The 144,179-nt window shown below is 44.4% G+C and overlaps 1 protein-coding gene and 1 pseudogene across 2 annotated transcripts; one reads left to right on the top strand and one right to left on the bottom strand.

Annotated features, from left to right (window-relative positions):
• The first annotated feature begins 39,687 nt into the window (after positions 1–39,687).
• On the top strand, positions 39,688–104,342 carry LOC147454360 (uncharacterized). Of its 2 annotated transcripts, none has more exons than XM_086516349.1 (2): positions 39,688–39,842; positions 103,131–104,342. In XM_086516349.1, the coding sequence occupies exon 2, from the start codon at positions 103,216–103,218 to the stop codon at positions 104,131–104,133; it is 918 nt and encodes a 305-aa protein (XP_086372475.1). In that variant the 5' UTR covers positions 39,688–39,842; positions 103,131–103,215; the 3' UTR covers positions 104,134–104,342. The 2 variants fall into 2 exon arrangements, with proteins under 2 accessions (XP_086372475.1, XP_086372476.1); XM_086516350.1 differs by lacking the exon at positions 39,688–39,842 and adding an exon at positions 83,456–83,590.
• A 33,328-nt stretch (positions 104,343–137,670) lies between these two features.
• Positions 137,671–138,743, bottom strand: LOC147454359 (uncharacterized; annotated as a pseudogene).
• Positions 138,744–144,179: the final 5,436 nt, after the last annotated feature.

Raw genomic sequence — 144,179 nt, 5'->3', positions numbered from 1 at the left:
GTTAGATATTGCTTGGATGGTCAAATATAATGTAAAAATTGAATGGTAAGTGGGAGAATTGACCACCAAAAAGGAAAAGGCTTGTTTTTAGGAAAGAAATAGTGTTTTTAAAAGAGAGAGGAGGAGCTTAGTTTAGAACTCTTTTCTTGGAGGCCAAACTTCTTCTTGGAGTCTCTAAAGCGTGCATCGAAATCCGTGTCCTAAGAAAAAAATAAAAATAATTTTTTGATTTGAAAAGCCGCTAACATGCACGAACTTGTCACTCCTTGCTCACTCTATTCTTAGCTAGTGCTTTTGGCCTTGAGAGCCTATATATAGACCTCTCTTCTTTCACTTTGAAGAGATAGATATACTCTCAGACGCGGAAGCTATCTTGCCTTGACGTCAAAATTAATTATCTATTATACAGAGTGGTGCAAGCTCTTCATCACCATCTCTATAAACTCTTCTCTCTCGTGAAAAAAAAGAAGGAAACTCTCTCTCTATTTGCTTATTATCTTCTCTCTCGTTTCACGGTGTATACGCTCTTCGAAAGTTTTCATGATGGATACCTCTACATAGCTCTCCTCCGCGGCAAAGCAAGAAGCCTTTCGACAACCCTTAATCGATTCTAAAGCACGGTGAGAAACCATAAACTCCATAGTCATCATCTCTCTCTCTATGTCGTTTTATTGCGTAGTCACCCTCTCCATGATTGTTTTTTCGCATACGAGTGTATGAATGGATTAAGCAAGTACATACGAGGTTGCCTCATGATTGTTTCATCATGTTTTACACGTTGATTTATGCACATGATGCGTTATGGTCACGCACGTGCATAAAAAAGCGCTTTTCGTTTCACGCCATAGAAGCGGTAGGAACACTGTTTCGGTCATAAATCACAAACCATTATGAATCAGCCCGAACCCTTTATACCATAGATAAAACACATCATTTAGAACATTTTCTCTCTTACGTGTCATGTGAAAAACACGCACGAGCTAGAGATATGATCAAAAAACAGATTGTTGTCCACTACACAACCAAAAATTTTGACTTCAAGTTCCTTGGAGAACTACTATGTAGATTAACAGGATGGGCAAACCCACTTAACAAATTGAAAAGCTTGATGAAACTTGATGATAAATGAATTTGTGTCTCCATTATCACTTTGGGAATGCGAGTTATTAATCACTCTATTATCAAATTTACCTACACACTAGAGAGGGGGAATGGGGGAACACACCCGGCACAAACACAAGGGCCTCTCTATAGCTCAGGGTATCCACAACACCCCTATCCTCTCAAAAAACACCTTCAAAAAAACACCCTATACTAGTAGACCACCATCTGCTCAATTTCCACTACTCACACACTCCACAAACTACCACACAAGGTACACATGCTACCACCGCATGTCTCCACCCTTACACACACACAGCCACTCAATCTCACTCTCTCACTCAATACACCGTCGGTCCGGGGGGTACACACTTCCACACAGACGGCACCGAGGAGAAACATGAAAGCATGAGAAAGAGAAGGGGGGAAGGAGAAACAACAGCACGGGAGGCAGTTGTGGCTTGATTACACTTCAAAAAACATATACACCGGCTTGCGCTGCCATCACCATGGCCATTATCAAGTAGAAGTTACAAAGGGGCTAGCTTGTTAGAGAAGTCCACTTTGCAGGTTTCAATTGGCACCCAAAAGGCCAAGAAAAAAGGCTCTAATTTGATTTATTTTTTACTTTTATAGGGGGGGCCTTCAATTTGGGAATTTACAATTTAATTGGTCCACTTGGCACCTTGAATTGGCATTTTTTGGGAAATGGGGAATCGCCTTGCTCTATTTCTCTCTTCTTCACTCTTTGCACTTGGGGGAGCATTAGCGATGTCCCTATTGCCCCCTATGCATTTTTTAATTTTCTTTTACCTTCATTTTTTTACCCCCTTTGGGGCCTACCATTTTGCACTGCTCCTGTGTCCTAGCTTTGACCTTCTCTATCCGGCTTCCTCTCTCTCGTTCTTCCTCTCTCCATTTGGCCCGGCCTTTGCCCTTCTTTGGCCTTGCCTTGACTAGCTCGGATTACTTCACCCAGGCTCTCTTCTCCCTTTCTTGCTCACAGGAAACCTCCCCTACCCCATGGCATTAGCGATGTCGCTATTGGGGGGGGGGGGGGGGGGTTCCCCTTCAACAAAAATTGGACCCCAAGAGCCCGTGGGAACGGGTCCTATCTCGGGTACTGCCACATCATCCAACTACCACGCGGGTGCGCCACCACGCCTTCCTTCCCTCCTCACATGGGCACGCCACCGCGCTGCCCTGCTGGCCACAACAATGCCTCGCGCAGCACCCCACGGGCCGCCTGCGCAGCTACACTATAGCCATGTTCGAAGGGGAGCTTGCCTCCCACACTCATACACTACAAAGGCCTCATGGCCTAGCCTAAATACTCCGCCAAATGGCCACCCTCCAATGCATACAAGTTCATTCTCCTACCACGTGGCAACTCCTTGTTCACTGAGGCTTGAGATTTCAAAACCACTATTATTAAAACCCCCACACAATGCCTTTTTGGCCCCACCTCCCCCATGCTCCCATGTAATGACTGGAGGTCGGAATCACAAGCTACCAAGCCGTGCTGGATCTTCATTGAGTCGGTCCCGGGCCGTGCAAACTCACCGCCCTTTGACTTCTCTGAGTTCGCCGTCCGAGGCCGCCAAAAAACGGGAAATGCATTTGTATGCACTCACCGCCAAATGCTCCATTTTTCTCCGCATTGTAACTCGATGCTCGGGGCTCAAAATCACGAGCCGCGACTTCCTCCTGACTCCACACAATACGACCTATCTGCTTGAACCCTGTCAAGGCCAAAAAAAATGCCAAACGGTGCCTTTCCCAATGCGGCCAAGGGAGCTCAGACTCGGCCCCCGGAAAATCTTCAACTGATCATAACTTACTAACCAGAGCTCCGATTCACATTCCGAGCAGACCGGCATGCTCCATAACCCGAGCTCTACACATGTATATACTGACATCAGCTCGGGACACCTGTTCCTAGCTGCCCTGTCCGTCAGGGATCTGCTACACACTCTTCCTTTAAACTGCAATATCTTGAGCACCGTGGCTCCGTTTGACGGGCCGTCTGGACCGGCTTCTAGAGCATGCTGAACACTACATTTTAGGACACTGATTTGGCATTTTGAACACCTTGACCTGCCATCCCAACTGGACCATCCTTGAGCCTCCTTGGCCTAAAAAGCTGCTTTAAGCATACATTCCCGCTATCCGTTGGCTGTCCAGGTCCTTGGCACCTACCCTAGCCTTCTACCCTGCACTCGATTGTTGCCTTTGCTTGGCATAGACCATCCACTAGCTTTGACCAACTTTGGCTGCACCATCATTGCCCAGCCCCCTCGTCCAACATTTATGTTCGACCAAAAGCATATGTACAAAACTTTGAAACTGGCACACCAAACTGATGATTAAAAGCACTCGCAAAACCATAACTGTATGTACAAACTATGTACAAAGCTTTATCTCCTTTCTCTCGCACACTACATGCTCTAGGTGGGTTGCCCACCCCCCTTAACTATAATTTGCTGCACTTCAGGCACTAAATCCCTCTCGAAATAAAGTTTGAGCCGCACACCATTTACCCTGTTTCTGAGAAGCTTGTCATTCGCTCTTACCAGTTGATAGGTCCCATTCGGAAAGGCCTTCCGCACTTTATACGGACCTGTCCACTTCTTCTTGAACTTCTTCTGGAATGTGAAATCTAGGTAGCTTTCGTACTTCATGACCACGTCTCCTTCCTCTATCTTCTTGTCTGGCAAGTTCTGATTGAACTTGGCAACCCACTTCTCCCTCTACTTCACATAGTAGTCTGCTACTGCCTCTTTGTCCATCTGCAAAGCCTCCAAACTAGTTATCCGATCCTGTAGAACCCCTTGTTGAGTGGTATTGACATGCCACATACCCTTCAAAGCACCTAGTTGTGCAAGCACTGGCAACACAGCCTCCTTACCGTAGACAAGCTCGAACGGAGTGAAGTTTGTAGACACTTTATAGGACGTTCGATATGCCCACAGACATTTCTCTAGATTTGCTTTCCACTCAGCTTCCTGCTTGTACACATACTTTGTTAACATCTTGACAATTTTCCCATTAGCACTCTCAACTAGACCATTGCATTGGGGTTGATAGGGTGAGGAAAACCGATGCTGAATCTTTAACTTTTCCACTAATGCAATCATGAGCTTGCTTCTAAACCCCTGACCCCTATCACAAACTAACACCCATGGAACACCAAAACGGCAACAAATGTTATCAAACACAAACTGAGCCACCACATTAGCATTTACTTCCTTCACTGCTTTGGCCTCGACCCACCTTGTAAGGTAGTCAATGGCTACCACCATGTACTTCTTACCACTTGTAGACTTTGGGAGAGGGCCTATGGCATCCAGACCCCACTTCTCGAAAGCCCTTTGTGCGATGATGGCTCCCTGTGATTCCGCTACTAGTCATCTTTCACCTATAGTTTGACACTCATGACACTTCTTGCACCAGTAATGCACGTCCTTCACCATGGAAGGCCACCAAAAGCCTACTCTAAGCACTCAAAACAGAACCTTATCTTTGCCTTGATGTCTGCTCTCTTCATGGCATTGCTCCAGCACCACTCCTATCTCCTCTTACCCTTCTAAGTACTCCGTCACGCCCATAGTTCATGAGATCCTCACCCACCAGTGTGAATTTGCAGGCCTTTTGCACCACTCTTCTCTTTTGTAGCTTGGACAAACCTTCTGAACATTGCCCTATACCCAAAAAACCTTCAATCTCCTTAAGAGTTTCCCTACCTGCATAAGTGGCGGGGGCCACATATAGACCTGCAACATGCACCTGTACTCTGCTGCTAGCTAATTGATCCGCCTCTTGCTTCTGCTCTCTCCTCACATGCTTGAATTGGACTTCTTCAAAAGACTTCAACATCTTCTTGATGGAAAAGAACCAATGCTTCAAAGAATCGCGCTTTACCTGCCATTGGCCTAACAGTTTCTTGATGACTAGCAGTGCCATCTCCCTTCACCACCAACCTTGAAATGCCAAACTCTATGCACTTCTTTAGACCCAAATACAGAGTAAGGTACTCTGCCTCGTTATTGTTGTGGACACCCTCCAGATCATACGCCTTCGAGAATATAGCTTTGTCGTGTGGGTCGTGTATCACCACACCTCCTCCTGCCTTCTGCACTACCCTTCGATACGCTCCATCGAACCACATAGTAAAAGCATCCTCCAAGTCGGGTTCCTCCTTAGCTTCATCTCGCACCACCCTTGGATAGGCCGGCAAATCGATGGCCTTGCTAACAAGAATGTCTGCCAGGTGAGACCGACTCGTGTGATCTACCTTGAACTCGAACTCGAACTCCTGTAGATCCAATACCCATTTCATTATCCTCCTACCTAGCTTCAAATGTAACACTACCTTTGGCAATAGATTATTAGCCGTCAACACAAAAAACTTACGCACAATCAAATGGACTTTGAGCTTCCTGCACCAAGCGAAGACCAAAGCCATCACCCACTGCTCTGCTTCGATGTAAGTAGCCTCTCCTGGGCTAATCACTCTGCTCTCGAAGTATATCGGCTTGTAGCTTCTCCCTACCTTTTGCAGCATAACTGCTCCAATAGCAACTATGCCCACTGTCATAGACACATAGAAGTCATCCTCTCAATTGGGAGGACACACTGCTGGAAACTGACACAAAATCTCCTTGACTCTATCAAAAGCCTCCTGAGCTTCCCCATCCCACTCATAACCATGCCCTTGTTGAGTCCTCTTTTGAAGAGGATGCACATATTGCTACAGCATCCAAAAGAAACGTGATAAATACTTCAGCTTATGAACAAATGAAGCCAAACCTTGAGCATCTGATGGCGGCTCCATCAGCACCAATGCCTTCACCTTCTCAAGATCAACGTCTATACCGTTTTGCGACACCACATGATCTAACAGTTGCGCTCAAGGCTGTGCTAGCTTGCACTTCTTGGAATTCAGCTGACCTTCTTCTTCATCAAGCCTTTGAAAGCATAATTGTAGCTTCAATAGGTGCTCTGACCTTGAACTGTAGCAGCCGATATCATCCATGAAGACCCTAATAAAACCGCCCAGGTACGGACCAAATACCCTGTTCATCCAACCTTGGAAGGTAGCATATGCATTTACTAATCCGAATGGCATCCTACGGCGGTAAGCGAAACAGCCCCATGGAGATATGAATGTGGTCTTCAACTGGTCTTCAAGTGCAATCCCTATCTGAAAGTACCCCGAAAAGCCATCCATAATCGAGTACCTCTCATGCCCAGCCACCTGGTTTAGGATTTCATCTTGAAATGGCAAGGGATAGTGATTCCTCTTGGTTGCGGCATTCAATGGCTTGTAGTCGAGACACACTCTCCATTTCCCATTCTTCTTAGGGGTTATGACCACTGGCGAGACCCACTCTGACTCCTTCACAGGATATATGATGCCTGCCTCCAACAACTGATTGATCTCCTGCCAAAGGGCCTCCTTTTGGATTTCCCCTAGTCTTCTCAGCTTCTATGCTTTAGGCTTATGTCCCTCCTTAAGAACAATCTTGTGCTCCATCCCCTTTGCACCTTGCAAATGCTTGTACTCCGTTGCGAACAGGTTTGGATAGGACTCACACAATTGAACATAGCCTTCCTTTTCATCCTTGGTTAAGTATTCACTTAACATGCTTGAAACCTCCTCTATGCTTAACCATGAGCTTGAGGCTGCATACCTTCTTCTTTAGGCAGGGAGTCGTCTATGGTGACTCCGAATAAGTCTGCATCTAACTTCAACATGTCGTCCTCGCTCTCCTCTTCCTCTGTGCTAGTATAGCCTTCATCATAGCCCGTCTCTGTCTCGTACTCATAGCTCGTTGTGTCGTCCTCATCTTTAACTACCATAGGACGAGAATTGCTCTCCTTAGTCTTCAAATCAAGCACAACCTGTCTGCCTTTCTCTTTGTCAGGCAAAGTGAATACTTTGCTCTCCCAATCCTGCTTTGCACCTATTGGCCAAATCCATGGCCTACCCAAAATGATTGGATAAGCATTATCCCCTGCCTTCATCACGAAAAAGTCTATCAGGCACTCTATGCCCATCACCTTGACCTTCACATCCTGAGCCACACCCAGACACCTGGCTTTGGCATGGTTGGCCATCCTCATGCGCACATTTGGCTTGACTACTGCCTTGACTCCCGTCTCTTTCATGGCTGCTTCCGTCATGACACAAACTTGCGCTCCACCGTCTATGTAGGCTTGTACCTGCATCCTCTTCTCTATAATCGCATCCACAAGCGGAAGGACGTCGGTGGTGCTATCTACCCTCAAAGCCATGTTTTGCACTGCTTGCACATTTCCCTTAGCTCTTGGCAGTGTGGTGCTAACACTTGTGGACCACTGCCTCCTTAACTTTGGATTTAAAGCTAACAACTGACCGAAAGTAATATTTGCCTTTTGATTTTGAACATCACTCACCAGAATGTACTCGGGATAGCCACGCCCTAGCTGGAAATCTGCCTGTTTGATCTTGCAACGCCTCCTCCTTTTGCTAGGCTCAGGCTGCTCTCTACCTTCGTACACCTTCTCTTTGCCTTTGCAAGCTCTAGTTTCCAGCTCTCTCTCTCTGTCTCCCTCTCAGCTCTTGCTCTCTTATTGGCCAAAACTTTGACATCCTGCTTATCCACCCCTATGACGTTTACTCTTGGGACCTCACCTCCGTTTTGTGGAGCTGGCTGCACAGGATTTTCCATCCCTTGCTCTCTTGGACCATTGTATTGTCCTTGACCTCGACCTCTACCAAAAAGCGGGTACATACCTCCTCTTTCTCTCTGTGGTTGAGGACAATCAGGGGCATAGTGCCCTTCTTCTCCACAATTATAACACCTACTTGGCAGTGGCCTTGTCCTACCCCTTGCTCCTCTTGGTTGTCCTCTATCCATGACACTGAGCCGCAACTCCTGCATTTGCTCGAACAAATCTTGCACCGTGCGCACCCAATTTTGCGGCACAACAGTTACACCTCGGTTTCCATGATTATCTTCGTGTGCAGCCTCTCTTGGACTCTGCGGTTGAACATGGGCCATCGTCTCATAGCCTGACACGCCCTGCTCTATCTTCTTCTTTATCTTTCTGCTCTTCGACCGTGCAATGGCTACCGCACCATTGTAATTCTCTGGGCTCTCGAAATCAACTTTCTCTCTCACCTTGGGATGCAGACACGCCATGAATTTGTCTAGCTTGAAATAGTCCCCATTAGCCAACTGCATGGCTGCCGCTAATTCTGCCCAACACTCTTCAAAATGACCCAAAAACAAATTAAACTCTTCACTTACATCTTGCTTAAGCGCCTTCAGCTTTGCATCCATCTCGACTGGGGAAGTCTCCTTGCGAAAGTCGTGAAGAAACCTCGCCCTTAGAGCCGGCCATGCTTGCTTCGGCTCACCTTCTAACGCTTCGTACCATGCTTTAGCTCTACCACGCATCACCAAAGGAAAAGTCTCCTTTTTGCTATCCTCGTTCGGCATACGCAACGATAGCATATACATCTCAAAATCTGACATCCACTCGTCAGGACTCTCTTCTCCTGTGAAAATTGGTCCATAGCTTCTAGTTGCCATGACTTCCAACGCGAAAACCCGCTTCTTTTCGAGTAACTAGGAGAAATCAGCGTGCTCCTCCGTGGGGGCACCAGAAGATGGAGAGGGGGAATGGGGGGGAACACACCCTGCACAAACACAGGGGCCTCTCTATAGCTCAGGGTATCCATAGCACCCCTATCCTCTCAGAAAACACCTTCAAAGAAACACTACACTAGCAGACCATCGTTTGCTCAATTTCCACTACTCACACACTCCACAACCACCACACAAGGTACACCTGCTACCACTACCTATCTCCACCCTTACACACAAACACAGCCACTCAATCTCACTCTCTCACTCAAAACACCGTCGGTCCGGGGGGATACACACTTCCACACAGACGGCACCGAGGAGAAACATGAAGCAGGAGAAAGAGAAGAGGGGAAGGGGAAACAACAGCACGGGAGGCAACTGTGGCTTGATTACACTTCAAAAAATATATACACCGGCTTGCACTGCCATCACCCTTGCCATTATCAAGCAAAAGTTACAAAGGGGCTAGCTTGCTAGAGAAGTCCACTTTGCAGGCTTCAAACGGCACCCAAAAGGCCACGAAAAAAGCCTCTAATTTGATTTATTTTTTACTTTTATAGGGGGGCCTTTAATTTGGGAATTTACAATTTAATTGGTCCACTTGGCACCTTGAATTGGCATTTTTTGGGAACGGGGGCACCGCCTTGCTCTATTTCTCTCTTCTTCACTCTTTGCACTTGGGGCATTAGCGATGTCACTATTGCCCCCTAGGCATTTTTTTATTTTCTTTTACCTTCATTTTTTTACCCCCTTTGGGGCTTACCATTTTGCACTGCTCCTGTGTCCTAGCTTTGACCTTCTCTATCCGGCTTCCTCTCTCTCTTTTTTCCTCTCTCCATTTGGCCCGGCCTTTGCCCTTCTTTGGCCCTACCTTGACTTGCTCGTATTACTTCACCCAGGCTCTCTTCTCCCTTTCTTGCTCACATGAAACCTCCCCTACCCCATGGCATTAGCGATCTCGCTTTTGGTGTGTGTGTGGGTGGGGGGGGGGGGGGGGGGGGGGGGGGGGGGGGGGGGGGGGGGTTTCCCTTCAAAAAAATATGGACCCCAAGAGCCCGTGGGAACGGGTCCCGTCTCGGGTACTCCCACGTCATCCAACTACCATGTGGGTGCGCCACCGCGCCTTCCTTCCCTCCTCACGCGGGCGAGCCATCGCGCCGCCCTCCTGGCCAAAACAACGCCTCGCGCAGCACCCCACGGGCCGCCTGCGCAGCTACACCATAGCCATGTTCGAAGGGGAGCTTGTCTCCCACACTCAGACACTACAAAAGCCTCACAGCTGGCCTAAATACTCTGCCAAATGGCCACCCTCTAATGCATATGGGTTAATTCTCCTGCCACGTGGTAGCTCCTTGTGCACTGAGGCTTGAGAGATTTCAAAACCACTATTATTAAAACCCCCACACAATGCCTTTTTTGGGCCCACCTCCCCCATGCTCCCATGTAATGACCGGAGGTCGGAATCACAAGCTACCAAGTCGTGCTAGATCTTCATTGAGTCAGTCCCGGGCCGTGCAAACCTCACCGCCCTTTTTCTCTGAGTTCGCAGTCCAAGGCCTCCAAAAAACGGGAAATGCATCTGTATGCACTCACCGCCAAATGCTCCATGTTTCTCTGCACTGTAACTCAATGCTCGGGGCTCAGAATCACGAGCCGCGACTTCCTGCTGACTCCACACAATACGACCTATCTTCTTGAACCCTGTCGAGGACTAAAAAAATGCCAGACGGTGACTTTCCCAATGCGGCCAAGGGGGCTCAGACCCGGCCCCCAGAAAATCTTCAACTGATCATAACTTACTATCCAGAGCTCTGATTCGCATTCCGAGAAGACCGGCATGCTCCATAACCCGAGCTCTACACATGTATACACTAACATCATCCCGGGCCACCTGTTCCCAGCTGCCCTGTCCGTTGGGGATCTTCTACACACTCTTCCTTTAAACTGCAATATCTTGAGCACCGGGGCTCCGTTTGACGAGTCGTCTGGACCGACTTCTAGAGCATGCTGAACACTACATTTGAGGACACTGATTTGGCATTTCAGACACCTTGACCTGCCATCCCATCTGGACCATCCTTGAGCCTCCTTGGCCTAAAAGGCCGCTTTAAGCATATATTCCCACTACCCCTTGGCTGTCCAGGTCCTTGGCACCTGCCCTAGCGTTCTACCCTGCACTCGACTGCCACCTTTGCCTAGCATAGACCATCTCCTAGCTTCGACCAACTTTGGCTGCACCAACGCGTACGAGTGCTTATCAAAGGAGGATACCATATGACGTCCTGAGTTAACCGAGTCGTTTTGATATGTTTTATGGTTTGTTTTGGTGAGTTGATTTCAATTATTAGATGGCCCTAAACTTACATGGGAGTATATGGTTAAACATTCCGAACCGCATAGGCAGATATGAATAAAGTGACTTTCTTTTGCGGTTACCGTTTGTTGTGTGAGTATCATATGGTCAAAGTGTCGTGATGGAGTGATAGTCTATATCATAGAGCTGAACTTGATGGCTTGGGTTGAGGTCAAACACTTTCATTTGCATGTTTTGCATGCTCCTGAAAATGTCAGAAAGTGGTTTTCGCACATGTGTGAAGTTATGGTTTATGGTTGACCTAAAGGTTGGAGTTGTTTTGCATCATGTTTATGGTGTTGTAATGTTACCATATGATGTATGGGAACTCATGGATTGATGTCATATGCATGGTTATGATTTTTTTCCACCTTTCTAGGTCAAAACTAGCTCTATGTGCTAGAGTGGTGAAGTGCAGATGTGATGCATCAACTTTGCATGGTTGGATGTTGTCAAAATTGGATTTTTAAATCGTGATTAGTCGCTGGTCATACTCTTTTTATGCATGAAAGAATCACATCTTAAGGGTCACATGTGTGTAGACTCCGATCGATTGCAGGGATGTGTCAAACTCCAAGTGTGGGAGTTGGTTCTGTGATTATGATTTGTGGTTAAGGGCTGAGATCCCCTCATTGATTATGGTTGATATTTTATGGTGGAAGCCGGTGTGGCTTATGGTTTTTTTTCTAGATTGGGTTATGCTACCAAAATTTTTGCAGCCATGTTATGTTCTAAAGTGGTTATGTAGGATTGGTCGTGCCTCACCCAAGTAGGGTGGAGAGCTCGCCCGTGTGATGTGATTGGATTATGGTTTATGGTTTATGGTTTTTGGATTGGATCATGAAGTGATCAAGATGGTTTATGGTAGACGTGTAAGGGTAGAGACCCTGTACAATCTAACTGTTTGGAAAAGGATTGTTTGTGTATCTGGGAAGTGCGACTCATGTGTTATGTTTCTCATGGAAGCGTCGCTACAAGACTAGGATCACCTACATCGCTTAGCCTTAGACTAAAGGGTCACTGACGTAGGGCTTTGCTGGATCGGGGGTGTTGCCTAGCTCTTCTTCTTTTTGTTAGGCTCATCTACACGATTAGTGCGTCGGTGGTTGAATGACCTACACGGCTAACGCGTCGGGGATCTTGCCTTGGCTTTGCCTAAACACCCGGTGCTGGGCATCGAAGAGGCGGGGCGCCTAAACTGGTATGGTTGGTGTTGGGGATCCTTTCAGAGCTCGAGTTCATGGAGGGAGGCGAAGCAGCCTCACCTACGTCTGGCTCAGGTAGGCTGGAGGTGTTCTGGCTCGCTCCCGGTGAAGTGAAATTCTCTCTGACCGTAGTAGAGCGGAAGTGGATGGGTGATCGGTCGATCCCTACACAGGGTCCGGTGCTCTTCTAGTTCTTTTGTCATAAATTTTTTGATGTTATGGTATACCCAGATTTTGTCATTGCAGTAATAGATGGTTGCCTGTTCCATTTAGATGGGCATTTAAAGATTCTCTGTTGTCAATTTCTCATGTCTCTATGCACTCTATTTCACCCTCCACTATATTCTCTCTCTCTCTCTCTCTCTCTCTCTCTCTCTCTCTCTCTCTCTCTCTCTCTCTCTCTCTTCCCGCAACGCGGTGTACATATATATTCACCCTCCACAATGTTATATTTCTCTTGAGTACGCTTTTTCATAACACCCATTTAGGGGTAGCACTAGTCACTAGGTACCTCTGGATGCAGTCCGGCTCATGGCCTAAACTCCATGCTTGGTCGGGTGTTGAGAACTCCTCCCCTATGCAAATGCCTCCGCAACTCTGATGTATATTGAAAATTTTATAAAAGTGTAAAATTGTATATTGTGTGCATAGACCCCTGGGGAGGGGTATCTCTTAGTAGTACGCCGAGCCTATTTGAGTGCGGTCACTCATGTATGTTGGCGCCTGTTTGAGTGCAGTCACTCATGTATGTTGAGTTGCGGACATTGCCCATTGTACTACATGTGGAGCCTTTTTTTTTATACTATTTTGGCAATTTTTCGGCCTTTTCAGAGACTGGGACGGAAGAGCCCTTTTTGAGACTGTGGCTAGTCCTTTTGTGTCTACATTATCCTTTGAAGGGTCGATAGTGTGAGGTTTTCTTTGAGATGGGGTATTCTCAAATGTTGAGATACCTTTGATGATACAATTAGCTGGAGTCCCCCTTTTAAAGTACCCTTGCAGTAGGACATGTATCTGGATGGTTTTTTGTTTTTTTGACGCCAAGTTGGCAGTCATACAACAGTGGTTTTGAGCGATTGATGCCCATTGGTTCTTTTTGAGCAGTTTATGCATTTTTTAGTTGAGTTTTGACTCCTCATACAAAGGAGACTTTGCCGGATTTTCCCTGCGAGTCCATTTTATGCGTTCTTGGCACTTCTAGCTATTCTCACAAAGTGATTGTACTACATTTTGGTTTGAGTTTTTGCTCCTGTTTTAGGGAAAACTCTATCAAAATTATCCCAAGAAATTCACCAAAAAAGTTTTTGGCTACATTCTATTAATCATGGCTATGAAAAGTGCTTCTGAAAGAGAAGAGTACTACATCAAAAAGTTTGATGGTTCAAACTTTGTCATTTGGCAGCAGCGTATGCAAGATATTTTGATCAACAAGGGCTTGATAGCACCCTTGCTTGCAAGAGAGAGAATGCATACACTAATGATGATGAGTGGGATGACTTGAATGAGAATGCTACGGTAACCATTTGCCTACAGCTTGGTGGATCTATTTACTTTACCATAATGGATAAGACCAATGCCAAAGATTTGTGGGATTCTCTATGTCAAGGTTGGGATGGCAACAACGCCTCAAACAAGGTTTTCTTGATGAAGAAATTGATGCGCATGAACATGAAATAAGGCAGTAATGTTAGTTCTCATTTGAACGAGCTCAACATCGTGTTTTCACAGCTTACTTAAAAAAGCCTCAATTTCGATGATGAAATGAAGGCCATTTTCTTGCTATGTTCGCTACCATCGTCATGGGATACCTTCAACACATCCATAAGCAATTATGCACCCAGTGGCGAGCTAGATTTCAACAGTGTTTTTAGTGTGTTTCTCACTGAGGAGATTCGACGTCAATCTCTTATGCGAGTGGGCATGTTGATGCATATGTTGCTAGTGGCAATCATGACAAGCAAAGGTAGTGTGGTCATAGACGCGGTCGTTCACAAGATCGCAGGCAAGGTCATAGCAAGAGTCGCGGCAAAGACATGCAAAATGTAGAGTGTTACTACTGCCATAAAAAGGGATGCTAGAAGAAAGATTGCCACACAATGCAACGTGATAAGGGAAAAAAGAAAGCAAAGTCTGACAAACCTAAAAGTAGCATGAAAATTGAAGAGCTTAGTGTGGTTGAGTCTCCAACCATTGAAAAAGTTTCTTAAGTATCAAATGATGTGTTGATTTCACATCAGATTTGAGTCTTGATGCATTGTTAGCTCATGACAAGTGTTATGCGCATGGTTGGATTGTGGACTCAGGTGCTAGCTTTCATGTGACTCCTCACAAGGAGTGGTTTTCTACATACACAGCCACGCATGGCACGGTGAAGCTAGGAAATTCTTATGAGTTTGATTTATGCGGTGTGGAAAACATCAAGTTTTCTATGTGTAATGGCACCGAGTTTATGCTGCACAATGTCAGACATGTACCCAAATGGACAATGAGTTTGATGTCAGTTGGACAGCTAGATGATTTGGGTTACACTACCATATTTACTCATGGTTCTCAGATTATCAAGAAGGGAAATTTGTTCATGCTTAAAGACACGAATTCTAGCTCATTGTACTCACTTTATGTCTCTTCTGTGAAAGAGAATTCTATTTGTGTAGCCGAGCTACCGTCTACAGAGTTGTGGCATAGCCGGCTAGGACATATGAGTCAAAAGGGAATGAAAGTCTTGCAGCATTCTAGTTATATCCATGTGTTAAATTACTCTAACTCCTTTTTATGTGAGCATTGTCTCTATCGTAAACAAACTAAGTTGACATCAACGCCTTTGGACAAGGAGTTAGGGAGTCCTCTAGATATTGTTCATAGCAACTTGTGCGGACCTGTAAAACCAGAGGACTGCCAAGTCCTGGTCCATCCGCCCAACCTCCCTTTAATAGGCTCCTAGCCACTTCCGAACCCCTTCCCACTAGCAGCCGGCCCTTGGCCGAGTCCATGACCCCTTGGTTGGCCCTTGGCCTGACATTACTCCCCCCTTGGAGAAGCGTTTTCGTCCTCGAAAACAAAAGTGGGGAATTTCTTCTTAAGAACACTAATGTTTTCCCAAGTGGCACCCTCTTCAGGACGATCTTTCCACTTGACTAAAGCTTGACTACATACATGATGACGAGTACGGAGTTCATGAAAATCTAAAATGCGTTCAGGTTCATGCGGTGGAATGGGAGGTTCAGTGAAATCAACCAATATCTGCTAGGCCGATAACATTGTCGTCCCCATGCAAGCGTTTACGTAAACGACTTACATGAAATACCGGATGGACATGAGAGTGTGCAGGTAACTCAAGTTTGTAGGCCCTATCTTCAACTCGCTTGAGTATCTTGAATGGCCCACAATAACATGGAGATAATTTGGGTGTAGGTCCGGTCTTCAGACTTTCTGAATGTTCTGGCACACGCAAAAACACCTCTTCCCCTTCCGTGGAGGTAACTTGCCGACGTTTCTCATCAGCATACTTCTTATACCGATCCTGTGCTTGTCGAACATTTTGACGAGCAAGTCTCAACATTTCCTCAGATCTTGGATAAACTCCTTGACCTATTGGAGCTTTTCAATTGCCAACCCCACCATCACTGGTGATCTAGGTTGAAAACCATACATAAGCATGAATGGACTAAAACCAGTTGTAACATGCTTAGCACTATTATATGCAAACTCAAGAATAGGAAGATAATCTTCCCAATCGGATTGCTTCTTGCTAACATATGCTCGTAGCATATCCTCTAGCACTTGGTTGACTCGTTCCGTCTGACCATCTGTTTCAGGGTGATCAGCCGTACTTAAATTAAGTTGTGTACCCAATCGATTAAAAACAGCCCTCCAAAAATGATTGTTAAACTTGGGATCACGGTCACTCACAATGTTACTTGGCAATCCATACAACCTGTAAAGATTGTCCACAAATAACTTCGCTAATTCTGGAGTCTTAATGGTTGACTTGGTTGGAATAAACCGACAAATTTTAGTCAACCGGTCTACGACCACCCATACCGAGTCATGTCCTCGAATAGTGGTTGGTAAACCCACAATAAAATCCATGGAGATACTTTCCCATTTACCATTGGGAATCTCTAAAGGATGTAAGAGTCCTCCTGCTTTCAAGCGTTCTGCTTTATTAACTTGACATTTTTGGCAATGCAAGACATAGTCTTGAACATACCCATGCAAACCTGGCCAGTAAAACTGTCGTCTTGCGAGTGCATAAGTTTTCTTAATTCCCGGGTGCCCTGCACTTGGACTATCGTGACATTCATAAAGAATTTGGCACCGAATGTCCACGTCCGTCGGTACACACACTCTCCCCTTGTGGAGTAGGTACCCATAATCTATGGAAAAATTCTTCCATCTTTGCAGTTCATCACTCGAAAGAGGAGAACTGGGTGTGGAGGAAACAAAACCACTACCAACATTGGAGTGAGAAGGATCCCTCTTTCTAACATAGCTCCACACCTTGGAGTATGCAGTATCATGCTCACACTTATCTTTGAGAGATTCCAAAAACTCACTCCGCAATTCCGTGAAAAGGAGAGAGTTGATCTCTGGCATTCGACTGAGAGCATCAGCCACTACATTGTACCGCCCTTTGCGATATCGTAGCTTGGCATCATACTCCTGAAGAATCTCAGCCCACCTGGCCTTGCGACCCTTCAAATCACTTTTTTGTGTGAACCACTTGATACTTTCATGGTCAAACACAATCTCGAACTGTGCACCATACAAATAATGTCGCCGTGTCTTTAAAGCAGACACGATTGCATAGAGCTCTCGTTCGTAAGCAGAGTAATTCTGTTGTGCTGAATCCAGCTTCTTGCTTTCAAATGCAATTGGCCTTCCCTCCTGCAGAAGGACTGCTCCAATCGCACGATTACTAGCATCCGTTTCCAAAACGAATGGCTTTAAGGGATCCACAATAGCCAAAATCGGAGCTGTGGCTAATGTGTCCTTAAGTTTGTCAAAACTTTGCTGTTGTTCTAATCCCCACTGAAAGGTCTTGCCCTTGGCTTTCAGTTGATCTGTCATGGGAACAGCAATATGGGCATAGTTTTTAACGAATCGACGATAAAAACTTGCAAAGCCTAAAAAAATATGGAGCTCTTCCAAATTTTTGGGAGAGGTCCACCTCCGAATGGCATCCACCTTGGATTGATCCATGTGTAACCCTGCATCCGAAATAACATGCCCCAAGTAGTGTATTTCCTCCTTGAGAAAATCACATTTGGATTCCTTGGCATATAACTGATTTTGGCGTAACAAATGAAACACTTGTTTCAAATGTGCTAAGTGCTCTTCCTCCGTGGCACTATAAACAAGAATGTCATCGAGAAAAACGATAACAAACTTTTCCAAGTACGGTCTCAAGACACTATCCATGAGTGTCATGAACGTAGCTGGAGCATTGGTTAACCCAAAGGGCATCACCAAAAACTCATAATGTCCAAACCTTGTTCGGAACGCTGTTTTGGGTATATCCGCAAGCACGATGCGTACTTGATGATACCCAGATCTTAAATCAATCTTTGAAAATATACGAGCGTGGGTGAGCTTATCAAACAACTCATCTACTCGTGGCAATGGGTACTTGTTCTTAACAGTAACCGCATTTAATCCACGATAATCTACGCACATGCGCATACTACCGTCCTTTTTCTTCACCAAGAGAATGGGAGAGGCCCATGGCGAAGAACTTGGTTGAATAAACCCTCTACTGAGATAGTCAGCAAGCTGACGTTCCACCTCAGCAGCCTCAGAATGACTCATTCTGTAAGGCGGTTTACTCACTGGCTTACTGCCTGCAACCACGTCTATGCCATGTTGTACAGAACGTGTCGGCGGTAACCCTGGTGGCAAATCATCTGGGAACACATCCTTGAATTCCCTTAAAAGTTCCTTTAATTCGTTAGCAACATTTGCTTGTTTTGAATTAGTAGACATAGCTGGAAGAGGAGAGAGAGAAGAATGCGGCGTTGAGGAAGTTTTATTCAAAACTTTATCATCATTAAAAACATCATCCACATTGGAAATAAAATGGCACAGTGAGTAACACAAAAAGAGTTCTTCTATTGCATCATCAGAAGCGAGCTTCATAAGCTCAGCTGTACAAATAAGTGGTGAGGAAGGTACATCCTTCTCCCCCAACACCAGCACGTGCACACCATTGGATTTGAACATTAGACTATTATGCTCATAGCTACGTCTAAGGGATGATCCTAAACTATGCAACCATTCACGACTAAGAACCACATCCGCCCTCTCCATATTCATGACTTGGAAATCCAAAGAGGTACAATATCCTTGAATTTCCAGAGGTACATCTTTAACCTGAGTTTCCCATATCTCAGCATCATGGCCGTTAATCATTGCTACCTTGTAGCGATGGGAACTCAGGGTTTGGGGCAATTTGAGTCGTTTCACCAATTTATAATTGATGAAATTGTGCGACGCACCATCGTCTACCAAGATCCGCACCCTGTGCCCTTAGATAGAGCCATGCATACGCACCAACTCATGTGGTCCGAAAGTATGTTGCCACATGGAGGCCGTGATACATCACTCATACACCGCCTCGGTGTGTTACTTCCACATTAGCAAACTGGGAAGAGGCTTCAAGAGGTAAAAGTTGCACCATGTGCACTGCTTTTTCCTTCCCCTTGTCTTGAGCAGCAGATTTCCCTTTGGGACAATCCTTTTTGCTATGTCCAGTTCCCAAACATTTAAAGCACAACTTTTCTTTTTTGGCTTTCTCAAACTCTTCCATTGAGAGAGGACCTCTAGACCCCTTGGGCTTTTTGGAGGTCTCTGATGCAGTAGAGACATTTTTTCTTTTATGATGCACATGATGTGGACGTGTTGAAACAGGTGTAGTGCCATGCACATGCGAACTATGCAATGCCCGATCGTCGGGATCATCATGGATGTGAGCTTGCACTATTGCGTCCTCAAGTGTTTGTGGATCCTGGGTTTTAACGTGCTTCTTAAGCTCGGGAGTTAACCCACGGATGAACCCACGCACCTGCTGAAAGGTATCCATCCCTTCCAGCTTGAGGATCACATCCCGATAATGGGAAATATATTCCAATAATGTTTTATGCTGGCGCATAGAACATTCGTCCCAGGCGGTCCAATTTCTATCCTTCTCATTGGTAGGTAGAAATTCCTTCCTGAAGACAGTCTCAAAAGCTGCCCAAGTCTGTGGTAGCATGCCCTTCTCCTTGAGAGACATCCACCATTTGTAGGCCTTGCCGTCCAAAGTCAAAACTTGTCTACAGCGCCTTGGCTGCATCCGAGGTACGTCTAAGGTCATGAATACCATCCCACTTACTGAGAAAAATATTCACGGTGTCCTTGTTGCGCTCACGCTCTTCTCCCCGAAAAATTGGTGGCTTTGTATTTTTCAACAAATCGTCCACCTCTTTTTGGGTCAGAGAGTGCAGCGGTCCCGGAGGAGGGCCTTGCCCAGCAGCCGGCCCTTGGCCTGGTGTGGAGCCGTGCTCCTGAGTTGGCTGACTAGCAGGGCCCATGGCCTGCTGCCGCATATGAAACTTAATCAAATCGGATAATGCTGTGACATTCTGATTTAATTGTGCAAAATTCGTTTCAAGCACAGTCATACGTGTTTGCAATGCACGGAAATCTTGCATGTCCAGCAATTCATAAGCATTGTCTGTTGCCGTTGGGGCACGATTACTCTCCGTGAGAGGAACCGTCCGCGTGGCATCGGCAGACGAAACGGGTGCGGACTGCTCAAAATCAAATGCATGATTCATATCTATGTCCGAATCCATGTTGTGGACGTACTGTGCGAGAAAAGAAAGAAGAATACCTGAATTTCAACGAGCTCGTAGTAGGTTGCTATAAGTAACCGTATAATTACGCCTTGGATGGGAAAAAACGATGAATTTGAAAGCGAACGTCAATCCAAAACAAAGAGTAGCTTGAAACTAATGATCAAGTCTGCAACCGATGATGCTCTTGAAAGCCTCAATCAAGTTGGAGTTTCCAACGACCTGGTTTGCATCGTATGCAATACACCAGATGAACGTGAAATTTACCGACAAATTTTGCAGCCGACGAGAAGCTTGAACATACGAAGCAATGTGTATTCGTTTCCAATGGGGCTTGCATCTGATGCAAAGGGCCCAAACGGTATCAAATGATTGGCCAATCTCCGACCTTTCGAAACTTCAAAACCTGTTTTCAGCAAGTTTGGAATGCTGAATTTGCTATAAGCAACAACAATTGTACTTGTTGGTTCCCACCGAATCGGAGAATCGAAAAGGAGAGCAAGAGAATCCAAAACTGCGTAGGCACAGTCTCTTGTGCAATGGCCACTAGGGTTGGCCAAGTGTAAACGGCCAACCCTTATGGGTTCTAAAAAAAAACTTAACAAACTCTGTTTGCAACAGAGGGCGGCCAACTGCGCGATGACGAAGGAGGAAAAAGCTTGCAGCTCGGCCCGATTTTGAGGGCATCGAAGTGACGGGAATTGTGCAGCTTCCCCTTGCGCTCCAACTGAGCCCGACTTCCACCAAAACCGTGCAGCTCAAAATTCCTTCCTTCCCCGACTTGGGGCTCCTGCACGCACTCGGTTTCAGCCGTCTTCTTCCTCCTCGACTTGAGTTTGCATGCAACATGCATCCAAAAACAAAATGTGCCTCAGTTCTATGTTTAGCTCTGATACCAGTGTAAAACCAGAGGACTGCCAGGTCCTGGTCCATGCGCCCAACCTCCCTTTAATAGGCTCCTAGCCACTTCCGGCCCCTTCCCACTGGCAGCCGGCCCTTGGCCGAGTCCATGACCCCTTGGTTGGCCCTTGGCCTGACAGGACCTATGCCAGAAAAGCCTCTAGGGGGAGTGTTATACTTCCTAACATTCATAGACGACTCTACTAGAAAGGTGTGGCTTTATCTGTTGAAAGCAGAAAAGAGACGTCTTTAGTGTCTTTTAGAAGTTCTTAGCATTGGTCGAGAACGAATTGGTAGAAAGCTTAAAGCTTTGGACAATGACAATGGAGGTGAGTACATAAAGACAGTTTACCATGCCTTACAAGCCCACCAAAAATAGTGTGGCTGAGAGGATGAATTGAACCATTCAAGAACGGGTCACTTGTATGTTGTCTATGACCAACTTACTGTTAACCCTCACGGCACACGGACACCCATCACCTACGATGGACGCGTATTATGTATTTGGTAGAGTCAGGTACCGGGCTTGTCGGACCAATAGGGAAAGGTAGAGTGATCGTCGATGAGAGGCGCACTTTAACTTGGACATTCAAGGGATTAGTTGGTTAAGCATGGGCGCCCAAGTGTGAATGGGGTGAGCTCCTATAAAAGCCAACTAAACCTAATTTTTACTCATTCTCTCATTTGTGCAATTGAAGAGTGCTCTTGCTCCATCTCCATCTTCTTCTTCTTCTTCACCTCCTTGTGTGTGTGTGTGAGAGAGAGAGAGAGGGAGAGTGTGTGTGCGATCGAGCATTACGAAGGCACGACGGCGGCGAAGCGGTTGAGCGCGGCACGACTGCAGCTTCTTCTTCATCGCGGCGAGGAATCCACCACGAAGGCGAGCGTAGAGCGGTGAGTGACACACCCTTTGTTTTCTTGAGCTTGCTAGTTTAGGCTTGTTGTGTGCTTGGAGCCGTTTGTGGCTCGCATACGGTGTATTGGCAAGTCCCTTGCTTCGACAGTGCGGCAAGGAGCGCATATTTTTGGCGCCGCTGCCGGGGATATGCCCTACACTAAGCTCGGTTAGCACTTTACGCTTCCTTGTGGTGCAATTTCTATCATAGGAAAGGCGGGGAAGGAGTGTGTGGAGATTTCTGTTTTGTGCGTTTTTCTGCATTTGCTGTCAAGTTTCAATTTCTGCTATTGTCTGCGTTTTTTCAATTTCTGCAATTTCTGCGTTTTCAAGTTCGGCGTTTTCAATTTCTGCAATTTTCCGCATTTCTGTCAATTTTCTGCAATTTCTGCGTTTTTTCTATCAATTTTCTGCAATTTCTGCGTTTTTTCTGCATTTTCTGCAATTTCTGCGTTTTTTCTGCATTTTCTGCATACCTGCGTTTTCAATTTCTGTATTTCTGCACAAAAAAAAAAAAAAAAAGTTTTTATTTTTTCTCCCCAAAAAAAAAAAAAAAAAATCTGGAAAAAAAATTTCGGAAATTAAAAACGCGAGTAAGCGGGCGGCGAAATTTTTCGAAAATAAAAAACGTGAGGTATAAAAACGTACGGGTTGGTTTGTATAAAAGATAGATCGGGATCATTTTCCCAAGCCCAAGCCCAAGCCCAGGCCCAGGCCTCAGTCCTCAGTCTTATGACATATACTAGACTCACTCTTATATATATACCCTACTCCCTCAAGAGAGAATGAGAGCATGTGGGACAAGTCCTCCACTCTCCTCCTTTCTCTTCCCACTTGCACCCTTAGACTTTCTAGTTTGGGCTTAGTTCCCTACTGGAAATTGACAGTTTTAGGGATTCCGAGGGCATAGAGTGACCAAACGGAGGGCTGTAAAGCACGGCACGACCCTCTGATCGATACGCTCGTTTTGAGCTATCACACGGCCCATTCCACGACATGCTCTAAAAAATCTAGCAAAAAAACAAACAAAAAACACGCTAAAAACTAGTCACATGGCTTCCTAGAACAGCTTTTTGACACCTTAGGGTATCAAAAGCACATGCACTTACGCTCTGGACGAGTGTTAGAACACGAGCATATTGAGGGTGCCTCTGTTCATACGGACACCCATTACCCATCCACGATAAGCTCTAGACCCTCAACGGGGACACAAGGTAGCACCACCCAAGACCCTAAAATAGCCGCTAGTGATTCCTCCTCCGACTCAGAAATCATGGAAGCATACCCTACCCAAAACACTGAGAGAGAAGGCCATGCACCTCCCGAAGCTCCACAGCCTAATACTAGTATGTTTAGCCGTTTCATGGAAACATTAAGTAGAGCTACTCGCTCGGAACCTGATGCAAATGAAGCACACGAAGGGGGTGGGGAAGTGGACTCTCCTTTCACATCGCACGTGGACCCCACACCCCCAAAGAGTGTCCATGTGGATATCCTACCAACTTCTTACCAAGAAGGCCCTGTTGAGCTGCCTCCTTCAGAAGTTCCCTCTAGAGTACCGTTGGTGACAAGTAAAACCACGGGGAGCAACATTGCTTCTACCTCACAAGAAACCGTTAACACGTCGACTCTAGAAAGATTGTTCATTAATGATCATTGGACATATGACCTCCACACTGAGGTGTTGACGGATCTACACTCTGGCCACGCCTACCATGTAGGATGGATAGAGATTGTACAATCCACCTCTAGTGCCACGAGCATCGAAGATCAACAGAAAATGATCTGTAATGTTATCCATGGCATTATTCAATTAGAAAGGCAAAACCGAGGGGTAAATATACTCTCAACTGGCCCCATGAGATTTCTGGATACAAGTAAGGCTCAACAGCCTACTCTATCACAAATGGAGACTCCTCTAATGAGCCCCATGGACCCATCTTACGTCATTTCGCCTGGGGTCTCTATGCAATCTGAGCCTCCGAGCGAAAACTTTAGCTTCCCTAACTTGGCTCAACCCTCTATTAAGGAAAACACAGTGCTCACTCCAGGGATAAGCCTGACAGAGAATGTACCGATGACATCTACGGTTAGCGCAATGCCACTACCTAGTGTCGTAGTACCTAATATGGGGCCTCGACCATATGTGCCTCTAGCCCCTTATGCACACATGGCCCCCACACCTCCAATTGTACCACTTGCTTATGCTCCTCGAGTGCCGCTCCCTAGCCCTTATCCGAGTGGACCTATGCCCGGTTATGTTCCATATCCTGCATCATCCACACATATACCAAGACCGGTACCCGTTCCTCTCCCACATATGATTCCAAGAGTACCTCCACCGGCCCTGCCTCCTCACATAGGTGACTTGGCAGCGTTTGCTCAAACCATAGGTCGATCTATCGCGGAAAATATGCGTCACGCATCTGATAGAGAGCCTAGAAGTAAGGCAGTACAAATTGCTAAACTCACGCAAAAATTCAATGGGGACGAAGATGCTAGGAAACACATTGAAGTGTTTGAACAAGTATGTGATTCCTTAGGGGAACGCAACGAACTACATAAGTGCAATGCCTTAAGCTTGACATTAAGTGGGAAGGCTGGAGATTGGTATAGGACCCTAAGGGTGGACGAGAAAACAATCTACCCTACCCTTCGAAGGTTGTTTCTAAAGGAGTACATACGAGAAGGTGTGCTTTGGGGTGTAGCATCTCAGCTACAGAAGGCCGAACGTAAGGAAGGAGAGTCAGTAAGGGACTTCATTAGTCGTCTAAAGCACTTAAACTCTCGCTGCCCTGTAAATGAGCGCTTCAACAATAACCAACTGCTTGATCGATTCATTCGAGGGTTGAGGAATGAAGGAATCTATAATGGACTAGTGATTAGAGGTATCACAACCTGGGAAGATGTCACTGCCAATGCAATCCAACTAGAGGACAACTTGATGATAGCAGGCATGAGGGTGTCTACTGACACGAGATCCACTAGCTCACAAGCAATTGAGTATGAACCCATGACTGCAAAGCCCATTGCCAATGAACCAAAGGTATTTGAGACATTCTTGACAGACCTCACCAAGGCAATCCAAGAGTCTCTTAAGGATAATCGACCCCCTCAAAATAGTCACATGTATCCAAGAAGGGAGCAACAATGGTGTTCCATTTGCTTAGGTCCACATAGCACTAGTGAGTGCCCTACGTTTAGAGTAAAATTTAATGGAACTTGCAACGCATGTGGTAGGTATGGTCACCAAGCTAAGGATTGTTTAATGATCAAACGTATGATGGCAAATAGACCACCTGTAGCCTGGACGGATGCGCCTCGAGCTCCTGTATTGATGCCTACTCCACCTGTTGAGCAACTACCGCAACACATGGTCCCTAGACCTCAAAATGTTGTACAAGCTACACCGTTACCACCTCCTGTGCTAGGACCGCAGCCCCCGCATCCAAGAGTCGCCCCTATGAACCAAGTGGGTTGCGAGCCATCAAATGCTTATGCAGATGGGTGTGAGGAGGAAATAGACACTAGTATTGCCTACGGACTTGATACATTGGAAGAGTGTCCTATATACTACATGGAAGATTGTTGGGGACAAGTCAAGCCGGTTTATCAAGCTGCTGCTCTCGCATCCAGAGGTCAAAATATCAACACCCAGGCTAGGAGGCCACCTCTTCAATGCTACGAGTGTGGTGGACCACATCGAGTAGCGGAGTGCCCTATTAGGCTGCAAAAGAATGCTGCACAGATGCAAGTGAATCAAGGGAGCACGTCTGCAATGCCAATACTCACATGTAATCGTTGTGGCATAGATCACTTGATTGCCCAATGCCCCTATAACCCAAATGCGCCTAAAATCACACCCCTAAATTTGGTCGAAATTGCTAGTGTGACATCACCTATACCACCCGTCGCACCTGCTTATGCGATTACACGGTCCATGCTTCAAGGGCCAGGACATATCCTCGAAGAGAGAGATACCGCATCAGTTATCCAAGCAAAGAAAAAGAAGACACGAAGGAAGAAGTCGCAGAATACGGAAAATTCAAAGCCAAGTTCCAAAACAAACATAGGAATAGGAGATGACCCCGTGTATATGAATGACCTCGAAGATGATTCAGATTCAGTCGAGACAATGGAGACTAGAACCAATACCACAAAGGGAAAGACCGACAAAGAAAACCGTAACATGGAACCAAATGAAAACCGAATGAGAGAAAACCATAAAGAGCCTCTGAAAACACCACAAGTGTTTCCAAATCCAATCCAAGACCCCCAAGATAAACCGCAGGGGCAAAAAGGGAAGAATCGTAAAAAGAAGATTGGGATGTACCCAAACCCAGTAGACGAGATTGAGCAGGTGAAACATCTAAGAGGTTTAGTGGAGGAGACTCAAAGGAAACTAGAACCAGAACCCATGCATATCAAAATTCATGACACAGTGTTTCCCACACAAGTTCATCCACCCCACATGAACCATAGACCGTTAGCCATATCTAGTATCATCCAAGAAGGGAGTGAGGACAGGACATCAGAAAGTGAGCATACACCCTTCTTGTTGGAAAGGATGTTTAACGAAGGAATACCTGATCCCATTGAGGAATATGAGATTCCATCCTCACCAGTTCCTAGTGAAGGACCTACACCCTGTAAAACGCCAATGAATGTTGCCAAACTAGTGGACTTCATGTCTTCTGAGGTCCGAACCACAATCATAGCAAGGCTGTATGGAGATCCTGAGTTATTCCTTGCACTTCGAGCATTCCTTAACGGAGAGCTACGAACGGGATTACCGCAGTTTGCGCAACCAAATAGGCCTGACTCGATTATGATTGATGAGGAAAATCATGTGCAATCACTTGACTTAGATGGACACGAGTCTGTGATCGAGGTACCCATTAACGAATTAGGGCAGTATTTTGAAGGCGACGAGTCTAATGCGACCCTACCCATCACTACCAAGGGATTAACTATAAAGGGAATTCTTGATGGTGGTGCGGGAGTTAGCATCGTTACAAAAGATTGTTGGGAATCCATGGGAAAACCCCGCCTCAGTGTTACTAACATTGTGGTAAAGATGGCAAATGGTACCATAGCCAAACCTATGGGGATGCTCAAGGATCTTAAGATCAAAGTTCTAGGACACAAGGTACGACATACGTTCATTGTAATGGATTTCTCTAAACACCTTATGTCATATGAAATGATTTTAGGACGACCATTCATGAGGGAAGCACAAATGGTTCACGATTGGTCTAAAAATCATGTCTATTTGCAATTCCAAGACTCTGTCCTTAGAGTGGATTTGGTGACTGGTAAGGTACACCCCTTAGGGAGTAAAACCATTATTGATCATCGCTCTAACACCACAGTTCACTCGGCCCCACTACAATATTGTTACACTTGTAAGAAGGATACAGACATTGGCCAAGATTCTCCTTATATGGATGTGTTACCGGGTATGACGGAATCAGACAATGTGGATTGGGTCCACCTAGCATCAACCATAGACACTTTGGGAAATAGGGGGACGACCTAGGTAACACCTGAGGGGGATGAAATTCTTATACCCTTAAATATGCTACAAGCAATGCATATCGCTTCTGACAAGACTCATCCTAATATAACAAAAAAAACATCCAAGTGGGTCCCTAAAGCTTCTTTAGTGACCATATCTAGTGCTAAAAAACAGAAGCCTTGTAAGAAACGTGCCACTCGCTCCAAGAAAAGTAAGAAAATGTTGCGATGGATCCCTAAACGACTATTGGAAGCCCAAGGCTACTATCAAGGAAATGATCAAATCTGGGTGCCAAAACGTAGATTGTGCTCTTACCTATTACCTGACGCAAGTGAGCCCAATCCCGTAGCTCCAAAACGAATCAATGATCGTGGAAAGACAAAAATCACAGAATGCTACACACCTAGTCCAGAGCTAGTTTGGGTACCAAAGAAAGAACGATTTGTTCCACCTAGCTCAGGAAGGGGGGAGTCCCATGAAGCTTCTAGCTCCTCATGTAATACATCCATAGAGGTAAAAGATTCTACACAGCCTCCATCTATAGTAGTGGACCTCCATGAAGCTACAAAAGAATCCACACCTCCCAGTGTTCAAGAATCACCTGATGAACCACTTCAAGTTCGATCCTGGGAGAGTACCTTACCACCCTTGCAACTTGACGAGGCACCTAGGGTAATAACAAACTACTGGCAAAAATCCTCACCTATTACCAACTGGAACAATTGGTTTCAAAGGGTGACAAGCTCATTTCAAACGGTATGATCTACCCAAGGAAGGGGGGAGTGTTTGCTGACAGTCATCATTCATTTGTTTCCCTCTCAACCTTTTTCCCTGACCTCTCAATCTCCGATCTTAGGGAATGTATATATATAGCCTTATACTCGCAAAAAAACAAAAAAAAAAGAGCAAGAGCAATTAGCAAACGAGTATGCACATTTAAAGTCAAAACATTGACTCAGACCTACACATGTCACATTTGGTACAGTGAAACAGAAACCTATGCCATGAAACACCTTTGATCCTCATCACTTGAGTGATGGAGGGTAGGTAAGATTAGTACGATAGGAGTGTTTCTGTTTTAGAGTTGAGTGATTAGCAAAATTCTCTTTTCCCACTGATGTGCCTCCTGGAGGTATTGTTTGTGTTTCATAGTGTGTACAGGAGCGTGTTGCTATTGATAGGATTTGGATCTTCATGGAACCTTCAAATCAAGCGCGACCATCGACACAAACAGGTGTTTCTTGTCCATTAGCATTGCCCTTATCTTTTTTGCATCCATGTTTGTCTGCTTTGATTGTGATTGGTAGCATAATATTCAGCGCATTGGCTTAGTATCAAACATTTAATTCAATGTAATCTTTTGTCATGGTCACTTGTCTAGGTTTAAAAATCAAGCAGTCCGACTAAGCTAGTTTGACCAAGCTAGGTGTTAGAGATCTTCTCTTAATACCATGGGGAATGCCTTCCTAATAAACAATGGTTACTTAGGTTCTTAATCCGATTTAGGCAGCATTGTGTGAAATGTACTAGGGCTTTCTAGTGGGCTTAACCCTAGTGACCTTTAGCTTAAGTATTATAAAGGGAGTTTACTAATGTGATGAGCCTGGGGAGTGTAACAGTGTTATATGACCCCCCAAAGTTACAAAATTAAAATGATGAAAATGAACAAACAAAAAATCAAAGTGCCACAATGTAAAATTTTAAGCTGGAAGAGAAATCTCGGCTTGATTTGGTACTTCACTCACATGTATAGCCTATGGTACTAGAGCCCTAGAGGTTCCCAGTGTGGGCGCTTTTCCTTGAAAAGCAAAAAACCCAAGGCATACAAAATAAGCACACACATCATAATTGAATCATTGTGAAAAGACCTTGGGGGGTCAAAGAAAAAGTAATCAGTCAGGCGATGATTTCATGAGAAATTCCTTTTATGGTAGCTTAACTACAAGGTTTTCTAGATATAGCCTCTAGTCAGCCCTCGAACATGAATACTTGGCTCTCGCGATTAAACAACTTAATTGACCACAGAAAATTAAGAAGCTTACCCATGGTATTAATATTCGATCTCTAGTGCTTTTCGACCGTCAAATTAGTGACCCCAGACTTGTTTAATTTTTTGCCTTTACATCTGTTTATGCATTTGATTACATTGAAATTTAATGTTCATTGCTAACAAATTGTTTGAAATTCTTTTTCCAATCAATGTGTCTACCTAAAACTGCATATGCTTTTTAAGAGAATGCAATTACTGTGCCAATGTTGTTTGATTTTGCAGTGACTGAAGAAGGCTAAGGACATTCATCTCAAATGCTCTTCCACCTCGACGAACCAGCTTCAACTCAATAGCTTCCGAGGACGGAATCTACATCAGGAAGGGGGGCATGTTAACCCTCACGGCACACGGACACCCATCACCTACGATGGACGCGTATTATGTATTTGGTAGAGTCAGGTACCGGGCTTGTCGGACCAATAGGGAAAGGTAGAGTGATCGTCGATGAGAGGCGCACTTTAACTTGGACATTCAAGGGATTAGTTGGTTAAGCATGGGCGCCCAAGTGTGAATGGGGTGAGCTCCTATAAAAGCCAACTAAACCTAATTTTTACTCATTCTCTCATTTGTGCAATTGAAGAGTGCTCTTGCTCCATCTCCATCTTCTTCTTCTTCTTCACCTCCTTGTGTGTGTGTGTGTGTGAGAGAGAGAGGGAGAGTGTGTGTGCGATCGAGCATTACGAAGGCACGACGGCGGCGAAGCGGTTGAGCGCGGCACGACTGCAGCTTCTTCTTCATCGCGGCGAGGAATCCACCACGAAGGCGAGCGTAGAGCGGTGAGTGACACACCCTTTGTTTTCTTGAGCTTGCTAGTTTAGGCTTGTTGTGTGCTTGGAGCTGTTTGTGGCTCGCATACGGTGTATTGGCAAGTCCCTTGCTTCGACAGTGCGGCAAGGAGCGCACACTTACCTCAAGAATTTTGGGGAGAAGCTGTTACGATGGCTGCTTACTTGATCAATCGGTCACCTAGTACACCACTAAAGTACAAGGTTCCGCACAACATGTGAACAAGCAAAGAGCCCAATTCTGACATATTACGTGTATTTGGGTGTGAGGCATTCTCACATGTGCCAAAAGCACTTAGACAAAAGTTGAACCCCAAATCACACAAGTGCATCTTTATTGGATATAGTGTAGACGGAGAGATGGGATATCGTCTCTGCCACTCGGAATCAAAGAAGGTCATACGCAACTCACATGTGATATTCAACGAGTCTAAGATGCATAAAAGACCAGTGAAAGACATTGAGTATCGCAGAGTACGGTTTGAGGATGTTTCCTCACTACCAGTGAAAGACATTGAGTATCGCAGAGTACGGTTTGAGGATGTTTCCTCACTACCAGTTTCACAGAATGTTGGACATGCTAGTGATGCACCTTCCACTAGTACACACACATAATGTTGCTCTAAAGAGAGCGGAATCCAACAGTCATGCACTTTGGAGATCTACTCGTACATCTTGTGCACCTGGGTGTTTGAGCCAGGATTGGACTACTTACTAGTCACTGATTGCGGTGAACCCACTTGCTACAAAGAGGCCATTCAAATGGATGATAGCATGAAGTGGAAGAGCCTATGCAATCTAAGTATAACTCAAATTTAGCAAATGAAACTTGGGAATTAACAGAGTTACCTGTGGGTAAATAGGAATTTCTATGTGAATGGGTGTACAAGAAGAAGTATATCATAGATGATCCCGAGCCTAAGTATAAGGCAAATTTGGTTGCAAAAGGGTTGAAGCAAACGAAAGGCATGGATTTTGATGAAATCTTTTCTCCAGTGGTCAAGATGACTACATTGTGTCTTGTGCTTGGTCTAGTAGCCATCAAGGACTTGGGATTGGTCCAAATGGATGTGAAGACAACGTTTCTTCATCGGGATCTTTAAGAGGATGTTTACATGAAACAACTAGAGTGTTTTTATAAAGCCTGAGAAGCCAACACGAGCATAACTAGTGTGTAGACTCAAGAAATCTTTGTATGGATTAAAGCAAGGCTCACAACAATGGTACATCAAGTTTGATAAGTACATTCAGTCCCAAGGTTATGTACAAAGCCAAGACGATCAATGCTTGTACACAAAGAGGTTGAACGGTGGTTCCCTCATTATTTTGATGTTGTACGTTGATGATATGCTCATATAGCCGGGAAGTCAAAAGATAAGATTGCACTTCTCAAGGATGCCTTAAGCAAGTAGTTTGCTATGAAAGATTTAGGTGATGCACATTACTTTCTTGGTATGCCTATCAAGAGAGATCACAAACGTGGTATACTTGAGCTTTCACAGGAAGAGTATATTCACAAGGTCTTGCAACGTTTTAATATGCAAGGGGGGAAAGCATTGAATACCCCAATGGCAGCATACGAAAAACAGCAAGCATAATTGTCCCAAATCGGATGTTGAAAAGGCAGAGATGGCAAAGGTGCCGTATTCTTTGGTAGTTGGCAGTCTCATAATTGCCACGATTTAGCACATGGCCAGACATTGCATATGCAATGGGAGTGGTCAGCAGGTTTATGGCAAATCCAGGCAGAAAGCATTGGGAAGCAGTGAAGCACATCTTGAGATACATCAAGGGCTCGGTTGGCAAGTGCTTACGCTTTGGGAACAATGATGCATCCATAGTTGGATACACTGATTCGGATTATGCGGGTTGTGTGGACACTAGGCGATCCACATCTAGCTACGTTTTGTTATTTTACTGGAGCGACAGTTTCTTGGAGATCATGTATGTAGAATTGCACTTTGTCTTCCACCATTGAGGCAAAGTATGATGCAGTTTCTAGTTCCAGTCTGGAAGCTGTGTGGTTATCTCGTCTAGTGGGAGACTTTGGTATACATCAAACTCCAGTGCTACATTGTGATAGTCAGAGTGTGATTGCGTTAGCAAAGAACCCCGTGTTTCACTCAAGGTCGAAACACATAAGAGGTCAGGTATCATGTGGTACGGGATATTTTGGCTAGCAAACGCATTGATTAGTCAAAGTTCACTCAGATGAAAACCCAGCGGATGCTCTAACAAAGAGCCTAGCCTCAGAGCGGTTCACACATTGCATAGAGATGATGGGCGTAGGGTGAAGCTACAGTCAAACTTCACGTTTTGTAAATTTTACATAGTAGCCCCTACATTCTTCAGCCACTTGGGCCACATTGGCCTTCAAGTGGGAGATTGATAGGTTTTAGGCCAAGGGGCCGGTGGCCATGGCCGCGGGCGCTTGCCCATTACATTTGATTTTTGGTTTATAATGGAAATAAGAGAGAGAGAGAGAGAGAGAGAGAGAGAGAGAGAGAGAGAGAGAGAGAGAGATTCACTCTCTAATGCTCCACCAATAGGAGTGTATGTTGTCCTCATCCCCTTCCCCTTCTCTCCTTCCCTCTCTTGCACGGAACACCCGGTCCCACACACATTGGAATTAGAACTAAGTGTGAGGTTAGTTGGGTCTGCCAACTAGTCTAACTTGGATATTTGAATAAATTAATGGACTACCCTTGCTGAGACGACCTAGATGTGACCTAATAGCCTATCTAGATCACACAAAAAACCTAACTAAGTTATGCTAAGGTTGTACCCTAAACTTTGACTAAGACTAAGCCTTAACATCTTTTTTGACTTTGGGACTTGGGATGCAAAAAACCCAAGGGCCTATACCTTGGGCCTATTTAAAGATAGGACCCCTTTTGTAGAGGTGAAGACCGGGGCTGTTTAAAGATAATCCCAATGGCACGGTTAGAACGCCTCTATTGAACTCAAGGACATATGCCTCGAATTTTTTGAGGCAATCCCCCTTCATAGCTTGATGCGCATGCTTGAGCTACGGCACCTTTAGTGCAGAGAAGAACACTCTATGCAAGAGAAATAGTATAAAAAGGGGGGCTCATTACCTTAAGCTCACCTAGGTTCCAATTCAGAACATCAACTGCTTAGTAAATGAGCATAGCTAGTGCTTCCTTTTGTTAGAGCACTGCTAAATAAGTAAACAATAGCTTTACAACTCCTTCTTCCCTTAGTAAGAGGGTAAGTAAGATTTACCAACACTAAAACTTAGTGATTTCAAACCAAACTAACATGGCATCAAACAAAACAATTGGACCATCTGAGGTACCAGAACGTTTAGATTATGTTTAACTCCTTCATTAAGGTATGGAATATAATTAAATAAGCATGCACGATCTATACATGTTAACAAAGGTACCGTGTTTGGTGCATGGTTTTTCTAGATTGGTACAATATGATGAGACTGGCCTGTTTTCAGGAATACTAATAGGCTCATCCCTGATAGATGTTTTCACTTTTTATAGCATTTTCCTCTCTTGGTTTAAGTTAGGGTGACGTGGATAACAACTAGAGTCACCCAAATTACCTGTTATGTTGTTTGAAAACTAATCCATTGATTGTTTTCTTACCGTGGATGCAGGTAAGGGTGCTCTCTCTTTAGATTTTGCTAATGGAAGGTTATGTTGTTGCTTTCTCCTTTTCGCTAAGTAGGACCCCAAAGTAACTAAGATATGGCCTGCAGATTTTGACTAATGTATCTTTTAAAATAAATGACTAAATAGACATTTCTACTTATTTGTTGTGGTCTAGGGTTCTTGAGCTTCTGATTGGAACCAATAAGCTACTTTAGTTTATATATATATAAGAGTACTTTTTTGTTGTGGATAAAATGCATTGATGCAACTATACTTCTCTCTCTCTCTCTCTCTCTCTCTCTCTCTCTCCCCCCCCCCTCGCTCTCTCTCTCTCTCTATACATCTTAACAACGAAGATTTTCATAACCTCTACCTTATCCATTTCTCTCTCTCTCTCTCTCTCTCTCTCTCTCTCTCTCTCTCTCTCTCTCTCTCTCTCTCTCTCATTAACTTTTAGGTTGTAGCCAAATGGTGCACTGGTGTATTTTTGAGTATCCCTAAAACTCCCCCACGTGCTGTTAGGACAATCAACCTTGATGCAAATATTCTCTCCTCTCTCCCTCTCACTTTCCCTCTTTCTCTAGCAAGACCCCAGATATACTAAGATATGGCATGCACAATAGACATATATATCTTCTAGTGTGAATGACTAATTAGATATCTCTACTTAAAATGGATGTTGTGGTCTATGGTTCTTGAAATTTTAATGAAGTCTCATGTGCTATTTTAACATATGTATATAAGAAACTCTCTCTCCTAAGTACATGGGTGGACTATGGCACATAGTGCATTTGGACACTAGAACCTAGGTTACAATACATATTCCATAGATATCTAGTTTATCTAGATGTCCTTGGATGGGGGGATGCCTCACAACCATTATAATCTATTTAGGTTGGTTTAAGGTTGACTTTCCTTCCAAATCTACTTACCCTATTTATTTGCTGGCTTCAGATGGCCTTGATATCTACTCGACTTGACCTCTCAACCCAACCCCTCTCACCTGCCTCCCTTCTTGTGATAAAAATGATTTCCAAACCCAAGGCAATTCTCCTCTTGAATGACAGCTCAAAAATTCTGAAGAATTCCTCACATGACTCTATCACACACTTACTCTCCTTCAATGATTGGGTCCTGGTGCTGGCCAACCTGGATGCAGCTGAGAAGGAAGGTCTCAAATACCTACAAAGCATGATTGACAACCTGGCAGACACGGAACAGGTGCACAAAGATGACTTGGTACAATTTTCTTCATTAGGTGCCAAGCTTTCCAACTACCTCAAAAAGCTTTGCGGGCTTACAACAGCGTTTTCTCCTTCTCAAACCCCTGTATCAGAGGAAACCCCCAAAGGATTGTTCTTTCACAATTTAGCAGTTGTAGAAGCAGTCAAAGGATTTCAAGCGGGACTTTGCTCTACAAGCAAAGAATCCTTGATGGACCTGGTCCCTAGGGTCTCTAAGATCTTTTCCTTTTGGCCCTCCAAACATATTGAAATAGAAGGCAGGGCACATCAACACTAGTTGTGGTAACTTCAGAATAAAGCCTTTGTGGCCCCTATTTCCATAAATACTTGGATATACCTTGCGGGACTCCCAATATCCTCCAGTGAAGATTGCAAGCTAGATATTATCAAAAGAGAGCAATACTTGGACAAAGGAGAATTGATCAAAGCTCCTTTCAGTATGGCCACTTCTACTTGTGAGACTGAGTACACGGCAGTCTTCACAGCTACGATTGAGTGTGTATGGCTCATACGCCTTATGGTTGATTTGGATGTTGGAGAGGACACTGCCAACACTGACAATCAGAGTGCATTGGCAATTGCGAGGAGCCCAATTTTTCATGCTCGCACAAAGCACCATGAGTTGCATTTATCACTATGTCAAGGATAGACTCTTAGTAGGAGAGATCAACTTGGCTTATGTCTCAACATAGGAGTTATTTTCACAAAGGCATTGTCTCGTGAGAAGTTTGAAGCTTTTCGCCAAGCTTTGGGCTTACTCCCCTTTGGACTGATCATGTCCTTAGGGCATAGCACTTCCATATACTCTATGTGCCAGCTCTTGTCCACCATATCACTCTTAGGGAGGATTTGTTACCATACATATGTGTTAGTGATGTGTGTGAACACACTTAGGACCGTCGGGGCATTTTTCTCCTCACTAGGAGGTTTTCTCCCCCGTGCATTGTATATACACCCAACACTCTATGACTATCTAATATTTCCATTGCACACTAAGTAATACACCTCTTTGTTGTGTGCCTTGAGCTTCCTTAGTCTTCTCCAAGCTGTGTGTGTTTCCGTGCAACCCTATTTCCAACACTCTGCTCACATTCTTTGGTCCAAATGAACTTATTCCCTTTCTTGGTCAACTCATATAATGGAAGTGCTTTAGCTGCAAACATATCAATAAACCGTTTGTAGAATTTGACATACCCTAGAAAAGAGCTCAGTTCAAACAATGCTACACTTAACTTTATCAGTGGCCATCTCAATGCCATTTCTGGAGACAATGTGTCCCAGAAGCAGTCCTTTTCATACCATGAACATTGATTTGAAAGGGTTTAGCCATATTCTTTTCTCCCTACACCTCTCAAAAACCATCTCCAAGAATAGTAGATGCATTTACTATGTGGAGAAGATGGTGAAATCATCTATGAATATAGCCAAAAATTTGTGTAAGAATTCATTGAATATATCCCTCATACATCACTGGAAAGTTGCTGGAGCATTAAGGAGTCCAAATGGCATGACTAGGTAAATGAATGCTCCCCCCCATTTAGTGATAAATGTTGTTCTAGCTCGATCTTCATGTGCAATCTTAAGCTGATTGTAGCCATTGTAACCGTCCATAAAGCTGTACATTTTGTGGCCTACAATCTCATCCAATAGCATGTCTATAAAGGGAAGCGAGAACGGGTCTTTAATGGTCTGAGCATTCAGTTTCTTGTAATCCACACATACCCTTAACTTTCATTCTTCTTGGGGACTACCACTACCACTATTGGAAATAGCCAGTCTCACTGCTTGCAACCTCTGTTATGAACCCTGCCTTGAGAAGATTGTCTATCTCCTCCTTCACCTTCTTGGCATAGTTGGGGTTCATCCTATATCTCTACAACCTCACTGGTATGGCATCTGATTTTAGTGGTATTCTATGCTGGCACACCTTGGGATCTACTCCTTTAAGACCAGTGTGTTCCTAGGCGAATACATTCTTGTACTTCTGGAACAGTGCCTTTGCTTTTTCCTTAATCTTTGGCTTGAGATGCTTATTGATTTTGATCATTCGAGGGTTCTCCTCTGAGCTGAGATTCCATTCTTTCATTTCTTGATCATCTGGAAGCAACCAATTTGGACCTCCTTCCTTTCACTTAGCCAGTGACTCAGCTTCCTTTTCAGTCCTAATGCCAGCAACATAATCATTAAAGGGGTTGCTTAACTCCAGCAATCGATTCTGAGTTTCTATTTCATCGACTGCTTGGTTCCCCTGATCCGAGTCTACCTAACTAGTTCCAACATCACCAGACCAAGTAGTCTAGTGGCAACATTTTGGTTAAGGTCTCACATCCATAATATTGTTCTTGCCTTTTGGTTTTGGTTCAGGAAGGTGATCGGGAAGGGTGGATAAGACATGATCAATAGGGGGCAATGACGAAGTAGTTTTGGTAACCTCACGGAGGTCAAAGTGGGGAAGATGTGCTATAGGGGAAATACAAAATGAAGAAGATGGTGGAGATGATGATGAGGTGAAAGTGGAAAAAGGGGAGATTTGTGGCGAGGAGGGGACATGAGCAACATGATTAGGCACCGTCATGTCTAGAAGAGAGTGTATGATAACGAGGAGCAAAAGGATACGAAGAGACAGTAGCAAGGTGGATGTTTGAGTTGCTAGTGCTACTTCTAAGCCAGTGGAACCTGGCCATGGTGCTTGTCTCCCCCAACCCCCGCCTCCCAACCTCCTATCACTGTCAGTATGCCATGCTAATTTTGTTAATCTATTAAATCACAAGCACCTCCTACTTCAAGCAAGCGGCACCTCCATGCTACCATTTCTGCCTACCATCAACTCACAATAGTGGGCGCTTCCAATAGACAAGCTCGACTCTACCTCGACAAAACTACAAGGTTCGTAATCGGATTAAAACCTCCATGCGTATGTGTTTGCTTAAACAACACATAAAAACTAAGGAGTACGACACAACTTCCGTTCCTTATACTCTTGGAAGGACACATTGCCGACTCTCCACCATACTTTCGTATGTCACTTTTGTGCATGCACTATACATTTTACGTTTTCGCTTTATGCCCCATTGCATGATGAAATATTTAACTAGTCACATTGTTTTCATGTAGCTTAACACAAATAACATTCTCTGCCTTGCACACTTGGATGACACTTGTACATGATTACCTGGTCAGTAGTGCACTTCGATAGAGTTCGTCATTGCTTTTTGTATTTTCATTTTGCTAGGGTTCCCTTGGTTTAATTTAGTTACATATTTTTCTCACTAGTAGATGCTTGGTGTCAATTATTGTATATATTTCATACATATACATGCACTCCTTTTTTTATAGTTTGGCAATGCATTTTATATATTTCATTAGCCATCTGTTTACTTGTTTACGATATCTATTTATGCTCCTTGTCACTCACCTGACTTTTTAACAAATCAAAACTACATTCTCTTTCACATGCTTCACTTAAATTAATGTGTTGTTAAACGTATGCTTCTAAATCGTTTATAGCTTTTGATTTTTTCATTCGTTGTTATAATGTCTTTATTTCATGTTTATTAAATTTTATCATTTTTTTGTTAAATTGTTGATCTCCTTACACTAAGTCCATTATTGATGAACATAACATTCCTGACAAACTTCTTCTATACCAAGACTTGGTGTCAATTATTGTTTATGTTTGATATATATACATGCACTTCTTTTTATAGTTTGGCAATGCATTATATATCTTGTATTAGCCATTTACTCACTTGTTTTCTATATCTACTTATGCTCCTTGTCACTCACGTGACTCTATAACAAATCAAAGCCACATTCTCTTTCACATGCTTCGCTTAAATTAATGTTGTTGTTAATGTTTGCTTCTAAATTGTTTATAGTTTTTAAATTTTTTATTGGTCGTTATATGTATTTATTTTTATATTTATAAAATTATATTTTTTTTGGTTAAATTGTTGATCTCTTTACATTAAGTCCATTATCGATGAACATAACATTCCTCATAAACTTCTTCTATACCAAGGCCTACCAAGCAAGACTAGTTAGAGTCCCATTGATTGCTATAGTCTCCCCTCCCCTTTAAGTGCCATGGGGTGCAAACCATGGGATCGATGATCCATATTCAAATTGCAACCGCCATTGAATTTCGACTGTCCATCGCGAGATCAGTGCAAAAGATACTAATCTTAGGATGCGGGGCGTAATCTCGGGACGTCCCACCCCTTCACACCTATGATTTGAATCCTCGCGAGCAAGGTGAGAGCCCAATGCCCTAACCATCACACCTGCGTGCGTACATTGCTTTAGATGCAAGACCGTGTGTTTATAATTTAAAAACGTTACTCTCGAGATTAAAAAGAACAATTTTTGGGATTTCAAAATTAATTATTACAGATTGACGACCAAGATTCCACGATAACTCCGATCTAAATATGGACCACTGATCCCATGGTTTGCACTGCACGGCACATATAGGGGACTCCTTCATTTACGTAGCTGGTAAGTAGATTTATCATAATAAGTTGTACGTTCCTATTCGCCTGTTCAAGCTTCAGTTTGTGATGTGGCACGTGGCAAGCTGAATAGCAGGGTTTTATGAGCTCTACTTTGTGGCGGTAGAGAGAGAGAGAGAGAGGGGAGTGAGTTCTCTGCTGCGAGCAAGTTCAAAGCAGATCGCTGAGTTTCGACTGTCGTTCAGGTTCATGATTTCCTGTCCTGCTTTATCGGATGTTTGTCGATTTTGCTTCGTTTGTTGGAGAGAGAGAGAGTGAGAGAGTGAGGCTTTTGCTTTAGGGTTTCATTAGGGTAGCTTACGCAATTCAAACGCTTGGGTTCAAGATTTTCAAAGCTGCCCTTACTTGATTCTATGACCGCCCAGCTTCATATTCCTTTTAAACGCTGAGACCAGGCTATTTGGAAGACGTTCTTTATGCAACAGACACATACATTGGCAAGAGGTTCTTTGCGCAACAGACATACACAAAATTTGCACAATAGAGAATAGGAAGAGGATGTTTCTTTGAGCCGAGGGTTTTTTGGGACCTTGCTGGAAGTTTGCTGTAGAGGTTATGGTCGCTAGAGCAAGTCAATGCTCAAACATGCAAGGCAGGATGGGGCATAATGCATCCATGAAGTTGGAATCTCTTTGTCACATTCCATGGTACATGTTGGATTTGCTGGAAAAGTTGTGTCCAAAGTTTAGGAAACCATACATGTCGAAACAAATTTTGGTGCAACCGCAGTTAAGATCGTTGTGTCACACGATCAGCAATGATTAATGGTATCTACTTGTTGTGTTGTTTTGATGAGGTTCAATATAAAGCTCTCGCTAGTGCAGAAGGAGCAAATGTTTAACAAGTAAGAGATGGGAAGATAAACACCTTATCGCACTAACACCACATGTCATCTACCACTTATGTTGATGCTGAGTAAAAAGGAGGGATGGTGACCTTTTGGAGTCACTCTACGAGTGTGATTCAGAGTTGAAGTGAAACTTTATTAGGTTTCACCTCCTGTGGTGGCTTTGGCATCATGTAGGAGGGAGTGAGGGCTATTTTGTAACTATGCCTAGCCAATCCCAAAAAAGCTGGACAACAAGGTTTTTTTTTTTGGTTAGGTTTCACCTTATTAGCTTGTTTTGCCTTGTATTACCCTAGGCTGACCTAAACCCTTGAAATAGGAGTTACAGCTTGTCCACATGCACGTAGGGTTAGATGTGCACGCGACAAGAGATGAGCACATATATCAAAAGGTACAAGTGATGACTAGGGCTGAGCTGAACCTTATGAGGACTAACTTTGAAAAGAAGTATCTTCTGCCTTGCAAGCCTACATAACTGAACTATATAAATTATCATACAGACAAAGAGGAAATGCAAAATGTTGTGAAAGCCGAAGTGATGGTTACTCTGACAATATTGCAAAAGCAATTAGATGAGACAAGTGTCGCTTTTGAAGCATGGAAATCCAAAGTGGAAAAATTGATGAGTGAAAGGGTTGCTATGATTGAAGGTCTTAGAGGTGAACTTGCAAAATATAAAAGCACAAGTTGGAGAAGGATGGGGAAACTCAACCCTCATTGATAGAGGAGAGGAGTTGAGTAACATTAAGGAGCAAATGAAGACACTCCAAGAGGGGGAGTAACAAAAAACAAAAACAAGAATGACGAAGTAGAGAAGTGGATTGAGGTCGCAAAGAGAGGAAAAGATGGAATATCTACTACCATACCCCCATCCACCATCATTAACTTGACCTTGGAGGAGGAGCAAAAGAGGAAGACGAGAGCTTTCTATATCCATATCACAGGCCTCAAGGACACTAACAATGTAGAAGAAGAAATTAATAAACTCCTGAAACAAATGATTTTCGCAGCATCTTCAGTAGAATCTCTCGATGCTGCAAAGTTTCCAATAGTTCGTGAATTACATGTTGCCCCCTCTGATGCCCTAGGTAGTGCCACCTTCTCCGGCACCAAAAAGTACAAGAGCCTCCATTTGACAACCTACTCACCCTTCTCTTCCAATTAGGGGAATCTTTAGGAACATGGTACATGTGTCTGACCTTGATCGAGTGCAACGCCTCTACCACCGTGGTTGCCCCCACCCTGCCGCCACCTGGGTACAATGGTTGGAGCCCTTATGGATATCTCCGTTAATCTACATCGAGGGTTTGCACCAAACCAACCAAAAGATTTCAAGGGTGGTGGGATGACACTGAAACTTCTCACTTTTTCTGAAGTGAAGGATAGGAAGAATGCCTTGCAATTCCTCCAATGATTTGACATCATCTATGCTTTGATAATCTACACAAAAGAATCAAAGATTTCTCGAGGTACGGGATTTCTCAAAGATAATGCTATGTAGTGGTGAAATTCAATCACTACCAAACCGCATTTTCCAAGGACTTGGCAGGCTTTCAAGATTTTTTTTACACGCAGTTACAGGACCTCCTTGTTCAAAGTCTAGATTTTGTTAAAATGGGGAAGCTTGAAAATTTTTGCCACGAAGACCATGGAAGACTACAACCAAAGGTTCCTTGTTGTCTAGCTTCTGGTGTCTTTCTTCAAGCTGATTCCCTTGGAGGACCAATGCGAGCGATATACAAATTGACTACCATCACCTTTATAGGAATATCGTCTTTCTAAATTATGGACCATGCTGCGGTCATATATAAACGTATGCAAGCGAAGTTGGAGTGTACTACAGAAGAGCCTCCGGCAAAGCATCAAAATCCTCGGCCACAACGAACAGTTCCTTGGGATTCTCGTGAAAGTCAACCACAAAGGCCTCATTTGACGCCTCAACATATAGAAACTTTGCTTTGGATGTTTTCAATCACAACAATAATTTCTTTAATTGTCCCAACAAACCAATAGACCCACTGAGCCAACCCTTGCTTCGACTGTCACAGACTTGGGCACCCCAAGTCTAGAATCTGGCACGACACACGAGAGAGAGTCACTTTAAAATACTTCACACTTTAAACTTTGACTTGACATAGCTTGACGTAGTTTCTTGCCAGAGGTATTGGCCCCAAAATCTGGTGCCCCTTTCGGTATTTATTTTTATATTAATGCTTGAGCAAAGTACGACACCCAAGGGACCTCTGCTCTTAGACTCTGCGTCCAGATGCTCTGAAGAGTAAGGCCCCAATAGGTATATATATTTATTCTTACAAGGGATGCCCCAAAAGCTTCTAACTAAAAGCAAATAATCCCAAAAACAATTGGTTCTTAAAAAGTTGCCAAAAGCATAGTCACAAGGGACGCATTCCGGGGCGGGGCTAAAATGGATTTTTAGTGTAAAAAAGAGGGTGGGATGGCAAGTGGGGACGGGAAGCCCGAAAAAGGGCGTCCCTTGTTACTATGGCCAAAAGTCATCAGCGCAATTTGCAAAAATCCATACAGGCTGCCACGTCAGCACCTATCAACGCGAATCACGGAAGTCCATACAGTCTGCCACGTCAGCCTATCGTATTGTCTGTCCGTACTTTCTGCCACGTCAGCATGCTGTACTGTCCTGCCACGTCATCTGTAGTGTCCGTGCAGTATTGCCACGTCATCATTTTGTGACATCGACATTCGATAGATCCTCAGGACCACCTCCGGCTAAGCGAGCTAGAACTGCAATTGGACTTGTAGAGCTTATGGCAAAATCAACAGCTTAAAAGCCCTTATCTTCTTTGACCCAAGAGCCACCGAGAATTTTATCCATCCAGACTTCCTCAAGCAAAAAATGGACTTTGACTACGATCCACAAGCTGGAGAACTTGAAGCCGAGCTAGCCACTGGGCAAACTCAACAGGTGGTACCCTCTTTCAGTCACCATCTAAGGATACTATGGAAAGGTAGACTTCCATATTATGAAGTTGGGCAATTGTGACGCTCTCTTGGCATGCATTGGCACGACAAGAATGATGCGACACTCCAGATCCAAAACTATACAATCACTTTGATACAACAAGACAAGTCATTCGTTCTTAAAGTTTGATTGTTCGAACAAAACCCCGAATGAATTTTCTAATTGCTTTGTATTTAGATACTTTTTGACTTTTGTTTAAGATACTGTTCGTTTGGAATTTGTTTGAAATGGATGTTATATGTCTTGGTGCCAATTTGAGATTGCTTGATTCTGGTTTGGATATTGGTTTCAATGTTTTTTCGAACACTTTTTGATACTCATGGCTCGGGCTTTCCCAAAAGGAGTACTGAAGAGATGAATTGATGCCTCATAAGGTTTGAATCTACCTATGGCTCGGACCCTCGTGGTTATTTGTGGGGAAAGTATTGAATGCTTGAAAAAGTGGAGTTTTTACACTCATGGCCCGGACCTGGTTGGTTATTTAGGGGAGGAGTATTGAAAGGAGATTGGATATAGTCTGAGCAGTGTTTACTCTTGGAACCTCCAAGCGACGTAGGCTGCGGTCTAGGGAGTGTTTGGTTGTAAAAAACCTCTATATCTCATGGCCGCGACCTCTTTAGGTTATTTGTCGGAGTGATGAGGGAGTCGTTGAATAGCTCATGGTCCGGATCAGGATGGTTATTTGCGGGGGGAGTGTTCATCGATGACTACTTGGGTTTGTGTCTTGTAACATGCATATGTAAGCATCTGTGTTGCATTGTGATGTGCCACTTGAGTGAGATTACGTGGGTATGTAATTATAGTGCATCGAGACACTCGTTACAAATTAGCGCGGTTTGGGTATGATGGCTAATTTTGTGACATCAGAATATCAAGAGCTCCCATATGGAATGAGAAAACAAAATGACCATTAAATATTATTTTTACAACTTCAGTTGTTTTGCAGATGTAATTGGGGACGATTACTCTTCTTCCAAGAAGGGGGGATCTGACAAACTGTTGATGTGTCAAGCCGTTGAAGTCTTACCTGATCTTGATGGTGATTTCGTTGAGAGACCTGTAGTCAATGCACATTCTCCAAGATCTATCTTTCTTTAAAACCAACAATACTAGCAAACAATAACGTGATGTACTGGGCTGAATGAGACACTTCTCTAGAAGCTCTTTCACTAGGTCATAATTTCCTCTTTCTTCTCTTGAATCCTCTAATAAACTTGCATTAGGTTCCCTTAGTTCGTCGGAACCCACGGATGTGCTACCATGTGATTCTCGTATTGCTATGGAATCCTGTGATGATCTGTCATCCGGTTTCCCCGAATCATTCTTCTCACTGGAAGACTGTTGCCTTGTTGAGGTGGATATTGTCACAAAATGATGACATGGCATGTCCAATTTGATAAGACCTAAAGTTATAAGCTGTTCCAACTTATAGGGTCCCGTTCGATGGGGCCCTAGGGACACTAGAGAATTAGAGAGAGAGAGAGAGAGAGAGAGAGAGAGAGAGAGAGAGAGAGAGAGAGAGAGAGAGAGAGAGAGAGAGAGAGAGAGAGAGAGAGAAAACACGCTGACGTGGCAACTGTACGGACGCTCCGCGTTTTGCACGGTTGGTTACGTGGCAACCGTACATAATTCCGTTCTCGATGGCAAGACAACCATTGACTCACCATGAAAGTCAGCCCTCAAGAAACCTCTTGTTCCACGGATGTTCACTGAAGATGAACTCGGTGACGTTGTCAAAAGATGAGTCAACCAACTTTTGGGGGGCCAAGAAGCATCCGAGGAGACGCAGCAAGGGAGTAGAGTACCCTGGTTATTTGGGACGTCAGTTCGTTTACAAATGCATGAAAACCAAAGAAGCATGTATGCTTCGAGGGTTTGTCTAGTCTGTCCTCATCTTCTTCTGATAGTTCCGACAATTCTTCTTCTAATTCGAGTGATAAGGACAGAAAGAGCAAGAAGTGACGAAAGAACCGGAGATATGGAAAGAACAAGAAGAGGGTCACGAAAAGCGGATTCCACCGCAGATCCCAGAATTTTTTTGACAGTTTTGATGAGGATTCATCCTCTTGCGAGAGTTCGGACTCTGAGGACCGGATGTTTGATTCAAAGAGGAAGCATTTTTATAGAGCAAATCAATACAACTTTCTCGAAGACAAGAACAAGAAGACTAAAGAATTCAAGGAGGGTGGACAAGCAATCAAATTTGATACCCTTTTTAGGGTTTAGAGATGCTCACAGAGCCTTCCTTTTATTTAGGAATTTGACATAGCTTTTTCTGGAGGGCGCTACTCAGAGCACTCAAAGATTAAAAGGGCGGCATCTTATTTGAAAGGAAATGCACGGACATGGTGGTCCACTCTTCTCTTACAAAAGGAAGCACCGACAAAGTGGCTAACATTCAAGCGACTTTTCATCTCTTCTTGGCTCACTCAGGAGTACGAACGTGACGTGGTTATAACTTGGAATCATCTTCGGATGATCGAGGGAGACACTTTGGATTCACATTGCGAGAGGTTTTGGGATGCTTTTCTACCTTCCTCTTCCTTCAAAAAAGATCAGTTTCAAGCAACAAATCGAGCGATTTTGCTGTGGACTTCCCAAAGAGAGATTCAAGGTTATTGTTTACTACAGAAGTCCAAGTCTATCCAACAACTGATGGGACATACTAAGCAAGGGTTTGCTATGCATGCGGGTAACTTGACTTATCCAACAGATCAACAGTTGATACCAAGGACCGAACAAAATTCGATCAACGACAACAGAAGAAAAAGGAAATTTCAGAAAAAGAAAGATAGACGTTCTCGATTGACGGAGGAACAAAATCCGAGTATCTCAAAGAAGGCAAGTGTTTTGATTGTGGAGAACAAGGACATATCGCAGCACTGTGCCCCAAAAAGGCACACAAAGGACCATCAGAAGATAGGCCAGAGAGTTCCAGAGCAGCCGAAGAACGTGGAAGAAAAGGAAACATGAAAGCAGGACTGGTACCGGATTGTGTGGGGATTGACCTAGATCAGATGGATGAAAGCACAGAACTTTGTCGTTTATGGGGCAAAGTACGACAAAGAAGCCCTCATCTTCTTTGACGGAGGAGCCAAGGCCAACTTCATTTCACCCGAATTGGCGGCTACACTTGGAATTACGCCCGACAGAATGGGGCCACAATAAGAGGTTGGTCTACCGGCACCCGGATGTTGCCATTACACCTGTCATTGGCGAACTTCATTTGCATTGTCAGGGGAAGGCACGAGGACTTCTACAACCTGCCTTTGGAAGGGCGTGACGTCCTTCTAGGAATCCCTTGGTTCCACACGAACAATGCAATGTTCGATTATAGGGCCAAGAATGCGACTTTCACGAATGAGAAGGGCAGAGAAATTGTACTTGATGTAAAACTGAAGGGCGAGTTTGTCCCACTTGTATCGGCTTCGGCCATTTCTAAATTAATGAAATCCAATCTTTTTGTTTACTCGATCTTCTTGAAAGAACTGAATAATGAACAACGATCAAATATGTGTGAATTAGAAAAGGAACGACAAGAATTTCTACACGCACATGTTGACTTTTTCTCTGAAGGCCTACCAGGCGAGTTACCTCCTTCTCATCCTGAGGATCACACGATTGATTTGATTCTCGGAAGTACACCACAAAACCGGCCACCTTATCAAGTTAGCCAAGCCCAAAATGAAGAAATAATGAACCAAGTAAAAGAACTTCTTGAGAAGGGTCTCATCCAACCTAGCACTTCACCTTTCTATTCTCCGGTGTTGCTAGTCCTCGTGACATATCCCCCTCTTGAAATGGCAAACGTCCTCGATTGCATACCATAAATACATGGCATTGATGATCTTGTGTTGTTAGCACCCTTTTATCATCGCACGTATCCACAAGAAAGACTGTCAAAGCATGTGTACAAATGACTTAATGAGACCTAATGAGGCACTTTGCAAAGGTAACCTGCGACGGGAATTAACACTTAAAGCACACACGGCTCGGAAGCTAGAATGCTCCGAGCAGATGCCGACAACCTGTAGACCCCAAATTGTGGGAATTCTTTACCTGTATTCAGCTAGATACCACCTGTTTTGGCAAAATTTCGGCAGTATAACAGCCCCAAAACTTGCCCGAAACCAATTCCCATGCTGGATCTTACTTCCACTGGCATAAACCCGTTGATTCCTGCCCAAAAACAGTAAATTCAGCACGCTGTATGAACTGGTTTTGCCTGTTTTTAGCCCTAAACAGTCCATGAATTGCCCTCTAGCAGTGGGGCACTATTCCCAAGGGGTCTTGCGTCCATATGGCTGAAAAACAGGCAAAATACAACGCATAACCAGCGCTGAAAATGCACCTGTATGGTGAGGTTATCACCCTCATCGGTGCTTGCTTTTGGAGCAGTAGTTAGCTACTCCTGTTCCTGCTCAGAGAGGCTCTTCCCTCAGCAAAAATGCATGTAACCACACAACTGTACATGAGTCAAATGAAGAGTCCTCTTGTGGGGCATCACATTACTACACGTAGGGAAGAGAGAGAGCAGTGTGAGGTGTGCAAGACATGACTTCTTGCACCACACTGTACACGAGAGGGAAAGCTTGCAGTCAATAGCTCTCAACCTGTGACAAAACTCCCAAATGAGCTCTCCCGGCTTAAAAATCAGCGCTACCTTCTTCTGCATGAGGAAAGTGCACAGAAATGTGCCACTTGGCGCATTTACAAGCAATTTCCTGTTTTGGGGTTTGCGCTTAAAATCTCCCGACTGGTTGCCCAATTGACTTTGCAGCAGAGTTCTTAAATGTTCCCCTTGTCATTCCGGAGGTAATGACGCGAACAGATTTCATGGCCCAAAATAGCAGTTCCCTAAATTTTAGGATATGCTTCCATTGGACTCTCATTGGCCATCTGACCATCTTTCACCAATGGGACCATGTCCAAATATGCAATGTAGTCCACTTCTCGGGTGATTTTCTCTGGGTGACCTCACTTTGTCACTGTGCCTGTATGGAGTTAATTTCCTAGTATCCACCAACTTATAAAGTGCGGCGAGGGGACCTAGATGACTTTGAACTGAGCCTAGACACCCTTTTACTTGTCACGTGACACATCCAACCTTATGTGTCCGTGGACAAGCTACAGCACGACAAGGGTTCAGTCAGTCCAATCAGTCTAGATTAGAAGTGATCTTGCACTTTTGTGAGTCTATTTGTAGACCGTGCATGCCCACACACTTAGTGTAGATGCATATGCTCTGGTTGCACACAGCATGATCATAAGCATTCCCATCAGAATCAATCAGAATCCTTCAGGGGAATCTTCCAGTGCATTTAGCCTATTTTCCCTATTTTTGACATTTTTCACTTATTATTTTTAAGTGACTTTTGTTGGAAAGTAGGGAGGGCAAATTGAGTAAGTTTGTATATAAGCAAACCTAGACTAGCACTAATTGGCAGAAGAGGCAGCAGGAGCACCAATGCTCAACAGGCAACTTCTCAACATGAACCTCCCTTGGTGGCGTTTTCTCCTCCAAGCAGACTCCCCTAGCCCTAGCGTTTTTCATCAAGACTAGCCTGGCGTTTTTGCTGAGCAGATCAACCTCGGCTACCACAATACACCAAGAGCCTTAGCGTTTTTGCAATAGAACAACAAATCAGCCTAGCGTTTTGCCTAGCAAGACAACCGGCGACAGATTTGCAGATTTTCAGCCCTAGCGTCTTTGCGTCTGCTTCACACCCTAGCGTTTTGCAGATTCTCTGCGACGGAAACTCAGGAAACCTCAGCGTTTTCAGTTTTCAGCCTTTAGACACCGTAGATCAAGTACCGAACCTCGCAGATCTCACCTTCCCGCAACAGTTCCTCGCCGCACGGTCAGTTTCCGCAACGTTTACCGTTTCAGCCCGGAAAACGCAGATTTCAGCATCTGCGTTTTCAGCGTGTCGTCGTAGCACCGTCGACATCGTCATTGACATAGAGTCGGAATTCAGCAGACAGAAGATTTGCAGATTTCAACCCTTAGAGTTTCCAGATTTCAGCTCGTCTCGTCGTCGTCCTCATCGTCGTCGACATCGTCGGCAAGTCCAAGCATTGTAGAGATTTGTGCAATCATAAGTAGACCGCTCTCGCCATAGAGAGTGGGGCCTTCGGAGGAGGGTTTTACGTCTCTGGTGTCGTATTCTCTTCTCTATCTCTCAGTCTCATACACTTCCATTTACAGTGTCCATTCACTTTGTTGTGATCATTGCACTCTCTCATTAAGAACGGAAGGCTCTCCCTTCCATAAGAACAAAACGAACCTTGAGCACAGTTCGGAGCACTCATTTTGGCAGACGTTGGGTTGGGGCATACGCAGGCTGTAACCCAAAGGCCTTAAGGTAAAGCTGCAATACATTTGGTGACTCTGACAGGTCCACTTTGCATCCATAGGTGGATAGTTCTTGAACTTCACCAAATAACATCTTGCAAACTGTCCCTTAACTTTTTACTTGTGCAAGAGGCTCTTGCCTCTGCAAACGAGCATAATTCCACAACACTGTAGCGTACTACCCCCGACCATGTAAGCTCAAATTTCAAGATGATTTAGCAATGTGTCAAAGAATCCAAGCAATCGCCTCAGAGAATCGGTGAGTAGCGTGCCACCTGGCAGACCCACATCACTCCCGCAGGAGATCTAGTGGCCAGTCTACCACCGTGAGACCTCTCCCTATCTCATCTTGGTTCATACTTGCAAACCCTAAAAACGCAACAGAAAATCAGCCCTAATTTGACCCCTTTTTGGCAGGGCGAACGCTGAAAAGGTTATGTAGGAACATGCAAAATTTCTTGTCTGTCCTGTGAAGAGGAACCCTCTTCCATAATACCCTTCCCTTTGTCGGCCATAGTGTAATCCCAAGTTCCTATACTCTGTGTCTTCACCAAATCAATTGAGGTTCTCCTCTTAAGGAAAAAGTGATTCTATCCTGGCGACGGACCCTTGAAACCGGCCCGTGGGGCGGTAGGCTTTGGCTTTCACCCGAAAATCTTTACTTTAGATGCACACAAAAGGGCATTTTGCAAAGGTAACCTGCGACGGGAATTAACACTTAAAGCACACACACGGCTCGGAAGCTAGAATGCTCCGAGCAGACCTCGACAACCAGTAGGCCCCAAAATTGGCGCCCCTTTTAGCATTTCTTTATACTTTAAGAGGATAAATTACAAAGTAGAGTCCTGGGAATTCTTTACCTGTATCCAGCTAGATACACCTGTTTTGGCAAAATTTCGGCAGCATAACAGTCCCAAAACTTGCCCGAAACCAATTCCCATGCTGGATCTCACTTCCACTGGCATAAAGCCTTTGATTCCTGCCCAAAAACAGTAAATTCAGCACGCTGTATTTACTAGTTTTTCCCTATTTTCAGCCCTAAACAGTCCCTGAACTGCCCGCTAGCAGTGGGGCACTATTCCCAAGAGTTCTAGCGTCCGTATGGCTGAAAAACAGACAAAATACAGCGCATAACCAGCGCTGAAAATGCACCTGTACGGTGAGGTTATCACCCTCACCGGTGCCTGCTTTTGGAGCAGCAGTTAGCTACTCTTGTTCTTGCTCAGAGAGGCTCTTGCCTCAGCAAAAACGCATGTAACCACACAGCAAAACATGAGTCAAATGAAGAGCCCTCTTGTGCGGCATCACATTACTGCACGTAGGGAAGAGAGAGAGCAGTGTGAGGTGTGCAAGACATGACTTCTTGCACCACACTGTACATGAGGGGGAAAGCTTGCAGTCAATAGCTCTTAACGTGTGACAAAATTCCCAAATGAGCTCTCTTAGCTTGAAAATCAGCGCTACCTTCTTCTGCATCAGGAAAGTTGTAAGGTGCAGCGGAAGTGAATGTTGAACTTTGCTCAAGATGAGTGCTCCGAACTGTGCTCAAGGGTTTTTTTTACTTACGGAAGGGAGAGCCTTCCGTTCTTTTAGTGAGAGAGTGCAATGGACACAAACAAGTGCATGAGATTGAGAGACAGAGAGAGAAGAATACGACACCGGAATGTTGTCAAACCCTCCTCCAAGGGCCCCACTCTCTATGGAGAGAGCGGTCTACTTATGATTGCACAAATCTCTACAATGCTTGGACTTGCCGACGATGTCGACGACGACGAGACGAGCTGAAATCTGAAAATGCTTATGGCTGAAATCTGCAAATCTTTGTCGGTTGAATTTTGACTCTATGTCGATGGCGACGATGCGACGACGACGCACTGAAAACGCAGATGCTGAAATCTGTGTTTTTCGGGCTGAATCTGCAAACTTCGATGGATCTGACCGTGCGGCGAGAATCTGCTGCGGGAAGGTGAGATTTGCGAGGTTCGGGGGTTGTTCTGCTGTGTCTAAGGGCTGAAAACTGAAAACACTGGTCCTATGGCTGATTTTATCGCAATGATCTGCAAAAACACCGAGGTTGATCTGCAAACCAAAACCGCTAAGGCTGAAAACTGACCTTGCGGGGAAATCTGCTAATGCTAGGAAATCTGCTGTGCTGTTGTGGAATGTGCTGACGCTAGGGGTGATCTGCTGTCTACTGTCGCCGGGAATCTGCAATTGCAAAAACGTTGTCTGATCTGGTGCAAAAACGCTAGCTAGGCGTTTTGTTGAGAGAACGCTAGAGTTGTCGCGGGGGTTGGTCTTACTGAGAAGTTGCCTGGTGAGCAAGGTGCTCCTGTTGCCTCTTCTGCCAGAAAGTGCTAACTCTGGTTTGCTTATATATTATCTTAGCAAAATTGCCCTACCTACTTTCTAACAAAAGTCACTTAAAATAATAAGTAAAGAATGTCAAAGATAGGGAAAATAGGTTTAGTGCACTGGAAAATTCCCTTGATGGATTCTGATGGACATGCTTATGATCATGCTGTGTGCAACCGGAGGATATGCATTTAATCTAAGTGATTGGCCATGCATGGTTTGCGAACAGACTCACAAAGGTGCCTGATCACTTCCTTCCAAGCGTGCTTGCTCGCGGTCACGCTCACGCTCATGCTCAAAGTCGGCCTTTCTTTCTGTTTTTCGTGCTTCCCGTTATAACTTCCTGTCCATCATCATCCTGCACCAAGCCTCCATAGGATCTGGTGCAATCCTTGGTGTAGATGGGGAAGGGGGAGGGTCAGAAAAACCTCCTAGTGGGGAAAATTCTTCTTCGCCTCTCTCATCCTCATCACCTCCAAGCGAAGTATCCATTCCGCTTCAAGTGATGACCATCAACTGAAGTCGAGGGTTCTTGTGGTCTTGGGTTCTTAAGTTCACAAGGAACTTGGGTTCTTGGGGGTCTTGGTTCTTGGGTTCTTGAGGGTCTGGAGGTTCTTCTTTCGCATGCAATCTGTGTTAGAGACCTGAGTTCTGCTCTTTTCTGCGGGCGCACCCCTTGGCGGCCTTGCACTCACACAAAGGTTGCTTTTTCCCACCTCACATCAATTGGCTGGCTGCTAAGTGCACGGTCCGCTCTCAATGAGCGAAAAGAGCCACAAGGGGAGGTTGGACAAGCCCTTCTTTCTTGGGTTTCCTGTCACTCTTCAAAAACACGATTAGGAATCGACATGCCCAAGTGGACTTGGGTTATGTGCGACCATAACAAGCAAAAAAAGTTTTATGTGGTTCTTGTGGTTCTTTCCTTGAGTGATACAGAACACTGCCAAAGCTCTGATACCAATGTAAGGTGCAGCGGAATGAATGTTGAACTTTGCTCAAGATGAGTGCTCCGAACTGTGCTCAAGGGTTCCTTTTACTTACGAATGGGAGAGCCTTCCGTTCTTTTAGTGAGAGAGTGCAATGGACATAAACAACTGAATGGACACTGTGAATGGACGTGCATGAGACTGAGAGACAGAGAGAGAAGAATACGACACCGGAATGTTGTCAAACCCTCCTCCAAGGGCCCCACTCTCTATGGAGAGAGCGGTCTACTTATGATTGCACAAATCTCTACAATGCTTGGACTTGCCGACGATGTCGACGACGATGAGGACGACGACGAGACGGGCTGAAATCTGAAAATGCTAATCGTTGAAATCTGCAAATCTTTATCTGCTGAATTCTGACTCTTATGTCGATGACGATGTCGATGGCGACGATGCGACGACGACGCCCTGAAAACGCAGATGCTGAAATCTGCGTTTTCCGGGCTGAATCTGCAAACTTCGCTGGATCTGACCGTGTGGCGAGGATCTGCTGCAGGACGGTGAGATCCGCGAGGTTCGGGGGTTGTTATGTTGTGTCTAAGGGCTGAAAACTGAAGACGCTGGTCTTATGGCTGATCCTGTCGCGATGATATGCAAAAACGCTGAGGTCGATCTGCAAACCAAAAACGCTAGGGCTGAAAACTAACCTTGCGGGGAAATCTGCTAACGCTAGGAAATCTGTTGTGCTGCTGTGGAATCTGCTAACGCTAGGGGTGATCTGCTGTCTACTGTCGTCAGGAATCTGCAATTGCAAAAACGCTGGCTGATCTGGTGCAAAAATGCTAGGCCTTCTGTTGAGAGAAAATGCCAGAGTTGTCACGGGGGTTGGTCTTGCTGAGAAGTTACCTGTTGAGCAAGGTGCTTTTGCTGCCTCTTCTGCCAGAAAGTGCTAACTTTGGTTTGCTTATATATTATCTTAGCAAAATTGCCCTACCTACTTTCCAACAAAAGTCACTTAAAATAATAAGTGAAAAATGTCAAAAATAGGAAAAATAGGTTTAATGCACTGGAAAATTCCCTTGATGGATTCTTATGGACATGCTTATGATCATTGTCACAAGGACATGGCAGTTGTTAACTATGTCACGAGGACGTGGCAACTGCTAACTTTAGTTGTTGGTTTCTTTCCAATGGGTTTTGTTTTATTTTTGAGACCCTCTTTTTGAAGTAGCAAATGGTGGGACATTGTATGGCCAATGTGAACGGTAGTTTCACCCGCAGATGAGTAGTGGTCGGCACTGGAATTCGTATAGTAAGAGGATGTCTAGGCTCAGAGCAAGATCATATAGGTCCTCCCGTCGCACCTAGCAAGTTGATGGATACTTGGAAGTGAACTCAATAAAGGCATAAAGTCAAGGTGGGACTACTAGCAGAAAATATCCGACAGTTGGGCCACATTGCACTTTTGGATGCGGTTTCAATGAGGATAGATGGTCAGATGACCACAGCGAGCCCAACGGAATTATTTCCTAAAATGTGTTCGTGTCATTACCTCTGATATGACTAGGAAAACACTGTACAACTCTGTCGCGAAGTCAATTGAACAACCAGACGGGAGATTTTTAGGCGGCAAACCTGAAACGGGAAAATGCTTGTAAATTCGCCAAGTGGCAATTTTTCATGAACTTGCCTCGTGCAGAAAAATGGGCGCTGAATTTTAAGGTGGGAGGAGGCTTCATTTGGTTTTTGTCACAGGTTAAGTGTCACAAAGTGATGACGTGGCGGACAGCAGAAACCCTAATTTCTGCCAGAAACCCTAAAATTCTTGCAAACCCTAAATTTTGCCAGAAGCCCTAATTTTCGGAAATTGCAGAGGCTATTTTTTTTTTTGAAAAATGATGAGTGACGCGAATTTTGATTTTTTTTTAATAAAAAAAGAGAAAAAAACTCTCTAAGAGAGAGAGAACTGATGCTTTTTATTTTAAAAGCTTTTGGGGCTCTGCTTTTGGGCATCCCTTGTAATCTTTAAATTAGTGGTGAGGGCCTCACTTCTTAGAGCATCTGGACGCAGAGTCTGAGAGTGAAACCCTAGCCACTCTCTTGTACTTTGATTTGATTAATATAAAAAGAAATACCGGAAGGGGCGCCAATCTTTGGGGCCAATATCTCTAGGCACGGAACTCCGCCGAGCCAGTGCAAATCTATTGTGATCTGTGAATTGTTTTGAAGTGGTTATTTGGTGCTGTCGCGGTTGATTCTTGACTTGGAGTGTCCAAGTCTGTTACAGTGGTATCAGAGCACGGCCGATTTCTCTTCTACGGGAAATCCGATCCCCCGAATTTTTTTTCCGCGGCACCTATGGCTTCAGGCAATGATTAGTCGACTCCCTCTGCATCTGGAGATGCGGGTAGGGATCACAACGAAGATTCCGGCAGAGAGTATGGCCCGCCTTGGCCTACTTAGGCGGAGCGGCGAGAGATGGAGCGTCGCCAGTTGATCGGCGATGCAACAAAGATGATGCTCAATTTTGCCAAGGACCCAAAGATGGCAAAATATATGAACCAGCCTCTTTGCAAGAGGTACAGATGGAGTGGCAGAGAACCACAACAACACTCCCGAAACCAGCTCTGAAGAAACCTTCTGCCTCCAAGAAAATATACGGAGAAGGAACTGGAGAACGTGGTTGATGCACGGATTGCTCAGCTTTTTGACGCGCAAAAGAAAGCCAAAAAGCACCGCAAAAAAAGCAGAATAAAAGCGTTGACTTCCCGGGATATTTGGGTCGTCAATCGACATTTGACAAGGCAAAGAAACAGAAGAAGCGTGTTCGATTTGAAGGAGTACCGAGTTCTTCTTCTTCTTCTTCTGCTTCTGACAGTTCTTCTAGCTCTTGAGATTCGAGCGAAGAAGACAGAAAAGGTAAAAAGCGAAGCAAGAAACAAAGCTTCGGAAAGGGCAAGAAGAAGGCTACATCTCGCCCAGAGACTGACAGTTCTACTAAGGACTTGTCTACAGACAGCTCAGATTTTGATCATGGAAACTTTTATGCGAACAAGAAGAATTTTTACAAAGCCAACCAGTATGACTTTCTCGAAGATGAAAGCAAGAAAGTCCGAGAGTTTAAGGAAGGTGGCCACTCGATCAAGTTTGATACTTTTCAGGATACTCAGATGCTTCGAAGGCTTTGTCTTTTATACAGCAGTTTGACATCGCTTTCGCGGGAGGACGCTATTCAGAGCACTCCAAGATTCGGAGAGCTGCATCTTACTTTAAGAGGAATGCTCGTACTTGGTGGTCCACGCTTCTTTTAAACAGGACTGCGCTAGTTAAATGACTGAAATTTAAGAAGCTTTTTATTTCTTCTTGGTTGACGCAAGAATATGAACGAGCTGCTTGGAACCATCTTCGGATGACCAAGAGCGATACAGTAAATACTTTCTGTGAAAGATTTTGGAGCTCTTTTCTACCTGCCTCTTCATTCAAGAAGATCTCCTTCAGAGAACAGATTGAGTGGTTTACCTTGGGTCTACCTACAGAGATCCGAGATCACTGCTTGGAACAGAAGTCAACTTCTATTCAGGAGTTGATGAGTCATGCGAAGCGGGGCTTTTCCATTCACTCTGGCAGTCTGACCTACCCCACAGATGAGGCCATGACACAACGAGCCGAACAGACTTCTGGGAATGAAAGTTGAAAGAAAAAGAGCAACCCAGAGAAAAAGGATGTACGACCCAAGCTTACTCTTGAGGAGAGAGCTCGCTTCATCAGAGAGGGGAAGTGCTTTGGATGCGGGGAACAGGGACATATCTCCGCGAAGTGCCCTAATAAGGCACAGAAAGAACAGAATGATAAAGACGACGACAGACCTGAGAGTTCGAGAGTAGCTGAGGTATGTGGCAGAAAAGGAAGATAGAAAAGCAGAACTGGTACCACATGGCGTGGGACCTGCACCGAATCTAATGAATGAAAGTACAAACTTTGCCGCTTTTGGGGCAAAGTGAAGGATGGGGAAGCTCTTTTGAAGGAGCCAACGCCAACTTCTTTTCACTTGGAATTGGCGGCTCAATTTGGAATTACGCCCGGCAGACTGACGCCACAGGCGGAGGTAGTTCGACTGGCACCCGGATGGGATGTTGCCATTACACCGAGCATTGGCAAACTTCGTTTGCAATGACAGGGGTGTTCAGGGCACGCGAGTGACGTTCTACTCAAGATCCCTTGGTACCACAAGAACTACGCCGTGGTTGACTACCGGGCCGAGAAAGCGACTTTGATAAATGAAGGGCTTAGAGATTGTACTTGATGAACTTCAGTTTCTTACTCATTCTTTTGGGAGAGAACTGAACGCTGGATAAAGGTGGAATATGTTTTGACCTGATCAAAAGAATGCCAAGATTTTTCTCCACACTCATGCCGATTGATTTTCAGAGGACTTGAAGATCAAACCATTGATCTGATACTTGGAAGCACGCCACCGAATCGGCCACCTTACCGTGTGAGCCGAGTAAGAAATGAAAAGATTATGAACCAAGTGAAAGACCTCTTGGAAAAGGGTCTTGTCCAGCCTAGTACTTCACCATATTGCTCTCCAGTGTTGTTGGTTTTGAAGAAAGACGGATCTTGGAGAATGTGCATCGATTATAGCGCTCTCAACAAAGTCACCATCAAGATCAGATTTCCGATTCCTAGGATCGATGATATACTTGACAGGTTACAGGGATCCTCGTGCTTTAGCAGGATTGACTTGAAGAGTGGATATCATCAGATCAGGATAGCACTAGGAGATGTCTACAAGACAGCTTTTCGGACGACTTTTGGGTTATTTGAGTTTTTGGGGATGCCTTTTGGCTTAACCAATGCTCCTGCGACATTTAACCGGATAAAAGACAGGATTTTTCGAGAGTACAGGCTATTTGTTGGCACTTTCTTTGACGACATCATTGTTTTCTCCAAGAATGAGGCAGAACACAGCGATCATCTGCTTCAAGTCTTTCAGGCATTACGAGATCACACGTTAGTGATTAATGCAAAGAAAAGTGAATTTTTCCTACCAGAGATACACTTTTTGGGACACATTGTGTCAGCAACAGCAGGAGTGCAAATGGACCCGGCCAAGATAGAGACTATCTGTGATTGGCCCGATTTGTGGAATGTCCATGAAGTTGGAAGCTTCTTGGGACTGTGTTCGTACTACAGGCGGTTCATACGAAAGTTTGCAGAGGTTGCTTCCCCTTTGCATACCTTGACACAGAAAGGAGTGCCTTTTTCGTGGGGACCCACAGAGGTGACCGCCTTTCGGACATTGAAAGAGAAATTGACTACGGGACCTATTTTGACTTTGCCGGACTTGCAGAAGTCATTTGAAGTATATTGTTATGCTTGTGGTTGTAGTCTGGGTGCGGTCTTGATGCAAGAAGGCCATGTCATAGCTTACGAGAGCCGTTTGTTCTCTAGGCCGGAGATGACAACACAAATCTACGAGAAAGAGCTTTTGGCGGTTATCCATGCTCTTACTCAGTGGCGGCATTACCTACTCGGAGCGGATTTTACTGTCTTTACAGACCATCAGAGTTTGCGCTACTTCTTGTCATAGAAGCAGCTTTCGGAAAAGCAGATGCGGTGGGCGAACATCTTGTCACAGTTCCACTTCCAGATTGTCCATGTGCAGGGACAGAAGAATGTGGTGGCAGATGCTTTGTCTCGGAAACCGTTGGTTCTGGCTGTTTCCGCGATACATCATAGGAGCTTCGAGGATATGGTCGATCAGTATGCCACAGATAGAGATTTTGCAGATATTTTCGCACGGATACGGGATGGGGAGACAGTAGCTGGATACTCCCTTCGGGAAGGCTACTTGATGAAAAAGACTGTTGTGCGTTACACAGCCGTTGAGGGATAAGGTTATGACTGAATGCCACTGTCCACCTTTTACGGGTCACCGCGGCATTGCTACCACCACGAAGGGGGTAGAGAGATACTTCTTTGGGCCGAGACTCAAAAAGGATGAGAAAGAGTTTGTGCGCAGTTGCTCGGTATGCCAGAAGGTCAAGTTTGATAGGCATAAGGCACAGGGATTGTTAGAGCCTTTACCCACCCACCCCTGGGAAAGTATTGCAATGGATTTCATTTTTGATCTCCCAAAGAACACAGAATGATCATGATGATTTTCCGATTACATGGCAGGTCTGAGACGATTGTCTCCGACAGAGACCCTAGATTTATGAGTTTGTTTTGGAAGGCAATTTGGGAGAACATTGGCACGCAGTTGCAGTTCTCGTCATTGTTCCACTTGCAGACTGACGGGCAATTTGAGATTGCCAATTCAGTGATTTTAGATTTATTGAAGTCTTGTATCTCGGATCAAAAGACTCAATGGAAAAAGAACTTACCTTTGGTGGAATTTGCCTACAATAACACGATACACTCTTCGACGGGGAAGACGCCATGTGAGATTGTTGAAAGTGCTGCGAAGGTTTCATCCTTCCTGAGCACGAAAGATTAGATATTTGAAGCGGATGAATATTCGCGAGATTTGGATACGGCTTTTGCCAAGGTTCGCGAGACTTTGCAGGAGTCTCAAGAACGACAGAAAAAGGAAGCGGATCGCCATCGTTGCGACTTGAAATTGAAGGAGGATGATTGGGTGCTCTTACTTTTGAGAAGGCACGCCTACGAAAGAAAAAGGGAAAGGAGAGGCTTTTTCCAAAGCTTAGTATGCGATACTACGGACCTTTCCAGATCACTGACAAGATAAATGATGTCTCCTTCCGATTGAAACTGCCAGATACTTGGAGGATTCATAATGCATTGCATGTGAGTCTCTTGAACCCTGTTAAGGGTGATGTGCCTGATGATGGGGAGCCTGATGAGCAACCCGAAGTGGAAGAAAACGAGGAGATCCTTGTTCATGAACAGATGTTGGCACATAAGGATACGAAGACTAAAGGTAAAGTCCGAAGGCTGTTCTTTGTTAAGTTCAAGAATTTTCCTGCATTTGATGCGAAGTGGATGGAGGAGGAGGACCTAGCAGATACTCCTCGGATTGTGAAACTTTACCTCGATGTTTTGGTTTAGCATAGTCTACTCCAAACAGAACCCAGAATTCAGCTTGGCTCGAGATCTGGTGCAGTGGGATGCACAAGAGGGGAGTCACTCCGCTCCGTTGTCAACAGATGCCTCGATTTTGATACTAAAGTCACTGATGTCTCTTTGAGCTTCAGGGATACCGAGAGCTGACCGTATTTTGCTGGATGACTTTATGAAATGGAATTCCTTATTATGATACTGATTTGTTCTTGACTTCTTGTGAGTGCAGGAACTGAAAGACGAAATGACTGCAGCATTTTGGTCTGATTGATCTCGAATAGACATGGTTGCAATAGGGGTTAGTCAATCGGACATTTATGAGGTCCCGATTGGACCTAGATGTGATTGCTAGCTACATTGCCGATAAATCATGCTCTAAGATCCGAATGAATGTTGAATGTCATGTGATGTCTGGTGATGTCCTGTGATGTCGTGTAATGTGACTGTCGATTTTGTACATGTGCTAGATGTGTGTTCCTAGTACGTAGGTACTAACAGTCAGTGTCTGCTAGGCCGGTTTATGGCTTTTGTCGGTTTTGCAGGCGTAATCGCGGTCGATTACAATGCTTTCAAGAGGGGGGTATGTCACAAAGTGATGATGTGGCGGACAACAGAAATCCTAATTTTTGCCATAAACCCTAAAATTCATGCAAACCCTAATTTCCGAAAATCGCTTAGGCTTTTTTTTTTTTTTGGAAAAATGACGAGCGACGCGAATTTTGCTTTTTTTTTTAATAAAAAAAGAGAAAAAGACTCTCTAAGAGAGAGAGAGAATTGATGCTTTTTATTTTAAAAGCTTTTGGGGCTTTGCTTTTGGGCATCCCTTGTAATATTTAAATTAGTGGTGAGGGCCTCACTTCTCAGAGCATCTGGATGCAGAGTTTGAGGGTGAAACCCTAGCCACTCTCTTGTACTTTGATTTGATTAATATAAAAAGAAATACCGAAAGAGGCGCCAGTCTTTGGGGCCAATATCTCTAGGCACGGAACTCCGTCGGGCCAATGCAAATCTATTGTGATCTGTGAATTGTTTTGAAGTGGTTATTTGGTGTTGTCGCGGTTGATTCTTGACTTGGATTGTCCAAGTCTGTTACATTAAGAGCTATGGAGTGCTTTCTTTCCCTCCCATGTATAGTGTGGTGCTAGGAGTGATGCCCTGCACACTACACACTGCTCTCTCTCCCCTACGTGCAGTTATGTGATGCCCCATAAGAGGGCTCTTCATTTGACTGATGTACAGCTGTGTGGGTTGATGCTTTTGTGGTGAGGCAAGAGCCTCCTTGATCAGGAACAGGGGTAGCTAGGTGCTACTCCAAAGCAGGCACCGGTGAGGGTCATAACCTCATCGTATTGGTGCAAATTCAGCGCTGAGTATGTGCAGAAAATTGACTGTTTTTCAGCCATAAAGACATCAGAACTCTTGGGAATCGTGCCCCAATGGCAGAGGACAGCTAGGGGACTGTTTGGGGCTGAAAACAGGGCAAAAACCAGTAAATACAGCGAGCTAAATTTACTATTTTTGGGTAGGGATCAGAGGGTTTACGCCAGTGCAAGTGAGATCCAGCAGGGGAATTGATTTCGTGCAAGTTTTGGTGTTGTTATGCTACCAAAATTTGGCCAAATCAGGTAGTATCTAGTGTGATACAGGTAAAGGATTCCCAAGACCTTACTTTGTAATTTACCCTCTCAAAGAATAAAGAAATACCGAAAGGGGCGCCAATTTTGGGGCCTACAGGTTGTCGGCGTCTGCTCGGAACATTCTAGCTTCCGAGCCGTGTGTGTATTCAAGTGTTAATTCCCGTCGCAGGTTCTCTTTGCAAAGTGGTCTGTGTGTGTGTCTAAAGTAAAGAATTTCGGGTGAAAGCCAACGCCTAGGGTCCCACGAGCCGGTTTCATGGTTCCGTTGCCAGGACATCAATCACTTTTTCCTCAATCAGTTGTTTTGGGTAAGACACAGAGTGCTGGAACGCGGGATTACGTTATGGCCGACAAAGGGAAGGGCATTATGGAAGAGGTTTCCTCTTCAAAGGACAGATAAGAAATCCCTATGGTTTTTGAGATTGGCGAGAGCTCACGGCCACGTTAGTTTGTACCTCCTATCATTGTGAATGTCCCTCTAGTAGTACAGGGCTTTATGACTGGGCAACTTGAGGATGATGCGTTCAGGACTGAGTTAGTTGCCGCGGTGAGTGTCTTTTCGCAGCTAGTGCAGAATCCAAGGTTTATGGAGTTCTTGCAAGCGCCACCAGTGCAACAACAAAATAGGCAACCTACACCGCGTACAGAGCTTGCTCAAGCCCAAGTACCTCATGCGACTCAGCAGGAAAGGGAACACTTGCATGTTGCGGAGTCGGGGGCTCCAAAACAGGTTCCTCCTATGCTTGAACAGGTGGCTAGAACGCCTATTCCACAGGTTATGCCAGTTCAGCCTGCCACCTTTGAGAGCCAGCATGCTGTCTTGAATGGATAGGGAACTGGTTACCAGGCAATGCACCCAGTTTTCCTCCACCCACGGTACATCCTGGGTATTTCGGGGGTGGATCAGTGTTCCAAAATATGGCTCGTTATGCGCCTGGAAGTCAGCCGTACATGCTAGGAACAGTGTTTGGGGGTATGCAAGGCATGATGCCAAATCCCATGTATGGTAGTATCGGCATGCAATAGGGTTTTTAGAGCAACCACGGCCATTTTGGGGTACCACAGGGTCATTTTGGCATGGCTGGTTTTTCTGGCAGCAGCCAGATATCGCACCTCTGATGCAAAATGTGAATGGCCAAGATGTGCCGATCATGCCTATTACAGTGCCCATGTTGCACACCATTCCTTATGACAACTTGGGGGCACTGGAGAAGCCAAAAGCTTACAAAGAAGGTGGTGCAGCTGTAAAGTTCAGTACCTTCAGTGGCTTCGAGGATAAGACAAAGGCTCTCACTTTCCTCCAGCAGTTTGATACAGCTTATGTAGGAGGGAATTTCACAGAGGCCTCTAAGGTTAGGAAAGCTGCCACTTTCTTAAAGGACAATGCGCTTACATGGTGGACGACATTGTTAATGCAAGGACAGGCACCCGCCACTTGGGTTTACTTCAAGCAAATGTTTGCATCTGCTTGGCTGTCAAATGAATTTGAAGCCGACGTCATGACAGATTGGCACCAGCTTACTTCAGCTTCGTGCAAGATCTTGCTGGAGTACAATAGGAGGTTTTGTAAAGCGTTACTCTCAGTGACCTCCTAAAGATTTGTGCCATTGACAGAGCAGATAGAGAAGTACTGTTGTGGGCTGCCTAAAGGGCTCCGCGATTATTGTACAAAGAACAGAGTGGCTACCCTCACTCAGCTAATGGAAGTTGCGAACACTGGTCTTGCCTTGTTGAAAGGAGAGGACAGTGGATTTCCGAGCAACGACAAAGGAGGGCAGCAAAAGAAAAATTCAGTGAAGAAGCCCTTTGTGAAAACGGCTCGTGATGCGTCATAGGGGTCAGAAAAGGCCACCAAGGGCAAGGATTCAGCCGGGACTTCTGGAGCGCAGGTGAAGAAACAGAAAAGGAAGCCTTTTGTGCGCAATTCGCTCGAGGAAAAGAAGGTCCTAATGGCTGAAAATAAATGCTTTATATGTGAGCAGCCTGGTCACTTTGCTACCAATTGTCCACAAAGGAAAATACTAGCTGACTCAAATGATAAAGAAGACCAGAAAGGCAAGAAGCCTAAACCCACGGCAGGTTTGGTGCTAGACATGGTGGGTGATAGGCCCAGTACGGATGCTAGTGAGTTATGCAGGACTTGGTGTAAAGTTAGGGATTAGACGGCACTCATCTTCTTTGATCTAGGTGCCAAAGCCAACTTTATCTCACCAGAGTTAGCTATGAAGCTGGGCATCAGAGTAGCAGAGATGGGGTACACCGCAGAGGCAGGGTTGGCATGTTCTGGCCACTCCGAGTGTGTAACTCCCATCATTGGAAAGCTGCGTCTGCATATTCAGTCGTATGTGGACACAAAAGAGTTCTACATCATGTCGCTGGAAGGATGTGACGCCTTGTTGGGGATCCCGTGGATGTTCCGAGTGCATGGAGTCTTGGATGCCTACAACAAAAAGATCACTGTACAACATAGGGGCAAAACTCACATCTTGGATGTAAAGCTTAAAGGAGAGTCAGTCCCTATTGTATTTGCTTCTGCTATCACTTCTGTAATAAAGAATCATCTTTCTGTGTACTTGAGTTTTGCACGTGATGTCTCAGATAGTGATCGGTCAAATTTATCTGTGTTAGATAAAGAAAGGTCATCATTTTTGCAAAAGTTTAGTGACTGTCTTTTTGATTCATTACCGTTGCAATTGCCGCCAGAGAGACCTGAGGACCATCGGATAGATTTGGTGCCAGGGTGTAGCCCACCAAATTGACCTCCCTACAAGGTTAGCGTGACGCAGCAGAAAGAGATTATGGGCAAGGTTGAGGAGTTATTAGAGAAGGGGTTGATTCAGCTTAGTTCTTCACCCTTTTGCTCCCCAGTGCTCCTTGCAGAAGAAGGATGGCTCATGGCGCATGTGTATTGATTACCGTGCGTTGAATAAGAATACCATCAAGAATAGGTTTCCTATTCCTAGAATTGATGTCGTTTAGAGGGTGGTGCAATTTTCAACAGGATAGACCTTAAGAGTGGGTACCATCAGATTCGTATAAGGCCAGAGGATGTGCACAAGACTGCGTTTAGAACGACATTTGGTCTTTATGAGTTTCTAGTGATGCCGTTTGGGCTAACTAATGCTCCTGCCATGTTCAACAGAATGATGGACCGGATTTTCCGCTCGCATCAACAGTTTGTTGGGACGTTCTTTGATGCCATTATAGTCTATTCGATGAATGAAGAGGAGCATTGGCGTCACTTGACCATTGTGTTCGAAAAGCTGCACAGTCACATGCTACTTGTCAATCCTAAGAAAAGTGAATTCTTCCTGGAAGAGATCCACTTTCTTGGCCACATAGTCTCAAAGGATGGGTCAGAATGGATCCCACATAGGTCGAAGCTATTAAGACATGGCCAGACTTGAAGACTGTGCACGATGTTAGAAGCTTCTTGGGATTGTGTTCCTACTATAGAAGGTTTATCAGAAATTTTGCAGAGATAGCATTGCCTCTTCACGCATTGCAAAAGAAAGAGGTCACTTTCAGATGGACCCAAAAGGAGATTTCAGCTTTTAGTCTCTTAAAGGAAAAATTGACTTCAGATCCAGTAATTGTTTTGCCAGATGTCAGGAAGTCATTTGTGGTCCAGTGTGACGCGTGTGGCAGTAGCATCGGAGTATTACTAATGCAAGACGGACGGGTAGTAGCTTATGAAAGCCAAATTTTGCAAGGGTCAGAGAGGACTATGCAAGTCTATGAGAAAGAGCTCTTGGCCGTGATTCATGCGCTTTCTAGCTGGAAGCACTACCTTTTAGGGCTGATTTTTTTGTCCAAACAGACCATCAGACCTTGCGATACTTCTTAACATAGTCAAAGTTATCCGAAAAGCATATGCGATGGGCAAGCATTCTTTCCATGTTCCACTTCCAGATTATGCATGTGGAAGGCAAGAAGAATGTTGTGGCTGATGCGTTATCAAGCCACAAATTTCAGCCGTGTCAATTCCTTATCATCTTGAGCTAGATGACATGAAGGAGTAGTATACTGTTGATGAAGATTTTGCAAGGATCTATGAACAATTACAAGAGGGGCAACATCACGAGCACTACCTCCTCGGAGATGGTTTTATGATGATGCATGGCAGACTTTGTGTCACTAGGCCATGCCACTGCGACATAAGGTCATGGAAGAGAGTCATGTCTCACCGTATGCAGGGCATCGTGGTATTGATGCGACAGTTAAAGCGGTAGAGACATTCTTCTGTTGGCCTACCTTGAGGAGAGACGTGGATGCCTTTGTGCGAGCATGCATAATTTGCCAAAAGGTCAAGTTTGATAGGCAAAAGGCACCAGGTTTGTTACAACCACTGAGGATTCCGGGTAAGCCATGGGAAAGCATTGCTATGGACTTTATCTTTGATCTTCCAAGAACGCCAACAGGGAATGATGGTATATGGACCATTATCTGCAGGTTCAGCAAGCAGGCCCATTTTATCCCTGTCAGGACGAAGATAAAATCTGATCAAATGGCACGCTTGTTCATGTACAAGGTGTTTAAGTACCATGGTATGCAACTATCGATTATCAGTGATCGTGATCCTCGCATGACTAGTTGTTCTGGAGAGGATTGTTTGAGAACATGGGCACTACACTCAAGTTCTCGTCTTCGTTTCATCTACAAACTGATGGACAGTCAGAAGAGGCTAATTCTACTGTCTTAGATCTGCTGAAATGCTATGTGAGAGATAATAACGGCAAGTGGGAACGGTATGTCTATGCTTGAGTATGCGTACAATAATACGGTGCATTCGTCAACTGGCAAAGCACCTTTCGAGATTGTTGAAGGCAGCAAAAAGGTTCCTCCCATTTTGCATACAAAGGACAAGATCTTTGAGGCAGATCGATATGTTGAGAACATGGATGAAATGTACAAGAATTTGCCTTGGAGAAGACTCAGGCAAAACAGAAAAAGGTTGCTGATCGTCACCGTCGCGAATTGCTGTTGTCACCTGGTGATTGGGTTCTATTAAGGTTCGAAAAGGCAAGGTTAAAGAAGAAGGGCAAGGAACGACTGTTTCCTAAGCTCAGTATGCGTTACTATGGGCCTTTTCAAGTGCTTGACAAGATCAACGATGTGGCTTACAGGCTGAAATTGCTTGATTTGTGGAAGATTCATAATGCGTTTCACGTGAGTCTTCTAAGACCCTTCATGTGTGATGTGTCAGAAGATATGCGAGATGAGGATTAGCCAGAAGTTGAAGAACTTGATGAGACTTGGTACCTGAGCAAGTTTTGGCACATAAGGATAGAAAAGTTAAAGACAGGTTGCAAGACGCTATTTGGTGAAGTTCAAGAACTATTCGCCTATGGATGCTAAGTGGATGGAAGAGCATGAATTGTCAGAGTCACCAAATGTATTGCAGCTTTACCTTGAAGCCTTTGGATTACAACGTACGTATGCCCCAACCCAACGTGTGCAAAGGAGGGGTAATGATAGAGCTAGTACATCAAATGCACATATGAATTCAGTGTAATAGATGGAAACGACAAAAGTATGAAGGTCTCATTAAGTCATTTGTATCTATGTGTTACGACCTTTCTTGCGGATACATGCGATGATAAAAGAGTGTTAATAGCACAAGATCATCAGTGGCGTGTATTTATGGTATGCAATCGAGGACGTTTGCGATTTCAAGAGGGGGGTATGTCACGAGGACGTGGCAGCTCTTAACTATGTCAGGAGGACGTGGCAACTGCTAACTTTAGTTGTTGGTTTCTTTCCAATGGGTTTTGTTTTATTTTTGAGACCCTCTTTTTGAAGTAGCAAATGATCGGACATTGTATGGCCAATGTGAACGGTAGTTTCACCCGCAGATGAGTAGTGGTCGGCAGTGGAATTCGTATAGTAAGAGGATGTCTAGGCTTAGAGCAAGATCATATAGGTCCCCTCGTCGCACCTAGCAAGTTGGTGGATACTAGGAAGTGAACTCAATAAAGGCATAAAGTCAAGGTGGGACTACCAGCAGAAAATATCCGACAGTTGGGCCACATTGCACTTTTGGATGTGGTCCCAATGCGGATAGATGGTCAGATGACCACAGGGAGCCCAATGGAATTTCCTAAAATCTAGGGAACTGCTATTTTGGGCCGCGAAATGTGTTCGCGTCATTACTTCCGGTATGACTAGGGGAACACTTTACAACTCTGCCGCGAAGTCAACTTAACAACCAGTCGGGAGATTTTTAGGCGGCGAATTTCCTGCTTTGGGGTTGCCGCTTAAAAATCTCCCGACTGGTTGCCCAGTTGACTTTGCAGCAGAGTTCTAAATTGTTCCCCTTGTCATTCCGGAGGTAATGACGCGAACAGATTTCATGGCCCAAAATAGCAGTTCCCTAAATTTTAGGAGATGCTTCCATTGGACTCTCATTGGCCATCTGACCATCTTTCACCATTGGGACCATGTCCAAAAATGCAATGTAGCCCAATTTTCGGGTGATTTTCTCTGGGTGACCCCACCTTGTAAGTCGTCACTGTGCCTGTATGGAGTTAATTTCCTAGTAGCCACAAACTTATAAAGTGCGGCGAGGCGACCTAGATGACTTTGAATTGAGCCTAGACACCCTTTTACTGCTGAAATTCCAGTGCCGACCAACTTCCCATCTGCGGGTGAAACTATCGTTCACATTGGCCATACAATGTCCGACCATTTTGCAACTTCAAAAGAGGGTCTCAAAAATTAAACAAAAATCATTGGAAAGAAACCAACAACTAAGGTTAGCAGTTGCCACGTCCTCGTGACATACATCCCTCTTGAAATGGCAAACGTCCTCGATTGCATACCATAAATACATGGCATTGATGATCTTGTGTTGTTAGCACCCTTTTATCATCACACGTATCCGCAAGAAAGACTGTAAAAGCATGTGTATAAATGACTTAATGAGACCTTCATACTTTTGTGAAACAATGTACACTGCTATTGCACTGAATCCATGAGTACATTTGATGTGCTAGTTCTATCATTACCCCTCCTTTGCAGACGTTGGGTTGGGGCATATGTAGGCTATAACCCAAAGGCCTTAAGGTAAAGCTGCAATACATTTGGTGACTCTGACATGTCCACTTTGCATCCATAGGTGGAAAGTTCTTGAACTTCACCAAATAACATCTTGCAAATTGTCCCTTAACTTTTTACCTGTGCAAGAGGCTCTTGCCTCTGCAAACGAGCATAATTCCACAACACTGTAGTGTCCTACCCGCGGCCAAGTAAGCTCAAATTTCAAGATGATTTAGCAATGCGTCAAAGAATCCAAGCAATCGCCTCATAGAATCGGTGAGTAGCATGCCACCTGGCAGACCCACATCACTCCCGCAGGAGATCTGGTGGCGAGTCTACCTCCGTGAGACGTCTCCCTATCTTATCTTGGCTCGTACTTGCAAACCCTAAAAACGCAACAAAAAATCAGCCCTAATTTGACCCCTTTTTGGCAGCGCGAACGCTGAAAAGATTATGTAGGAGCTTGCGGAATTTCCTCTCTGTCCTGTGAAGAGGAACCCTCTTCCATAATACTCTTCCCTTTGTCGGCCATAGTGTAATCCCAAGTTCCTATACTCTGTGTCTTCACCAAACCAACCAAGGCTCGCTTCTTAAGGAAAAAGTGATTCTATCCTGGCGACCGACCCTTGAAACTGGCCCGTGGGGCGGTAGGCTTTGGCTTTCACTCGAAAATCTTTACTTTAGACACACACAGAGGGCACTTTGCAAAGGTAACCTGCGACGGGAATCAACACTTAAAGCACACACGGCTTGGAAGCTAGAATGCTCCGAGGAGACATTGACAACCTGTAGGCCCCAAAATTGGCGCCACTTTTGGTATTTCTTTATACTTTAAGAGGGTAAAGTACAAAGTAGAGTCCTGGGAATTCTTTAGCTATATCCAGCTAGATACCACCTGTTTTGGCAAAATATTGGCAGCATAACTGCCCCAAAACTTGCTAGAAACCAATTCCCATGCTGGATCTCACTTCCATTGGCAGAAAGCCTCTGATTCCTGCCCAAAAACAGTAAATTCAGCACATTGTATTTACTAGTTTTGCCCTATTTTCAGCCCTAAACAGTCCCTGAACTGGCCTCTATCAGTGGGGCACTATTCCCAAGAGTTCTAGCGTCTGTATGGCTGAAAAATAGTTAAAATACAGCGCATAACCAACGCTGAAAATGCACCTGTACGGTGAGGTTATCACCCTCAGCGGTGCCTGCTTTTGGAGCAGTAGTTAGCTACTCCTGCTCCTGCTCAGAGATTCTCTTGCCTTAGCAAAAACGCATGTAACCATACAACTGTACATGACTCAAATGAAGAGCCCTCTTGTGGGGCATCACATTACTGCACGTAGGGAAGAGAGAGAGCAGTGTGAGGTGTGCAGGACATGACTTCTTGCACCACATTTTACATGAGAGGGAAAGCTTGTAGTCAATAGCTCTTAACTTGTGACAAAACTCCCAAATGAGCTCTCCCAGCTCAAAAATCAGCGCTACCTTCTTCTGCATGAGGAAAGTGCACAGAAATGTGCCACTTGGCGCATTTACAAGCAATTTCTTGTTTTGGGGTTGCTGCTTAAAATTCTCCCGACTGGTTACCCAGTTGACTTTGCAGCAGTGTTCTAAAATGTTCCCCTTGTCATTCCGGAGGCAATGACGCGAACAGATTTCATGGCCCAAAATAGTAGTTTCCTAAATTTTAGGAGATGCTTCCATTAGATTCTCATTGGGCATCTGACCATCTTTCACCACTGGAACCACGTCCAAAAATGCAATGTAGCCGATTTCTCGGATGATTTTCTGTGGGTGACCCCACCTTGTCACTGTGCCTCTATGGAGTTAATGTCCTAGTATCCACCAACTTATTAAGTGCGGCGAGGGGACCTAGATGACTTTGAATTGAGCCTAGACACCCTTTTACTACTAGAATTCCAGTGCCGACCAACTTCCCATCTGCAGGAGAAACTACCGTTCACATTGGCCATACAATGTCCGACCATTTTGCAACTTCAAAAAGAGGGTCTCAAAAATAAACAAAAATCATTGGAAAGAAACCAACAACTAAGGATCCGAGTGGTGGGCATATGTGGGAGGATTTGTGTCATAGATCGTGACCTAGCAGCTCTTGCGGCTGGCCATTGGAGGCTGCTGGCTTGGGAGTGTTGTCCACTGGCACGAGTGCAGTGGGATCCTGGGGAGGGACCCTTTCTCCTCAGTCTGCCACCTAGGTATACCTTTCTTTCAATACACTGTTCGTCTAGGACGTCACATACTGGCAGCATGGAGAGAGGCTCGTCTTGCTACATCACCTCATTGGCAGGAGGAGGGTCTCACAGTTGATTCTTGTGAGCTTTTTGGGCGAGGTTGTGGCACCCTAGACAGCTGCGGTGAGTCACTTTGTTCTAGTGGCTGGTTGCACATCGGGCTACAGCAGTTGGGAGCTGGCTTGTACATAGTGGTCTCTCGGCAGCATGCGCAACTTGCAACCATCTTGTGGAGAGTCAGCGCCACTGTCTTTGGGATTGTCCTTTGGCACAACAGGTTTGGCTTCGGGTCCTTCGGCTGATGCCAGCTCTTTCCACAGCTCGGCAGTAACACTTGGGAGGCAGCTGCTTGGTCCACTCATGGGCTCGGCACTTTAGTTTAAGTTGTCCTCCACCAACAAGATGATAGTGTTGCAAGGGGGTCGACCTACACTCCAGCCTGCTACATAGCTTACTCCACAGGAGTGGTGCAGTGAGAGAGAGGAGTGTTGGGAGCTCATCTGTGGCCTGACATTCTGGTGGTATAGGGCGAGCCTTGAAGATGCAGAAGCAGCGGGCCCGCCAAATGAATCAGAGCCTGTTCGGATCTTTGGCTAGAGCTCGTCCATACTCTCAGATGACAGTTCGAGAGACTCCAGGGCAGCTTTGACCGCATGCGGGAGCGTAGAGAGGCTTTCCTTCGTGTTGGGTTAAAGGCCTAAATAACCCCTTTTTGTACATTTTTATACTTTGTCCAGGTTCGATATTGTCCAGGTTCGATATGAACCTGGACACATTTTTTAAAGGTCACTTATAATAAAAGTGGGAAAACCCAAAAACTTTCTTATTGAGTTTTCCCCAAAAACGTGAGCTCTCTCTCCTGTTAGCGCTTCCTCTCCTGCTGGCCTTCGCTTCCCCTCGCTGCACACACATTGCACTTCCTTGCGTGCTCTTTCCCTTGCACACACCGCCGCGCGCTCATCAACTTGTATCAGAGCCCAATTAGGGTTTGCTCCCAAACCTGCAAACGCTGAATTTCAACCAAGAAGGTCAACTTTCACGCGAGATTTTGCAATTTAGTCGCCAAAGGACTCGTCCCCGGACACTAGAGAGCTCCCGGCAACCAAAATTGACCTAAAACAGGCTAAAATTAGGTAAAAAACAGAAAATTACAGGTTATGACAGCAAAATACAGGTTTTGCAAATGATGTATTGAGGTGTGGGAATACCTTTGCTAAGTCCCCGCTACCCGAAAACCCTGAAATTGCCGAAAAACAAGCCCTAAAACAGGTGTTTTAAGCAAATTTCAGATTTGCGTAGGTTTTTGCAAGTGTTTTTATGGTGCGATTACATTGGAGAAAGTGCAAATTGATGCAATCTACGCACATTTGACAAATTTTGTCGATGTATGACCATTTGTGGCTCAATTTCATGCAATTTTGATGCTACAAATTGGGGCTTTTGTGCTTACATGCTTCTAAAGGATGTGTATTAGCCTTATGTATGTCTTCTGAGGTTAAAAACAACTAAATTTGTTGTTTTCGACACAAGTTCGCTCTCTGAAATTTCCTGCGCATAAATTTCAGAAATTGAATTTTGTGCCCAAATCGACCTATTTTGCCCCAAATTGCTCCTGTGACCATTTGGAGCTGTAGTGCACATCTCTATGAGGCTATACTGCGATTTTTGCGCAGTTTGTCCAAAAATTCAGCGTATTATCCCTCTTATTTCGTGCAACTATGGCCTCATCTTCTTCGGATGTGAAGAACCTCTTCGAGATTAGGAGGTTCGATGGTACAGGTTTTGATCTTTGGAAAGACAGGATTCAAGGAATCCTATTTCTTAAGGATTGTGAAGGGGCACTTGAACAGGTGAAGCCACAGAATATGACGGATGAAGCATGGGTTAGCATGAATAGGAAGGCCGTTACATACATTAAAATGTCCATGACCGATGACACCGTCATTGATGTGAAAGGTCTCACGACTTTTTTTGATGTGTGGGAGAAGTTGAAGGGAATGTATGAAAATACAACGCCTGTCAACCAGGTGCACTTGATGCGAAAACTTGTTGGCATGCAACTAGATGAGTCCAAGAGCGCAGCAGAGCACTTGTCATTATTCGTAGGTACTTTGTCGCAGTTACGGATTCTGGCTTGCCCCCTTTTGATGATAAGCTGAAAGCTATCTTCTTGCTTATGACCTTACCTGAGTCATGGAAAACTTTGGTGGTTTCGTTGTCCAATAACCCCAATTTGACCTTTGATGGTGTTAGGGGTTCTATCTTGAATGAAGAAATCAAGAGGAAAGCAAGTGGAGAGGGGGGCAGCTCTGCCAACATGGTTAGAGGCAGGACAGAAAAGAAGAATGCTTATGCACAAAGGAGTAAGAGTAAGAGTAAAGAAAGGGGAAATGTAAGCAAAGGCAAGGGTGATGTGACTTGCTATCAATGCGGCAAGAAAGGTCACAAGAAACCCGATTGCAGGTACTATAAAGCTGAGTTAGAAAGGAAAAAGAATGGCGGAGACAAAAAGAAAGAGACGAAGGAAGTCAAGGCAAATGCACAGGATAGCTCAAAGAACAAAGAGAAGGCCAATGTGGCTTCTAGTGTCGTGATTGAGGAGCTGTCAGATGTAGAGGACATCTTGTGTGCCACTTTGTCAGATGATGATGCTTATGACTTTGATGCCTCTCTAAATGTTCATTCACAGGACATGCAGATCACCAAGAGTGATCTTATTGATGCTTTGTTGACTGTCAATGATGCATTGTGCCAGACTTGGATTGTTGATTCCGGTGCTTTATTTCATGTGACTCCTATCAAGGAGTGTGTCTCTACTTTTGATGCGGGCAAGCGTGGCCATGTATACCTTGGAAACAATCATGCATGTTCTATTGAGGGTATTGGCACTATGCATCTCTCCATAGATGGCACAAATGAGCTTGTCTTGCATGATGTTCGATACGTGCCGGGAATCAAGAAGAGTCTGCTTTGTGTTGGTCATATGGATATGCATGGTTACAACATCGTGTTTGAGAGAGGGTCATGGAAAATGACTAAAGGCTCAAGGCTGATTGTAAAGGGCACAAAGAAAGGGACACTTTACTGCATGCATGGAAAGGCCGTGTTGGGCAAGTTTATTGCATTGGCTGAAATAAACTTTCACATGGAGTTGTGGCACAAGAGGCTTGGCCATATGAGCCAAAAGGGCCTTTCTAAGCTTTGTACTTTGAACAAGCTTGATGCTAATGGCACAAAGCTTGACTTTTGTAATGAATGTCAATATGGCAAGCATGTAAAGCGTTCTTATTACTCTGGTGTCTCTCGTAAATCTTGTGTGCTTGATCTTGTACATTCCGATGTATGTAGCATGCCTACTAAGTCTATGGGTGGGTGGTGCATGTTATTTTGTCTCCTTTGTTGATGATCATTCTAGGAAAATTTGGGTTTATTTGCTTAAGTCTAAGGATGAAGCCTTTGCTGCGTTTAAGAGATTTCATGCATTTGTGTTGATGTATGCTCATGTGTGTGTGCGTGTGTTGTGTGTTGTGTTAGGGAGCATATGTTAGTACCTAGTTCTACACCCACTATTGGGCACTGACGACGTTAGTGGGGATGTCGTGGTATTTAGTCAATACTATGTATGATGGAGTTGATGGTTATATTGTCTTGTGGGTGACTACCATAGGTCTATACCTTGCACTTTCCTTCAAGGGTGAATTTGGGCTTATCCTGGATTCATTTGAGTATATTTTTTAGTCGTATAGCGGACATGCAGACTTCACATTGTGAAGTTTTCGTCCGAGTTACGACCAGTTGATATTGTGCTAATTCTTTCTATCTTTTGTGGTGCGTATGCCCTATCAACTACCTCATTTGTGCTAATTTTTTCGATTTCATGCTTCTTTTAGTGCTAGGCTTCATTATGGTGGAGTCTGCCCTTGATCTCCGGAGTCATGACAGAAACTCAGTACGCTGAACTTTGTGTTGATGTATGCTTATGTGTGTGTGCGTGTGGTGTGTGTTGTGTTAGGGAGCATATGTTAGTACCTAGTTCTACATCCACTATTGGGCACTGACGACGTTAGTGGGGATGTCGTGGTATTTAGTCAATACTATGCATGATGGAGTTGATGGTTATATTGTCTTGTGGGTGACTACCATAGGTCTATACCTTGCACTTTCCTTCAAGGGTGAATCTGGGCTTATCCTGGATTCATTTGAGTATATTTTTTAGTCGTATAGCGGACATGCAGACTTCACATTGTGAAGTTTTCTTCCGAGTTACGACCAGTTGATATTGTGCTAATTCTTTCTATCTTTTGTGGTGCGTATGCCCTATCAACTACCTCATTTGTGCTAATTTTTTCGATTTCATGCTTCTTTTAGTGCTAGGCTTCATTATGGCCGAGTCTGCCCTTGATCTCCGGAGTCATGACAGAAACTTAGTACGCTGAACTTTGTGTTGATGTATGCTCATGTGTGTGTGCGTGTGGTGTGTGTTGTGTTAGGGAGCATATGTTAGTACCTAGTTCTACACCCACTATTGGGCAATGACGACGTTAGTGGGGATTTCGTGGTATTTAGTCAATACTATGTATGATGGAGTTGATGGTTATATTGTCTTGTGGGTGACTACCATAGGTCTATACCTTGCACTTTCCTTCAAGGGTGAATTTGGGCTTATCCTGGATTCATTTGAGTATATTTTTTAGTCGTATAGCGGACATGCAGACTTCACATTGTGAAGTTTTCGTCCGAGTTACGACCAGTTGATATTGTGCTAATTCTTTCTATCTTTTGTGGTGCGTATGCCCTATCAACTACCTCATTTGTGCTAATTTTTTCGATTTCATGCTTCTTTTAGTGCTAGGCTTCATTATGGCCGAGTCTGCCCTTGATCTCCGGAGTCATGACAGAAACTCAGTACGCTGAACTTTGTGTTGATGTATGCTCATGTGTGTGCGCGTGTGGTGTGTGTTGTGTTAGGTAGCATATGTTAGTACCTAGTTCTACACCCACTATTGGGCACTGACGACGTTAGTGGGGATGTCGTGGTATTTAGTCAATACTATGCATGATGGAGTTGATGGTTATATTGTCTTGTGGGTGACTACCATAGGTCTATACCTTGCTATACCTTGCACTTTCCTTCAAGGGTGAATCTGGGCTTATCCTGGATTCATTTGAGTATATTTGTGACCACCCAAACAGATAGAAAGCTAAAATGCTTGCGTACAGACAATGGGGGGGAGTACACAAGTGCTGAATTTAACAAGTTTTCTGAAAATTTGGGCATTAAGAGGGAGCTTATTATCCCATACAGCCCCTCTTCTAATGGTGTGGCTGAAAGATTCAATAGGACACTTTGTGAGAGGGTGAGATGCATGCTGTCCACAACTAATCTCTTGCATGGATTTTGGGGAGAAGCTTTGAAAACTGTAATGCATATATGCAATCGATCCCCTCACATGTCTTTGACAGGTGACATGCCTGAAGAGGTTTGGTCTGGCAAGCCTGCCTCATATGATCACTTACGCATTTTGGTTGCGAAGCTTTTGTGCATGTAAGACCGGAGTTGAGGAGTAAACTAGATGCGAAGTCCACTAAAGGCCTCTTCATGGGATATGGTGAAGAAGGCGAAATGGGTTACAGGATCTGGTTACCTCAGCTCAAAAGGGTTGTACGTAGCCGGGATGTTGTTTTTAATGAGGCAAGGCTGCTTCGAAACAATTGTGCCTCAAAGCATGACCATAAAAGGGTGAAATTTCAGCATGACCAGCCACCTGTTAGGCCTAATTGACCCTCAGGGTGCACCACGAATGGCTGAAAATGTAGATGATCCAGTGGTGTTTGAGCCAGATGATGTTGGACAGCTAATTGAGGCTCCTGAAGGGCATTTGCAGCCAAGAAACAATGCTGAAAATGATGCTGAAAATGATGTACAGCAGCCCATTGTTGATGATTTTGTCGTGCCACCTGATGTAGACCCATTGCCGGATAATGTGGATCATTGGGTGAGGCGGTCTACTCGTCAAAGACGGCCTATGAGTCGATATGATCCCTCTTTGCATTACATTATGTTGACAGATGAGGGAGAGCCTCTTACGTATAAAGAGGCAAAGACATGTGAGCACAGCGCCAAGTGGGAGCTTGCTATGCAAGAAGAGATTAAAGCTTTGCATGCTAATCATACTTGGGATTTGGTTGAATTGCCCAAAGGAAGGAAGGCTATTCCTAACAAATGGGTGTATAAAATCAAAACTGTTGATGCAAAACCCAAGTATAAGGCAAGGCTTGTGGCAAAGGGATATGTTCAAACCAAGGGCATAGACTTTCAGGAAGTGTTCTCTCCTGTTGTGAAGATGACCACTTTGCGTGTATTGTTTGCCATTGTGGCTGCTCTTGATTTGGAAATGGACCAAATGGATGTACATACCGCTTTCTTGCATGGTGATGTGGAAGAAGAGCTTTACATGAAGCAACCCGAGGGTTTTGTCATCCCTGGCAAGGAACATTTGGTATGTATGCTCAATAGAAGCTTGTATGGGCTGAAACCATCATGTAGACAGTGGTACAAGAAGTTTGATCGCTTCATGCTTAAACATGGTTACAAAAGAAGCCATGCAGACCATTGTCTGTATACCAAAGGTGATGAGGATGGCAGCTCTATCATTCTTGTGCTCTATGTAGACGATATGTTGATAGCTGCAAAGAAAAGAAGCACTGTAGATGCTCTTAAAGGGCAGCTGAAATCTGCGTTTTCAATAAAAGACCTTGGGGCAGTTGAACATATACTTGGAGTGCGTGTTACACGGCAAAGAGACAAGCGCCTATTGTATTTGTCGCAAGAAAAGTACATTGAAAAGGTGTTGGACAGATTTAACATGGTTGAAGCATAGACTCTTGGTGTGCCGTTACAGCCATATGTTAAAATCTCCAAGGATGATTGTCCCAAGTCAAAGGAAAGCCAATGACATGCAAAGTGTGCCTTATGCTTCAGCTTGTGGTTCACTTATGTGAGCTATGGTTGCTACTAGGCCTGACATAGCCCATGCAGTGGGAGTTGTGAGCTGGTTTATGGCTAATCCAGGCAGGTTGCATTGGGATGCAGTGAAGTCCATTATGAGGTACTTGAAAGGGACTAAAAACAAATGCCTCTGCTATGGTAAAGGACCAATGGAGTTGAAGGGATTTTGTGACTCTGACATGGCTGGTGATGTGGATATACGAAAATCCACAAGTGGGTATGTATTTACTCTTGCAGGAGGTGCTGTTTCATGGTGTTCTAGATTGCAAAAGATTGTTGCATTGTCTACTACAGAGGCTGAATATATTTCAGCCACTGAGGCTTCCAAAGAAGCTATTTGGTTAGCACGCCTATGCAGTGAGTTTGGCTTGCCTGCCAAGGCACCTATGCTTGGTTGTGATAGCTAGAGTGCTATATGTCTGGCAAAAAACGCCATGTTTCATGCACACACAAAGCATATTGATGTGCGGTATCACTTCATACGAGAAGTGCTTGAGGATGGCCTTATTACATTGGTTAAGGTCCATACATCACAAAATCCAGCCGATGCTCTCACTAAGTGCTTACCCAAAGCACATCATCATCTATGCATAGAGATGGTGGGAGTCACGTAGCTTAAGGCGCCATTTATGCCTTTAAGTGGGAGGTGGTTGGGTTAAAGGCCTAAATAACCCCTTTTTGTACATTTTTATACTTTGTCCAGGTTCAATATGAACCTGCACACATTTTTTAAAGGTCACTTATAATAAAAGTGGGAAAACTCAAAACTTACTTGTTGAGTTTTTCCCAAAAACGTGAGCCCTCTCTCTTCTGCTAGCGCTTCCTCTCCTGCTGGCCTTCGCCTCCCCTCTTTTACACACACTACACTTTCTCGCGTGCTCTTCCACTTGCACACACCGCCGCACGCACATCACTTCGACGCTGGCGCCCTGGGCCTTTCTTCACCATGGTCCAGCGTGTGCTCAGATGGCACTACCGTCCACCTGTGTGGCTGTTCCCTCCTCCCATCTCTTGATTTAGCCTCATTGTACATACGCTGTTTTTTCATTGGGAGAGTCTCCCCTTCATGATTGTTGTAGCCCTCTCATGAAGAGGTGGTTGTAGCCCTATGGGCAGTTTCATTAACTAATAGAAGGATCTTTTTCTCGAAAAAAAAGAAACCAACAACTAAGGTAAGCAATTGCTTTGTCCTCGTGACACCCGACCATGGACTTACCAGATCCCATCTTCATTGCCATGTCTTTGAAGGAAGATCGACATCGGATACACGAGAATCCAGATCTTGAGTACCAAGATCTCCTAGCTTTGTATGCGGATATGGAAGGAGTCGGAGACAGTATTCCTAACCCTTCTGCATTCTCATTCGCATGTAGCGTGTATCCATTTCCCTCGTCATTGAACCTTTGAAAAGGACTCTGGAACCAAACCTTAGTCCATCAGCATCAGTAATGTTTTCACCACAGTCTGTGTTCCGGAACAACTCTTGCTACAGCAGGTAGAATAAGCACTATCTGGTATAGAGCCCAGACTGATATTCGGCAATCGTAGTAAGGCTGGAGACCTGCAATACCATTAGTGCTTGGTTTCGGAGGAATCTGCATTGGTTTGTGCATCCATAACATCAGCATCAAAAGTACAAATAGAAGTTCGGCAGCTGTGCCTCACTTTTAACAGGGGGGATATCACGTGCGCACTTCACTTGCGCCCCATGGACACGCTTCTGCCATGGTTTAGAATCAGTCATAGCCTCAGTCATAGCCTCAGTCATAGGATTGAGCCTGGCACTTTGTGAGCCTCTAGTAGGATGTGCATGCCCAGGCCGATCATAGTTGCATACCCTCTCTTGCACAGTCAGTTAGCACTAGCATTTTCCAGAGCATAGAACCCTTTTTGCCAAAGTACACATTTTTCACTTATTTATTAATATACGACTTTTGTTGCGAAAAGTAGGTAGGGAAAATTGCTAAAGAGCTATAAAAGAAACCATTGGGCACTTAATAGAAGCAGGACACAGAAGGGCAGGTAGTTGCAGCCGAGCAGGCAGGCATCCGTAGGTTCGAGCGTTTTCTCAAGGTCAGCCCAGCGTTTTCAGCCTCAAGCAATCAGCGTTTTCAGTTCCAAGCCTTAGCCTCGCAAGAACCCACATCCTCTGGTTGCAGATCCTTGCGAGATTCCCCATCTAGTATCAGATCAGCCTAGCGTTTTCAGGATTCAGCAGATCAGTGTTTCCAGATTTCAGCCAGATCAGCTAGCGTCTTTTCATTTCAGCCCTAGCCCGGCGAAGTGGTTGTAGATCCAAGCCGCAATATCGCCGCAATAGCAAATCCCCAGCAGTGCATCTAGCGTTTTCAGCCTTGATGCCGTCGTCATCGACACCATCGTCGTCGTCGACATCGTCATTGTCATCGCAGATCCCTATCTTGACGACGACACCTTCGTCATCGTCATCGCCATCGCAGTCCCAGACTTGACGATGACATCATCGTCGTCATCATCACAGTCACCATCATCGTTGTCGACATCATCGTCATCGACAAACCAACACGGACCGTCGTCGACTTCACCGTCTTCTGATGTCGTCGTCATCATCACAGTCACCATCATCGTCGTCGACATCATCGTCATCGACAAACTAGCACGGACCGTCGTCGACTTCACCGTCTTCGATATCGGACCGTCATCGACTTCACCGTCAGAACCGTCGTAGACTTCATCGTCTTCGACATAGTAGCGTTGTTGACTTCATCGTCGTTGACAAAGACCCTTAGTACCTCGTCGTTGACTTCATCGTCTTTGACATAGACCTCGTCGTCGACCTCCCCGTCTTCGACATAGAACCCACAGATCTCGTCTTCGACATAGTCCCCTTCAGTACCTCAGTATCCCTTCAGTACCTCAATAGCATCAGTACCCTTCAGCTGACCATGGTTGGCCGGATCGGGATGCCTCCTTTGAGCCGACGCCCACTTTGGGTATGGCAGTCCTACCGGACATCCACTGAACGGGGGCCTTTTTCTACCAGGCGAAAATCCTGGAGTACCTGGGCAAGACTCAGCACGGTCTGTGAGTTACAAGGGTTCGTCTCTCTCTCAGCCTTGGTCCTTAAGTGCATCACTGAATTCGTTTGGTGATTTCCCGATGTTACCCTCGGGTGGCGTGACTAACAAGGGAACATGGACTGACTAACATGGCATGAAAAGACTTTTTACTCCTGCGAGGGGGAAACTTGCTTCCATTCCTTGTTGACATGCCACGATACGGCATGGAGGCGCTTTTCCCCTTGTCGGCAAGTTCGCAAGATAACTCGTCTTTGACTCGTTTGCGTGCACGCGAAGCAAAGGCAGTTTCTTGCTGGCTTGCCGGCTCCAACCCAAAAAAGTAAAAAGTAAAAAGGTACCCTTCAGCATCAGTAGCATCAATATCCATTAGCATCAACATCTCAACATTTAGTCATTGTAGTAGCATTCGTACAAGAATAAAGAAAGTACTTGCTCTCGACAATAGAGCAAGGGGGCCCTTGAGGGTTGGGACCTGACATCCCTGTGTGGTCTCTTTTCTCTCTCTCGTTTCTCTTTTTCTTTCAGTTCAGTTGTTCTTTCAAGTGAAGTAAAGTGTCCCTTGTGTTTGTGTGCGGAGTACTAGATCCAAGCCAATTCTTTATCTCTTTCGCTGCACCCTAAACACAAAATGATGACGTGGCATATCCAATTGACAAGACCTAAAGTTATAAGCTGTTCCAACTTATAGGGTCCCGTCCAGTGGGGCCCTAGGGACAGTGGAGAATTACACACACAGAGAGAGAGAGAGAGAGAGAGAGAGAGAGAGAGAGAGAGAGAGAGAGAGAGAGAGAGAGAGAGAGAGAGAGAGAGAGAGACCCCGTTGACATGGCAGCTCTCCGCGTTTTGTGACGATTGGTGATGTGGCAGCTGTACAGAATTCTGTGATTTACATTTGTAGCCATTAGCGCTAGCTTTTGGACCTTGAAGCTTTTGAGTTTCAAGCTTTTCATGTATTGCTTTTGTAGAGCCCTTGGGGCCCTTTAAATTGAAACCCATGCTCACTCTCTGGCTCAGTCTGACTGACGAGCAGAGCAGAGGATAGAGGACCCTCGGACCTTGTAACTTTGCTCAATCATTAATACAAAAATAATACCGAAAGAGGCGCCAGTCTTCGGGGCCAATCTCTCTGGGCACGAAACTATGCCGGGCCGTGTTGACTCAATTGAACTGTGATTAACGTTGTGAAGTGGTTTTTAAGTGATTCTCTCGTGTGTCGTACCAGATTCTTGACTTGGGGTGTCCGAGTCTGTTACAGCAAGTTGTAGAAGTACTCCAAAAACTTCTATCGAGGTGTCTGGATTCGCTCCTAGTATGAGCTCTTTAATCACGCAAGAATGTCCTAGTGTGTTAGTCTCTGTTTAGCAACCATCTTTTCGTTGCAAGTTTGTTGTTTCTCTTCTCATGGGATGTGATATGATTTCTGGCATTGAATGATTATGTGAGCATGATCCACAAGTTAGTTGGAAAGAAAACACACTCACTCTCTCACGGGAAGGTGCCTCTCCCGTGGTCATTCGTGGTGAGCAAGGCCTCCATTCCTTGCCTCTAATCTCTCATGTGCAGGCTAAGTGTGAGCTAGGACAAGCGACATTCATTTATGCCACTCCAATGGCTCAGGACCTCAAGTCTCGAGAACGGTATATAGGTTTTTTTAAGAAGTATGAGCATCTCTTCTTGCAGGATGATCTTCCATCCTGTCTCCCTCGTGAGCATTCGGAGGATCATCGCATTGAACTCATGGAAGGAGCACAACACGTTAGCAAGGCTCCCTACCGCTTCAACAAGTCTCAAGAAGAAGAGTTAGAGCGGCAATTTAGTGCCTAGTGTAAGTCCTTTTGCTGCTCCTATTTTGTTTGTCCGCAAGAAAGATGGGTCTTTTCGTATGTGTGTAGATTACAGGGCACTCAATAAGATGACAATCAATAATAAGTTTCCGATGCTTCGCATTGTGTATATCCTCAATGGACTCAATGAAGCTAAGGTTTTCATCAAAGTCGATCTCAAGAGTGGATACCATCAGGTAAGGGTATTCAAGGGAGACATCTACAAGATTGCCTTTCGCACCGAGCTAGGGCAGAGGGAGTATGTTGTTGTGCCTTTTGGATTGACAAGTGTTGTAGGTACTTTCAACCATTTCATGGTAGGTTGTTTTGGTGACATGATAGGCATATGTGTGCTTATTTTTCTAGATGACATTCTGATTTTTTTTTTTGCCTCATGGGAACAGCATGAACGGGATGTGGAGAAGGTTTTAGCTCGTTTAGATGAGTGCCGGCTGTACATTGCAGCTAAGGAGTCGGAATTTTTTCTAACTGAGGTTACTTATTTGGGCTATATCATTTCTGCAGACGGTGTCAGGCTGGACCCCGCAAAGGTAGAACAAGTTCGTAATTGGGATGTGCGTTCTTTTTTAGGTCTGTGTTAGGTATATAGTTCGCATATAGAAAATTTTGCATGCATTGCCGCACTAATGACTGATGTTTTGAAAGGGGTAAAGACTCGACGCTAGCACGCTCGATTGAGGCTTTTGAAGCTCTCAAGGTTGTGGTGACTGAGGCCCTGTGTCTCATCCTTGCCTCTTAGGATGACCCCTTTGAGGTTTGGAGGATGCAAGCAATGTCACCATAGGAGCTGTGGCTTCAACAACATGGCCGTCCAGTTGCATTTCTCAGTGGAAAGTTAAACAGTGCAAAAAAGAATTACTTTGTGTACGATAAGGAACTTCTCTCTGTCATTCATTGTCTAAAGCATTGGAAGCATTTTTTGCATGGTAGATAGTTTATTGTTCGTATTGATAATCAAGTCCTCAAGTGGCTCTAGTCTATACCTAGTGCATATTGGAGTGATCGTCAGGTACTATTGTCTCAGTTTTTTGAGCAATTTGGTGGTTTGATTGAATATGTTCCTGGTAAAGCTAACGTTGTTGCAGATGCGTTAAGTCGCAAAGGACAGATCTTGGTCGTGAGTCGAGTTTTGCAGCCTCTATTAAAGGAGTATCTTTTGACAACATGAAGAATCAGTATGCAGATTCCTAGTTGATTTCTTACATGATATGCAAGAAGTGCTCCAGATGGCAAAAGAGAGCATTAAGACGGCACAAGATCGTGTCACTTTTTATGCCAATCAACATCGACACCCTTGCGAACTCCAGAAGGGCATGTGGGTGTACTTTAGGGGACCAAAGGATTCCAAAACGATCGGAATTGATTCACGCTCGAAGTTATTTTCTCGTTACTGTGGTCTGTTTTAGATCATAAAGAAGCTAAGTGGGGTTTCTTATGAGTTGGACCTGCCTCAAGGCACTACTGTTCATCCCGCGTTCCACGTGAGCCGTCTGAAAGAACGGTTAGGGCCGGATGATTTAGTAATTCCTTCTAAGCGAGTCTCGAACTTGGAAGACACCTTTCGTTACACTCCCCTTGAGCCTGAATCGGTTCTCGATCAAAGGATGCGGCGTGCACAAGTCTCGTAAGACTTTGTACCCCAAGTATTTGATCAAGTGGAAGCACCCGTTATGAATCCCAAGCTACTTGGGAATGAGTTACATTGTTAAGGAATCGCTTGCCGGTTTCATAATGGAGGATATTGCTGATGACAGCAATTAAAAAGACGGTTACAGACATCAGACAGAGGCCTGGGTGCCTGTAGTTATGTTTGGCCAATGTGAACCTAGCCCTTTAGTTATGAAGTCTATAAATAAGACTAGAGCCTCATTTGTGAGATATCTTGTGTGATCACCACACCAGGACTCTTGACCCTTGGCAGCTTTGCCCGCACATCCGTACTGGTGTGGGTGGTGGTATGGGACACCGCCCTTGTGGCAAAGGCTAGCTCGTTTGGCTGCAGGCCCCTAGGCTCGAGGGTGAGCCCGTATTGGCTCTATGATTGGGAGGTGAGCCTGATGTCTGCTCACTACGTGTGAGTTTGGCTTGTGTCATGTCATGTGCGTAGGATGGATCCGGCGAGGGACTAACATAGTTAGACTTTGATGTCTTAAAGTCATATGGGCATGATCAACATGTTAGACTTAGACCAGTGTGCTGCTTCACAGGTCTAGGGCATAGATCTACGGCTAGTATGTCTTCGGGCTGGCCACCCATAGTCTAGGTTGTACCTGGTCCGGGCGCCCTCATATATTTCCATATATCATTTTTTTGTTGGGTCGTAGGGATTTTTATTAGGCCTTGCCCTACCTCCCCTTGGGCACCTATTTATGGAGCCAGGGGGGTACCCACTTCCACATCTCACAGAGATCATCTGGTTATTGTACGAGTCTTCCTGCTCATGGTAGTCATGGGGGGCTGATCGCCCCCTCTTCACCATATCCAACGTCTCTCTCTCTCTCTCTCTCTCTCTCTCTCTCTCTCTCTCTCTCTCTCTCTCTCTTCCGCACACGCGCACTCTCACATGGTATCAGCAGCTTCAGGCTCTGCCTGCTTTGAGGCGCTACATCGCATCAAGTTCTTCTTTCAAGGGCTGGATCAGCCAGTGGTTTTTCCAACTGGAGCCAGATCTGCAAGTGTTTTTGCATCAGCCAGGCAAGCGAAGGAACAGGACGTTTCTATCGCGGGAATCCTCCTTCCCACCTGCGTTTTTATCTCTTCCACATTGGCGATCACCTGCTGGCTGCCAGTGCCAGCCTTTTCGGGCAGTTTTATCGCAGAAAACCCCTCCTATCCATCAGCATTTTTGCAGCCCATTAGCGTCATTGGGTGCAGCAGCATTTTTTTTAGCAGAGGGGGGCAGCGCCAGCATCAGCCGCGACTCAGATATTGCTATTCCCACCCGGCCTTGGCATCCGGTGCCTTGCCGGTCCCGTATCCTCTCAGATCGTCAGATTTCAGCCATTACCCCTGGGGTGACAATGGTTCACCACCCTTCCCTACACCCTCTGCACCGCTCCGGACCTTGCCGGGAGCGTACGAGCACGCTGAAAATCGCTGGACAGCAGCGTTTTCATCACCTCTCAGTTGCGTTTTGGGTGGACAACAGCCTCTTGGCTTGTGTTTTTCACAGAGGATGACCTTACCTCCTGGCAGGACACCATCCGATGGTGGTCCATGCGGTCTCTCAGTGACTGATATAATACATGGTATCTTTTATATCGGCTTGATCATCTACGGGCGTACTATCCTTGGGAGATCCATTCATTCCAGCCATCATTCGCTCGACGGTTGCGCACTCTAGAGGGGGCGGTGACTTGTGGTTTGCTATGGTACACACCTATGCACTCATTAGAGGAGTTCGCACGAGATATGGCCATGCTCATGGCATATGGGATTCCGACATTCCCAGAGAAGACACCACCATCTTGGGTGGACAGACACTTACCACTTGACCTCGACATGTCAGATCACTTGCTTACACATGAGCATCTACATGGACTTAGGGAGAGGATCTTGGATCTCTTCTTGGAGAGGTTCATTGCTTGGATCTACAGATTGGAGTGGGACTTCGGTTCTTTGGACTCTCTTGGAGAGTTACCTCCGAAATGTGGGAGATCAAGCATCACGTGACTACATCTGCAGTCACCCAAAGCTTGGCTTGGATGGTAGTGCAGTTGCTCTTCTACACTCTCGATCATTTGGATTCCTACCTTCAGAGTTGCTTACACTCACCCTTGGTAACCTTACAGCAGACTTATCCCCCGACCTGGGCAGTAGGCCACTCCCAGCTCATTCACATTGAGAGCCTGCGGTTTGGTGGCATTATTGGTGTAGATTCTGTTTTGGTTGACACCGGAGGATTGGAGGCAGGAGATACATGCAAGACGGCACATATAGATTGGTCTGGCCTTTCCTCTTCTCATAGTATCTTCACAGCGCAAACTTCTTTGTCTGGCTTCCCTACTTCTACAGAATGATCACGGTGCAGACAGCTTGGTCTGACCACACCTCTTCTCAGAGGCCCTTCACAACACAGGCTATTGAGTCTGGCTTTCCCCTCCTCTTGGATTACCCTACCTATTGACATGACACCATCCAGTGGTCGTCCGTGCGGTCTACGGGTGACTGCTGCAGCTTACGATAGCTTCTACAATGCAGATTGTTTAGTGTGGCTTTCCTTGATTCGGAGGACTTTTACGACGCAGATTTCTACATCTGGCCTTCCTAGAGTTTTACACAGCTAAGCCACCTGGCCACTTTGGGTTACAGGTTCATGCATTGACAGGCTTCCAATCATTCTCATGACGGTTCCTTGGCTTCTCCATTTTCTCCAGACGGTTTGACTACAGACACCACAAATCCTATTGGGCAGGACACTTGCAGGTCTATTGACACTTCTTTCACGACAAGGAGTTGTTTTCACACCAGGTTCGGGACCTTCACGTAGTACCTTCACACTACATCAGCGGAGTACAACAGTTTACTACACTGCTCGTGACGACACTTCATCATAGAGATCTCTTGGCGGTCTGGACACCCCAAATTGTTGCTACACTCGTGGAATTCGCCGGAGTATTGTCCTGCAGTAGTGGACATCGCAGCAGACATCTTCATCATTTGCCTCACATCTTCGACTTCGTGCGGTTTTTTCAGCATCGGGTGCTGAGAGGGGGTGTTAGACTTACACCACTCTGCTGCTTCACAGGTCTAGGGCATAGATGTACGGCTAGTATGTCTTCGGGCTGGCCACCCATAGTCTAGGTTGTACCTGTTCCGGGTCGCCCGAGTTTGGGGTCGGCCGTCCACTTTTGTCCGGGCGCCCTCATATATTTCTATATATCATTTTTCTGTTGGGTCGTGGGGATTTTTATCAGGCCTCTCTTTGTTCGGGCACCCTCATATATTTCTATATATCATTTTTCTGTTGGGTCGTGGGGATTTTTATCAGTCCTATTTATAGGGCCAGGGGGGTACCCACTTCCACATCTCACAGAGATTATTTGGTTATTGTACGAGTCTTCCTGCTCATGGTAGTCATGGGTGGCTGATTGCCCCCTCTTCACCATATCCAACGTTTGTCTCTCTCTCTCTCTCTCTCTCTCTCTCTCTCTCTCTCTCTCTCTCTCTCATGCTTCGGCACACTTGCACTCTCACACAACGGTCTCATTGGGAACAATATCTCTTGCTAGTTCAAGCAATTTTGAATGACTCCTATTCCAATGCCATTGGTAGAACTTCATATGAGGTAGTATTTGGACTTCCTTTCCAGTCTCTGTTGATTAGATCGGTTAGTCAGTTGCATGATGTCAATGCTGAGAGCCATTCCTAGGACGAGATTACTGAGAGTGTGAAGCTTCGACCAAGCAAAGCTTAGGAGTCTTATTCACGACAAGGTAATTAGCATCGTCAGGATGTTACTATCAAGGAAGAGGTTGGGTCTTTGAGGATCATGAACCAACGTCTTAAGCAAGTAGGAAAGAAGTGTCCAAAGTTGCAGTTTGTACCCGTGCTACAATCCATCAGGGAGAAACTTTGCCATTGGTCATCCTTGCATTTATCTTTGGCCGGAAGAGCTCTTGTGGTGAATCAGGGTCTTCTTGCGACAGCTTGGTTTACCAAATCCTGCATAACTCTTCACTCGGGCATCGTGGCACGCTTAAGACACCTTGTACACAACTTTTTGTGGGGTGGCATGGATGGCTCTACCGATACTCCACCACGAGTCCATTGGGACACAGTCAGGGAGGGAGGATTGGGGATGATTGATCCAGAGATGCAAAGCAAGACACTGCTTGTGAAGCTCATAGTACGCGGATTGTTTCTAAGAATAGAGCCTTGGAACACTGTATGCATCATGGTTTGTCACATACCTCCCCTCGTTTTGGAACTCTAGATGTTGCCTGTGTCTGGCCCGGACCATTAGATTCATTTTCACAGATGCACCCTTGGATATGTCCCATTTGTCACCATTTATGCGCTGCTTATTGCAGATTTGAAAAAACTCGTTGTGTTTTGATTTGATACTTGCCTTCTTCTGTGGAGGGGTAGCGAGGCAGCCACTTGTATGGAATGCATATGTGACAAATGCAGAAGACCATCACCTAGGTGAGAGGACTCACATTGATTGGGATGACGGACAGGCAAGCTCTTTACACTGTTGGTCAAATGATTCTTTGGTTGGGGCACAGGTTATTGGAGCAATCTACGGGATTCGTAGAGGGGTTAGCCCGTTTGAGAGAGACTGATGAGGCCATTCCACCTGATTGGCACGCCTTGATTGAGGGACAAACTACTTTACCTTCTCATCAAGGATGGTATACTTCGATCCCATCTCCAGAGACCCGATTGTTACGCAATAGGGGACTCTAGTCTTTGGCATCGCCGCGATTGGCCATGAAGGACATCACATCAGATTGGAATTTTAGGGTGAGATTTCAGTTGATCAGAGGTTGATTGCCCATTGGCAGCCTGTTAGAGTGGTTTGCTCTTTCAAGATGAGATCATGTGTTGACCTTGTTTTCATTGTTGAGGAGGCTTTAGATTTGGCAGGGTAAACCCCTTATTCAGTTGGACTGGGATCCTAGAGAGTGGCACTGGACTTCGTTGAGCGATGATGATGCCCCTCTATCCTTTTTTGAGTACACAATCTCCCTTGGAAGGAGGCTTCTTTTGTGCACACGACATCCACCTCATCGTCCACGCCAGTCCGAGCTATGGAAGGATCAACACATCCTCCCAGCTTTCCACTGATAGTTTTGGTCCTGCATGTGGACCCTCGGGATTAGCCGCAAGTTAATTTTTTTCTTGTGGATGATAGCACACGCTGGATTACCAGTAGGTACTTGGTTAGCAGTCATTGGTCATGATCCAACTTGTCAGAGATGTACTTTGGAGCCTGAGTCTTTGTGTTGCTAAATTGGCTTTATCTAACAGGAAAATAATTCTAAAAATTATTGGATTTATAAGTGAGAAGGGTTTTCTCGCTTGGAACACCAATAAAAATAATTCTAAATCAATTATTGGAATTTTAAGTGAGAGGGGTTTTCTCATTGGAGACATCCGAGTACAGAGAATTCCTAAGTGCGTCATTCAGAGTAATGACGGGAGCACTGTGAAAGGGAATATCTTTAAGGCCACCAGGAACCGGTACTTCTGATGCGTCACATCGGATGGGTGACAGGGAGCATCGGGAAGAAGTATCCGACCATCCGGGAACGGACATCCCTGATGCGTCATAGGATGGGTGACATAGAGCATCGTGAAGGGGATAGTACCGTAAGTTCGGCAGGAAAAGACTAGGTGATGGGTATTCCTGATGCGTCACAAGGGGGGTGATGAGTGTATCGGAAAGGGAACATCCATAGTTAGGAGAAAATTCCGAACTGTGTTGGTATTGTGCACAAGGAAAAGCAAGTACTTGAATGAAGATGGGTTCAGAGGAAACTTTGAGGAAAAATAGATGCTTTTTTTGAGAAAGTGGGATTGCTTTTCGGGAAAGCAGATGCTTTCCCGCGAGGAAGTCTGTCTGCGTTGCAACTGTGCATGTGATTGCATCCAAGGACGCGTGGGAAGTGACGTGAAAGCATTGTTTTTAACTTATAAGGTTTTATTGAGTTTTTGGGCAGATTCAGACTATTTTTAAAATACGCCGGCCGCCCACTTAATAAGTGGTTAGCCATCTGATAAATAAGGCAATAGATTAGCCAGTGTTTTCTCTCTGTCGGAAAAAACAAGGAAAAAAAGAAAAAAAGAAAAAAAGAAAAAGAAAAAAGAAACGGTCACGATCTCTACGCGAGCAGCCTGCGCTCAATTATTCGTGCCTGTGTCCAACAGCTATAAAAGCATCACATGCCCTCACTCAGAGGGAGGACCAATCTTTGCAAGGAGGAGATGCTGCAGCAGATTTCAGCCGTAAAGAAGACGTTGCAGGTGATGCCCATGGCTGCCCCAAGTGTACCAGATGTCGCCAAGACCCAGTGCGCGAGTTCCTTCGCGAAGAAGTGCCTACGGAGCGTGTTTTCATCGCGACAAGCTGCTGTTTTTCTCTGTTTTCAGCCCATAAACGACGGGGCTGATTTACGAGAAGGAACCCGAGAACACACCTCTTTTGTGTGTAGGATTGGAGGAGAGGATTTTCTATGTGGAGATCTCTTCTGGGGAATTGCTTTTCGAGAACCGAGTTGCGTTTCGAGCGTCGAGACTTTGAAGGTAACCATTTTCATGTTATGATCTCTAAGTATTTGTTTGCAGGTGTACTTTCTCTTAGTGAGGGAGTTGGAGCAGAGCTTAGAAGGCATGAGGCTCTGCAGGAGAAAAGCGCTCCAAGGAACTAGAGCCAAATCAGCCCAAGGGTTTCATACCCGAGTTTGGGAGGTAGATCCACGGATCTGAGAGAGGTAGTCTCTCAAGTTTGTGATCCGAAAGTTGGGATTCCCAAGTAAGGACTTCGTGTCCGGGAAAGTGGAGTTGTTTTGCGGGAAGAGGACTCTGGAAACAGAGTTGGAAAAGAGAGTTGCAGGGACGTCATGCCCTGAGTCTGGAAGGTGAGATCAAGAGGCGAGAACCTTGGTTCTCAAGGATTTGGAATAAGGAACGGAAGTTCCTTGGAATAGGGTTTTGCCCTAGGAATCGGAAGCTGAGGCTTCCGGGAACAATCAAGTCTTATTCTAGAACGAACGTGGTAATAAGTTCGGTTCAAGTGCTTGTATAGACTTCTCCTTAGTAATAAAGATACTATTACAGGGAGGACCGGCCTATCCTCTGGTCCCCAGTACTGTGTCGATCTTCTCACTCCCTCTCTCTCTCTCTCTGTATTTATCTCTCTCTAAATCTTTTGCTTCAATATTAAGTGATAAATCCTATTTATCCGAATGTATTTTATAGTGTTATGTGCTCCCGTTGGTGACACTGGTATCAGAGCATGGTCTCCTCTCTTTCTCTGTAAAGGAGGAGGACGACTCTGGGAAGATACGGGAAGAAGCCATGACAAGCCAAGAGAGAAGTAAGCAGGCGGAACCCTAAGTCCTGCAAGGAAAAGCTCGTAGAGTTATAATTTTTTTTTTCTCTCTGTAGAAGTCGACACAAGACTTGGGATTCTCTGAGAAGGCGACAAGAGCATGATGCTCAAGAACCTAGAGAATCCAAGGAGCGGAATGCTGAAGATACTTCAGAACTCAGAAAATATCCATGAACATCAATCCAGAACCATAGTGAAGAAATCCTGTCATTCTGGGAAGGATATGAAGGTCTTTACACCTCAAAACACTCCGGTCAAGTTTCATACTTTTGACGGAAGGGAAGATGCTCTGAAAGCTACCGCTTTAATTGGACGGTTTGAAGTTTCCTTTGCAAATTGCAATTTCTCAGAAGCGTCGAAGGTGAGGCATGTGACCAAACACCTCAAGGGGAATTGCAAGTACTTGGTGGTATACCAAAGCTCTGCAAGGAACTTACAACAAGACTTGGATTCAATTCAAAGGTTGAATTTTTCAATTTTTTTTTTTCCTCTACGCTTTGAGGAGGAACACGAGCGAGTCAAAGCAAGTAGTGGTTTATTCTTGCCAAGGTAGCTCCACTCTTGATCCTCTTTGAGGAAGGAAAGATGAAGAAATTTAACGAAGGACTTTTGCTCGATTTTTGTAGACGCATCTGCAACATACTTTGCAGCAGATGGTGGAGTCAGCAATAAAAGTTGAAAGTGTACACCTTAGTGTACATAGAATACAATCCCCACAGTGGGACAAGAACCATTGGACATAGAAACAACGAATTTTTGTTACCTCTCCTCGAAGGATACATTTCTATCCAGAGAAAGTTTGGAGTAAGGGAATTCAATCTAACTCCTGAGTTTTTAATAGAAGACCCTCAAACTTTAAGTGCGAGGGTAGGTCTTTGATCAAAGTTAAATCTTTGAGGAATTCATAAACTGTGTATTGCTTTTATGCACGAGGTATGCATGTGTCTAACTAGAACAATCACTCTCGAGTGTTTAGGAGAGTAGAATTGAGTTGAAACATTGCTTTATGCGATGGATTGGTCTGCTCAAATATCCGGAAGGTCAACTATTGACCTCGTATCCGGTAGTTCACCAACAAATTCCTTGCTATTGCGGGTAGGACGGCAGAAAGGAAGGAATCAATCCGCAATTTCAGCAAGAAAAGCTTTCACTAAGCTTGAGTACCTTATGAACCAACACTCCTTACCCGGGAAGATATGGTAGTGCTTCTCGCACAAGTGAATGAACACTCTCTTTATGAGTAAAGGAGCAAGAGACTGCTACGGCTTGTGCTCGAGGAATCCAAGGATTGAAATCCTAGCTTATTTGATGAGCGGGGTTTGCTCTAAGAACGAGCCAAGGGATCGTCAGGTTAAGCGTCTTCGCTCTAAGGATCTTACAAAGGGAAGGTAATTTCCCAGGCTCACTGAAACTTATGTACATCTTTGGGTACATGGATAACACACGAAGATGCAGACCTATGCTAACGTGGGTCATCTACCAATCGATTTTTTTTTTCTGCTGAACGGAATGAGATGAACCAACTTCCTTTTCAGGAATTGGACGAGAGTTTGTTATACTCTCTTGAGCGCCTTTTTGCGCGCAAGGATATTCCGACACGAGGATCTCTATTTCAAATGTGTTCGGTAGAAGGAATTTGAGTTTCTCTATGTAGAAGAGGTTTTCTAATGGTCGTTGATCATTGAGTATGCTATGTGCTTTTACTGCTTTTACCATTACAGTAGCAACTTTTGGTTGCGGTATATGTTTCTCCATGAGCAGGTCAAGTAGCATTTACACGTTGCTCGAATAAATTCGAACTATTATGTTCGTAAGAATATAGTTTGCCAACCCTTTCAAAATGGTAAGAATTACATACGGGAGAACATCCCTGAGAATCAAAGAGGATTCGCTCTATTGTGAACTGGGTTTGAACGTACGTTCAGAAAATGCTATGGCTAGAATCCTATCTGCCTGAGATTTTGCAAGTCGTCATTGATACTCGCAAGGTGAATCATTTTTTATGATTTTGTAAGGAAGAGACGCTAATGGGCGTCGGGAAATCACTATTGGTGGTAATAACTCGCAGGAGGAAAAGATTGGAAGGAAGTGCCGCCGTGCACAAAGAATCTTCTGATTAGAACCGTCCGCCTACGTTGAGCGACAGCCCGGAACAAGATCCTTCTCTAAGGTGATCGCAAACTTTGTTTGTGAAAGAAAGACATCGAGCTTAATGCTCTATGACTTGGGCATTCCCTATGTGGGAGGACACAAGAGGCTTAATACCCTCTGGACTAACATCGCATGATTATGCGCAAGGACAGATACCTAGATTGATTTCTAGGAAGATTATTCTTCTCGAATTTGAGAAGACGGAATCAAGTTAACAAAGTTTCGGATAAGGAAACTTTGGATCATAACAATTGGCCTACCCAAAGCAAAGGCTCCGGAATAAGAACTTACTTTGGTAAGATGACACACTTTGTTTGCCACAGGAAGATTCACATGAGCTTAATGCTCTCGACATGCCCGATGTGAGAGGACACAAGAGGTTTAATATCCTCAGGACTAATAGAGCAAGGTTATGCGCAAGGGCAAAGACCTAGATTGATTTCTAGGAGGATTATTCTTCTCGGTAAGAAGAACTTACTTTGGTAAGATGGCATACTTTGTTTGCCACAGGAAGATTCACATGAGCTTAATGCTCTCGACATGCCCGATGCGAGAGGACACAAGAGGTTTAATATCCTCAGGACTAATAGAGCAAGGTTATGCGCAAGGGCAAAGACCTAGATTGATTTCTAGGAGGATTATTCTTCTCGGGATTGAGAAGGTGGAATTGAGTTAACAGATTCTCGGATGAGGAAACTTCCGATTTCTTGGAAAGACGCGAATGATGAGTTCTTACATGGCTCGTAAGTTTGATGATTAGTGAAGGATATTCTCGAGGTACTAGAGGAAGGATATGAACTGGTAAGGTAAGCATTGAATTATTGAATTTTTGAATTTCTGTTTAATTTAAGTTTTAACTTCTCTTTTGAGAAAGGACCGGCTCAACTCACCATTGAGCAAGATTTTGAATTTTTCCGGTTTCTCCTCAGCAGTTCAGTTGGACCTCTACAGTTGAGAACAACTGTTTATAAGTGAGAGAGATGTTGCTAAATTGGCTTTATCTAACAGGAAAATAATTCTAAATGAATTATTGGATTTATAAGTGAGAAGGGTTTTCTCGCTTGGAACACCAAGAAAAATAATTCTAAATGAATTTTTGAAAATTTAAAGTGAGGGGTTTTCTCACTGGAGACATTCGAGTACAGAGAATTCCTAAGTGCGTCATTCAGAGTAATGACGGGAGCACTGTGAAAGGGAATATCTGTAAGGCCACCAGGAACGGGTACTTTTGATGCGTCACATCGGATGGGTGACAAGGAACATAGGAAGAAGTATCTCACCATCCGGGAACGGACAACTCTGATGCGTCATAGGATGGGTGACATAGAGCATCGTGAAGGAGATTGTACTGTAAGTTTGGTAGGAAAGGACTAGGTGATGGGTATTCCTGATGCGTCACAAGGTGGGTGATGAGTGTATCGGAAAGGGAACTTCCATAGTCAGGAGGAAATTCCGAACTGTGTTGGTATTGTGCAAGGAAAAGCAAGTACTTGAATGAAGATGGGTTTAGAGGAAACTTTGAGGAAAAATAGATGCTTTTTGAGAAAGTGGGATTGCTTTTCGGGAAAGCAAATGCTTCTCCGTGAGGAAGTCTATGTCTGGATTGCAACTGCGCATGTGATTGCATCCAAGGACGCCTGGGAAGTGACGTGAAAGCATTGTTTTTAACTTATAAGGTTTTATTGAGTTTTTGGGCAGATTCAGACTATTTTTAAAATACGCCGGCCGCCCACTTAATAAGTGGTTAGCCATCTGATAAATAAGGCAATAGATTGGCCAGCGTTTTCTCTCTGTCTTTTTCTGGCAGAACAGCGCAGGGAAAAAGAAAAGGAAAAAAAGAAAAAAAGAAAAAAAGAAAAAGAAAAAAGAAACGGCCGCGATCTCTACGCGAGCAGCGTGCGCTCAGTTATTCTTGCCCGTGTCCAGCAGCTATAAAAGCATCACATGCCCTCACTCAGAGGGAGGACCAATCTTTGCAAGGAGGAGATACTGCTGCAGATTTCAGCCGTAAAGAAGACGTTGCAGGTGATGCCCATGGCTGCCCCAAGTGTACCAGATGTTGCCAAGACCCAGTGCGTGAGTTCCCTCGCGAAGAAGTGCCTATGGAGCGTGTTTCCATCGCGACAAGCTGCTGTTTTTCTCTGTTTTCAGCCCATAAACGTCGTAGATGGGGCTGATTTACAAGAAGGAACCCGAGAACACACCTCTTTTGTGTGTAGGATTGGAAGAGAGGATTTTTTATAAGTATTTGGCAGGTGTACTTTCTCTTAGTGAGGGAGTAGGAGCAGAGGAAGGCATGAGGCTCTGCAGGAGAAAAGCGCTCCAAGGAACTAGAGCCAAATCAGCCCAAGGGTTTTGTACCCGAGTTTGGGAAGTAGATCCACGGATCGGAGAGAGGTAGTCTCTCAAGTTTGTGATCCGGAAGTTAGGATTCCCAAGTAAGGACTTCGTATCCGGGAAAGCGGAGTTGTTTTGCGGGAAGAGGACTCTCGAAATAGAGTTGGAAAAGAGAGTTGCAAGGATGTCATGCCCTGAGTCTGGAAGGTGAGATCAAGAGGCGAGAACCTTGGTTCTCAAGGATTTGGAATAAGGAACGGAAGTTCCTTGGAATAGGGTTTTGCTCAGGAATTGGAAGCTGAGGCTTCCGGGAACCATCAAGTCTTATTTTAGAATGAACGTGGTAATACGTTCCGTTCAAGTGCTTGTATAGACTTCTCCTCAGTAATAAAGATACTATTACAGGGGGGGGGGGGGGGGGGGACCAGCCCATCTTCTGGTCCGGTACTGTGTCGATCTTTTCACTCTCTCTCTCTCTCTCTATTTATTTCTCTGTATATGTTTTGGCTTCAGTATTAAGTGATAAATCCTATTTATTCGAATGTATTTTATATTGTTATGCGCTCCCGTTTGTGACACTTTGAGGCACCGTTTCTGGGTTTGTCCATATGCACAGCCAATGTGGATGGCAGTTTGTTGTTTGTTGATTAGAGTGGGCATCCATGATGGGTTTCATACGTGGGGGGCAGTTGCATGGCTTTTGCAATTTCCGGGGTCACACACCTTTTCTTAGGGCTTGCCGACAGATCCGGTCTTCCTGCTTACTTCCTTAGGATACAGACTAGGTACTCTACAATTGATACCCGATGTAGGTCACGAGTTGGATTTGTGCCACCGAGGCACAATTTTCACCACGATATGCAGCATCACACTTTGGACCATGTGGAAGGCTCGCTATGCCCACATTTTAGGCTCTCAGTCCTCCCTATGTCCACCGTTTTGACAGCCATTTGGAGAGAGCTGCTGCACACTCTTCGCAGTCAGTGGGATTCTTTAGCAGGCCCCTCTAGGGCAACGGAGCAGCGTCCATGTGTCTTTCTTCACAGATGGTTGAGATCGTCAGTTCTTTTCCGTCGAGATCATGGCCACATCACATGACATTATGCACCCCCACAGTGGTTCCTTTTACATTCATCATATAGGCCACCTTGATGTTTCTATAGTTCACACTTGGTAGCCCACTTTTGTACTTCCTAAAATCGGCATGTACAACGTAGAGGGCGGTACTAATTCAATTACGCGTTAACATTACACGGAGCACTGAGAAGGAAAGAGAACACAGATGCGTCCAACGACTAGAATGTCACTGCGCACACGGAGATTGACACCCTGTAGGCCCCAAAGACTGGTGCCCCTTTCGGTATTTCTTTATTCAATTGAAAATAGACGACCCGAACACGTAGATCAAAGTCTCACAAAGCTGTCCAAACCTGGCGAGGGCTGAAAACGCAGGTTTCCTACCTGATTTCGGCAGCATAACGTTGCCAAAACCCATGTAGGTCAAAAGTATCCGTCTAGGACGGATTCCCTCGCAATTTAGAAGCTTTCTGGTGAGCTGTAACAGAAATTCAGCATGCTGTAATTCCCTGTTTTGCCACTGCCAGGTGCCTAATGCCTTGTCTAAGCATGCCCATGCCTTCCTGGATGTTATCTTGGAGTTGAGGTGCGAAACCCTAAACTTGCAGAAAAACACAGCAGGCTGTAATTCTCTGTTTTGAATCGTTTTTAGCGGAGCGAACATGTCTACGCGTGTCCCAAGGGCTTTTGCACGCAATTGGACAATTCCCTTGTAATTTGGAGGAGTTCTCACGCGAGAAAACTCTCCAAGTTCGTAATCTTTCGCGATGTAATTGTGCGTACCTGTAGGGGATTAGAAATTAGCTAATCCGGTGCCTCTTCAAGGTTGTTGCCTTGGCAAACGCACATCAAACCCCCAAACTGTACATAGTCAACAGAGTAGCCCAACTACTGGGGCATTACCATATGTGCAAAGGGAAGAAAGAGATGCACGAGAGAAAATCATCGTGCTACATGAGACAAAGGAGAAGGCAAGTTTTCCATTAAAGGTGTGATCACTTGCACCCACTACTCACACACACTGTAGGTGACAATGCTCCAAAAATCTGCCTCCACTTCAATTTTGGGCGCCCCCTCTTGGATGAGGCTTCTAGAATGTGTGTGTTGGTCTGCATGCAACTCCCCTACTGCCATGTGTCCATTTGACTCCCTTTGGTTTAATTTCCTAGTACCCACCAACTTATAAAGTTGTAAGTGACTTGCCAAGTGGTTTAAAGTCCCTCTGGCGCACACAGGCTTGCATACTAATCAGAATTCAGTGTGACCGAGCGACCTAGCTCTCGATGTGAGAAACCTGTTCGGCCATTGCCGTTTCACACTGGCCATGCAATGTCCACTTGCACCTTTTCAAGGGTCCGGGGAAAACAAGTAAAATAAAATAAATAAAAATATGTAGTATATGTTTAGAGAAGGCAACAGGAAAAATACACCTACTGGTGACACACCCCACCAAGTGTTTGTAAGCCATGCAGGTGCATGAAGCTATTTGAACTGGACCCACGCTCTAGGGGCTTGACCCTGATTCAACAATGCAGTCCACCATTGAAGCGCATTCCCTTTCAAGAAAGTGGCAACCTTGCGTATCTTCAAAGACTATGAAGTTTCCTCCAACATAAGGTGCATCAAATTGTTGTATGAAGGTCAAAGCCTTCAATTGATACTCAGCTCCCCTGAAAGTTTCAAACTTCACTAGTGAGCTTGCCCACCTTCCTTGTAATCCATAGGCTGACTCAAAGGAGTCACATTGTCATAAACAGGTGCCCGCAAAAGTGGTGCTCCACGATTGTTTATTCCAGCACTCGCATCACGTGTTTTACTTGTCATGTCTACATTTTGGACATATGGCTGTGAAAAACCAAATCGTGTTCCAGGCGTTCGAAATTAACCATAGGTACCTTGAAAACTTGGTTGGACACCCATGTTCCCGTACATAGGGTTATCCATACCTGTTTGTATTGTCCCGAACATGTTCCCCGGCATATAACCTGTGGAAGGTCCACCCATAGCTTGAAACACCGAACCACCTCCAAAATAACCAGGATATGTAGTAGGTAACGGAAGGGTCTGATGCATAGCCTGCTCATTACTTCCTTGACTATTCACAAACAGTTCATGTCCAGGTAAAGCAAATTGCTTCGGATCATTGGACACCGCTGGTTGCTCAATCACATGGGCTTTCCCTCGAGTACCACGAGACCTCTGTTCTTTGGAAATCTCCTTTTCTTGCAACGGCTCAGTCATGCCTTGTGTCGGAGCCTGAAAACCCTGTGTCGGCACCTGAAATTCTTGTGTAGGAGCGTGTAAGAACTCCTGCATCCTTGGGTTGTTAGCCAACTGTTGAAACATTTCCATGCAACTACGTAGTTGAGCTCTGAACAATGTGTCCTCTTCTTGAAGAGTTGAAGGAACTTTCTCAGTGCCATGTGAGGAAGATCCCTCTTTAGGAACTTGGTCTCTCTTCTCTATCATAACGTTGCTTTCACCCACAACAATCCACACTGTATTTTTTGAAGAAAAAGTGGCTATCCCGTTGATGGAAGCATATAACTGGCCTGTACACCATAGAGGGCAATCATAGAGGGCAATACTAATTCAATTACCTGTTAACTTTACACAGAGCACTGAGAAGAAAAGAGAACATAGATGTGTCCAGCGACTAGAATGTCTTTGCGCACATGAAGACCGACACCCTGTAGGCCCCAAAGATTGGCGCCCCTTTCGGTATTTCTTTATTCATTTGAAAATAGACGACGTGAACACGTAGATCAAAGTCTCACAAAGCTGTCCAAACCTGGCGAGGGCTGAAAACGCAGGTTTCCAACCTGATTTCGGTAGCACAATGACACCAAGATCCCTATAGGTCAAAAGTACTTGTCTAGGACGGATTCCCTCCCAATTTAGAAGCTTTTCGGTGAGCTGTAATAGGAATTTAGCGTGCTGTAATTCCCTGTTTAGCCACTGCCAGGTGCCCAAAGCCTTGTCTGAGCATGCCAAGGCCTTTCCGAGGCTCCCTTGATGTTCTCTTGCAGTTGAGGTGCGAAACCCTAAACCTGCAGAAAAACACAGCAGGCTGTAATTTTCTGTTTTGGATCATTTTTAGTGGAGCAGACATGTCTACACGTGTCCCAAGGGCTCCCGCACGGAATGAGAGAATTCGCCTATAATTTGGATGAGTTTTCCTACGAGAAAACTCTCCAAATTCGCAATCTTTTACGATGGAACTGTGCGTACCTATGGGGGATTAGCAATTAGCTAATCCGGTTCTTGTTTAGAAGGCTCTTGCCTTGGCAAACGCGCATAAAACCCCAAAATTGTACATAGTCAACTGAGTAGCCCAACCAATGGGGCATTACCCTATGTGCAAAGGGGAGAGAGAGATGCACGAGAGCAAATCATTATGCTACATGAGACAAAGTGAAGGCAAACTTTTCCGTTAAAGGTGTGATCACCTGCACCCACTACTCACACATTGTAGGTCATAATGCTCCAGAAATCAGCCTCCACTTCAATTTTGGGCGCCCCCTCTTGGATGAGGCTTTTGGAATGCGTGTGTGTTGGCTTGCATGCAACTCCCCTACTGCCATGTGTCCATTTGAATCCCTTTGGTTTAATTTCCTAGTACCCATCAACTTATAAAGTTGTAAGTAACTTACCTAGTGGCCCAAAGTCCATCTGGCGCACACAAGCTTCCATACTCATCAGAATTCAGTGCTAATAGCCTAATTGGCCAGACCAGTCCGAGACTGACCGACCTAGACTCCCAATGTGAGAAACCTGTTCGGCCGCAACCGTTTCACACTGTCCATGCAATGCTCATCTCCTTTTGGCCCCGTGGTGAGCGTGGCCTAGAAACACATATCCATGTTCTAGCTCTTGTTTTGCTTTTATTCCCCATATTAAATGATCAGTTTAACATGAGAAAATCATTTGGGTAAAGCTAGATATTAGATTTTATAACATTACCTCTCCCTTGAAACCATAGTCGTCCTTGACTACGAGGTAGAGAAGATAAAGTCTTAGTCATTAGTCCATTTTTCATAGCGGGTAGAGGATCCCTTGTTACCCTTCGACATCATTCCAGAATGGATGACTAGTCCATTTGGTGCTTGGGAGACGTAGCTGCCACAAGCATGTCTGATCTTTAGTCCATATCATAGTTCCTAAGTAGAGTGACAAATTCTACTTGGTGTTTGAGAGACGTCATCAACACAAACATGATTCTAAGCATGCATTTTACTTAAATTTATGCACAATAAGAAAAAACAAGTCTTATAAGACAAAAACATTGTTCATTTGAAATCATTTCACATTTTCTTACCTTAATTTAGCATTGTAAGCATTGACAAGGTTCATACTATCCTTAAGCTGTGTACCTTGCATCCATCTAGCATCTTCAAAAGGATAATTTTTGAACTTAATAAGATATCGTTGGATAATCTTACCATGCCGTAGCACCTTGTATTCATGCTGAAGGATAGCTTCAGGTTGTAGCACCTCTTCTTGATCTTCGATCTCTGGTGGGTCTTCAATAATTGGTTCTCTTTGTGGATCTCCTTTGTAAGGCTTAAGTAGGCTCACATGAAAAGCATTGTGTATGAGTCAATGGTTGGGGAACTTGAGTTGATAATCCATGTCATTGATTGGCTTCAAGATTTGAAAATGACCATAGTATCTTTTTGCTAGTTTAGCATAATACTTTTGATGGTCCGAAGGATTTTTGCCCCTCGTTTTCCTTAATTGAGCCATGGGAAACTTGAGTAAGACCCAATCATTTTCTTTGCACCTTGGGTCCCGGGGAAAAACAAGTAAAAATAAAATAAATAAAAATATGTAGTACATATCTAGAGAAGGCAACAGGAAAAATATACCTCCTAGTGACACTTCCTTTGGTTGATGGGCCATTGTGCATCTCCAGAGGTCTAGTATGTAAACATAATACAGCCCCCTTTACTGGTTTGAGAGAGAGAGAGAGAGAGAGAGAGAGAGAGAGAGAGAGAGATTCTTACACAACTCTTAACACTCATGTGAGTGACATATATACAATATTTTTCTAGTTTCCAGCATGCAGAATGTGCGCCATTTAAACAGCATGCTTTAGCTTTTGTAAAAATTGATGTGCAAGAGTTTCTTAGTGGTGTCTATTAAAGTGAGCTCACTTAGGCTACATCTATTAGTATTAGGCAGGCCTTGTGCTTGTAATTGCCAGTCTTAAATCTTGGCTGTTTGCTTTTCAGTTTTCATTAATGACTTGGGGAATGTTACACAATGATTGTTAGTGAAAACAACCCGCAGTAGTAGCTTTTTGGGGGGTGAAACCATCTTGTGGTAGCTTAAGTTGATTTGACTGCCTCTAGAAAAAGATTATTTAGCTTGTCCAACTTCATATGATAGAGAAATTTTATGGTTCTGTTTAATGTTTTGACGCATTCTTTTTCTTGCATGGCCAGGGCAATCAAGCTACGAATCTGCATTCTTGTTTCCTTGCAGCAAGTGAAGCTAGCTAATTTGAGAAGATTGTCCTTGGAAGAATTAATGGAAGATGCAGCAAAGTTGGAGATGCGGCATTGGGCCAATTTTGACCATGCATACATGAGAGACTTTTTTGTGAGTCAGCAGTCAATTATGAAATTTGAGGAGGTTCAGCGGGAGGTCAATGCTGCAATTGCAGAGCGGAATGCAGCCTTAGAAGAGAAGAAGCATGCTAATGCAGCGCGTGATTCTGCTTTGCTGCAGAGGGACATAGCCTATGCTGAAAGGCATGCTGCCTTGATGGACCGGGACAATGCGCTAGCAGAAGTCGCCATGATCGAGGAAGAACGACTCAATTCAGGTAGTGCAGCCAAAATGACGCAAGTGGTTAACATTCCCGTGGATCGCTTTCCTGAGGGTTCGAATCTCCTTTGTTCCTCAACTCACATCAATGGGATGGAGATCAATCACATAGAAGGTAAGCTACCTCAAAGGCGAGCGAAGCAGCCGGTTAAGAACTCAGAGGAAGAGAACTCCAGGAAAGGAAAAGATGGTGAGTCAAAGAAGGGATCAAAGGCTGCAAGGAAGAGACAGAAGGTCCAAGATCAGGAGGCGGGGTCGTCCAATGTGAAGATCAAGAGGGAGGATAATTCTAAAGCTATGGTTTTGTATGAGCCACAGGTTGATATGTCTTCAACAGCTCTACCATTTTGCTCGTGTACCGGGGTCAACCGACAGTGTTATAGGTGGGGAAGCGGTGGGTGGCAATCGTCGTGCTGCACCAACTCTCTCTCAGAATATCCACTTCCTATGAGTAGTACAAAACGTGGGTCTCGAGTTGCAGGCCGGAAAATGAGTGGAGGAGCATTTAAGAAGCTTTTGGAGAAACAGGCCAGAGATGGTGTTGACATCACACAACCTATTGACCTCAAGGTTCACTGGGCAAAACATGGTACTAACAGATACATTATAGTCAGATAGGACTTTTTGATGTTCTTTGCTCTTTGGACAGAAAAGGCCATTTTATCAGAATCTAGATAGCCCTCACTATCTTGAGCAGGTCACTGCTGATGGCATTAGTGGAGGTTATTGTTCTAAATTACTTTAGGGTTTCATGAAAATGCTCATGACCCTGATATGATAATTTGTCTGTTTCTTTATCTTCTTTTAATGACCCATTTTTTTTTCGACTTTAGGTGCCTTTAGGCTTTAACTACTTGTATTTTGTTGTGTTTGGACGTTGGAATACAGTCCATGTCTAATTATAGACAGTTTTGAATCATTCTTTAGGTTCATGATGTAGATGGGTTTCCGTTGCATTGTGACTGTCTTTGGGTGGCAAAAATATCTGAATTTTTGAAGTGTACACGTACAGGTTGTTGCTTGCCTTTGGTGAGCATTTTTGCAGTTCCAATACACCAAATTCTATCCTTAGAGAGCAAATGAGAAATTTCAACAAATTCACAAAAATATTTGTTTTTGAATATAGGCTTGGGCTCATTGAAAGATATTCACAGTCCAGAGGAAAGGGGGTTACTTTCTTTGACCTAAGACGGCAGGATCTTTTATTGCTGATCTTTAGTGCGGTGCCAATGTACGACAATAATACATGTCGCATGAAACATCAAGTGTTCAAATATCAAGGAACACATATTTTATGAGGAACCTTTATGATAGGAACAATGACAATCATGCTTCTAAATACAACACAATAAGTTGAAATCTAATAAATATTCGACATTCTAGAATTTGACAACTGATTGATTTTTGAATTAAAAATTTCCTCCTTGATCATCGTTTTATGACAAAATTGGCATGCCTTTGAGCAGCAAGAATTTTATTGGGAAGGGATAGGATCCAAATATTTAGACCGAGATGTCTCTAGGATAACCAAGGAAGCTTTAAGTAGGTATGATTGATACAACATACCAGTAGTAGGGTAGAGAGAGAGAGAGAGAGATGTGCCTGAGGGGAGGTGGAGAGACAGATTTTTCTTGTAGTCGCCTTGATGAGAGCTGGTCGACCTTGATGAGAGCTGGTCGACGTTAAAACTCTCTTCTTCATTTTCTTCTCCTCCTCTGGATACGCAGGTAGGGGTGGTGGGATGTCATGGCCTCGTGAGTCTTGCCCAGAAGGCATTTCGCAGCTAAGGGTGAAAGGCTTCAGGTGAGCGTTGCTGAGCGTTTAGAAGGCATGGGCGGAGGCCTGCACAATGGATGGCTTTGGCATGGAGGATCAGAGGCAGACTTTGTTTTTCTGCGATTAGGAGCTGACTGCTGCCTTGCACGCAAGCATGACAAAGAGGGAGAGATCGTGAGGTGTGGAGAAGGGCGAGGGCGGGGGGGGGGGAGGAATTGGGGGATGCTATGCAGATACGCTGACGGCGACGAGCTTTGAAGGTTGGAGATTCCTTCAGCATCGCTCGGTAACTTCTGCATGAACGCACCATGACGGTCTTGTGTGGAGCCATAGTTGCAAGGGCGAGTTGAGGAGTAGACACCTGGAATGGGGATGACCAACGCATGCTACTTCATCTCCTTCCGTTGCACAGAGGAAGCACCTCACTTGTAGCCAACCATGGGTGACAGCTGTTGGAAGCTTACGAAAGTTTAAGTGAGCATGTTCTCTCTCTCTCTCTCTCAACGACCCTACTATCGCTCTGTCTTTCTCACGCACGCAAGCTGCATGAGAGGGTGGTCTATCGAACTCTCTCTCTCCACACACACACACAGACTCGCACGCGTCAGGGGCTGCCTGCATTCACAAAAGCTTGTTTACGTCTGCAAGTTGACGTGCGATTAAAGTACTCGAAGGCATTTCAGGACGAAGGAGGGAGGAAAGGGTGAGGAGAGGAAAGGTGCAGACGGCGGGAGCGCTGGCCAGGGGCCATGGTGAGGGCCTTCGGGGATGAGTACCTTTTCATTTTTTTGGAAGCCAGTAGTAGGGTAGGGGGTACCCAGCTGTAAAAAATCGAAAAAAAGAAACGAATCTGAATTGATACCCTCTGCAGCAAACAGCGAGGCAGTAGCGACAGTTGATACGAGGCGTCAGCGAGGCGAGAGGCAATGGACGAAGAAGGTATGGGGCACGCAGGGAGGTGAGGGCGCTCGTGCAAGACAGAAGTGTCTCGTGCAAGGAAGGCATGACGTCTATATTATTTTTTATTTTAAGGCTTCACTGTGTGAGCAACACCTCGGGGCGGCTGGGTTGGCTACAGTGAATGTCTCAAGCCGGAGTCAGTGTGAGTTCGAAACTCGTCTAGTACCTTTTGAAAGGTGAAGGGGACATGATGGTTGCAGCCCTGGTATAGGGGGAGGAATCTTCCCTATATATGAATATAATATCGCAGCTCCCAATAGCAAGTACCTATAGTTGATAGGGCATACACACTACAAAAGATAGAAGGAATGAAGATAGTATAAATTGGTCATAACATAGGCGAAAATGCAATGTGCTCTGCATGTCCGTTATACAACTAAATCATATACTACGATGATGTATGTGAATACAAGCGGGCATGTTAGGCACTCATTGCTCTTCCAGGGCTTGCCTTCTTGTACTTAGGCACGTTGGAAAATACATTATTAGGAATGCACAAAAAGAATGGAGAAGAGGAATTTGGGGAAGCTTAAGGGCATAGAAAAACTGTGTTACTTAGTGCGCTAATACAAAAGACAAGGGTTTGTCCTAGTATGATGGACACACATACAAGATAAAAAACAAAACTCCTAGAGTGGGGAAAAAGTTCCTCGTAGTGAGCTAATACAAAAGACAAGGGTTTGTCCTAGTATGATGGACACACATACAAGATAAAAAACAAAACTCCTAGAGTGGGGAAAAAGTTCCTCGGTGGTACCAAGTGTGTTTACACACATCATTGCCTATCCCCTTGCAGGTATGCGGTGAACATAAGCTAGGGAAGTGCTCGACCCTATAAAGTTTGTTTAGTCCCCAAATGAGACTACACCCATAGCTTTGCGGAAAGCTTTGAGCTTCTCATGGGGCAAAGTCTTTGTGAAAAGAATAGCAAAGTTGTTATGCAAGGCATAATCCAAGCTGACCTCTCATGTAAAGACCTTCTCCCTAACATAATAATAATAGCTTTTGTTCAAGACTCTTCAGAGTGTCTTCGCCTCGCTCCATGACTTTAAAAATCTTCTTCTTCCTCTTCAAAATCCATACTCTCTTTCCTCTCTCCATCTCTCCGTTTGAAAAATAAATCCTAAGTAGCATGGTATTTTGTAGCACTAGATCGGTGGACAAACTTGCCCAAGAAAAAAACCGTACATTGTGTATTAGCTCACACTGTACATTCAACACAGAAGTGGAGGTAGACATTTTTGTCATGCCACACAAAGGGGAGGGCTACCCTATCATTCTCGGAAGGCCATGGCTCATGGCTATGGAGTCTAAGCAGGATTGGAGTACCAGAATGATCTAGATGAAGGATGCTATGACATGAAGACTGGTAAACAATGCAACATGATCTTGGAGGCATAGGAAGATGAATTCAACAGTGATTCTTCAACCACCTCAGGAGAAGAGATGACAACAATTGAAGAGAGCGGTAGTAGCATTGAAGTGATGGGAGTCATCCTCAGAGATCCAAAGAGATTGACACAATTTGAAGCACCACCGGAGGACCAAGAGGGACCATCAGGTATGCAACCCTTGGTGGATACAAGTAAGTTACATTGGATGCTCACCAATGAGTTAGCTAGTGAAGCTCCAAAAACAATAAAAACTCAGTTGCGGCTGCTCCTTCTCTTCTCTCCACGCTTTTTCTGGTCTTCTCTCAGGTTTTTCAGTTCCCACACTTAGCTTTATTACTTGGGCACCTTTGGCCTTTTAGTTGACCTCAAACGGACCCAGAACAGGCCAAAAAGTGGCCTCGCAGTGCATAGTTGTCACCCTGTTGCATCCATCTGCACACCTGGCCCTCAACTTTTCTCAATAAGGCCATAGCTTTGGTTTCATAACCACGTGAAGTAGCCCCAAAAGATGGTCCTCATGATGACCTTTTGCATAATTCATCACAAAAAACAGCCCCGCTGTGTCTTCACTTACCCACGTGCAAGTATTGACCCCATTCGACCTCCTGACGCCACTGGATGCCATCTGACGTAGTTGCTTACCTCATGTCGTCGGCCCGCGGATAGCTTCTTCGAGAAGTTTTACGCGCTACCAACTCCTCATTATTGTAGAAAAAACACACTGGTACTAGTGACGATGAAAATCAATGAACTATGTACACCCTGTCCTACCTGTACACGTGTGTGCCCCACGTAACCACCTGGATTTGGAAAATAGGCAATCCTTTATTTGATGCACCATGCATGTGTATGTACATATGCGCAATCGCTTCTTCCAAAAAACTCCTAACAATGTCAATGCAGGAACTCAAGGTGAATCTGTCCAAGACAAAGGTGGTCTATTTGCCATCACACATTTGAACATTATGTAATCCTTGGCTTGGTGACCGTATTGCAATTCCTGTTGAATTTTACTCTAAATGTAGGGCATTCCCTAGTGCTATATGGACCAAAGAAAACTAAGCAGCATATTTTTCCCCTTTTTGAATACATCTGATTGTTTTGTGGAGCATGATTATCTCTGAGACTTTCTTGAATGGCATTGGTGAGATGTGTCAAAGTCATCTCAGATATCTTTCACTCTTTAACAATAGGCTTTATGGTCATTGGCTCATGTCCCGATGCTTGCAAGTTACTAGACTTTGGCTTAGAGGACACTCTTTCACCTGCAATCATTAAATTGTCTTCCAAATGGATTGCATTTGTAGTGACGGCCTCCTAGGTAGTAATACCTCTAATGACTAGGACATAATAGGTATTTTCATGTTTTAATACTCAAAGGAATCTATCAAGCAATTAGTTATTTTTGAAACTCTATTTACATGACAATGATAGTTTAACTGCTTTAGACGACTGATAAAGTCTTTCACTAACTCGCCTTCCTCACGTTCGGACTTTTGTAGTTGAGATGATACACCCCAAAGCACACCTTCTCGTATGTACTCTTTCGAGAACAATCTCCAAAGAGTAGGGTAAATCATTTCTCTCTTCCATCCTTAAGGTCCTATACCAATCCCCAGCCTTCCCACTCAAAGTCAAGCTTAAAGCATTGCACTTATGTAGTTCATTGTGTTCTCCTAGGGAATCACACACTTGTTCAAATACTTTGATGTGCTTTTGAGCATCTTCATCCCCATTGAACTTTTTAGCAAGCTTTGCAATCTATATCGCTTTACTCGTAGGTTCTCTCTTGGGTGCATGATGCATATTCTCCGCAATAGATCAACCTATCCTTTGAGCAAATGCTACCAAATCACCTATGTGAGGAGGTATGGCCGGTGGAGAAACTGGAATCATATGTGGGATGGGGGTGGTTACTGGCCCTGGCATATATGTAGTCGACGTAGGATACGGAATATGACTTGGCAAAGGCCCACTCAGATAAGGTCTTGAGAATGTCACTCGTGGAGCATATGCTATTGGTACAATCAGAGGTGTAGGAGCCATGTGTGCATAAGTGGCTACATGCACATATGATTGAGGCCCAGGGTAGGTACTACGCCACTAGGTAGCGGTACTACACTAGCCCTAGAGGTCATGGGTTCATTCTCTATCAGGTTCATCATTAGATTAAGCATCGCGGTTTTTCTGAGAGGAAGTTGAGCCAAACTAGGAAAACTAAAGTTGTTGTTCGTGGGATTGGACTGCATTGGGACTCCATGCAAAATGACGTATGAGGGGTCCATGGGACTCATCATAGGAGTCTCCATTTGTGATAGAGTAGGTTCTTTAGCCTTGCTCCTATCCAGAAATCTCATGTGGCCAATTAAGGGTACGTTTACACCTCAATTTTTCATCTCTGAGTGGATGATGCCATGGATGACATTACATATCATTCTTTGTTTCTCCTCAATATTAATGATGCTAGATGTTGATTGTACAATCTCTATCCAGCCTACATGGTAAGAGTGGCCAGACTATAGATTCGTCAACATCTCAGTATGGAGGTTATATTTCCAATTTTCATTAAGGAATAACCCTTTAGACTTGACATGTTAGAGGTCCCTTGTGAGGTGGAAGCAAAGTTGATCCCCAAGGTTTTGCCTTTCGTGGTCGACACTTTAAAGGGAACTTTCTAGAGAGGTAGCTTGGTAGGGCTTGCATTGAAATAGGTAGGTAGAATATCCACATGGACACTCTTAGGGGGTGTGGGACCCATGTGAGATGTGAACAAAGAATCTACTTCCCCACCCCCTTCATATTCTTCATTGGCCTCAGGTTCATAGTGAGTAGCTCTACTAAATGTCTCCATAAAATGGCTATACATGCTAGCACTAGGTTGTGGAGCCTTGGTGGACACGTTTTCTTCTTCCTCAGTGTTTTGTATAGGATGACCTTCCATCGCGTCTGAGTCACTAGCTGCTAGTAGGTGGGGGTCTTGACTAGTACAGCCTTGGGTTCTTGTTGAGGACCTAGAGTCTAATGTGAAGAGATAATGGGTGCCCGTGTAACTAGAGGCACTCTCTATATGCTCATGCTCTAGCACACAACCACAACATGGGTGCATGTGACCTTGACACCCTAGACGTGTTGGTGGGTGCTTGTGAAGGCCGCTCACCTAGTTTTCTGGGTGTTTTGCAACCCAGTTTTACTCTCAATTTTTTGATTTTTTGGTCCTTTTCTTTTACCCCAAGCTAGCCTAGCAAGCTCAAAGAGAGCAAGGGTGTGTCACTCACCGCTCTACGCTTGCCGCCGTGAAGGTTTCCTCGCCACAAGGAATTAGAGGGATCTATTGTCACCACACTCAACCACCTCACTGCCATCGATGCTGTCACAATGCTCAGTTGCACTCTCTCTCTCTCTCTCTCTCTCTCCGTCTCTCTCTCTCTCTCTCTCTCTCTCTCTCAAGCACACACACACACACACACACACACACACACACACACACACACACACACACACACACACACACACACACACTCATGAGCACACAATGGAGAAGGAGATGGAGATATGACAAGAGCATTGTTCTTTAGCATGCACCCTTTAGAATGAGGGATTTTGGTCATAATGGCCCTTTTATATGGGTTTGGCCCATTCACACATGGGTGCCCACACTAGTCAAACAAAGTAAAAATATTGTCAAATGAGATATGTGGTGTGCATCTCATCGGCGATCACCCAAGCACCTATAGGACTGACAAGCCCAGCCCATGACTCAAAACAATGTGATAAGGCATCCATGATCGGTAACAATGTGCAATAGGCAAGGTGCATGTGACAAGCTAGCATATAAGAAAATCTTCATAAATTCTTTTGTGTGTATGATAATCAACTTGATTTTGCATATACTCTATTGTGCAATTGTCTCTCTCTCAAGATCTACACTAACCTTTCCAAGCATGAATAACACATTAATTCTCCCTCTAACTCTTCATGATCAAGCCAAGATTTTGTGCCTAAATACTTTACGTTGGTGTACGTGAACATTATGTAATCCTTGGCTTGGTGACCGTATTGCAATTCCTGTTGAATTTTACTCTAAATGTAGGGCATTCCCTAGTGCTATATGGACCAAAGAAAACTAAGCAGCATATTTTTCCCCTTTTTGAATACATCTGATTGTTTTGTGGAGCATGATTATCTCTGAGACTTTCTTGAATGGCATTGGTGAGATGTGTCAAAGTCATCTCAGATATCTTTCACTCTTTAACAATAGGCTTTATGGTCATTGGCTCATGTCCCGATGCTTGCAAGTTACTAGACTTTGGCTTAGAGGACACTCTTTCACCTGCAATCATTAAATTGTCTTCCAAATGGATTGCATTTGTAGTGACGGCCTCCTAGGTAGTAATACCTCTAATGACTAGGACATAATAGGTATTTTCATGTTTTAATACTCAAAGGAATCTATCAAGCAATTAGTTATTTTTGAAACTCTATTTACATGACAATGATAGTTTAACTGCTTTAGACGACTGATAAAGTCTTTCACTAACTCGCCTTCCTCACGTTCGGACTTTTGTAGTTGAGATGATACACCCCAAAGCACACCTTCTCGTATGTACTCTTTCGAGAACAATCTCCAAAGAGTAGGGTAAATCATTTCTCTCTTCCATCCTTAAGGTCCTATACCAATCCCCAGCCTTCCCACTCAAAGTCAAGCTTAAAGCATTGCACTTATGTAGTTCATTGTGTTCTCCTAGGGAATCACACACTTGTTCAAATACTTTGATGTGCTTTTGAGCATCTTCATCCCCATTGAACTTTTTAGCAAGCTTTGCAATCTATATCGCTTTACTCGTAGGTTCTCTCTTGGGTGCATGATGCATATTCTCCGCAATAGATCAACCTATCCTTTGAGCAAATGCTACCAAATCACCTATGTGAGGAGGTATGGCCGGTGGAGAAACTGGAATCATATGTGGGATGGGGGTGGTTACTGGCTCTGGCATATATGTAGCCGACGTAGGATACGGAATATGACTTGGCAAAGGCCCACTCAGATAAGGTCTTGAGAATGTCACTCGTGGAGCATATGCTATTGGTACAATCAGAGGTGTAGGAGCCATGTGTGCATAAGTGGCTACATGCACATATGATTGAGGCCCAGGGTAGGTACTACGCCACTAGGTAGCGGTACTACACTAGCCCTAGAGGTCATGGGTTCATTCTCTATCAGGTTCATCATTAGATTAAGCATCGCGGTTTTTCTGAGAGGAAGTTGAGCCAAACTAGGAAAACTAAAGTTGTTGTTCGTGGGATTGGACTGCATTGGGACTCCATGCAAAATGACGTATGAGGGGTCCATGGGACTCATCATAGGAGTCTCCATTTGTGATAGAGTAGGTTCTTTAGCCTTGCTCCTATCCAGAAATCTCATGTGGCCAATTAAGGGTACGTTTACACCTCAATTTTTCATCTCTGAGTGGATGATGCCATGGATGACATTACATATCATTCTTTGTTTCTCCTCAATATTAATGATGCTAGATGTTGATTGTACAATCTCTATCCAGCCTACATGGTAAGAGTGGCCAGACTATAGATTCGTCAACATCTCAGTATGGAGGTTATATTTCCAATTTTCATTAAGGAATAACCCTTTAGACTTGACATGTTAGAGGTCCCTTGTGAGGTGGAAGCAAAGTTGATCCCCAAGGTTTTGCCTTTCGTGGTCGACACTTTAAAGGGAACTTTCTAGAGAGGTAGCTTGGTAGGGCTTGCATTGAAATAGGTAGGTAGAATATCCACATGGACACTCTTAGGGGGTGTGGGACCCATGTGAGATGTGAACAAAGAATCTACTTCCCCACCCCCTTCATATTCTTCATTGGCCTCAGGTTCATAGTGAGTAGCTCTACTAAATGTCTCCATAAAATGGCTATACATGCTAGCACTAGGTTGTGGAGCCTTGGTGGACACGTTTTCTTCTTCCTCAGTGTTTTGTATAGGATGACCTTCCATCGCGTCTGAGTCACTAGCTGCTAGTAGGTGGGGGTCTTGACTAGTACAGCCTTGGGTTCTTGTTGAGGACCTAGAGTCTAATGTGAAGAGATAATGGGTGCCCGTGTAACTAGAGGCACTCTCTATATGCTCATGCTCTAGCACACAACCACAACATGGGTGCATGTGACCTTGACACCCTAGACGTGTTGGTGGGTGCTTGTGAAGGCCGCTCACCTAGTTTTCTGGGTGTTTTGCAACCCAGTTTTACTCTCAATTTTTTGATTTTTTGGTCCTTTTCTTTTACCCCAAGCTAGCCTAGCAAGCTCAAAGAGAGCAAGGGTGTGTCACTCACCGCTCTACGCTTGCCGCCGTGAAGGTTTCCTCGCCACAAGGAATTAGAGGGATCTATTGTCACCACACTCAACCACCTCACTGCCATCGATGCTGTCACAATGCTCAGTTGCACTCTCTCTCTCTCTCTCTCTCTCTCCGTCTCTCTCTCTCTCTCTCTCTCTCTCTCTCAAGCACACACACACACACACACACACACACACACACACACACACACTCATGAGCACACAATGGAGAAGGAGATGGAGATATGACAAGAGCATTGTTCTTTAGCATGCACCCTTTAGAATGAGGGATTTTGGTCATAATGGCCCTTTTATATGGGTTTGGCCCATTCACACATGGGTGCCCACACTAGTCAAACAAAGTAAAAATATTGTCAAATGAGATATGTGGTGTGCATCTCATCGGCGATCACCCAAGCACCTATAGGACTGACAAGCCCAGCCCATGACTCAAAACAATGTGATAAGGCATCCATGATCGGTAACAATGTGCAATAGGCAAGGTGCATGTGACAAGCTAGCATATAAGAAAATCTTCATAAATTCTTTTGTGTGTATGATAATCAACTTGATTTTGCATATACTCTATTGTGCAATTGTCTCTCTCTCAAGATCTACACTAACCTTTCCAAGCATGAATAACACATTAATTCTCCCTCTAACTCTTCATGATCAAGCCAAGATTTTGTGCCTAAATACTTTACGTTGGTGTACGTGATCACACCTTGGCATGCTTTTCCAAGGGCTCACATCTTGCATATCGACTAACACCCACTTCTGACCCTGCTTAGCGATTTGGTTTTTTTCAGAGCAAGCTAACATGTTTGAAGATGTTGTTCTACCCTTTCCCTTTTCCACTAGCTAACATGTTTGAAGATCCTGCTCTACCCTTTCTCTTTTCCACCATATTAAAGTCTCCAACAAGGAGCCATTCCCCTTCAACAAGGATGTCTTTTAGGTGCTCCCATAGTTTTGCTCTTTGTTTTGCCAAGTAGAGTCCATAAATGTTGATAATGGTAATATGATGATTTTCCCATTTGAACTTTACTCCTAGAGCTCTCCAAGATGGATGATGGAACCCCACCTTTGGCTTTAGATCCCTATCCACAATAGAGAGGATGCCACTATACCCATCATTTCCCTCTTCTTAGAAGACTAGATTCTTCCCCATCAATTGCTTTCTTTTGCTTGAAACATTGAGGTGATGCTCTTGAAGTCGCGGAGCGGAGCGTGGGTCGACTCTCTCACACACACACACACAGTGAGCTTACACAGTACACAGTACGCAGAGAACTGTTAGAAGGGTTATCTCCCAATTTCTTAGTATTCACAAAAGAATAAGTTAGTATATACAAAGAGTTAGAGGTAAGTGAGTTAGGCGGGCGGCCGGCCATATCCGCATAAGAGGCCACTTGGGCTTTAATCCCAACAACCTCCCACTTAAAGTCCAATGTGGCACTTTAAGTAACTGTAAATCTATGAACATAAATGTACAAAGATTTACATGGCTGCCATCTATCCAATGCCCAACAACTCACGACAATGCACAAAGCCCTCTCCTGGAAGTCCCTTTGTGAGTAGATCAGCAGGATTGTCCTTGGTGTGGATCTTCAGCAGTTGTATCTGCTTGTCTTCAAGTACTTCCCTAATGAAGTGATATTTCACATCAATATGCTTAGTCTTCGAATGGAACACTGGATTCTTTGCCAATTGTATAGCACTTTGACTATCACAATATAACTCTGGCATATCTGCATTGATTCCCAAGTCTGCAACCAATCTACCAAGCCAAATAGCTTCTTTGCATGCCTCATTTGCTGCAACATACTCAGCTTCTGTAGTAGACTGCGTAACACAATCTTGTAATCGAGATCGCCATGATATGGCACCTCCAGCCAATGTAAAGACATATCCTGATGTAGATCTCCTCTTATCCAAGTCTCCTGCATAATCTGAGTCAGTGTATCCTCTGACACTCAAATCCTGACTACCATAGCATATGCGCATACTCTTTGTATGTTTTAAGTATCTCATGATACCTTTCACTGCCTCCCAATGTTTCTTGCCGGGATTTGACATATATCTGCTAACCACTCCCACTGCAAATGCAATATCCGGATGTGTAGCAATCATTGCATACATCAAACTACCCACTGCAGACGCATATGGAATCTTATCCATTTCAGCCTGTTCTTCCTCAGACACAGGACAATCTTGTTTGCTAAGTTTCACATATGGTGGCAATGGAACACTCAATGCCTTTCCCTTCTCCATATTGAAACGTTGCAAAACCTTGTCAATATACTCTGTTTGAGATAACCAAATCAACTTCTTTGATCTGTCTCTCTCAATGCGCATACCAAGTATATGACTTGCCTCACCCATGTCTTTCATGTCAAACGATTTTGCCATCTTTGACTTCAAAGCTGAAATTTCTTCCAAGTGCTTGCCAGCAATCAACATGTCATCCACATACAAAATAAGGATCAGCCAACTGCCATCCTTAGCCTTCTTTGTATATAGACAGTGATCGAACTCACTACGTTTGTAGCCTTGAGAAAGCATAAACTTGTGGAATTTATGGTACCATGCCCTCGGTGATTGTTTTAAGCCATAAAGACTCTTTAACAACTGGCATACCCAATCTTCCTTGCCTTTCTCAACAAACCCTTCTAGCTGCTGCATGTAAATTTCCACATCTAAATCACCATGCAAGAACGCTGTCTTGACATCCATTTGGTGCAACACCAAATCTAATATGGCAACCAATGCAAGAAAGCATCTCAATGTAGTCATCTTGACCACCGGAGAGAAGACTTCATCAAAGTCAATGCCTTGTTCTTGCTTAAAGCCCTTGGCAACAAGCCTTGCTTTGTACTTTGGCTGACTATCATGAGCGGTGATCTTATACCTGTAAACCCATTTACAAGGTAGAGCCTTTTTGCCCTGTGGTAATTTAACCAACTTCCATGTCTGGTTTTTATGCAGAGCTGTCATCTCTGACTGCATGGCCAACTGCCATTTTTTCGAGTCAACCACTTGTAATGCTTCCTTGTAACAAGATGGTTCTCCGCAATCTGTGAGCATGACATAATTTAGAGATGGCGCATAACGATCAGGTGGTTTGGAGACACGCTCAGAACGTCTCACCACAACTGATTCTGCCTCTCTAGCCACTATAGGCTGTTCCTGAGCCTGACCATGCTGTCTTGATGTGCTAGCACTAGGTCCATCTTCCCTGAAGACAACTCTTCTGATCTCCTCTGTCTTTTCTGGCTTAGCGTGAAACTTGGCTTCATTGAAATGCACATCATTGCTACGAATAAGCTTTCTGGACTCAGGATCCCAAAGCCGGTAACCCATCTCGCCCGATTCTCCGTAGCCAAGAAATATACACTTCTTGCTCTTTGGTTCTAACTTATTTCTGAACTCCTTAGGAATATGGCTATAAGCTTCACAACCAAAGACTCTGAGATGCTTATACGAAGGTGCCTTTCCTGTCCATAGCATCTCGGCCACTGCACTCTTATCCAGAACCCTACTAGGAGACCTGTTGATCAAATGGACTGCTGTAGCCACTGCTTCCGCCCAAAATCCATCAGGCAACTCAGCATTTGACAACATGCTTCTGACCTTCTCTTGTATGGTCCTATTCATACGTTCTGCAACCCCATTCTGTGAAGGATTATATGGTGCAGTAAGTTCCCGCTTAATCCCTTTTGCTTCACAAAAGTCTTGAAAAGCTTTGGAAACGTACTCTCCACCATTGTCAGTTCTCAAGCACTTCAGCTTCTGACCACTCTGATTCTCCACCAGCTGCAAGAATGTCTTAAAGACCTTGAGCACCTCATCCTTGTGCTTCAAGAAGTAAACCCATATTTTGCGAGAATAGTCATCTATGAATGTACAAAAGTACGCTGCTCCCCCTAGTGACAAACTAGGCATTGGTCCGCATAGATCACTGTGTACAAGAGCTAACCTTTCGTCCCTACGATTCCTCTTTGATCTGTGCGGTTCCTGTGTTTGCTTACCATAAACACAATGCTCACAAAACTCAAAATCTTGAAATGAAAATCCAGGCAAATAACCATAATGAGAAAGTATTTCCATTCCTCTTTTTGACATATGTCCCAACCTACGATGCCACAGTGACACACTTGGCTGCTCAATCACATTAATTACATGGTTTTTAACCTCTGAAACATGTAAAGTGTACAGAGTTCCTGACTTGCTGCCATGTGCTACAGTCATCGAACCTTTGGAGATCTTCCAAGCGCTGTTCCCAAAAACTGTCACATAACCCGCATCATCCAACTTCCCTGTACTAATCAAGCTCTTTCGGATTGCTGGAACATGTCTGACATTCTTGAGCCATAAAGAAGAGCCATTCTGAAACTTCAACTGCACATCTCCCACTCCAAGTATGTCACAAACCTGCTCATTGCCAAGTCTGACATAATCTTTAGTAGCCACATATGATGTAAACCACTCTTTGTGCGGAGAAACATGTAAAGATGCCCCTGAGTCGATAATCCAATCACTCATAGCATGTCCATCCTCTGCAGTCAAGAAAACAGAATCAAGATTGCTTGTAAGGAAGATGTCACCAGCTGCTATACCAGAATCACTGTCTGAACCAGATCCTGTGACATTCACCTCTTCAATCTTCACCGAACTCTTCTTTTCATCTTGCTCAGAACTCTTTGTTTTGCCTTTTTCTTGTTTCCACTTCGTACAGTCTCGCTTCATGTGACCTTTCTTGCCACAATGGTAGCATTCTATGTCATCCTTTGACTTCGAATCACGAGACTTACTTCGGTTTTGTGCCTTCTTACCCTTCTTTTCTTTAAACGGTTGTCTCCCTCGAACGACCAAAGCACTATTGCCTTTGCCTTTGTCAATGTTCTTCCTGTTCACTTCCTCTGTGAGCAAGCTGCCTTCTACATTGGCACTTGTAAGACCTTCTGGCGCGACAGAATTACTTAACGCTGTACGAAAAGTATCCCAACTGTCTGGCAAAGTGATTAAGAGAAACATAGCCTTCACTGAATCTGGAAAGACTATCTCCTGTGCTGTTAACTGGCTGAAAATTGAGTGAAATTCATTCAGATGATTTGACATGGCTGTCCCTTCCTTCATCTTCAAATCCACCAATTTCTTGAGCCAGTAAATCTGAGAAGCAGCACTTTGTTTCTCGTACATATCACATAGCTTTTGCCATACGCCATACGCTGTAGTCTCTTCTGCTACGTTGAAGTAAACATTTTCTGCCAGTGTCAGCATGATTGTGGAACAAGCTAACTCGTCAAGCTCTTCCCACTCATCTTGAGCCATAAATTCTGGTCTCTCCCCTTTGAGCTTCAGTGGCTTCACTTGTTTTTTCTGCACCAAAACCTGCCAAATCTGCTTCTTCCAGAATGGAAAGTTTGTGCCATCCAGCTTCTTTATGTTGTAAAGAGTCTCACTGTGAGAAGATGCCATATCTGCCAAACTGTTTACTCCTGAGAAAAATTCGGCAGAGTTTCCCCTGTAAACTGGCCTCTGTACACAGTAAACAAGCTGTAATCAACAAGCTGAACACCTCTCCTCAGGAACTGTCAGTATTTTGAAAATTTTTGACAGAGTCTCCCCTGTAAACTGAGCTCTGGGAACCAAAAGATAGCTCAAGAAACAATCATAAATAGCTGACCAATGACAAATCTAAAAAATCCCTGTAATATGTTGTCCTGTAAGCATACACTGTCTCCTCTCTGGGCGATGACAGAACCTGTATCTGTCTCAAGACTGAGCCCTGAACAATGCCTCAACGGCCTGACGCATAAGATGCAATCCAGTGTCTACACAAAGTCATACATCCTAAGGGATAAAAGTCGCCGAAGAGGATGCGTGTAGAGGGGAACTCCAGCAACCTAATCCACCTCACACTGGGTAACCCAGCCCCCAGTGCTTGGCTTCAAAAAACCTCACACACGACCCTCTCAGATGGCTCAGCAAACTGCCCAGAACTAGCATACATCCTATAATAGACCAATCACTGTCCTATGACCGCTGCGGCGGTCTGTCTGCTAGTGTGACTCACAACTAGCAGACCCACAATCACAGTACATCAATCTGCAATACATGCCAATGGTGTCAAGCCGTCGTATGGCCACGCCTCCCCTGGAACCTGGCAAGCACAAGAAGTAGCAATGCAGACTGCAATATATATATCTGATGATATATATGTGTACCTGGTCTATAGATGATGCTCTGAAGACGAATAAGTGATGTATGTCGATGTCGATATTGATGTCGACCACCTCCTGCTTGCCAATCTACACAAGACGGATTTCTTTGCGGCTGAAATCTATCTTCTGCTGTAGTGCTCAGAACGAAATTCTGAGGGCATAAACGGCTTCGAAAGGGGGGTAAAACCCCAGGTCGCCTGATGGAAACGCTCCCGGAACGCCGAGTGTGAATTTTCGAACTCCGGATCCAGAATCTGCCGGAAAAGTGCGCGCGCGCGATTGCGCAAATCCGCACTAAACCAAGGCTCTGATACCAATTGAAGTCGCGGAGCGGAGCGTGGGTCGACTCTCTCACACACACACACACAGTGAGCTTACACAGTACACAGTACGCAGAGAACTGTTAGAAGGGTTATCTCCCAATTTCTTAGTATTCACAAAAGAATAAGTTAGTATATACAAAGAGTTAGAGGTAAGTGAGTTAGGCGGGCGGCCGGCCATATCCGCATAAGAGGCCACTTGGGCTTTAATCCCAACAGCTCTTGGATGGCCCAACAATTGATTTCCTTGCCTTTTCTAACTTCTTTCCATAAGAGTCATCCTTCTTCTTGGTTTCAAGTCCCTTTTGCATTCCATGGTTGGATATCAATCTCTTCTATTATTGAGAAAAGGGTACAAAATCCTCCACCTCTAGAAACTCTTCCTTTGTGCCCTCTGTCTTGTTGTTATCCTCCTCCATTGGTCCTTTCCCATTCCCCTTAGGTACCATGATATTTTTTGGCTTGGCATCCCAAAGAGCCTCAAAGATATTATCATAGAGAAAGGGTTTTTTGGGAATATCTAGCAGGATTTCTTTCATTTGTCCAACCTCCCACACTTTGCATTTGAACCCCTAACACAATATGTTGGATATTTGTTACCAACCTTCCTGTTTCTATCTATATGAGGGTGACAACAAAATATTTTGAACCAATGGGGGTGTTGTTTTTTACTGGGTGGCAAACGAGAAACAATATCTAGGGGTGGCCTTTGCTTTGTATGATGGGCTTGGACGGGCGCCTCTGAATTTTCTACGTTTTTTGTGCTTTCATTATGGTGACCATCTTCTCGTGACTTTTCATTACCATTCTATGGTGGCGTCCCTATTTTGAAGGCATGAGTTTCTCTTCGATGATAGGGCCTAGAGCCGTGATCGAGGCCACAAGACACAACCTAGCAAAGTGCCCAAATTTGTAGCACGTAAAGCAAGCACCAAAGAAGGTGCCAAAGTTCAAAGGAATGACCTTCAAATTGGCACCCACATTCACTAATAGATTCTTGGGCTGATGCTTTCTAAGATCCCACCAAATACACACCTTGTTAGCAATGATACTTACTGATCTGCTTGATGGCACAATAGAGAATTCAAATGAGGGATCCCTAGGGAGCACGCACACTAGCAATGGTTGAAAAACAATGGGCTTTTGGCTAAGACTTTGGCCTTCACTTCCTTGTTGCTAATTTGAACTGATAAGAAGCCTTTTGCAAGGTATTGAGCGTTAGATCCACTCTCATTCAGGACATTGGAGCTATAAAGTCAATTGGTTTGTTTAGCTTAGGTAGGCACCCTACCCATGAACCCAAAAATCGGTGTATAGTTGGCTAGCTGGGCAAGTTGCCATTGAATCAGAGTAGGAGGGACAACAATAGTAAGTACATCCTCAACTTCCACTCTTTGCAAGAGCAGTTTTGAAGAGCTTAATAGGCCCTGTCCCCCTTGGCATCATGATGAGGTCCGTCTAGCACCTCTAATTCCTCCAACGACCTTTTGTTCAATGAGAGTGCACTTAGAATCTTAGCTAGCTCCATTTGTATCTGTGCTTTACGCCCTCTTAGTTTGTCTTTGTTCTTCCCATCTAAGTTGTTATGAATGCACCCATTGCCAGTCATTTTTCACTGTTGTGCATTACCAGACTTCCAGACCTTCTCCACTCTGGCTAGATGGAGGACCCTTGGATGGATCCGTGGCTCCTAGAACTACCTTAGCATATGACGATTTGGTCATCTTCTCCATCATGGATCAACACATGGAAGTTTTGGTATGACCTGGTACCCAAGCCACAAAAGGATGGGGACAACAACTATAATCATTGTCTTGGAACTAATAATGGATAAGACTAGACAAAATACCATGATTGAGCACAACACGTGATTATGATTTCTCTACAAAATGATTGTTGGTAAACTGGGAAAAAATCAGGCGTAAAAAGCTAGAGATAAGTGTGATTACTTTCAATAGTCTACAAAAGGAGTGATTATTATGACATGCAAGCAATCTCGCAAGCGTGATATCATTGGACTATGCCTCTAGACCCGATCAAGTCTTCAAAAATCTTGCCAAAGGCCTGTGGGAAGGATAGGGTTGCAAGGTTTGCTACACTCACATGCTTGACCTTGGCTTGACCTTGGCCCTTCCCTACCCTGATGCTAACAAGCTTGACTATGTCATATGTTCAACCACTCATGTGCCCGTGGCACCAATGGTTAACCACCTTCACCAAGAACTGATCGAGAGCAAGGTGTGATTGACTTACATAGTAGATGACATATTTATGTCATGGTTTTATTCCATCTTGGCCCCTTGTGCACCATGGTATGATTAATGATATCATTACCCTGTATTATGACACTATAAGAAAAGAAAGAGAGAGAGAGAGAGAGAGAGAGAGAGAGAGAGAGAGAGAGAGAGAGAGAGAGAGAGAGAGAGAGAGAGAGAGAGAGAGAGAGAGAGAGAGAGAGAGCTCACTAAATCATTTCAATCAAATATTAATCACAAGATCTCAGTACCTAGAGTTGTGTCAACTACTGATAGTGTTGACACAACTCTAGCTATTGAGAAACTTGTGATTAAAACATTGATTAGAATGATTTAGTGAGCTCTCTCTCTCTCTCTCTCTCTCTCTCTCTCACACACACACACACACACACACACACACACACACACACACACACACACACACACACACACACACACACACACACACACACACACACACACACACACACACACACACACACACACATCCAGCTTCGGCTGCCCTACTCCCGGTTTTCACCACTAGAATATGTTGCTACACTACACGCTCTATACCTTGCCAATAAGACATATATAAAGAAACTCAAGAGTTATATTAGCTACAAGATATAACAATATGAGCACCAAATAAGAAGATCGTAAAATCATTCATGAGCATAATACAGGTAGACTATAGAACTTTACAAATAAAAGAACACCCACCACAAATTTGGAATGCTCGAAGGCTCAACATGCTAGTATCCACACATAGTACAACTGTTGTGTGCCATGCCTATCAACTTAGAGAGAGAGAGAGAGAGAGAGAGATGTGCAAGAAAACTCGGTTCCTTTCATCTCCTCTTTCAACCTTGCCCTAGATGTCGTTCTTTTGTCCTAATTTCTGGATGCTCTTCCAAACTATTTTAGCTTTGTCTTTTTAGCTCTTGCTTGCAACCTATGCTCGTTGGTGCAGCCAAAGTGTGTCGACTCTAGAAGGTGGCATGGGTAGATATATGCAGGCTAGCAGAAGCATGGCAAAGGGCTAGAGCAGCTAGGAAAATCATGGGGTGACAGGTAGCAGTAGAGATGTATGACCGATGCGGTTTATAGGCCAAGAGAGGCTCCAAAAGGGGCTAATTTGGGTAACTGGTCAAGGAGATGCAAGGTGCAGCTTCTCTTTGGGTCCAAGAATATAGAGCATGAAGTGTTGAAGGAGCAGGTCCAGACGGCTCATCAAACCGCGCTACGGAGCCCGAGTTATGGAAGGTTGAAGGTTCAATGTGTAGCAGATTCTTGCCAGATAGGGAAGCTGGGGACAGGTGATCCAAGTGGACGACAAGGTACAGACGTGTAGAGCTTGATTTATGGAGCCTACCCGTCTTTTCAGATTGCAAATAAGAGCCACGGATTGCAAGATATGGTTGTTGAAGTTTTGCCAGGGGCTAGGTAGGTGCCTACCTGACCACATGGGGAGGTGTGCCATCTGGCATCTTTTGAGCCTCGAAAAGGTTTTAGATCAAGATGTGCAATATATGGAGCTAGTAGGAATTGATTGCATGTCAAACAGAGCCCGGAGCAGGAAGTTGAAGCAGTCTGAAGGTTGGGTGCATTTGCCTGGGAATTGGCTACAGGTGGTTTTCTTGGTTTTTTGTGGCCTTGGTTTGAGGGCTTGGGGCATTGTGAAATGCGGTGAGTTTGGAGGAGTTCAATGCCGACTAAATGAGTTTTTGACCGGGCTTTACGGCTTGGAAATCCAACATTGGAACAGGAAATGGGAGCCTGAAGGAAAGTGGCCAAAAAAGAAAACTAAGCATGGAGTATTTTTTTTAAATTTTCCAAGGGCCTTGGAGGCTTGATGAGCCCGTGACTACCACTTGGTAGGGGGGGCTAGTCCCACATGCGCTAGCTAGAATCAATGAAGTGGGGTACATGACCCAGGCCGTGAGGCTCTTATAAGTCATGTGGTGAAGCGTGAGAGCTTCCTTGCCTCAGCGATGGCAGCCCATAGGGGCTCTTTGCGGTGGAGCTTCAGGCGGCACTAGGCACTGTTTGGGGCCTGGCGGTGCAAGAACAGCGGTGCAGTGGCACGCTACAGTATCCGGTGGCCGGTAGTTGGTGATGTCGGATGACATGGCATTCTGTAAGCGGTAGTGCCCGCGTCAACTTTTTGAGGGCAAGTCCCCCCCCCCAATAGCGATGTCGCTATTGCACATGGAGGGGAGGGGTCCCACAATGAAGAGAAGGCGAGCCCGAGGCCATTCAAGGGTATAGAAAAGGGAAATGGAGAGCCAAGGTTAAGCAAAGCAAGAGAGAGGAGTTCAAAGGTTCAAAGGGCAAGTGCAAGGGCGGCCGAGTTGGGCGGACATTAGAGAGATGTGTACACCATGTAGAAGCTACCAAAAATGAACTATAACAAGTGCTAGCAATGCAAAAAAAATTCCAAAAAGAGCTCAAAGTGAAGTGCAGGAGGTGAGAAGCACACCCATTATTTCTTTTTTAGGCCTCCTAGATACACCCTTATAAAAGAATGTAAATGTGAAGGTTTTAGGGCTTTTTTGCCAGAGGGTGTGATTGAAGGTTGCAAGCCTGTGTAGTGCAAAGCTTGCTATTGGAGTTGCATATTCTACTTTACTACCCCCCTATGCAATAATACCAAGTGTTAGCATCTACATCTTGTGTTGCTTCTCCCCATTCCCCTTTTTTCCCTTGCTCCTTTTGTACTTGCCAGTGTTTGCAGAGGATTTTTGTGCAGCTTGAAGGGTGTCACTAGGAGGGAAAAGTTGGGGTGTTTTGTGGGTAAAAAGGGTGAGTTGAGAAGTGTGGCTGTGTATATTTTGAAGGGTGTTTCTTGCAAGGTGCGAGGTGTTAGTTCGATGTGTTACAGTGGGATTGTTAATGCAAATTAGCCAATTTGAAGGTGTTATTTGAGAGGTTAGGGGTGTTGTGGAATCCTTGGGCTATAGAGAGGTAGACAATTGATGAGCTGGGTGTGTTCCCTATTCCCCCTCTCCATCTTCTGGTGCCCCCACGGAGGAGCAGCTGATTGCTTGTCGGTGTTGATCAAAGACAATTATTTCCATCAAGGAGAGATGGCAGCACATAGTTAGGGACCATTTTTCACCAAAGAAGAAGATCCGAAAGAGTGGATGACCGATTTCGAGTTGTATATGCTATCATTGCATATGCCAAATGAAGATAGAAAAATACAAACAATTCCGTTGTGAATGCGGCGAAAAACAAAGACATGGTTCTACGCTTTGCAGGGAGAGCCAAGACTTATGTGGCCGGCGTTGCGGGCCCGTTTTCTACAAGATTTTTGAAAAGAGGTATCTCCTGTCGATTTGGATGCAAGATTGAAAAATTTGAAGCAGGACGTGAACGAGGAATTTAGCGTCTTCCTCGCCCGCTTCGAAGAGTGCTGGAGGGACTTTGTAGTGGCCATGTAGTTGGTCAATGGTGGTGAGTACTTTAAATTGGAAAAGTTTATGGCTTGTTTGCATCCCAAAGTTCGTGAGAAGGTGGATTTTGAGGGCTCGGAGAATTACAATGGGGTTGTTGCTATAGCACGGTCTAAGAGCCGGAAAATAAAGAAGAAGATTGAGCAAGGTGCGTTGGGGTATGAGGCGATGGTTCCCAATCCAACTTCAAGTCCAAGAGAAGAAGTTCAAATGAAGAATCAGCCCAATCGAGGGGTAGCAACCGTATGGGTACGTACAGTTCAAGATTTGTCTGAGCAAATGCAAGATTTGCATTTAAGTGTTATGGACAGAGGTCAAGCAAGGACAGGAAGAGGCAAAGCTAGGCAATTGCCTGGCAGGTGTTACAATTGCGGAGAAGAAGGTCACTATGCTCCTGATTGCCCTCACCCACCAAGGGAAAGGGGCGGCATGTATCCTCTGTTTGGTCGAGGCAGGGGTCATGCATAGTTTAATGGGCAAAGAGAGCAACAAGCGGTTGAAAACCAAGCACAGGCGGGTCCATTAGGTAATGATGAAATACAAAGGGTTAACATTATTGGTGTTGACAGGCAGGAGGTTGACATTATGGCCAACAAAAGAGCACGAGGTGAAAGAGAGACTAAGACGGAGCGTGAAACTAGAGCAAAGAAGGGGAAAGAAAAGGTAAATGAAGGTAGAGAGCAGCCAGAGCCGAGCAGAAGAAGGCAAATTCGAAGAATTACCCAAAAGGATTTCCAGTTGGGACGCGGTAATCCGTAGTATGATTTGGTAAGAGATGTTCACAATCAAAAGGCTGACATCACTTTTGGGTAGCTGCTTGCATTAAACCCTAAGTTAAGAAGGCAGTGGTCAACCAGTGTCAGTACAAGGCTTCCTCAAGTGGGAGGAGATGTGCATGCGCTACAGAATCTAGCCTTAAAGGTGGGGAGTCCGACCAATGTGCTTCCAGTGGTGGATGTTTTGCTTGAGAAGAAGAAACATGTTCAAGCCTACATCGATGGTGGTGCCCAAGTCTGTGTGATTACTGAATCTGCTATGAGGGATATTGGCATTAAAGCTGTTGTCAGGTCCAATGTGCAAATGAGGATGGCTAATCATGCCAAAGCTCGTTGTTTAGGAGTGGCACATGATGTGAAGGTAAAGGTTATGGGAGTTGAATGCTTAATCGATTTTTTTGTCATGAAAGCAGGAGAAAATGCTTACCCAATTATATTGGGGAGGCCATGGTTCTTGGCAATTGGAGCCAAGCAAAATTAGGAAAACGGGGTGTTTACCTTGCCGGATCGGGAAAATGGAGGACAGATTGTGTTGGATCTAAAGACCAAGGAGAGTCGTTTTCATCCATCAGCCGGTGGAGATAATTGAGATTTCAGTTCAAGTTATGAGTATGAAACTGAGTCTACTTATGATGAAGGGTTGACCAGTATCGAAGAGGAGGAGAGTGACGAGGATGTATTGAAGTTGGACACAGATTTATTCGGCATCACAGTAGTGAAGGAGTACGAGCGAAAGTGCGACACGAGAGAGAGTGCGAGAAGAAGAGCACGACGATATGGTGAACTCGCTCTACTGTAATGTGTAGAGCATAGTGAGTTCTTATTAGGTTTTTACAAAAGAATATATGTACATACCTGGCGGCCCGCCCACTTACCTGGGCGACCACACTGGGTTTTTTACCCCAACAACCTCCCACTTAAAGTCCAATGTGGTACTGTAAGTGTGAGAGAAGTGATGTACTACCCTACACCTAACTGCTACTATACAAGCTAATATACAAGAGATGTAGAGAAGTGATGTACTACCCTACACCTAACTGCTTGCGAAAATGCGCAAAGCTCTCTGAGGGAAGTCCTTTTGTAAGTAGATCAGCAGGATTTTCTGTGGTGTGAACTTTGACAAGCTGAAGTTGCTTATCCTCGAGCATTTCCCTGATGAAATGATACTTCACATCCACATGCTTTGTCTTTGAGTGATAAACTGGATTGCGAGCCAATTGTATAGCACTTTGACTATCACAATATAACATAGGCATCTCTTCTTTGATTCCCAAATCTGTTACTAGTCGATTAGGCCAAATTGATTCTTTGCATGCCTCTGATGCTGCAACATATTCAGCCTCTGTAGTAGACTGAGTAACACAATCTTGTAATCTAGAACGCCATGATACTGCTCCACCAGCCCATGTAAAGACATACCCTGACGTAGACCTTCGGTTGTCTAAGTCACCTGCATAATCCGATTCTGTAAAACCCTTTACACTTAGCTCCTGACTCCCATAGCATATACGCATACTCTTTGTAGCTTTCAGGTATCTCAATATTCCTTTCACTGCCTCCCAATGTTTCTTGCCTGGGTTTGACATGTATCGACTTACTACTCCCACTGCAAATGCAATGTCTGGGCGAGTAGCAATCATTGCATACATCAAACTACCCACTGCAGACGCATATGGAATCTTATCCATTTCAGCCTGTTCTTCCTCAGACACAGGACAATCTTGTTTGCTAAGTTTCACATATGGTGGCAATGGAACACTCAATGCCTTTCCCTTCTCCATATTGAAACGTTGCAAAACCTTGTCAATATACTCTGTTTGAGATAACCAAATCAACTTCTTTGATCTGTCTCTCTCAATGCGCATACCAAGTATATGACTTGCCTCACCCATGTCTTTCATGTCAAACGATTTTGCCATCTTTGACTTCAAAGCTGAAATTTCTTCCAAGTGCTTGCCAGCAATCAACATGTCATCCACATACAAAATAAGGATCAGCCAACTGCCATCCTTAGCCTTCTTTGTATATAGACAGTGATCGAACTCACTACGTTTGTAGCCTTGAGAAAGCATAAACTTGTGGAATTTATGGTACCATGCCCTCGGTGATTGTTTTAAGCCATAAAGACTCTTTAACAACTGGCATACCCAATCTTCCTTGCCTTTCTCAACAAACCCTTCTAGCTGCTGCATGTAAATTTCCACATCTAAATCACCATGCAAGAACGCTGTCTTGACATCCATTTGGTGCAACACCAAATCTAATATGGCAACCAATGCAAGAAAGCATCTCAATGTAGTCATCTTGACCACCGGAGAGAAGACTTCATCAAAGTCAATGCCTTGTTCTTGCTTAAAGCCCTTGGCAACAAGCCTTGCTTTGTACTTTGGCTGACTATCATGAGTGGTGATCTTATACCTGTAAACCCATTTACAAGGTAGAGCCTTTTTGCCCTGTGGTAATTTAACTAGCTTCCATGTCTTGTTTTTATGCAGAGCTGTCATCTCTGACTGCATGGCCAATTGCCAATTCCCGGAGTCCTTCATTTGCACTGCTTCCTTGTAACATGAAGGCTCATTGCAATCAGTCAACATGACATAGTTCATAGATGGAACAAACCTATCAGGAGGTCGCGTGACACGTCCAGATCTACGCACAATAGGTGGCTCAGGGGCAGCCACAACCTGTGGTTCCACTCTATCCTGTCCTTGCTCCTCTTGAGCCCTGACATTTTGTCTTGCACGTGCAGGTCCATCTTCTTGGAAGACAACTCTTCTAATCTCCTCAACCCTCTCTGGTTTAGAATGATATTTGGATTCATTAAAGTGAACATCATTGCTGCGGACAACCTTTCTGGATTCGGGATCCCAAAGTCTGTACCCCATCTCACCAGAATTACCATAGCCTAGAAAGATGCACTTTCTACTCTTTGGCTCAAGTTTGTTCCTAAATTCCTTTGGAACGTGAGTATATGCCTCACAACCAAAGACTCTGAGATGCTTGTATGAGGGCATTTTGCCTGACCATACCATCTCTGGCACTGAATCCTTCCGAAAAACCTTGCTAGGAGATCTATTTACAAGATGAACAGCTGCTGATACAGCTTCAGCCCAAAACCCATTTGGCAGCTGTGCATTAGACAACATACTTTTGACCTTCTCTTGTATGGTCTTATTCATCCTCTCAGCAACACCATTTTGAGGAGGATTGTAAGGAGCAGTAAGTTCACGTTTTATACCTTTTGACTCACAAAAGTCCTGAAAGGCCTTTGAAACATACTCTCCACCGTTGTCAGTGCGTAAGCATTTAAGCTTCTTGCCACTCTGATTCTCCACAAGTGTCACAAACGTTTTGAAAACACTAAACGCTTCATCCTTGTGCTTGAGAAAGTAAACCCATACTTTCCTCGAGTAATCATCTATAAATGTCATAAAGTAAGAAGCTCCCCCTAGAGATAGGTTAAGCATAGGTCCACACAAATCACTATGAACAAGTGCCAACTGTGTATCTCTTCTACTGCTTCTATGCTTATGTGGCTGCTGTGTTTGCTTACCATACAGACAATGTTCACAGAATTCAAAATCATTAAATGAAAAGCCAGGCAAATAACCAGAACGAGACAAGATTTCCATTCCCTTCTTGGACATATGTCCTAACCGGCTATGCCACAAAGAAACGTTCGGCTGCTCGGTTACATTGATTACATTTTTCGAGACATTTGATACATAAATCATGTAAAGTCCTCCAGACTTTACTCCATGTGCTACTGTCATAGAACCCTTGGATATCTTCCACATGTTTTGTCCAAAAGTGGTGACGTAGCCAGCATCATCAAGTAAACCTGTGTTGATCAAGCTCTTTGTAATTGCGGGAACATGTCTCACATTCTTCAGCGTGAAAGAAGAGCCATTCTGAAACTTCAATTGAACATATCCAACACCTAAGATCTCACATGTCTGCCCATTGCCTAGCCGAACATGATCTTTAGTGGTCACATAAGAGGTAAACCACGCCTTGTTTGGAGACACATGAAGTGATGCCCCTGAGTCTATAATCCAGTCACTCAGTGCATTTGCATCAGATGTTGTAAGAAGAGCTGAGTCCATTGTATTCTTCAAGAAGTAGATGTCTCCTAACACTAGACTACCATCCTCTGCAACAGTGTTTGTCACATTTATTTCTTGAATCTTCAATGAGGACTTGTTCTTCTCACCATGGCCTTCAGCTTTCTCTTTGCCTTTTTCTGCTTTCCATTCTCTGCAGTCTCTTTTCATGTGACCCTTCTTGCCACAATGGTAGCATTCTATGTCACTCTTGCCTTTAGCACTGCGGGACTTGCTACGAGACTGATTCCTCTTTCCACCTTTGTACTTTTCTTTGGTCCTTCCCCTGACAACTAAGGCTGTTCCTTTGCCTTTGTCCATTGTCTTTCTATTGGTTTCTTCAGTAAGCAGACTTCCTTCTACACCTGCTATGTTCAAACCATATGGAGGTGCAAAATTACTCAAAGCTGTGCGAAAAGTGTCCCAACTTTCCGGCAATGTGATCAACAGGAACATAGCTCTAACAGGTTCATCAAACTTGACACCTTGAGCTGACAACTGACTATAGATTGTGTTGAATTCATTCAGATGGTTGGACATAGGTGTCCCTTCTTTCATCTTCAAGTCAACAAGCTTCTTAAGCCAGTATACCTGTGAAGCTGCACTCTGCTTCTCATAAAGATCACTCAGCTTTAACCATGCTTGATAAGCCGACATCTCGTCTGCTACATTGAAGTAAACGCTTTCTGCCAAAGTAAGCATAATGGTAGAAAGTGCCAATTCATCCATTTCGCTCCATTCATCTTCGTCCATATCTTCTGGTTTTATCCCCTTGAGCTTTATAGGTTTTATCTGCTTCTTTTGTACCAACACGTGCCAAATCTGTTTCTTCCACAATGGGAAATTGGTTCCATCCAGCTTCTTGATATTGTAAAGAGCAGTGTCCTGTGATCCAGCCATAGCTACGCTTCACAGTAGTTTACTTTTCTGGGAAAAATTCGGCACAGTTTTCCTTGTAAACTGACCTCTAAACCAATATCAACCTGTCAAATGAACCAAGAAAGCTTCAGATTCTGCAAAAATTTTGGCAGAGTCTCCTTTGTAAAATGGCTCTGGTGTACTAAAAACAGACCAAAAAACAGCTCAAAAAACACTGTCTCTCTGACACTGTAAGCTGCGGGTAAACCTGTCCTGCACCTGTACTGTCTCTCACTGTCCTGTCACTGTCCTGTAAGCATAGACTGCGACAATGCCTCAACGGCAGTAAAGCAAAGATGCAATCCCAACTATCTAACTCACAATCAATACATCCTAGCTGCCTATCTAAGGGTGCTCGAGGGATCGCTCCAAGACCTGTATCACCGAAAGGATCTCAACATTCGAGAATCCCCCAGCTCAATAAAACCTCACTCGACCCTCAACAAAGGCTGCAGTAAATCTGTCAGTACATAGACTTCCCACAAAGTCATACATCCACAAATTTCCCACTATATGCTGTAACCGCTGCGGCGGTTGTTTGCTGCGTGACTCACAGCCAGCAAACCCTCAACAGACATACATCATCTCTGACAATACATCCCATGTGGAAGTACCTGCAATGTCAGGATGAAATCTGAAATATCAAGCAGCAAACACGAGCTACCTGATGAACTAGTGGATGTCGCCTATAGTCTGTGTGTACATGCGCCCGTGTCGTATGTGACACGCCTCCAAGAACTGTGAGCCGTCCTTCGATGTGTAGACAGCCACAAATCAACACTCTGGGAATGTCGATATCCTCAGCACCTGCAGTCGTAGGCCGAAAACCCCAAATTTGCAGTGTCGGATTTGCACCCGTCGAGACCACGTAGTCGAAAATGGCCTGCACAGACCTTTGTTGAAGCCGAACGGTGGTCGAGATGACCTCAGAATGAAATTCTGACAACACCAACTCCTTCAGGTCTTCCCACGAGATTTGGGGCCGTGTCTTCGCCTGTCGAATTTCACTCCAATCTGAGCTGGTGACTCTAGCCTCCTGCAGTGCTACCCCGAGCCTCGATCTGAGCTCTGATACCAATTGAAGGAGAACGAGCGGAAGTGCGACGCGAGAGAGAGTGCGAGAAGAAGAGCACGACGATATGGTGAACTCGCTCTACTGTAATGTGTAGAGCATAGTGAGTTCTTATTAGGTTTTTACAAAAGAATATGTGTACATACCTGGCGGCCCGCCCACTTACCTGGGCGACCACATTGGGCTTTATACCCCAACAAGTAGACTCTACCCTTGCAAGGAGAGGTATGCAAGTTCCTGTTTGTAGTCAGCAGTCTAAAGAGGTGGAAGATATGCTAGATACAGATTAAACAAAGCAGGAGAAGGAAGGCTATATGAACCTATGTGCATCCTAACTTGACCTATTTGCAACAGAGTATAAGGATCTGAGGGGAGCCAAAGGAGTGGAGCATCAGATTCTAATTAAAGAAGGATACAGGCCAAAAGCACAGAAGCTTAGGAGGTTGGGAGATATTCAAAAGGAGGCTCTATGGCAGGAGATCAACAAGTTGCTTGAGGTAGGTATTATATATCCAGTAAAGGAGTCTGAGTGTGTCTCTCTTGTTGTCATTACCCCGAAGAAAAATGGAAAATGGCGAGTATGTGTAGAATATAAGCCTTTGAATGTTGCAACCAAGCGGAATCATCACCCCTTGCCATTTCAAGATGAGATTTTAAACCAGGTTGCCAGACATGAAGGCTGTTCCATTATGGATGGGTTTTTCAGGATATTTTTAGATTGGTATTTCTTTGGAGGACCATTTAAAGACTACCTTCATTTCTCCATGGGGTTGCTTTGCCTACCACAGTATGCCTTTTGGACTGGTGAATGCGTATGCGACATTTCAAGATTGGACGAACAAGGTGTTCGGGCCATACTTGGGTAAGTTCATCAGAGTGTTTATGGATGATATTGGTTGCTATAGTTCCAGGGCAGAACATTTGTCCAAGTTAAGGCTATGTTTTCAAAGGCTAGATGAAGAAGGAGGTCAATTGAATCCAAAGAAGTGCAAGCTAGCACAACCAAGGGTTCAGATTGCTAGGTCATGTGGTATCACATAACGAAATGGAAGCAGACCCAGAGAAGGTGAAAGCATTGGTTCTTATGGAGCCTCCAACCAGTGCAATGGGATTGGCATCATTCATGCATAAGTTGAAGTATTTATCCCGCTTCTTTTGGATGTTGTCTCAATATGTATACCCTCTTCAAAAAAGGGCTCAACAGGTGCATGGATTTCAATGGGATGAGGAAGCTCAAGAGGCATTTGACAAAGTGAAAGGTATTCTATGTCAGTTACCTACAATATGCCCTCCTAACCATGAGGATGATTTTTATATTGCTATGACGGTGGGAACGGTGGCTATCGGAGCAATATTGCTACAAAAGGGGGGTTCCTAATCACCAAGCAAGAAAAACCAAGGAAAGATAAATTCGAGCAAATCGATACAAGAGATCAATAATGGTGAAAGAAAAAAAATTATGCCATGCACATTACTTTCACTACCACATATCTGATACTTAATTGGCACCACTTAATTGACACAAAATGAGATTTTATAACCATTATGAAAATTGAATACTCAAGACACAAGCAAGAAATCTCTTCATACTCGAAACATATATATTTCAATTCCATGTGGCATACCTAGCCTCCTCTCAAAAATAGCCCACCAAAAATTGGGCACCTAGATTTTGCAAATAAAGTCAACATACAACCTTGTAGGACTACAATGCTATCCAAGAACCTCCTAAAGCATGAAACAACTCCACTTTTGTAAGCAAGCAAAAAAAAGTGCCTAAAGCAAGTGAGAACAAGTGTACTCTCTCTCTCTCTCTCTCTCTCTCTCTCTCTCTCTCTCTCTCTCTCTCTCTCTCTCTCAGCTTCGTAGTGCAGCACCCTTGAGAAACCTCCCTTTCCTCTTTCCATCTTGACACTAAAATGGTGGAGGAAATGAGAGAAATATGTTGTGGATGCACCCGCTTCAATTAGATTGATGACATATTTAGTGGCAATGATGAAGTGACGTGCCCAATGCATGCATACCCAACTGCCTCATGACCATCTCAAGGAGAATCTTGAGGTACAATTTTTCTACTGATTTTTACCAGACATGACTAACAGTTAATCCATGTTAAGGTATGCTAAGAACACAAGAGAAGGGCCCATTCTATGAGGCTCATGTGAAACAAATAGATGTTTAGTTGTTGCTAAATGCTTAGTTGTGAAAAAAGCTGAGTTCTAACGTCTTCTTTACTCAAACAGATTTACAGACAACGACATTCTTTAAAGGAAGCTTGCAAGTGAAAATCGGGGCTTGTCTGGATAGAGAAGACCATGAAAAGGGAAAAATCAACCAAGGAAGCATAGAAGGTTGTCAGCTCTTTTCAAAATGGTTGCATCACATTGAGAGTGTTCCTTTGGAGTTAATACTTGTGAAGAAAACTGGATTTCTATGCCTGAGAGAGAAATTGATAGAGTCATAGCTATAGTGAAAAATTTGAGTAAAACGGAGAACCAATTCATAGAATTTAGCAGGCCGGTGCTTGTACAAGCAAGTTAAATTGATTGAGAGGTTAACATGTCTAGCTGTCATGGGATCTGATGAATGGATTTTTGAACATAGGTACTGACATGCATGAGTTCTTAGAACATATTTTAAGGGAGGAGTCCAAGATAAAAGCAGATCGAGTGGCAAGGTATTTCGACAAGAGGTAGTTGTGGAAAGCTCTAGTTTAGTACTTACCAAAAGTTCTCATCTTGCTTAAGTTCCCTAGCAACTTGTGAAACATTGGATTCTAAGCTACCTCTTAATTCTTTGAGACCTTATAATTGCAAATTTAACGATTAAATAAATCTTGAAGAGGTGCCTTGCAGGACCTCCAAAAGGCTACTTGATGTGATCATTTTGCTTCTAGAACCACAACCACATTTTGTGAGGATAATTTCTTGCCTAATGAGTCTATCGTGATCATTTAAAGAAAGCGATACGACCCAGAGCCAATTGCAAGTTCTTTCGCAAAGAAAAGGCCCAAGACTCAAGTGCATTTGCCTGCAAGATGCAAAGGTAAAGTCATGAAGCAACAACTTCTTAAAAGCTTCTATATTGTGCGTGCTCTCACTAATGAAAACATCCAATGGCATAGGATATCCAGGCATGCCTCACTCACATAATGGCAATTTAAAGCTTCCAAAGCCTACGAGGATTTTTTGCACCAACACGTAAACAAGAGCAAAAACCAACACCGGAGCATAGTTGTTTCTTTTATACACTGACATCTGTGGATGCAATCCAATGCCCTACTCCCTTCAATCATGGAAAAAAAAGCTCTCCCATTGCTCGCCATCACATTGCATGTGTCGTTGTACTGTTATCTGCTGTAAATACCTCAACATCATGCCGCCTCGCCATCGTTTGCCCAAGAGGCACACTATTGAATTATATGCATGTGGCACCGCTTTCCTTTCCTGTGGCACTGCATGCTACAACAGATCCCTGGTTTGCTTGATGTTTTTTAAAGGAAAAATTACCAAAATACCCCGAGTCTAATTAGTGGAAAGTTCCAAAATATCCCTCAAATTTCAGAATTTCCCAAAATACCCTTGTGTCTATTTTGTTGGATTGTTCAAGATTTTCTACTCTTTATTCCTTTTTAACAATTGAGATCCGTTTTAATTGAGTGCTTAGCATGTAATTTGTCACAAATTACCTCATGCAGTTATGTCTAAAAACAACGAAGTAATTCACCTCCAAGGCCTACATAACCAACTCAAATTTTAGTTTTAGCATCTTGTATTCATAGAAAATCATCTTCTTATTAAAAGCTACAAATGTTTTTATCTTTGGAAAAATTTAATCTCACAACCAGGGGTATTTTGGAAAATTTGGAAAATTTGAAGGACGTTTATGGAATTTATGACAAAATATTGGGGATGTTTTAGGAATTCTTAAAATTTGAGAGGTAATTTGGAAAATTCCACAAATTAGATGGGTATTTTGGTAATATTCTCTTTTTTTCAAAGGATTGGCCCTATCTGCATGAACCTATCGATCTTAAAAAATGAGATGACCTACCCTCATGACCCTAATTCCTCTCCCTGGTCTGTTGCTGCAACCAGTCCGCGCAGGCGCGGACTGGTTGCAGCAACAGACTAGGGAGGGGAAGGGTCATGAGGGTAGGGTGATTTTTTAGCCTGGGGTATGAGGGTGAGGCGTTTCATAGCAACTATCCAGCTCTTGGCTTTGTTCAATCTGTGCATGAGCAAGCTTACGCAGTGCGAGACGCGCATGGGGGAGCCGGTGCCTGCTTTCAGACATAGTTTTACAAGCTCCTTGCTTAGAGGTTTCTCTGTGTGGCTTGTTGCGCATATCACACACATCTACAATGCTACAATGGGGTGATGCGAGTGCAGGCGCATGCGAGCGATGGTGGTACTGCGCATCCAAAGGGAGCTTACACCCGCCGGCCTGGCTTCTTCTCTGTGCGCGTCTTGCAACTAGATGCATGGACCTGGAGACACCACTGCTTTTTATCTGTAGTGGTCTTGATTCGCATGTGGTAAGCCTTCTTGGCTATTGTACTCATGGAAAAAGATTAAGGCTTGTGGTGTATGAATGCATGCAAAATTGGAGCTTGCAGGTACCCTGAGCGTTTGGATTGGAAGAAGAGGTTGAAGATAATAAGGGAAACAGTGAGAGCTTTGGAATTTCTGCATGTGGGATGCAACCCTCCCATTATACACGGAGATGTCAAGCCCAACAACATCCTCCTGGACTGAAATTTCTCTGCCCGCATTGCTGACTTTGGGCTTGCCACGTGAGAGTCGAGCCCTGCTGCATTGTAAATTGTGAACCTGTTGGAACCGTTCCGCGCCGGTGCGGACTGGTTTCGACAGGTATCACAATGCCAGCAGAATTGTCAGCTCTAAGCTTGCGCATTCCTTTGCAAGCTGCTTCGTCGCCACCGTGCCCGTCAGTCCACCTCCGAACAGAGGGTTTTGCTCGCTTGCGTTAACTGAAGGAGGCTTGGGCTAGATGACTTTGAGGATAAAGAGCAAGTGTATGGCTTGTATTCACAACGCTTGTATAATGAACAGCATGCAGGGAGAGGCCGAGGCAGAGGCAGGATAAAGCTGCGCAAGCAGTACTCTTCTTTCAAATAAAAGATGTCGTAGGTCAGAGAAGGAGCAAGAGATAGAGAGGAAAGAGGCTCAAAGCAAGGCAGCAAGCAGAGGGAGTGGAAGGTTGCGTGAGAGACGGAGGAGTAGGAGATGGAGGAGTAGGCTATGTGGGGCAGTGTGGGGCTCAAACCCTTCCAATTTCATTTAATTAAACCGCAACACGCATCAAGAACTGAAACATGTGGGGTAGTGTGGGGCTTAAACCCTTCCAATTTCATTCGATTAAAGAGGCTTTACTCTTCCTTCAAATCTCCAATTTGTGCACATCCGAGATGATGACAAACCATGAAACAGAATCCCTCTTCCTCATTTTCCTGAATATGATCATTACACTATCTAGATCACCAGATCGTCCATACAAGGTGATAAGAACATTCCCAACAACAATGTCTTGCTCAAACCCTTCTTCAATCATCTTCATATGGACACTCTGGCCTTCTTTCAGAGCTCCAAAACAAGCACAAGCATTGAGTGCACATATGTACATTACCTTGTCGTGTACCACAAGTTGTTTACTCATCTGAACAAAATTTCTAGTGCTTCTTCTGGCCTATTGTTCTCGATGAGTGTGGTAATTAATGCACCTTAAGACACCACGTTTTTCTTAGGCATAGTGGCAAATATATATCTTGCATTTGTCAAGCTACCACAGCTTCCATACATTGTGATAAGGGTAGTTGCCACTATGGTGCTTGCCTCAAATCCTCTCACAACAAGTGAGTGATGAATCTCACATCCTTCTTCTTGGGTGGTGCATGCTTCAAGAATGCTTATGAATGTGATCATATTCCAGGAAAATCCTGCACTTTTCATTCTATGGAAAAGCATCATAGCCTCTGCACAGAAGCCTTGTTGTGTAGCAAAATATATGTGTGAATAAGAATGTTGTGTGAGTGCACATTCGGTGTTTGGATGACATTGAATGTGGCTTAAGAATCTGCAACGCTGCCACAAGCACCATACATTTGGCGTACATCAGCTTCTCTTGAGAGTCGAGCCCCTTCCCCTCCCTCTGGCACGTGGCCCTTGCTGCCCTTAGCATTGACAGTGGCACGCAGCTTGTCCGTCCAATGGGGAAAAATGTAAATGCCAAAAAAACTACTACAATCCAAAACACCTAGAAGGAAATGGAGTTGAGAACTACTACTCGGATAGAAGCAAGACCCATGTCAATGTGCCAAAAATTTTGAAGGAACAATATTTGAATCAATGTGTTCAATTATAAAAATTGCAGAGGTAGGGCAAGGGATTGATTGAAAAAACAGAGGGTCCGGTGTCATACGCACATGAGTCAAAGCTACTTTCAAGATACAATTGAAGATCATGTTTTTTTGAAACCAATCTTAATGTTAATAAGACAAGTGACTTGTTGTACATGCTACAATGATGCCTCAACCTAGGGCACCCACAAAAAGTAGCCAAATTTTTGTGTTGAGAATATAATCAAGGACATGCATAACATGATCATCGCTAGTCAGCATATTGAAAAGGATGTAGAAGACTTGGTGCATTAATGTAAGGAAGGAAGAACTTAAATTTCCTTTTATAATGATATAGTTCTTCATGATTAAAAAATCACTAGCTCAAACAATGTCGTGTAGTTGCATTGTGTCATTAAGATTATTTTGTTTGTGACATAAAGGCGTCCTAATCTCAAAGGTTTTTGTTGCTGTAATAATGCAACTTCATCTTTGGTATGAATGAAGATATGATGTTATTTTGTTATCACGTCTTGCTCATAGCTAGACTTTACCTCATGCTTGCCTTTCAACATAGAATGCGTGTGTTGATTACAATGAGTGTATTGACTACATGATAAATGACAATGTGTAAAACACAAATGTTAGTGGTGATTGTGCAGCAATTTAAAGGGTTGTTTGGTTTTTTGAAAAATTTTGGTGTAGTCCTACAATTAGGAGAGCCTCTCAAAGAAAAGGATGAGGGTCTCGGGCTCACGATTCTTTACGCAGTGATCAAGTGTGCTCTGCGTTAGTCATCACAGAGGACTTTGATGACAATGATCTTTGTGGTGAGAGCAAGAGCAAAACATTGGAAAACCCGCTTGCACTTTTGCAATTTTCTCTAAGTAATAAAGAATGTCTAAAGGGACTTGCTCGATAATTTTGCTGCTCAGAAATACTCGCTCACCAATTTTTATAACCCCTACAAAAGGTGGGAAGGAGCTATAAGCCTACTTAGTTTGAAAGCAGGGTCATTAGTCCAGGGGAAGCTACTTATACGGAGGCGGAACAATGGGTGATGGCTTTGGTCGTTGCGTGCAGAAAGTTCAAAGTATATATTTGATCATTCGGAAGTTTTATGTGTTGACTGCTAACAATCGTTTGCCTGAAGTGGTGCTACACTTGAAGCCAGGGAAATGAATCATGAAGTGGGTAATAGAGCTTCAAGAGTTTGAGTTTGAGTTCAAAGTGGACCACACAAGACGGTCTCATTTGGTGGATATCCTAGTCAACAAGGAGGTTGAGTTACCAATTTATCCAAGAGTGGTACGAGAGGAGGATAAGGAGGAACCCTACTTGGAAGGGGCCTTCACTATGTGGTTTGATGGCGCTTACAGAAGGGTGACACAAAAAGCAGGTGGAGGTGTGGTCATTCAAGACCCCCACAACACATTTATTTTTTCTAAAACTTATGAATTGGAGGAGGTGCATACCAACAATGAAGTGGAATATCTTAATTTACATCTGGGACTCAATAGTGCATTGAGTTTGGCATATCAGTAAAAGGTGATGCTCTACTAGTTGTCGAACAAATTTTGGGCCAACGGTAGGTAAAGAGGGATTCCCTCAAGAATTGGTTTTTTTCCATAAAGTAGCTGTTGAAATTTTTTGAAGCAGTGCAGTTCAAACATGTGAGAAGAGAACAAAACCAGGAAGCAGATCGATTGGATACCAGTCGTGTTCAGACTCAAGTGTAGTCGAGTTTGTATGTGGGACTGGCCACGTATACAAGTAGAGAAACTTTGAAGGACATTGATGATTTCTTGAGTACAGGTCCATGTTCTGACGGGCGTTCCAAGCTACAAAAGAGGAGGGTTGTTCAGAAGGATAAAAAGTTCACTCTGATAGGAGAAGATCTTATAATGCACGGTAGAGATGGGATGCTACATCGTGTCCTTTACAAGGAAGAGATCGGTATGGTATTGGAGCAATGCCACGAAGAAAGAGGTCATCAGGGTAAGAGTCAAGTCTTGTTTTGTATCTTAAGAAGTGGGTTCTGATGGCCTTCCGTTGTGCAAGATGTGCATTATTGGTGCAAGATGTGCCATCAGTGCCAAGTGATGGGTGAAAGACGACTGGTAGCCAAGTAGCAAGGGGCTATCATCGCACATGATTCCTTTGAAAAGTGGGGTTTGGATGCAATTGGTCCATTGCCCAAAGAGAGCAGTAAGAAATATGTGGTAGTGGCCATAGACTACCTTACCCGATGGGTCGACGCTAAAGCGGTCAAAGAGGTAAATGCCACATACTGTTGCTCAGTTTGTATTTGATTGCATATGTTGTTGTTTTGGATTTCCTTGGGTGCTTATATCAGATCAAGGACAAGGGTTCAGAAGTAAGTTGGTGCGTGCTCTGGTGGACAAATTGGGGATTCAACACCGATTTTCATCTCCATACCTTTCGCAGTGCAATGGTTTGGTGGAGAGTCCCAATGGGCAGATAGTCAAGATGCTTACGAAGTACATATACCAGCAGGTTGAAGGGTGGGAATCTAACCTTGAAAAATGTTTGTGGGCTTACAGGACTTCATATAAGGTGGCGGCCACAACTTTACTCCATATGAGTTGGTATATGGCACGGAAGCGGTACTAACTGTGCATGTGCAATTAGGGGTTCTCAAAGGTTTGTGGCAAATTGATAAGACTCATCAAGATGTTTTGCAGGATAGGATTACAAGTCTTGAAACTTTGAAGATGGATCATGAGGAAGCGGTAGATTTTTATGTGAAGCATTGAGAGAAAAGGGTAGCAAAGTTCAATCAACATTTGCCAGCAAAGTGGATTGAGAAGGGCGATCTAGTGATGAAGTACGAGAGCTATCTTGACTTCAGCTTTCAGAAGAAGTTCAAAAAAAAGTGGACGGGACCTTACAAGGTTCATCAAGTTTTTCCCAATGGTACTTATCCACTAATAAGGATGGATGGTCGGTTCCTCAAACACAGGGTTAATGGTATGCGTCTCAAGCTCTATTTTGAAAGGGAGTTGGTGCCAGCAGTGCATCAGATTCTTATGGAGGGGGTTGGGCAACCAACCTGAACAATGTCCCATATGTAACGAATAAAATTGTGTACATACGGTCAAGTGTTTTGAAGTTTCTCATAGTGTGTTCAATGTTTGCAGTTTATAAAGTGATCAAAATCTTAAGTGGTTGAGCATAAATGCTCAACTGGGGGGTGGGCAATGATGGTGCAACCAAAGTGTGTCGACTCTAGAAGGTGGCATGGGTTGATATATGCAGGCTACTAGAAGCATGGCAAAGGGCTGGAGTAGCTAGGAAAATCATGGACTGACAGGTAGCAGTGAAGATGTATGACCGATGCGGTTTATAGGACAAGAGAGGCTCCAAAAGGGGCTAATTTGGGTAACAGGTGAAGGAGATGCAAGGTGCAATCTTTGAGTCCAAGAATATAAAGCTTGAAGTGCTGAAGAAGCAGGTCCAGACAGCTCATCAAACCGAGCTACGGAGCCCAAGTTATGGAAGGTTGAAGGTTCAATGTGTAGCAGATTCTTGCTAGATAGGGCAGCTGGGGACAGATGATCCATGTGGACGACAGGGTACAAGAGTGTAGAGCTTGCTTTATGGAGCCTACCCATCTTTTTAGATTGCAGATAGGAGCCACAGATATATATGGTCAGTTGAAGTTTTGCCAGGGGCTAGGTTGGTGCCTACCTGACCACATGGGGAGGTGTGCCATCTGGCATCTTTTGAGCCTTGAAAAGGTTCTAGAGCAGGGTGTGCAATATATGGAGCTAGTAGGAATTGATTGCATGTCAAACGGATCCCGGAGCAGGAAGTTGAAGCAGTTTGAAGGCTGGGTGCATTTGCTTGGGAATTGGCTACAGGTGGTTTTCTTGGTTTTTTGTGGCCTCGTTTTGAGGGCTTGGGGCATTGTGAAATGCGGTGAGTTTGGAGGAGTTCAGTGTCGACTCAATGAGTTTTTGATCGGGCTTTACGGCTTGGAAATCCAACATTGGAACAGGAAATGGGAGCCTGGAGGAAAGTGGGCAAAAAAAAAAAAACTAAGCATGGAGTATTTTTTGAAAATTTTCCAAGGGCCTTGGAGGCTTGATGAGCCCGTGACTACCACTTGGTAGGGGGGGCTAGTCCCACATGCGCTAGGTAGAATCAAAGAAGTGGGGTACATGACCCAGGCCGTGAGGCTCTTATAAGTCATGTGGTGAAGCATGAGATCTTCCTTGCCTCAGCGATGACAGCCTGTAGGGGCTCTGTGTGGTGGGGCTTCGGGTGGCGCCGGGTGCTGTTTTGGGCCTGGCGGTGCCGGGACATCGGCACAGTGGTGCACTACCGTAGCCGATGGCCGGCAGTTGGTGATGTCGGATGATGTGGTATTCCGTAAGCGGCAGTGCCCGTGCCAAATTTTTGAGGGCAAGCCCCCCCCCCCCCCCCCCCCCCCCCCCCCCCCCCCCCAATAGCGATGTCGCTATTGCACATGGAGGGGAGGGGTCCCACAATGAAGAGAAGGCAAGCCCAAGGCCATTCAAGGGTCTAGCAAAGGGAAATGGAGAGCCAAGGTCAAGCAAAGCAAGAGAGAGGAGTTCAAAGGAATCAAAGGGCAAGTGCAAGGGCAGCCGAGTTGGGCGGACATTAGAGAGATGTGTACACCATGCAGAAGCTACCCAAAATAAAGTATAACAAGTGCTAACAATGCAAAACAAATTCCA

Source organism: Adiantum capillus-veneris, chromosome 7 (genome assembly GCF_014529385.1).
Source record: "Adiantum capillus-veneris isolate H3 chromosome 7, ASM1452938v2, whole genome shotgun sequence".
Classification (NCBI taxonomy): Eukaryota; Viridiplantae; Streptophyta; class Polypodiopsida; order Polypodiales; family Pteridaceae; genus Adiantum; species Adiantum capillus-veneris.
This window is presented reverse-complemented; position numbering and strand designations above follow the sequence as displayed.

Excerpts from the sequence above, each read along its gene's own strand:
- LOC147454360 (XM_086516349.1), top strand. The coding sequence starts at position 103,216 with ATGGAAGATGCAGCAAAGTTGGAGATGCGGCATTGGGCCAATTTTGAC.